The sequence below is a fragment of the Neopsephotus bourkii genome, unplaced genomic scaffold (genome assembly GCF_033783945.1).
Source record: "Neopsephotus bourkii isolate Nb327-2 ecotype Australia unplaced genomic scaffold, CSIRO-AGI_Nbou_v1 NB_882, whole genome shotgun sequence".
NCBI classification, from domain to species: domain Eukaryota; kingdom Metazoa; phylum Chordata; class Aves; order Psittaciformes; family Psittacidae; genus Neopsephotus; species Neopsephotus bourkii.
Genome location: NW_026901376.1, coordinates 3,576,108 through 3,719,164, shown reverse-complemented (window position 1 = coordinate 3,719,164; position 143,057 = coordinate 3,576,108). Strand labels below are relative to the sequence as shown.

The window sequence follows — 143,057 nt, the reverse complement described above, 5'->3', positions numbered from 1 at the left end:
ATGGGTATGGAGCTCATCACCACCTTCTGTATCACCTTTCCTGCCTCCATGCATGGCATTTAACCAAAACATTTCAAGAACTGAGCAGCTCCTTATATATGGACTGGGCATGTAAGAGCAAAACAACAGGCTGAGCCACAGCAGCAGACAGAGCATTTCCAGCCAGGTCTCAAACAGCTGTGGGAAATGTTTCCAAAGCTGCGGGGAGAATGTGATTTTTAAGTTAGTGCAGGTGTTTTCAGAGGGACCGTGATGGAAGGTGACATGGGCTTTTTGCCAGCACAAGAAATCAGCATGGGGGAAGATCCTGCTGTGCTGAGCTCCATGGGGTTTCTCTGAGCAGGGACTGAGTAAGGATCAGGCCAATGTGTCAGGGTGAGGCATCCAAATGCAGTAATTACTGATTCCTAGCCTACAGCTCTGAGTTAAAATTCATCAGTGTGCACAGATCAGCCCTTTAGAGTTATGGTCTGTTCATCTGAAGGCTGCAACACAGATGAGACAGTTTATGGGAACATCCAGTAAGGACCGAATATATCAAATGAGAAAAGCAAAGTCCCCTTCCTCGCTTCTGTTGTACTACAGGGAGGGCTGATGAGGGCTGCATGCGCGAAGGGAAGTTAATTTCTTTATACTACTTACTTAATGTAAAACTTGGAAATTTTTAAAATTAATACTCAATTAATTTCTTACCAAAGAAATTATAAAGCTGCAGTGACAGTGGATTTTGGCTTGTGTTGGCTTAAAGGTTTAGATGTGTGTTTATTCAGGATTTAACACAATGAAGATCCTGGTCTGTGACTGGGGTGCCTATTTTATGCTGTAATACAAATACTGTTGCAAGGGATATATTGTGGAGGCATGTATGATCGGGCAGTGGATACTTAGTATAATTGGTGATAGCTAGGGAAGGTGTTTGTGTGCCAAACTTTCCCTAGGAAGGGAATATATGTGTAGTGATTGCTAAAATATAATTCTGCTCAGTGCGACCTCATCTGTAACTTGACATTGCTTTTGGTGAAAATATCTGTGAGAATCTACAAAGAGTAAGTGATAACAGGTTCAATTAAATGATTACATTTCTAATGTACAAATTAACAGGGCAGGAAGAAACTTCGATTGTGGTTCCAATTTCATCCCATCTTCTTAATTGTATGTGCAGTAACACCACACCTTGACATTTGCAAAGTGGCATCAGATCACCCTGAGTTTGAAATGTGATTCCTAGCCCATGATTATGTAAAATTAAACTTCTGCATAAGTACATTGGGAATTTGCAGGACAACCCCTGCATCAAGAGATAATTAACAACTTTATGAGTGCTTTCCAATGCATTTCCAAACGTAGGAGTAAGAAATGGTGTTGTGTAGTCATATGTTTTGGTTTGTCGAGCCTATTTCTAGGTGCTATTTTGAACATTTCCATCAGCTGCATGAACAAAAAGGTATATTATAAATCACTCTGGGTGTTAGAGCTGACAGCTCTAAATAAATACAGCTGACAGCTCAAATAGCTGTTCCATTGACAGTATGTGGTCTAAATGTGTTAACAAATGTGTAGACTCAGCGGTTTGGGATTAGTTTAGCAAATAAATGACAAAACAGCGCTGTGATCCAGCAAAAAGCACAATGCGTGTGTATCCCTGGTCTGCACGTTTTGTTAATGCTCCAACAGGCCTTCGTCACTGGATGTGAAAATGAAACACTGCAGCTAGATGCAGGGATCCTGCTAGGAGTATCACTCATCTCCCCCAGATTTCTTCTTAGTGTGATGTCAAGGAATGTGAGCAACTATCTGAGTGTCGTGGTGAGTAGAGACAGTTTAATAATGGATGTATTTGTTTTGGAGGATCAGAGATTTGCTAAAGGAATGCAGTAACTTTATGCTATCTTTGGTTATCATTAAGGCTACAAAGTTACTGAATAGCAATAACCACCTACTTTCATGCAAAACTTGAGGTATTTAAATGTTTTGATTTATTTAATGTGTTTAACAGGAATACTTAGTGTTGTTACTAGCCTGGGTCTGTAGTGCATGTGAGAGAAAAGCTGGGAAGAGAGAACAAGGAAGGGGCTAGACAATTAAAAGTGTTTCAGCTCTGAAGATGAATTATAGGAAAATGTTAATTATTTCCCTGCTAATCATAGTAAGGAATGAGAGAGAACTATATGAAGAATTATGTCATAGTTTGATGTATTTAAGGTATGGTATTATCTGTGCTTAGAAGTTGAATAAATCCACTGTTTATTCTTTTATATTTTAATTTTAGCTATTCATAAATAGAGTGATATGGCACAAAGTATTATGAGGTAAATAAAGTAAACAAGAAATGGAAGTCAACTTGTATTTTCGTGTATAGCTTCCTAAAACTATTTTTTTTACTTGTGTCTAGTGAATAACTTTAGTATGCGATGTACAGTGGTAATTCTGAAAACTAGTTGCAACTTTTATTGCAGTCTGTATGTGTGGTTGTCAGTAGTAGCTTTCAGAATGCTGCCTCTCTTGTCAAATCTTTGCAATGAGTACAGTTTATGAATGCAGTCCTTATTTTCACCCCATTCAGTAAATATATGAACATAGAAAGAGGCTGCTCATTCATTTAGGGCCAAAAAAATGACTAGAAGGCTGGATCATCTCTCCTATGAAGAAAGGCTGAGAGAGCTGGGGTTGTCCAGCCTGGAGAAGAAAAGGCTCCAGAGAGATCCTATTGCAGCCTTTCAGTTCTGAAAAGGGGCCTATAAGAAAAATGAGGAGAGACATTTTAGCAGGTCGCGTTGCGATAGGATGAGGGGTGGTGGGTTTAAACTAAAAGAGGGAGGTTCAAGCTGCGTGTGGGGAAAAAATTCTTTGCAATGAGGGTGGAAAAACACTGGCACAGGTTGCCAGAGAGGTGGTGAATGCACCATCCTTGGAGACACTCAAGGCCAGGCTGGATGTGGTTCTGGGCAATCTGATCTAGTTTAAGATGTCCCTGCACATTGCAGGGGGGTTGGACTGGATGGTCTTTGAAGGTCCCTTCCAACCAAAACTATTCTATAATCCTTTGATTCCCTTCAGCAAGCACCCATATTCACATGTTAAATAGTGGTGAAATGTAGTAAATACCTTTAGTTTTTCCTTTGTTGTCAGTCAATAAAGTTCTGCCTAGGAGTTTTCTGAATTACAAGTGCCTACTTGAAACAGTTGGAATTCTATATACCATGTCTCTAGAAGGAGATGTACCAATGGCATTTATTTTAGGTCATCAAGCAGACAAGGGGTCAGTGAGTAAATCCAGTTTGAGTTATCACTGTCACATGTTCTATAAGAACATTCAAAATTATGAATTAGCATTTCAAGGATTCTAGAGAACCCATATAAGTTGTTTTAACTTTAAAAGTTTCTTCTACTTCAGAAATCCTGCGAGTCAACAAGTTTTCCTTTACTTAACCTGCTCTCCCTCAGAGAACAGTAATCTGCTGGAGTAGCCTCTGTACTATGAAGGTTTTTTAAGGTGCTTTTTTTCCTGCTGAAAATACATGTAAAGATTCCTTTAACTGCAATACTTTGGATGTTAGAGAATTCTCAGAATAACTCAAGTAGAGTAAGTGGGTTGTATTTTTTTTTCTGTTTGGTGCTGTAATGCACCACCTGTATACAATAATAAGCTATCAGTGAACAATTGAGACATACTTTGAATAAGTAATAATGAACAAGATTTTTTAAAGCCTTTACATGGAAACTAATTAAGAAGGTGTGTGTCAGGTCACAAAGTGCTTCCCTACTCTTTTGTTCCCTGTCTCTTGATTGGGCCTAAGTATGTTTTGTAGTTCAGATGTTTTACACAAAACTTTAGAGGCAGACAGCTGTGGTATGTTCTTCTTATCTAAGAAATGAAGGAAGTTCTGATTTCACCAAAGTTTGTTGTGGGCCAGGGCACTGAATGAATTTTCTGTCCACCTCTGTCCAGTGAGCTGCTCCAGCAATGTGTTGCCTCTTAGTGAGGAATAACAGCATTTATACTTTGGCTCTGAGTTTCTTTGACTAGGTGCATAGTGCAAAGGGTGAAACATTGAGAAGAGCCAGAGTTCAGAGTGCAAGAGCAACTGCAATATTCTTTCTTTTACATGCATTTACCTGCCTGATATAATACAATTAGTCAAGGTCAGGACACTAAACTGTCAGTGAAATGGAGAGGGATTTGTTTGTAACTTACATGTGAACTGCTCCAAGACCCTTCTGTCATCAGACTGGTTTTCATTGCCAAGAACACACTTTATTTCTTGTCAATATCCTGTGACATCTGTCTTGTGCTATGAGAATTTACATGGGTCAGATTCTCATGGGTCAGATCCTCAGACTGTGTAAATCCGAGCAGCTATGTTAAAGTCACTGATACTCTAGTGACTTATGTCAGGTGAGCATATTTCATAATATTAAGAAATACTATTCAAATTAAATATTATTTTTTATCAGTTTGTATTATTTTTGCACAATAAAAGGAAAAATTGATGACCATATTAAATTCTTGTGTACTGGGTATACAGCTTACAAACGTATTGTATCCCAAATTAAGCTGCTTGAAAACATTTTTAAATGGGACAAAATTTCTCTTTTCAATTGTCAGCTATTAAGAATTGTGGATTAATATACACGTTTTTTCTAAAGGCAGGAGCTGTGTTCTGGCTGGCTCTTCAGTACTTGGCTCCTAGAGAAGTAGATGGCTGCAGAGAAGACACAGAGGTGAGTACTTGGGGGTGAAATGTTATAGAATTTGTATTAGTGCAGCTGTTTAGGGTGTCTTGGAGGATCGCAGATAGAAATTTTGGATTTATTTAACTGCTTTTGCTTCAATGATGAACATGTTTGAGATCAACAGGAGTTTTTTAGTTACTGTTTTGTTAGGTTTGCAAAATACAGGTTGGGAGAGCTGGCATATTGAAGCGTCAGAGAGAAAGACTCTGTCTTTGTTCCTTTGTTGCTCTGAAAGATATATAGCCCTTCTCACAAGTGTATTCAGATTCTTCAGTCTCTTCCCCAGCAACAGCTGGTTTCTTGTTAACAATTCAGCTCTGGCTTTGGTGGGTTTTTTTTGAACATTACCAGTATTTATAGAGACTTTTGACAAGGAAAAATTGCAGTTAATTTTTAATGTAGTCATTTGCATGCAGCAAAGGAAGAAATGCATTGAAACTGGAGTGACTAAACCATTCACTTTGCTGAAAAGGCTTCTGTTTTGTTATGATGACTCCTACAAGCTGCATGTGTGTGAACTGCAGTATACAGCACTTGTTAATGTTGAGAAAGCAAATGAATATATAAATACTCCATCAGAGCATCTAAACACCTCTCTAATGACTGAATTTCATAAAAAGGTGTTTCTTCAGCATCCCTAGAAATAGATGCTTTTGTGAAGGATGCTTTTAATATGGCAGACACAGACTGAAAAGACTGGAGAGAATGTTGGAGATTTCTCAGCATGCATTTCTACAAATTCTTCCTGCACAGTTTTAGTCTTCCCTATTGAGAAAGCTAGAGAATACCACTAAGATGATGGGTTTTGGTTCCCCTCTCCTTTGTAAAGCCTTATAGTTATCTGAAGCCTTAAGTCTACAGAGGTTTTCCACAGGAAAATGTGAGTTTTGCTTTCTCGTTCTCTTCATCGGCTAATATAGAAAGAATAGTTTGAAACAGCAATGATCTCATGTAGAAATCATCTTAAGCAAAAACTTACAACTGTTTTTCACTTAGAAGTCAGTGAGAGATTTTATCTGCACCTACCTCACAACTGTATCTCAGCTTGTAGTCTTTGATGAAGATATGAGTTTTGAGAACTTCAAGCTTAATCCAGAAGGACTATTGTAAATAGATTTTGAGATATGTTCCATATATGAAGGTCTGATAAGATTAAGATCTTGGAGGTATTAACACTCTTAAGAATTCACATATTTCAGTTTCGCAGTCAGAAAAACAGACACAGGCTACAGTATGTAATCAATTTTTATTGGATATTTTAAGGGAAGTGTCTGCTAAAGTAGAGGTTAGAGCATGGTAAATGTTCCACACAATGAAAAAAATCATTAATCAGTGTTTCATTATGTTACTTAAGGCAATGAACAAGTCACAATCAAGATAAATAAGGGAGTCCTGATTTTCAAGGTTTTGGAGTGTCTTGTGCAGATTCACCCAGATTGTATTTTGTTTGGTCCTTTCGAACCTCTAAGACTGCACCATTTCCTGGAATTCTGCAAAAGATAAAAGAATATTTACAGTAGAAATACTAAAATGAAAGGAATAGGAGTAAAAGATTAGTGGCTTATCAAGAGATTTATAATAGGATTTAACAGAAAACTATTACCTGATAGATGACTGAGAGACATTGCCTAATGTCCTTCTAAACAACAGATGGAAGTGTTTTGCTGCCATTTATAGGGAATAATATAACGTTCAGGGTAGTTTCAGCTTTCTCTCTGCATATTACTATCTCGGGCAAAAATAACAGAATGGCTACTATGTAATTTGAGTAAGAAGTAGTTAAGACCTGAAATACAAGAATTAAAAGTGAATCCATGTGTCTTATTAGTGATTTGTAACGCTTCAGCAATAGCAAAATGTTGATTTAGAACACAGTCTACAGCCAAAACCAATGTGCTGTTCCATGTGAATGATACTGAAGTATTGTTGTGCAGTAAGATATTGTTATTTGGAAGATCTTTTAAATGCCTGTCTTCTGTGAGTTAGAGGTTTTGATCAGTCCCATCCCTGAATGACTGTATTAGTATATAGATTGCTTCATAAACATGTGTGTTTATTCTGGCATATTTCCTAAGGAACTGGATTTAATTCCTTCCAAAGAAAGAAACAGAGGAATTCTGTCCTCCTGGCACAGTGCGATAGGGAATCTGCATACCAGCACATTCCCTGCATGCTATTCCCTAAGCCCCTTTCATGCTTGTCTAGGCAGCATGCTTCTTTCATGGGGCAAGTTGCCACTAGCTGCAAGCCTTTTGTGTGAGTGTGTGCTTCCTGGTCAAAATGGGACACAGAAATACGCAATTAGGAGATCAAGAGGTTTCTGCACTGAGCAGCCATTAAATCACACCAGCATTTCCACAGGGTGAGTGCAATATGCTACTTCTTAGAACAGCTGCTCCTTTCTATCTGGTCTTTCAACTGCCACTGAAGATAAAGGGAGCCTGTTGTGGAATCTCGTGTCAGGGTACTGACACTTGATCATTCTGTTCTTCTCATGCAAAACAAATATTAAACTACATGCTGCTAGCTCTTGCATACTGTGAATGATTTCATTGATTAGTGTAACTTCTGTTGGGTGATAACTGCTGTAAATGAGCCTATGTAGGTGCTGTTGGTTCTCCTGTGAAGAGGTGGTTCTTTTGCCCTTAATTTTACTTTTGTGTATTACAGCTAGTGCTGCCATAAATCAGAGTAAGTGGGAGGAGAAATAACGGGCAGTTCCTTTCAAAACAACTGTAAACTTGTGAGAAAGCTCCTTAGGGCAGCCTAAGTGGGTTTTTTTTTTACTTGCTCATGCAAAAGGAGTTGCAGAGATGAACCTGTAAGATTAGGGACTATTTCTGCCCTTAAACAGGTTGCTACTACAAGGGTTTCAGTAAAATTGCTGGAGGTACATTAATGTACCATGGGAATAAAAGAGAATCACACATCATTGCAACACACCCTGAGGAGCCTTATTCCGTACATAAATACATTAATACCTTCAGCCCCAATTTTACCATCCCCATCATGATCTGCAGCTGCCAAGAAGGTCTTGGTTTCTGAGGAGGTTAACACTCTGGCTCCACACTCAAACCTCTGAAGGAAATACCTAGGAAGAAAATAACTTTGATTACAATTTTCACAGAATATCATTATTTTATGCTGGCTGTATAATCAAAATGATAGCTATATATAAATAAATTATTTACCATAATAACCAAGTTCTTCAAACTCTGCTTTGGTAGACAAACTAAATCTTAGTCATACATTTCTGTTTTGTAAGTCCTGCCCTGATACAATTGATTCTACCCACTACCAAAATCCATCCCAAGGAAGTTTTTTTTTTTGTATACTGAGCATTAAAAGCAGGTATTTACTATTTGTCTCTCTGTAGGGATTATCTACTTAAATACACCTTTCACAATCTGCTGGAAGTTTTAGCAGCATTCAGCATAACTTGTGCTCTCATGTACAAAACAGTTCTGGAAAGAAAAAAAGTGCAGATTTTTTGATACCCCTTGAACAGTTAACAAAATCCTTACTTGAGCTCGTCTTCCTCAATAAAGCCACTTTGGTCATTGTCAAGAATCCGGAAGATCTCCTTCAGTTGGCTGCTGCTCTTTTTAGACATTCCACTGATCTGAAAGAATTTTTTGGGAGTAAAGGAATCTGGAGCTGAAAATAAATTAATAAACGAATTAATGCCAGACCACTGCATTCACTGTTCCTAAAAGGTCTGAAGATGCTGCTTTGTTACAGTTTAATTGTTCTAAACATGAACAATAGATAAAACTTGTCAAAGAATAAATTTTGCTGTACTGAACCGTACCCTCCTAAACAGCAAAAAAGATCACATGGGGATGTTACAAACTGACAATATAAATCAGTCATGACAGCTAAGTAAAGAGATTATAGAAACACGTTTACAGTATGTATTCATACTTGTTCAGTATTCCTTTGGGATTGCATTGAACTTGCCACGTGTTACGCAAAGTAATAGATTTTGAGTTTTAATTGTTTGCTCACCTTGGCAGTCTCGCAGAGCAGCAGCAATATCGGAAGGGCTTAGAATGTCTGTGAGGCTCATTTCAAACCTGTGCAAAATAATATATTGCAGACAGATTTGTGAAATGTAAGTGCATGTTACAAAAAATCATTGACCAAACCATCACCGCTGCTATTCCTAAACAAATTAGAAGAATTAGTATATTACTTCCTTAAAAATAGCAATGCTGAAATAATACTTCTTAATTACAGGGATTACATAAATGATGTTGTGAGTTGATGATCACTTTTTTTATAATTTATCTGCATCTTGTGGAAATACAGAACTTTTTAAACTCTATGTAACCATTAATCTTATAATTAGTCTTATTGGAATGCATAGCAATACAAATAACAGTGTATGCAGTGGAAAAAAGACAGTCAAGAAGGTTTGCTTCTGTTTTCTCCCCAACAGCTCTGAAGAATAAAAAGAAAACTGATACTTATCTCTATATAAGATCCATCCATATGTAATTCCAGCAATTAAAATAATAATCTTAGAACAATGGTTATTGTACTTACTACTGTTGCAGCTCTGCACAGTAATTTCATTTAATTAATCTCAAGTCAGCTGCTCACCTTTATAGTTTTCTCAGGTAGGTAAAGGAAAAATAGCTGAGGAGATACCAGGCAAAATAGTAATGTTGGCTCTGGCTTGCCAGTCTGGCTTATAAAGGATTCAAAAGGTGACAATAACCACTACTTAGGTTACTGTTTGATGGATCGAATGTTTGGTTTGAGACCTAGCTCAAATTTCTTCCTTAACTAATTAAACTTTTCTTTCTATTTATATCCTAAGATAATATGGACAAGAACAACCGTTTTTTTTTAATAAATCCTCTTGTGCTTTATTAAGTACAACTGTGCCATCAAAACGTTGCCTTTCAGTCTCCAAGTATGCTAAAGATTTCAGTTAACCTCTGGACCTTAAAGTTGCTCATTGGAAGATGACTCCAGCAGTTAAATCCTTATGAAAAGAAACCAGCTTGGTTTCCCGGAGTCTGTTCATCCATTGGAATGTATAAAGGAAGTTGAAAATGAAAGATCTGAGGTGACAGGATGTCATTCTGACAAAAATAACTTGTTACTAGCATAGAGGAAAGCATGCTGTAATTTGGGGTGATTCTTCTCCAGCAAGCAGCATTTCTGATTTCCTGGCCAGTTTCTAAATTGCAGTGCTGTCCCTGATCAGGGGTGGAACAGAAACCAATGCCTTCAGTGAGAGCAAAACTCTGAAACTAGATAAAGCTGAACAAGCTGATCCTGTTTGTATTCCCTGGAACATTATGTGTAATCAGATGGCCTACTTATTGATCTATTTTGAATACTTGAAATTACATGAAATCAATAAGAGACTTACTTGAAGTGGTAGGGATCAGACTTTGTTAGTGTGGAGATACATTTATATACATTTTACAACACACTCTCAGAATCTATTTCCTTATAAGAAATTAAAACTGTAGGTATAAATAAGTGGGGGCTTGTTACATTTCATGAACATTAGCTTTGAAAAAAAAAACAAAAACCTTAAGAAAATCAAGAACAACAGATAAGAGGATTTCCTTCAGACAAAAAAAAGCTATTTCCATCTTTAAGGGGGTTTATGTGGACAAAATTGTAGGATGAAAACCAATAAGACCCACCTGTATTTTGGCTAGAGTTTATAATATAATAGTCTATTATGATATCTAAAGTAGTTTTCTCCAAATACTTGAGCATTGATTTTTTCATGGATAGAAATAGCATGTTATGCTGAACAAGTAACTTTTTTTACAGTAGAAAAAGTTACAAATTATGCTGTGGAGTAGAGTAGTAATGTATCTAAGCCCTGGTGGAAGTTAATGGACTACAGTGGGTTTACTCCTGGTTGGTTTAATGACAGTAAGAAAACTATCAAGCATAGCAATTGTTCCATAGCACCTGTTTGTCTGAATTTTAATAGAGAAATAGGTATAATTGACATGAAAAAGCAGACATCATTTAATGATACTTTTACCTTTCTTGCTGTCTCTTTTGTACACAAAAGAAGGTGCATCGATCACAAATAATCAGATATATCTTTAATCCCAAATATCAGCTGTCTAGTAGCAAAAGAATGCTCTCCTGTCTCATTAGAAAAACTGATTGTAGTAATCTGGAAGAATGCTTTCCCACTAAACCTGAGAACCCTGGCCTGTTGTAAATTCGTATTGTCTGGTTAAAAGAAATCAAACAATGTTTATTTATACAAATTGAAGATCTGATCTCAAGTCTTTTGGTGTTCTTTTCATTTATCATCATCTTTCAAAACTATATATTCACGTACTTTCTGTCTGAGATTTGCATGATGTTATGATCTGCCAGACAGTGGCAGTGGGAATGAAGCACATACTGTGCTTTCTATGGAATCACCCTGAAATAGCTTTCATCCTTGAGGGTACCTTTTTGTGCTCTGTTGTGAATTTTCCCCTTTACAATCATCACAAGTTGATGCGAGTTTTAAAAGAAGGGGGTTTTTACTGTTTCCTCTTGACATTTTTACTGTCAAGGTGTTCCTTGAGAAAACGTTTTTTCTAGGTCTCCATGATAGTGCAATAGACGTTACTTTACAGTAGGCTTCCATTGTTTGTGCTCGCTCCTACTATGCTCCTTCTCTATTTCTGCTGCTCATTGATCTGCATACTTTGCTTAAATTTTTGACTTGCATTTCAACACTAAATATTGAAAGCTAAAGAGAATGAGAAAATAGAAGTGGAATAGAGGAAAATGATGAGATCAAGGTGATCTTCTAATACTCAAGCTCAAAATATGTCTGCAACTAATTCAGAAATTGTATTAAAATATAAGCACCAAATATAATCGCTCAATGTCATCTGGATACTTCATACACTCTACCATGGCACACAGAGTGCTGAACTGTTTTTACGTGTATTCAACATTAACAAAGTAGCCAGAATTAGTATTATATTAAAATATGATCTCAAATAAAAGTGAGCTAATTGCTACAAGTTCACTATTGCTTATGAAGGGATCTTTTAATGTTTGAAATTCAACACTGACAACAAAAGTGATGCTAATCCTGGCTGAAAGATGGCTTACAAAAGCCTAAAAGAGCTGAATTTCAGAATCATGTTGATGTCATTGTATATTGATACAGCTGGGAATCTAGGGTTACTGGGTTTTATTTATTTATTAATGACACTTCATCTGAAGTACAGGTTTCCCTTCACTACAATTAGAATGAAATAATCAGGGATGAGTATAATATAGAAAGAGATGTTTTAATTAGATCATCTATTTTACAGCTAAATCATCTGCCTGTTTTCTTTACTTCTGGGGTATTTTCTTAGGTGATTGTAATCCCTTTTTAGGGGTTCAAAACCTGAGATCCATAAATGAAATTTCCTAAAAGGTATTATGCAAGCAATGTAAAGCTATAAAGAAAATACCTAATAATTTGACCAGAACGACAGCTGCTAGGTAGGCAGTTAACAACTGTGCAAAATCTGGTGCAGAATCTGAGTATTGCACAGTTTCCAGGAATGTTTAGCACTTGTTCCTGTGAAATACAAGAGAAATTATTAATTTGTTTGGTTTCTGTTTTTCTGCTCTGTGGGGACATCTGAAAGTGCTGTTGAGTTGTTCATGTGAAGGTTTATGTGCCATTATAACTTTGTTCTTTTCTCTGGAGGTGTCTTTATGGACAACATATACAGGAATATTAAAGACATTTTTGTTTTGTTTCAGACTTCCAGAATTAAACACAAAAGTCTAGTTCTGAGAAATACAGAGAAATCCTACTGATAATTTCTTGCTAGGAATCTACACTTATAAACCAACTCTTTTTTAATCAAGTACCGTTCACCTCTCTAATCATTAGAGGATAGTTTTGTTTTGGTAAATCATTGTCAGGTTGTGGACTAGTCTTGTACTCTTTGTGTTCTGTTTGGTATAAAGTATAGAATTAATTAGCAGTGGCAGTCAACCAAAGACTTCAAGCAGATGCAAAGGAAACATCAGCAGTTGTCTCAGGTGAGATCAGAGGAGAGGTGTTAACCTGAGACCAACTACAACATTGTAAAGAGGCACTGTAGCAACTTGTGAAACCCACACAATTCCCATCTTTCAGTCCTGGTTGTGCTAGGGCCAGAACAATTGCATCATGATCCTAGATAACAGATTCTGTCTTTGCAATGAGTTTGGAAGAAATAGAAATAGATACTCGGTAACCTGTGTGATGGAACGTTAATGTTGATGTCTCAGTGGTGATGGCAGAGAATCTTAGTGTGAATATAGTTATCATAATTGGAAAGTGCCTTTACAACAAAATGAGTTCTATCCTGCCACTTCAAGTTGTCTCTTAAGACACATGCTTAAATCATACAGAAATAATTACAGAATCCAATTTGAATGGTTGCTTGAGCCATAATCTTTTACCATATTAAACAGAGGAGTTTAAGAACATGGTTTAGTATTTGATTTTTTTGGTATTGTGCATTATTACAATGAAGGATGAAATCCAGGCCTTGGAAGCCTCAGTGACAAAGGTTTCTTTCCCTGCAGCAAGTAGAGGACATTACCCAGAGCACTGAGCAGAGATCTGGACTGTAGAATCCATCCTGCAGCACTGTGAGTCTGGAGCTAAACTAAGACAGGTACTTCTCTCATGTAAAGAGAAATATCTTGTGTACTTTCCCCACTTTAAATTATGTCCTTAGTATTCTGTGTAAATGAGATTGATTTCTATTTGAAAATGATAGCAGAATAGACTAACATAAATGATGAATAGCGTAAGTAATTCACAGAGCTTGATCTGATCAGGGTATTTTTTTCACTTAAAAAGCTGTCCTGGAAGATCTCTGCTAGCATTTGATATGCTGTCTGCTGTCTTTAAACGCACTTGCAAGTGCTTCTGTGACTCAGTAACACAAAAAAATCTCTGACCCTAAATGTAATTGTTTAAGACACTTGTCTGCTGTCAGCATTACAGACAGTGTCAGGTGGAGTGAGCTTTAAAAGTCTAAATTGTTCAGGTTTTTTGTGCATTTCAAGAATAACTGTGCCCTAAAATTGGAGGCTGTGAAATAATCTGGAAGCTGCCTTTTGTGACATGTAAAAGATATGTACAGTGGTACTATACTGTTACCAAAGGCTTTTTGCATATGGCTGTATTTCACTATGACCCAAAGTGTAAGAAGCCATGGTAAAATAAGGCAAATAGAGTTGGAACCACTTCAGTGCTGTATTCACTGCCTGTCCTAATTGATGGCAGTGGGATTTCTGCCATTAATTTCAGCAGTAGGAGGATGTGTAACCCTTAGTGAGGTATAAAGTAAAAATACCCTATAATTAGAGTTAACCTTATCAGAAGTAATCATCAAAAGTCACTTGTTTAACAGAAATGGCCTTCTAAATAAAGGAGAAGCAGGTGTCTAGATTCAAACAAGCACTTAATACACATGCATAAAGCATGTGACTAAATTCCGTTGACAAAAGACAATCACATACATAGGGACTCTGGCAGAAAGGGTTGGATAGACACGTTTGCAGAATACAGTCCATGGTCTCAGACCTCCAAACGTATGATTCCAGAGGAGTGTTCTTCAGTTTAAGGGAGCAATTTGAGGAGCTTTCTTAAAGCACATAATAAGCAGTTATAGAAATTTCACAGTATCTGACAACCTATGTGAGTGAGAGACAGAGAGGAAAAGAAAAAAAGAAAGGAAGTGTATTCATGTAGACAGAAAACAGCATTTTCTTCACCAATCTGCTTAGTATACTAAAAGAAGAAAAGGTCTAAAAACTACTGTAGTCACAAGCTGTTCTTAACTTTCTGGAGTGATCACTGAAGCTGATATCAGACTTACCTTGTCATTAATTTTTTACTGTTCTTAATGGAATGGTAAGTGGTGAAATTGTCTTAGATTTGTAGGCCTAGGAGGCTAATCAGTGTGGGAGTAAATGTGGGTAAGTAAAGGAGCTGCCTGCTCAGTTATCTGAGCTGTCTGCACCTTTCTCTCTCATTTAGCTGTTAATATTAGTATGATGTTTGAAGATCTTCAGGTGGCCCGTATTACTTAGTGAAAATATAAAACATGGTATCAGCTGAGATACATAGCATTTTCCGACAATAATGAGAGCTTTTAGCCCGGCAGTCAGACTGCAGTTACTAATTCCTCTAATTTTCCTTTGTTTGTTGCTCTCCTGCAATGACATTGAAATCATAAATGTGATTTTGTTTGATGGGTAATTCTTTTTTTTCACTGTTAAGGGGAATTCTCCACTATCAGGGCATGGTTCATTCATTAATGTTAGTGGAAATGTATTTTGGACTAATGTATAATGAACACATAATTGAGTATTCACTGAAGTTCCATAGATTTCCCCCAACACTGTATTAATGTTTCCTTCCTTTTCCATAATGTCTTATCATAAATGTGTTATGCATCAGAGCCACTAGAGTGTTTCCAGATAATTTTGAAATGGGGATTTTTGATCTGCAAATACTGAAACATCTTCCTCAATAGCTCCAACAAGTACAGTACAAGACAGTTGTCATACAGGTTTTTGTGAGGTTAATGCCCAAGAGCAAACTTTTCAAGAGTTCCAAATTTTTTTAGAAAGTACATAGGAGGTAACTATCAAGTTGGAAATATAATGTTCTGCATAGTTAAAGCCATGTAGTTTATTTTGAAAGGCTGTTTGGATGTCTATTTTTATTACATATGTAAGCCAAAATCCCCTATACACCATACTTCCTAGTTTAGGAACTGTTAGCAATTAGTTCATTTTTGTAACCTGATTTGATTGCTCTGTTTGTATTATGTCAAAATTACAAAGACATCATCACACTCTTACTTTTCAATCAGAACCCTAACTTAACTGCACACGCTGGATGAACTTCAGTTAATGAGCAACCAGAGTTTTGCATTCTCATCATTCCTAATTTCCAGCCTACTGTTTCAATTTGTAAAAAACCCCAAGATTAATTAATTAGCAATATTTTAATGGTGCCCTTCTTTATTATACTTAGAATCATAGAATCATAGAATTGTTAGGGTTGGAAAGGATCTAGTTCCAACCCCCCTGCCATGGGCAGGGACGCCTCTCACTAACCATGCCACTGAAGGCTCTGTCCAGCCTGGCCTTGAACACTGCCAGGTACCCCTATAGGCCCCCTTCACATACTGGAAGGCTGCTATGAGGTCTCCACACAGCCTTCTCTTCTCCAGGCTGAACAGCCCCAGCTTTCTCAACCTGTCTTCTTACGGGAAGTGCTCCAGTCCCCTGATCACCCTCGTGGCCCTCCTCTGTACTTGTTCCAACAGTTGCATGTCCTTTTTATGTTGAGGACACCAGAACTGCACACAATACTCCAAGTGAGGTCTCAGGAGAGCAGTGTAAAGAGGCAGGATCACCTCCTTCGACCTGCTGGTCACGCTCCTTTTGATGCAGCCCAGGATACTGTTGGCTTTCTGGGCTGCAAGCGCACACTGCTGGCTCATGTTCATTTTCTCATCAATATGTCGATTTCTTATCATACTTACCTCACAAACATTTGTGCATTTATTTTTACAGCCCTGTGAGATGTGGGCATAAAGTTATCCTTAGTTTTGAGATGAAGAAAAGCAATAGAGCTTTGATTACTGGGGCAACATGCTCCAGTTTGTCATTATGAAGCACCAGGGACTTGATTTTTCAAAGTGCTTTTCACCTAGTTGTATTCAAAACACATCTGCCTTTGCCTTCAGTTACATCTGTGTGTGTTGTAAAACCACATCTTTATAATTAGACTTCCATGCAAAGTAAATAACTATGGATTATGGTAACAATTAATACTTTTTACATTGATATTGCAAGAAAATAGCATGGATATGATTAAAGGGTACTGAATCTCTGTTCTGGATCTCTGTGTGCAGACCTTCAGGTCTCATACTGACCAGAGAGGGGAACTGTGCTCTCAACTTCCACCTCTCTGCAGGTAGAACCACGTCTTGCTTCTTTGTATCTCTGTGCCATGGTGTGCAGCTTGCTAAGTACAGCTGGCATGCTGGGTGTGTAGGGTTGTATGGATAGCATTAAAGGCATTCAGTGTGCAAAGTGGATCCAACAAAAGGTATTTATTTCCCAACTGCAGACTAGCACTACAGACCTTTCCTGAGACTTGCATCCCGCTCCCACGTTCTGGAAAACAAGATGTTAGCATTCTGTATTCAGAGATGATTTGATTTAGCAGAACTGAGTCATCCACAGAAGTGGGCAGGTGGGGTACTAGAAGTGTTCTGACTCGAGTTAATTCGAGCAGATAGAATGTAGTTTTAACTTCTTGTAAGTGGAGCAATGGTGCCATCAGGTGGGCAGGAAGGTGAGTGGTTCCTTGGAGAACTGAATGTATCACTGTTTCAGTATTCGAGGTTTGGCTTGGATCTAGGTAATCTTATATTAAAACTGACAGCTAAGTAGTGCTAAGTCCTGCCATTTAATTAGTGTATGAAACATAATCAGTTGCATAAAGAATGACATAAAAACATTTGGAGCATTAAATATACCTCTTAGTTAAATACCACTGCTACCAGTTACCATAACCAGGTTGTACACCTGGACATTTTGCTGATTTTAGTTTTTTATAACAGGTGCTATCTATTTATACAAATATTGAAAATTAAATGGCCACAGAAATGCTTCTAATTTCTCCTTCTCTTAATATTTTTACTTGCATCTTTAATGCCCCAAATTCAGATGAACAGAATGGATTCCAGTTCAGTCTCCCAGTGGTATAAACACCTTTTGCTTGGAATATTGGGGAATATGGTTTAGATAGTGATTGCCCTACTTCAGATGTTCTCCAGCAATATGAAATCACTTGCCAGCGATTCTTAATGGGTACAAGATGTGTAAATAAATAGTAGGTTTGCAATAGGAAAGATTGTTTATGGCACTGGTATCTTGGTCTTTATCTTGACTGCTTGTTAAAATTTGACCAGATCTTGAAACTCTGTAAAAGAAAAGAATAACAAAAAGGAACCACATTATGTAATCACACAGGCAACAAAAGTACTTAATTTTAGAGTTCAAATGGGAAGCTCATTCCTAAAAGTAGCACATTATATACTCATAACAATAGATACTCAAGACAAAGGAAGTGTTGCATTCAAGTGTTACATTGTACCATAGTTCAGTAGTAAAAAGCAGTGAAATTATATACTGAAATTTTATAAATTTATCAATTTTGGTTCCAGTCTTGAAAAAATCTCCGTAGGTGATAAAATGGACTGACCACCTGTAGCCAAGGGCAGCATATAGACTAACTCCTATGTTAGATCCTCTCTACAATAGTGAGCAGACCTGAGCATCTTGGAATCAGATGCATAATAACCAGTGTATGGAGTAGGGCAGCTGCATAGAGCTAACCACTAGAAAGTCTCAGGGACAGGTATTCCTCTGTTAGGTAATGGCAGTCTTAATCATCCCCTCCAATTTTAGCATCTCCATCACTATCACCTGCTGCCAGGAATGCATCAGTCAAAGCTCTGGCACTAGCTGAGAAATGCTGCAGGAAGTGTCTGTTAAAGGTGAGAGGACAAATAAGAGAGACATACTTGATACTGAAAGCATTTAGAGTTTGGTATTGGTAATAGCTGTAAAATTCCAAGCCTGACTCAATTCTGAAGACTATTTCTAAAGCTGTTTGTAAATAATTTTGCATTTAATGACAAAACGTCCTCTAACTTCAGTTAGAATAATGGTAACAAAGTAAGAGGGATGTTGCATCACAACATGTAAAAATTCTTTTTGTTTCATTGGATTAAAAAGACAAAGTTAAAACTGACCCCATAGTGGCAGGATTCATTTTCCCTGCTGTGTCATCTTTGCTACTAAGATGTAGATTTAAGAGAGGCAAGAATTTTTCTAACGTTGCTTTTTAACTTCAGTCAGATGAATATGCTCTCGAAGATAGAATATCATGATGAAAAGAAAGATTAGAGAAAAATAGCCTTTTGAATTCAGTCTAGTAAAAATTCTTGGAAGAATAAAGAGCAAACTCCATCAGAACTGCTATTTTAATCTTCACAGTCTGTCAGTTATCCCTACATGAAATGAGTATTTTCAGTGCTATCGGAGTGTTTTATTGTGATCCAGTCTTTCCTTTGTTATTTGTCTTGCAGCTCCTTCAGCACACGCACACACATGCACACAATTGTCTCTCATCCAAAGAGACAGAATTCATATTGGTCTTGCTCTATCAGCCTTTGATGCTGCCCCATGAGGGCAGCCAGGTTTGATTACTGGGGCAGTTGCAACCTAGGTCCCAGGGCAAACCAGGACAGCTGCCCTGCAGGAGCCAACAGTTCCGTCCTTTACTTCAGATATATGTAGTGCATCTGGCTTGCTGTTTTCTCTAGTTAAGCCTTCAGGTGCAAAAGCAGAGGACAAAACCAAATGTGCTGGTTAATGAGAAGCTCAATATAAGCTGGCTTTCAGCTCTGGGGCCCCCAACATAAGAAGGATGTAGTCCAGAGGAGGCCACGAAGATGCTCACAGGGCTGGAACACCTCTCCTATGAAGACAGGCTGAGAGTGTTGGGGTTTTTCAGCCTGGAGAAGAGAGGGCTCATGGGAGAACTTAGAGCAACTTCCAGTGCCTAATAGGGCTGAGAAGAAAGCTGGAGAGGGACTGTTCACAAGGGCAAGTAGTGATAGGACAAGAGGTGATGGCTTTAAAGTAACAGGTAAAGAAAAAGGCTAGATTTAGATTAAATATTAGGAAAAAATTCTTAACTGTGAAGTTGGTGAGACTCTGGCACAGGTTGCCCAGAGAAGCTGTGGCTGCCCCTTCCCTGGAAGTTCAGGGTCAGTTTGGACAGGGCTTGGAGCAACCCGGTCTAGTGGAAGGTGTCCCTGCCCATGGCAGGGGGTTGGAACTAGTTGGTCTTTAAGGTCCCTTCCAACCCAAACCATTCTGTAATTCGCAGAACTGCACAGCATTTGGAGATCTCTGGTTATTTCCATTCATTTTTTGTGTGGATTATTGTGATGTCTTCAAAAATCTCAGTTTCCTCACCTTGCCACTTAGTTTTACCCAAGCCAAAGACATAAAAAAACTGTAAGGTAAAAGATTTGCAAAGTCCTCTTGGCTTAATTATTGTTCAAATGACAGAGATAATGACTTATATAGACATTAGTTAAGTCCTCTTGACCTTTTACAGAAGTCCTAGAGCCATGTGATGGCTCAGATACACCAGGGGATAAATCACTGTGGCTGACAAGACCTGCTAGCTTATCAGATTGATATTTATATCCCAAAGGAATGTGCATGGTGTTTTAGACAATATATAAGGTTTAGTGCAAAGTAAATCCTTTCAGCTTGCATTTATTTTTGGTCTAGTGAGTCACTTTTGATCTGTGAATGGAAAAATAGTTATTATTTTGTATCGCTTCATGATAGCAAAAAAGAACATTTTCATGGTAGAGTTTGCCTTTTAAGGCCCAATCCTGGTAGGAATTACCCATGAAACTCCTGCAATTGCCCTAATAGTCTTCAAATAATACTAATACTGATACGTTTGTAATAGATACATATGACAAACACTTAGAATCTCACAGATAAAACTTTTAATTTTATATCAACCCAAAGTATTTTCAATAAGCTAACATACAAGCTTTGGTTACCCAGTTGCTGAAATATGTACTTTAGACTATAAAAGTCTACTGTTGAAATCTACTATATTTGCTTAGTATTAATTAATTAAATGGTGCACAGTTGAAATCATCATAATAAATGAGTCCCGTCATAGAATGGAGGTTGTCAGTTGTTCAATAGCATGCAGGAGAATGCATCAGTTAATGGTGAGAAGTGAAAATGAGCAGTGAAAGTGGTGATATTTGGTTATTTCTTTCTCTACTGAAAACATAAACTGCTTCAAGGAAGCAGTAGCTAAGCTCAAGCTGCAGCTTTTCTCTTACTGGTTATTGATGGGATCCTCTGCTTGGCTGTCTCATGAGATCTGTTGTAATGTACTGACCTTCAGAATGGCTGAAATTGGCCAGTGGTGTAAAAAGCCACTGGGAGAACATTTCACATGGACACACACAAACATGCTCAAATATTTGAGTAATGCCATGGCATTTAAAATAAAGCCTAGTGCTTGGTCAGTCTAACATGAGGCTGCTGTCGTTTCCTTCTAAAATTATATAGATGAAAATATAGACAAAACCTCATCTTGCACATCTTAGTTTCCTTTGATCATCTCTTCAAGAGAAAAATGCTTTAGAAGAAGTGCTAGTTTTATTATTCTAAACCTATGCTGCATGGAAAATGGAACATTCTGAAAGCAAGGTTTTCTGGGCTATATACGTACAAGATCAACTGAGCAAGTTACTTTTAAAGTAATTTATTTTATCCTTGCGGATATGTAAAATACATGATCCAGCCTTTCCATTTGGGAATCTAGCTTTGCCTTTGTTTCAGATTCCTAGGAAATAATGCACATCATGGCCTGGGATCAGAGGAGATCTCATGATGAAAGAGATCATCTGATGATGAAAGAAATAATCTTTGTGAGAAGACCACATTGAGGTTACAAAGGATTTGTGGAGAAAGTTTTTTAGTTATTTCTGTAGCAAAGCAGATCTTGCCTGTAGAGGGCACCAAAGACGGTCAAGTCCAGCTGTGAAATCTCTGTGGGACTGCTTGGGCTGAGAGGAAACTGAGGAAATGAGGGTGAGAACAGGTTAGCGTGTGGGCGTTCATGAACAAGGAAGAGAAAAAGGAACAAGTATTTAAAAGAAGTCTAGTCTAACCCATTACTCGAAAGGCTGGAATATAAACAGGCTAAATGGAAAACTGAAATAATTCCAGATGACTTTTCCTTTAATGATTATTAGGAAGAACAGGTTATTTCATCTGCTTAACAAAACCAGGTTGCACTGTGTTTATTTTTATTCTGGCTAAATATTACAATTTGTTAGGGAGATCTTTGCAAATATAGGATCACTTTGTTCTGGAAGCTTTCTTGGTAAAGCAGAAAGTATCTAGGGCATACCCGCTGATTAATATTTAGTTGTGATGAAAGCAGTGGGATTATATTTAAGTCAAGTATTTGCATATTCTACTGTGACATAAATTCCCCTTTAAACTCCAGGTCAACATTGTCTTTGTAACTGCAGGGGAAGGCATTGTCAAGGGGCACCTTCTTTTTGTATTGTAACTGATGTGGTAATCTGATTTTTTTTTCTGGAGCTTGACACACAAAAGCTCTGATTTCTTGTTTACATGAGTGTAGAACATGCTGATAAGCAAATCAAAAGTTAGGGAGCAGCTGTATCCCAACTGCTAGCTAGTGTGCTCTCTAGGCCTGTGGTACAGAGAGTGTACCAGAAGATCCATATCAATATAATGGCATCTTTCTGTGCTTGTTCACAAAAGTAGTATGGAAATTGTTTCGTAACATGGTGACACTTTAAATTAGTTCATATTTCACAGCATCTACTTATTAATATATTTTAAAGTATATGAAAAATTAAGCATGAAAATGTTAGGTATATGTCTGGCCAGGGATTAAATCAGATATTTCAGTAACCCATCCCAGGAAATTAATCTAGGCACTTCTGATGCTGCTGCATCAAAGGTTTTCTGCATAGGCTGGCTGCAAGCTCAAAGAATAAACTTTACCAGCCTATGTGTGCCATGAAAGTTCTGACATCCCCTTGCCCTTCTTGTGCTCTCTTACTTATTAGAAGATGACTGTGAGATTTCAAACAGCTGGAGAACTGAAACTGAATCTGAACTTTACGAATGATGCTAGGTTAGGATTTCCAAAGGAAATGTTAGAAGGCAGCCAGCTTCCACTAAATACCAGGAGATTTTATCTTGTGCATGATTCTGCTCCTTGATCAGCACAACCCAAAATTTTGGTTTAAGAGAGATGATGGATTCAGTAGCTAGAGCACCACGGTTTGGGATATTTGTTTCAAAACCCTGGCCCTTGATGACTTTTTTCTAAGAGCTTGTACAGGACAAGCAATTTCTTTGTGTTTATTGCCACTTAAAGAGGTCATAGTACATCTTTATTTCACAAGAAGTATTGGGAGAATTAGATTGAACTGCTCATACAGGGCAATGAGGGACTGATGTGTGTCTGAGAACTCAGAGTCTTTGGGCTCAGTGGAACTCAAATCTGCTGCTCACATTTTGCATTCCTCTTTAATTGTCATAAGTAAAGGTAATACATATAAACAACATTTCCTTTATCCTAGGGATTATGAAGCAGTATTATACTGAATATTATGTTGATTAGGACAGTCTTAACTCTAAACCTGAGAATCGGTTATCAGTGGATAATACAGAGTGCTGTTAGATAACTTTCTGACAGAATTTGGGTTTTAACTGTGTGCTTAGCAGTGTTCTATTTGTGTATTTCCTTTGTAAAAGCTTGGTGCAGAGAATTTAATCCTTACTTATTACATTTCCCACAGAGGTTATAGTAACTCCATCCTTGAAGATACTCAAACTCAGCTCAGAGGAATGTGCCCTAAATTGGCCTTCTGAGGAGGCAAGTGGACCAGAGACCTTCAGAGATCCTTTCCAACATGAATTATTCTGTGGTTCCATACCTTAATGTGGTAACGCTGTGATATCACCATTAGTGTATTTACTACTGTAGATGGCATCCACATACACATCCTGCAGTCAGGTTTTCTCTAGAGTAATGACATTGTCAAGTTCAGAGAACACTCTGTGCTACCCTAAGGAAATTGAAGGCTGCCACTGGCTGAATTTAAACTTATTGAAATGAACCTCCCAAGAAAACTTTACTTTTTTGGAATTTGTTTACTTTAGGTGGCAGATACTTTGTTCTACTTCAGTTAACTCTAAAAATGTGGATCCTAGTGTCAACAGAAGACTTAACAGGGACTAGGCATCGTTTTTGCTGAACAGTCCATGGACTTTTCTGTAACTGGTAACTTTTTGGAGTTCTACTGTAATTCCTTCTAGTGAAATGGCTCAATGGTTTTATTAAGATTTAAAACTCATCTTCTTGCCATGAGTTACTGTTTAAGAAGAACAGATTTTCTTATAAATAAAATTCTCTTAAGTTTTACATAAAGTTGCAACTTACACAAGAATTGCCAAATTCTCAGAAGTACTCTATTTCCCCTCATGGCAACAGAAGACATTGATGTGCAGTTGTTTAGCATCTCTGAAATACAGGATAGGCCACACTATGTAGTCTTGCATTTCTTGCATTCCACATAAGACTTTCAGATGTGCAAGGAATGCAGCATCAGGTTTGTCACTTATGGTACTGTGTGTGCCATCTGCTTGTGAACTAGTGACATGGTATTTTAGTGATTAGCAGTGTGAAGAGCTAATGTATACATTACATCTGTCTGTTGCTGCAGATCTGGATTGCTCTGGGTTTTTTCTTCAGCAGATAGGAAAATGAATAAAGTAAAAGGAATCAACAGTCTCATCATTATGCAAAATATTTCAGTGCTGCAATTAACAGCAGCTATAATTTAAGCCTAGATTTAACATCAAAGGTAGTGAGGACAGAATTAGGATTTATATTCATTATAATTCAGCCAAGGCTTCAGTGAGTCTGACTGCTAGAATTCCTCTTTTGCATTAGCTGTCTTAAATCTGCTGAACAGCTCTCTCTTCCATGCCTGGGTCTGAGTGAGTTGTACTTGCCTCACATAATCATCTTGTGATTCATGGAAATGCCAACACTGAATGTTACATAAAAGTTCCAGAAGGCTTTGTTTCTGCTCTTCTTCAAAACAGCTGCCAAATTATGTTACAATTATCATCCAGTTTCAGCAGGGAGCATTAAAATGACAGTCTACTTGTGAGCTGGAACCATATCATGATAGATGGGAAAAGAGACAACTAAATGTTGGTGGGGAAATTTCCAACCCACTCAGCCAGAAACACACAACATCTATTCAATCTATTGAGCTCTGCATTTAGCCATGAACATTATTTACTTTGTGCATTAATGAAGACAATGCTATAACTGGCTCTAAATCCTGTGGATTTAGAGAAAGGAAAGACTAATTCTTAGTAATTTTCACACTGAAGAAAATTGCTAATATTATGGATTGTATAAGTGATTATTCATATAATAAATGAAAGAATTGAGTAATGGCGATTATTTAGCAATGTAACAGAGTTTTAAGGTAATCCAAACAGTAAGAATGGCTGTTGTTCCATCTGAAGGAAACAGAAATTCAGAAATGTGGGAAAGTACTGTTGTTTTGTACATATTAAGAGATAATAAGCAACATATTCATGATTCACAGAAAAACCGTCAGGCCTTTGGCCCGTGTCAGGGGGCTGTGACTTAAGACAGTGTCAGAGTTAGGATTAGACCCTTATCCTCTATTTAACAGCTGCCTTATATTTCTACAAAAGATAAATCTTCTTAAGGGAGAGTTACATTTTAGGCCATAAACACTTTCTGATGATGCATGCTGTAGCCTAGTACTTACTTCTGTAAAATTATCCACAGACATATTCCATGCTTTGAGCTATTTGGCACCTCCTCTTAATTTTTTTCTCAGATTCTCAGGGTTGGGTCTTAATATGTATTAGCTTTAGCTATGTTGTTAGCATTACTTTTCCTTAATGATCAGAGAATTAAGCAGAAATAAAACTCAATGAAATTACTACAATCAAGCCTTAAAAGATGTCATATTGTTTAAGATCATCAGAACTGTGTCTGGTGAGTCAACATACTCAAGTATGAGGATGGAAACCTAAACACAATCTTAAAAGCAGCTTTCCCCTCCCCCAAGTTGTTTTATTTTATTTTTTTACCTCCCCTTTTCTAGCCACAATTTCAACATTATGAGTGGTTGACAATCACAAAGTGCTTTCTTTACAATGGAAATGTAACAATACCACATGACCCAAACATCTGTACATTGCAAGATTTCTCAGCAATTGGGTGTGTGAACTTGAGGGGTTGTTAATGCCTGAAACAATATAAAAAGGTACAAACACATGCTGAGTGCAAGTGCTTGTCGGACGAGGTAATTGGAAGAGTCAGTCCAAGGATGTCTTTGGCCTGATGCTGTTTATGCCTTCACCATAGATTGGAATTCTGTCAAGGAAGAAAATGAGAAAGACAGGGAGTAAAACTAGATAAAAGTGTTTTTTGACATCTTTAGAAAAGATGGATAAAAATTACTTAAACTCCTAGCCATGGAGGGCTCCCAAAGTTATTATAACACTGCACAAGCTACTGCTAAACTGAGATTCTGGGGGCGTAACAGATTTTTCACTCCTTAAAAAGAGTAAGTGCAGAGAGGAGGAGTGTGTCTGTAAATCCATATTTGTGGGAAATCCTGAGTTAAAGGTAAACTATCTTTAACCTGTTAAAAACTCTGATAATAGCCAAGGAAGCAAAGAGTGACTTAGGTTTATCCTATGGCTTTCAGTAGGAGGGATTTTTTGCCTTTGTTATTCCAAAGAAAAAATATCAGTAGTGCTGTAATTTCAGGATGGGAGATGCAATGGTTGAAGGCCAAGATCTGCATAATATAATGCCCTATTTAGGGCTCATAAACAGAAGCTGTAAAAGCTGCTGCTAAAGCAAATTCCTCTAACAGTGTATCTCTCTCTCCTCCCAAACTCTGGCTAAGATTAGCACGTGTGTCTGTTAGAGTTATTGCCACCTGTCCTACTTCAGCTGAGACAGCCCTGTTTTCAGTGACTTCATCTGTAATATGTGATGCATAATGTCCTATTTTCCTTGCAGCAATTTCTAAAAGAAATAGCCTGGCCAGTTCACATCATCCCTGTGAGGTTTTCTTTAGGAATTTGATTCAGTTTTTCATAGAAGGACTGCCTGGTAAAATGTGCACTGATTGGATCATTCTCTAGCATAAAATTCCGTGCTGCATTGCAGCAGTACTAGCCTTGAAAAACAATACCACTCTTCTCTTACATTCCTGAATTAAACCACTTGGTAGCATTGGCCAATGTTTGATAGTGGTAGATGAAGAAAGAAGTTTATGTAGGTGGACATGTGTTTAAAAATGGAAGTGTCATATGGCCAGAAGTGCAGAGCCAAAATGGAAATTCGAAGAATGGATAGGTGTTCAGGATGCTTTAAAAATCTGGCACGTTGAGTCTATGGATCAGACACATAGCAGAATAAAACCCACAGCTGATATTATGGATTGGAGGGATAGGCTCTACATTGGGCCTAAATATGCTGTTACTGCAAGAGAATAACCAAATAAGGATAAAGGGAAACCAACTAGGGATAAAGCTGTGAAACTAAAGGAGTATTCACTAGTATAAAAATCGTGGCAGAAAGTACCAGGCCAAAGTACTTGGATGTGTTCTTCATGCCACCATTTAAATGAAGCCCTAAATGTATGCATTTTAAACCACAAATTTTATGAATTTCTAAAAGTCTTACCTTCTACTCCAATTCTGCCATCACCATCAGAGTCACCTGCAGCCATAAAGTCCTTGATCTCTGCGGGAGTGAGGGCTCTGGCACTTGAAGAGAAATTCTTCAGAAACAGTCTGAAATAGAACAGGGTAGGGTGTTGTGCTTGAGAATTATTCTCCAGAATGTCCTTGGTACATTGGTATTTCTGGTTTTCTTAAAGCCATGCCAAAAAAACCTGTAAGGTAATGCCTGTTCTTATTATCTGAGGAAATACAAGGAATTGTGACAAGGAAAGGCAAGCAATTGTGTTTTCTTTTTAAAATAACAGTAAGTTTCTTCTAGGACAGCTAGCAAGTTCAAAGGTTTGCACTAGTTGAAGAAATATGCAGCTGTACAGTACTTACTGAAGCTCTTCTTCTTCGATGAAACCATTGTTGTCCTGATCAAGGATTCTAAAGATTTTCGTTATCTGATCAGGAGTTTTGCTGGATAAACCAATCATGGAGAAGAAAGACTTGCAGTTGAAGCTGCCATCAGCTGGAAGAAACAGAAGTTTAAGTATTTTCCCTTGAAGTTGCTACTACAGTATATATTCCTTGGGAATATGTATATCTTTTCCTAAGCATCAGCCTACTCCTCTTGCTCTTGTGCACCAGTGTAGCAAAAAAAAATATACAGTAGATAGTTTCCCTTTCTAATCACTCTGTGCCCATGGTCATATATCCTTTTAGCCAGTTTGAAGTTTTCTGCTACAATGCACATTCTGTTAAACCAGGGTTTATGCAATGTGTCACATGCAGTTAATAGTAAATATTTAGAGGGTGCTACTGTGGTTTACAGACCAACCTCTCATTCTCACTTCACTTCACTTAGTCCTTACTGTGGTAAAGAAATTGGGTAGAAAAGCAGGCAATTCCCAGTCACACTAGCTCTTTGAGCGTTTGGACTTGATCTCACCGAGGAACTCTTAAAGAGAACTGAGACTGGTCATTGCTTCACAAATGACACTTTGATTCTTCAAGCTGGGGCTTTTTTTGACATTCTGAAGAAAGAGGCTAGCAATGTAAATACAAATCTTTAAAGGTTTAAAAACTGTCAGAGTTCAAAGATAAGCCAGCTCTAACTGAAACTGTGACCCTTTAATTGCTGCTCTGTGTTTTGGGGAATGTTGTTACCCACCAAATAATCACTCGTGAGACTTTCTGAATTCAAGGGGCTGTACTGTAATGTAGGTAGAAAGAGATCTCATGGGGAAGGAATCTAAGGGGAAAATGATAGGCATGTCATCTTAAGACATAAAAATGATACCCATCTTCTGGCTGCAGAGACCATTCCTTACCCTGGCAGCTGGAGAGAGCAGATTCAATATCTTTAGCAGAAAGGATGTCAGTGATGGCCATTGTTGAACTGTAAAATAAATTAAATGTGAGCCACTTAGTCATTAAAATGACTTCTCTACCTCTTTCATGGCTCTATTTGAAGTTGCTGCTGTGACAGTATATGATAGGGGAGACATTATTAATCTAAGTGTAAGCAGAGCGTACTGGAACAGATGTCTGCAGCAGGTGCTTCCACTTAAATCTAGGTAATGAGGGAGGAATTCTGCATGTGGGAGTGTGGGACTTCAAGAAGATCTGATGCCTGTGCTGCACGGGGGGGGGGGGTGAGTCAAAGGTGTCTAGCACCACAAAACTGCATGACTTCTGTGTGGGTTTTCGTGGAGGTGGCTTATTACTCAGTTAAAACCAGCACACATAAAAAGATAAGGCTCAGTATGTCCCCTAGAACTATGTCTGGAATAAATGTGATTGGAATCTAAAAAATCTAATGTTATCAATAAATATATTGATCTTTTCAAAGAATTACAGTAGTTTAGAATAAGTAGTAATAATTCTACTAATTTCAAGAAAATCTAAATTTGGAGAGTAAGTTCCTCCTCTGTTTAGTTGCAATGATAAATATAACTATACTGTAAATTTGGCTTGCTGGGCTGCTGTGTCATTAAAAGACTACATTTCAAGATAGCTTTATAAAAAAATTTTTCTTAAGTATGTTGTGGTGGGTTTTTTTAATTGCATGTAGGTGGTAATAAACCAGATTTTTATCCAGATTTTGGCATTTCAGTATATTGATGTACTTGGAACAGAGGTATCGAGACCTAATATTTGTTCCTAGCAGAGTGGAGGAGGTCTTCACTGATACAGTAGCATTAGATAAAAGATACTTTTTCTCCATTCAGCCACCAATACAGTGACAATAGTTTGTCACTTTAATATTTATTGCTTAAGAAAATGCTACAGGCCTGACTTTTTAGCCAATTTATTAGAGTAAATATAGCATCAATGCATTTACAGTCTGGTAAACTGCACACACCACTGCAGGCTGCTTACAATTAACAATTAGTGACATTACTGTAAAGTAGTTTCATGTTAATGAGGGAAGGGGAATTGAGGCACAGAAAAGTTATTCTTGAAAGCCACAAGAGAAGAAAAGTATCTTATAATGAATCCCTAATTGATCTTCAACAGCATCATTCTTCCTAAGTGTGAAAGCAGCATTCACAAAAGAAAACCAATGATTGTAACCATTTATAGTCTGTGAGATGGTTTGAGATCTACACACAGATTTAAACTTTACCTAAACTATGAAATGGCTGCCTTTGTACCTGTTGGTTTGTAGCAGAGGAAATTGCCAATCCTTTCAGTCCCTTAATGGCTCTGAAGGTGTAAGGAGACAATGGAGAAATCCACGCTGATGGCAATGGGTACTTCTCCAGCTAAGGCAAATGAGTTCCTTTTGGTTTGCTAGCACGTATGTTGTGCCAGGGGCTTCTTGTGCAAAGTACTTCCCCCTCTCAGCACTAGACAAGATAATTTGGAGCTCTGCCATTCACCTAATTCTCACTCCTGACAGGATTAAAAAGGGGGAAGAGTTTAAGGAAAACCTAAAAATGCAGCATTTTTTCACAAGGGGCATCATTCCTGTCTTTTTCCATCCTGTAATCTGAATGCTGATTCTGTTCTATGTTAGCTTGTAAAGAGGCAACATATTGGAAGCTGATACAAGAACGGGTATTTCAATTGCATAGGTGCTTTCCATTCAGGGAGCATTTTGCTTTTGTGTTTCTTTTCCTGAAAGCAGAGGATCTAATCAGCTTACCTTTGTGGTCTTCTCGGCTGAGTAAGGAAGCAATCTAGGTGGGAGGAACAAACTTGCTGTGTGTCTCCACCAGAGCTGAGCTTGCATATATATACTTTAAGTTGTATACCATATACAGATTTTGGATTTCAGCGTCACGAAGGGGGAATGGTGTCAAATTAACTTGCCTAACTAATCATCTTGCACTATTTTTAACTCAAGAGAATACATATGATATTTGCAAACGAAACAAGATAAGTGGCCAGATAGGCAAAAAGAACAGAGTCATATTAAATTTCTTCTGATTTAAGCAGAAAATACCAACTTCTCCATATGACGTAGGGCAGGAAAAAAAGTCCCACTATCTGATATGCGTGATCCCAGGAGTCAGATGAAATGAAACACTAGTAACTTCTGAAGAGATGCCTTTAATGAATGTTTAAATGTGATAAATTATCTCTAGACGCTACATGTGATAGAGTTTCTTCATCAGAACACTAAACAAAACAAATATTAAAAATACCCTGGTCAAACATGTTTATGTAGTAAACCATTTAGGGAAGATAGTAGTTGTTTTGTCACCCAGAATGTCTGGTCTGTTGTTTGGAAAATACCCCAAACCCAAACTACACAGTGAATTTATTGCTACAGGAGGTAAAATAATATTATGTCAATCCACTGGAACAGTTGGTTGGGGAGAGTATTTTGTCTGGTATGTTTCCAGAGAAAATCTTACAGTTTTGCAAGGTTCTGACATCCTGCTTAGTTGTGTATGTGTGAAGCAAAGGGGTTGTGATCTGCCCAGCTGTCCCTCAGACAAAAGTCCCTGAACCCTTCATGAAAGATCTTTGCTTTTAGATTTGAGAGAAAAATTTCCATAGCAGGATCACAGTAGGGAACAATATGTGAGAGTGTCACTGCAGTTTTGTTGCTTGCCTTCTGGTTTCTTTTAGATAAATTATTATATTTTCTAATTTTTTTGGCCACTGCTGTTTCCAAGCGTTCCTTTGTGCTAGTTACTTCTTTTTTAAGTAGCATAGAAACAATTTGATCATCTCAGCTTTCTTTCAAGAACGTCATAGCTTCACTGGGTAAGGAGCCTGTCAGCTTGGATCTCACTTGTGGCTTGATGCAGCAGAACAGTGAAAGACAAGTCGTGTTGATGACAGCATAAGCTAGTGTTATGGTCAGGGGTGGGATATGGCAAGAGATGACCCTGCAATTGGCATCACAGCTTGAGGTGGTGGCACAGTAAGAGGTGACAGTGCAAAGACTGTCTTAATGTGAGAGTACCAGGGCATTTTTTCTCCCAAAGCATCTCCCCATAAATGGAAGGCAAACCTAGCCAAGTACTGAAGCCAACTACTAATATATCATAGTGTGAAGCAAAAAGGAGTGGCACCTACAAGACCTTAGTGCATCCAGCACTGACAGCAGCTGATGAAAAAGCAACAAAAGACTATTTCAAAAGATAGTATGTGTGTGGGGGGGGTGCTATTTCACTTACCATAAACGTAAGAAAAATTACTGGTACAAGGTCTTTTTTCCTTTTACAAATTGTGCTTGTCTGCCCTCCATGAAAAAGTTTGACACAGATTAATTTTTGTGAGGGGAAGAACCACTGGTTAGGAATGGCTGTGGAAGATTGCAGCTTTCCCAGTTTTCTGAATGGCTTGTTGACCAGCTGACGCTGAAAAATTTCAAGAAGAATTTGATGGATAGATATTTAATACTGGCTCTTGTTGTCACTGGTGACATCTGGTAGAAGGGATACAAATATCACTTTCCCCTCTCAAACTCTTCTAAGAAATGGCTTTAATTCTACACGGGAAGAAAATTCCTCTCCCTTGTGCACACACCATCCTTTTCTCCCCCTCCAATCTGGAAAATTGCCTACATAGTGCCAACAACTGATGTGAAGTAAGTAGGGCGTCCAACATAAAAACTGATGGCATGGTATGATCTCATGAAGCTAAGTTAAGAGGAAGGCCAGATTCTGCTGAAACTCTTGGACTGCAGGAGTCTGCATGGGAATTTGGTCTCTGGTGTCTATTTCAGAGAATGCATTTGATTTTAGATGCAATGGCTTCTCATTTTGCCCAGAGCTAATTCCACATATGTTAACCCCTCGCCCCCACTCTTCCCTTTAAAAATAGCATTGATTGCTGTTATTTCCCTTAATACTTGTGGACTGTTGCCATTAGTTTGAACTTTTGTATGTGAATCACATAAGGATGCAGTCTTTAAAAGTGTGCTTTGTTTTCTAATGGGCTTGAACAGGAGGATTCCTTTTGTTCCCTGGAATTGTAAGAATAAGGCATGAATGTCAAATGATTTATGGTGTTAGTCTTTTTGAGCTGCATTCAGACTCCAGCAAATTTTGGAGTTGCTTTTGCAGTGGGATTGGAAGCACTAGAGATCCAGAACATGTGCACTGGCTGGCCAGGATGAAATGCACAAGGATCATGTAACAACCAGCCTCCAACAACCATTTCTTTTCAAGCCCCACATTAGAGATTGAGAAAACATCTGTCTGGTCATTTTTACTTTCTTAAATCAAATATGGTTAGTAACTTTCCAGCTGCCATCCAACTTGGCAGGGAGAGGAACTAGGGAAGTCTTAAGAAGTAAGGAGAAGATAGATACCCCTTTCTGATTATCAGGTTACCACTAAAAGCAGTTTTATACCCTGGGATATTTCACTTTGCTGGAGTCTCATTGCCTTCTAGAGGTCTCTCTAGTAGAATGCTCCTTCACTTGTTTTATTCTGTCAGTTATAATCTTAGCTCTTCTAACACCCGAGATTACCTCCCCAACTTGAAAAGCTTTATTTGAGGTCTGTGATTGTTCCATAATATATTCTTGTAATAGGATCATAGAATAATAGAATTGTAGACTCAAAGAACCATAGACTGTTTTGGTTTGGAAAGGACCTTAAAGACCATCTAGTTCTAACCCCCTGCCATGGGCAGGGACACCTTCCACTAGACCAAGTTGCTCCAAGCCCTGTCCAAACTGGCTTTGAACACTGCCAGGGAAGGGGCAGCTACAGCTTCTCTGGGCAACCTGTGCCAGAGTCTCACCAACTTCACAGTTAAGAATTTTTTTCTAATATTTAATCTAAATCTGCCCCCTTTCAGTTTAAATCCATCACCTCTTGTCCTATCACTACCTGCCCTTGTGAACAGTCCCTCTCCAATTTTCTTCTCAGCCCTATTAGGCACTGGAAGCTGCTCTAAGGTCTCCCATGAGCCCTCTCTTCTCCAGGCTGAACAACCCCAACACTCTCAGCCTGTCTTCATAGGAGAGGTGTTCCAGCCCTGTGAACATCTTTGTGGCCTCCTCTGGGCTTGCTTCAACACCTCCACATCCTTCTTCTCTTGTTGCCCCCAGAGCTGGATGCAGGACTGCAGGTGGGGTCTCATGAGAGCAGAGCAGAAGGGGAGAAACCCCTCCCTCAACCTGCTGGCCACGCTCCTTTTCATGTAGCCCAGGACACAGTTGGTGTCTGAGCTGCAAGAGCACACTGAAGCTGGCTCATGCTGAGCTTCTCATCAGCCAACACCCGCACGTCCTCCTCCTCAGGGCTGCTCTCAAGCCATTCTCAACCCAGCCTGTAATTCTGCTTGAGATTGCCCCAATCCAGGTGCAGGACTTTGCACTTGACCTTCTTGAACTTCATGAGGCTTGCACTGGCTCAGCTCTCCGGCCTGTCACTGTCCCCCTGGATGACATCCTTTCTCTCCAGTGTGTCAACTGCACCACACAGCTGGGTGTTGCTGGCAAACTTGTCATTCTTCTTTGACTGCTAATGTGAATTGTGTGTACAACAGAATAACAAAAAATACACTAAAGAGTTGTGAATGCATGCTTTAATTTAAGTAAGTGTGATTTGATGGCCTTCTATATGCCTGGGCTTGTTTTCCCTTAATGCGTATGATAGGGATATACGTAGTTACCAGTCAAGGAATATACACCTTATATGACGCGTCTAACCTATTGTTAAATGACATGTGAACAGTGAAAGTGGAATAGTCATTCAGCTTGTAATTTGCTTTGGGAATATATAAGATGAAAGAAATTATAGGCATGTCATTTAGTGTAATTGTATTAATGCAACATGCTCCAGTCACTTGAGGAATGTAACCCTTGGAGTGATCTGGAGATACTTGTGAGTGGTTTTAGGTTTATATTACTTAATCTAATATCTGTAGACACTTCATAACCACCACCCAGTAAAATGCTGTAAAAGGAAAATGCTAAAACAGTTGCAATGTGGTGAGGAAACTGTACATAGGAAATAACACCAAAACACATCTCTTTCATTTTTGCAAACATGAATGAATCACAAAAACTAAGTAACATATTTTTCACCAGCTGTTGGTCTAGTGTCAAGTGCCTTCAACCTCTGGGGTAGGTTTGTTGAGATTCTGAGAATTTACAATGTCACTTTTCAACTTCGAGTGCCCTTTAAAGTGCTAATTTACAAAATTTCTGCAGTCATAATTTTCTGACATGCGTAAAGCATTAATTTTTGAGCCAATCGGTCTGTTTGTGTAAAACAGACACTTCAGTTCTGTATATCTGAAATTCACAAGAGAGAGTTTCAATTCTGATTCCAAAATCTGAAAGGAATATCATCCAGATGTAAAAACTGTGTGATTTATCAAGCTGTAGCTTGAGAGTTTTGTCTCTGAATTAAAACTTCTCAGTTCACTTCCAGTTCTGTTTCTTTCTGGAAATGTTCACGCATTGATGCACAAAGAAAAAGGCTCTTTTGTGCAGAAAGGAATTCACATGAAATGGTTTCTGAATTTATAGAGTGCTAGGTCTGTTAAATCTCATATAGGCATTCATAAATAGACAAAGTACTTGAACCTCCAAATGACTATCCATAGATAAAAAAATTACATGCAGAAAGTGTATGGAAGAAATCATAGAATCATAGAATAGTTAGAGTTGCAAAGGACCTTAAGATCATCAACTTCCAACCCCCCTGCCATGGGCAGGGACACCTCACACTAAACCATCTCACCCAAGGCTTCGTTCGTGGTCTTGAACACTGCCAGGGATGGAACATTCACAGCCTCCCTGGGCAACCCATTCCAGCGCCTCACCACCCTAACAGGAAAGAATTTCCTCCTTATATCCAATCTAAACTTCCCTTGTTTAAGTTTTAACCCATTACCCCTTGTCCTACCACTACAGTCCCTAATGAAGAGTCCCTCCCCAGCATCCCTGTATGCCCCCTTCAGATACTGGAAGGCTGCTATGAGGTCTCCATGCAGCCTTCTCTTCTCCAGGCTGAAAAAAAAAAATTTTCCTGCTTTAATTCTGAAGCAAAAACTTACTATTTTTGGAAGCATCCTAATAAAATTGCCAATTAAAGGTATGTGTGGGAAAATTATGTTTTCTCAGTAGAAAATAAAATTAGGCAATCTTCTCTAGTTAAGTTGGCAGCAAAGATAACTGCTGAAAACAGAAGTTTCTGCTATAGATCTGCTATAGTCTGTTCTTACTATGTTCTTCAGCTCCCGACTGGTATCATGACTAAACAGGGTCCTTGTTACAGGAGTTGTAGCATCCGTTTGTGTGTTTACACTGAATAGCCCATTGCAGTCCTGCTTCATGACTATGGTTTATGGGCACTAAAAATAACCATCAGTTGCAGCAGGCTTTCAAATGTAGATATGATTGGAATTAACTCAGATGTTTTTGAGCCTGTCTGTACATTCTTGTGTAGTCCTTATCGTACTGTGTAAACAGTGTAACCACTACAAACAGAAACAACTCCTTGCAGTTACGTAATTTCAGGAGTGTAAAATAAGAATTGGGTCATTATTCATGCATATACTAATCTAGTACTGATACTGCTTAATAAAGCTGTGAATTGCTTGTCAAGGATATATGTATTTCTAGGATATATGGGTTTCAAAAACTCCAAATGCTAACTGACATAAAATTGACACTTAGAGATGTTTTTCCTGTGTACAAAGCCCATAACCCATTTGATTTATAGATGCCTGGTGAGGTGTGACTTAACTCCCTGCTCCTCCATTTCTAGAGATGAGGAAATGGTCAAAACTTGCCACAGCTCAGTCCAGCCTGTGTTCTTGGGCTTCTCTTCTATGGAAACTAGAGCATGATAAGTGGCTGATGTGTGTTTGGGTATTGTCCAAATGTGGAGTTCATGTCTCCAGGGCACACACCTGGACTCACAAACATTCCTTCACCTCCCATTAGACATTCCATCAACACTGACAATAATTGGAATGAGGACTATAGGAAAGTAAGCTGAATTAATATGAAAATTGGTACTCGAGACGTAACAGCATTGGATATGAAAGCATTAAGCCTTTACCAGCAAGAATTCATTGAGTATTTGAGAGCTAAGCCTGGTTTAATCAAATCGTGCATCAATAAAGTGATTCCACTCTTCAAATATTTAAAGGATCAGTGGGATGAAAAGACACAAGCAATCATTGTTCCTCCTACACAGTGCTACATTTGTGCTGTAGCTCTGAAGTAACACCAGTATCCAGATAGGCCAGTATTTTCAAGCTTTACTGTATAGTATAGAGCAACACAGACAGAAAATGTGAGCCCCTATTACTCATTTAAGGGCAAACCGCATTATATTCACTATGGATCCTATTAGCAAATTTCTGCAGTCAGGTGTAAAGTGAATCACTGCAAATCTTCTGCTCTGAATGAAAAAACAAATCTGTTGTATCCTAGACATAAATCTGCATAACAGTCTTTCCTTGAATTGCAACGGCCTCCGTCTGAGCTGACTTACAGCACTGACAGCGCTTTAGTAAAAGAATACATTTTAAAAGGAATTCTACTAAACTGGAAACTTCAGGAGGAAAAGGGCAGGTGAATCTCTAGGGCAGGAGGCCTGTCTTGTTCTTAACAGGACTTCAAGTCTGGCTGTGACTGGTTAGCTATTAGAGCACAAAATGTCCTTGAACTGTTAAGAAATCGACCAGGAGCTCTTGCTCATGCAAGGCGAGGCCTGCCAGCAGGAAATGGGGAGATGCTTCACTGCATCTATTATTCTCTGAGACAGCTCACAGAGCAACATTGTAATATATAAACAGCAAATAGGTGAAAAAAACTGTTCAGATTCTTAGATCAATCTTACAATTTTTGAAGGATTTGACTCATATTTTAACTTTCACATTTGGATATACTCTATAGCAACCTACCAGTTTGAAAATCTGGAAGGTGAGAGCAGGAGGTATCTTGCTGATTCCTAAATTCTCCATATTGGCTTGTCCTTTTCTGAGTAGAGGTGGCTAGAAGCAGGTGTTCAGCAGAAAAAGAGTTTTTCTGTACCCAAAAAGTAAGATCATTTGCAAATGTATTGTATGTCCTACACAATGCTGAGCTGGGCTGTACAAACTGTAGTTCTGGGCAAAATTTGGCACTAAACATTTCAGCTGCAATATTTATTACTTCCGTGCAGAATGTGATGTTTCTGGAATTTGTTTATTATATGAAATGTAAACCCTTTACTAAGCAGTGCTCCGAAGCTGTTATCTCAGAATCCGATGGTAAGGTAATTTCAGAATACCAAATCCCAGCTATTTCCTGAAAGTTAGAGCTATATAAAAAGTTACTCAACAGTGATGTTGAAAAATGTGTGCTAATCAGTGCAGATGATCTTTCCCATCACATATCCTAATAATTGATGGTGCCATCAACAGCAGAGACAGTAATTTAAATTATGAATTCTTTTGGTTATGAATGATGGAATTTTTTGGCATAGGAATTAAAATGTATGCATTAATAGAACTAGTAGAATTCAAGTTATGCTTTGGAGAAAAGTACAAAATTAGACATGGTTTAACATTCATGTATATTTGGGTAACCAAGCATATTTTTCTATTAAATATGTACGTATTGCAAAACAGATGGAGAAGCATCCATTGAATAATGTTTGAAAGTTGTTCTAAGCCATGTTGAAGTTGGTATACAGGGCCACCACTCTTCAATTAAAATATCTATAAGCAGTTATGTCAGTGCCTTTGTGGATGCAGGCTGCTGAGCTGATCAGCTTAATCTTTGTCAATCTGTTCCATTTTGATGGAGCTAGTCTATGGAGCTTTCTGATGAGCAGTGACTCCGATGGATTTGAGGAAGAGTGACTTCCTGCATAGGGGTGACTTGCTGATCTAGGACATTTCCTGAACATCCTCTGTAATCACCTTTATTTGCACAATGCAATTCTATTTAGATTCCAGGTGTGTGATCAGCATTTAGCTGTTATTAACAAAACAAAGTAAAACATGGAAGCTCATCTTCTGCTGATACAGCCAGCAGGTCACCTTCCCAAAAGGAGGATTTCCTTTATCATAGAATCATAGAACAAGCTAGGTTGGAAAAGACCTTTAAGATCATCAAGTCCCACCATTACCACAGGACTGCCAAGGCCACCACTAAACCATGTCACTGAGGGCCTCATCCTAGATGGTGTTTGAACACTTCCAGGGACAGTGATTCCACCACTTTCCTGGGCAGACTGTTCTAATACCTGACCACCCTCTCAGTGAAGAAATTTTTCCTAATATCCAGTATGAACTTCTGCTAAACTAAAATCTAATCCATTCCCTTTGGATGAGTGGAATTAGATTTCACCCAGTTTTAAAACTAGAAGTATAAAAACCACGATGTGATAATCAGGCATCAATTTCACTGTAGCTTGGTGTCCTGATTCTGCCAGTTCTTCAGCAATATCCTAGAGTTTTCCAAGGAAAACTGTGTGAACAACAGTGGCAAAAATAACAAGACAGCTATTAGAAAAACAAAACCAATCAGTAAAATGGAAAACAGAAGTGCAATATTTAGAGGTTAAAATGCTGTAGCTCCCTTTCCACAATTGCTTTTATACTATTCTATTGAGAGAAACATCCATCAGCCTTCTGGAGACTGCACTCTGGCGTATCCCCTGCATATGGATATTGTCTGGGAGATGGGATTTGTGAGTGCTGACTCTGGGATAAGGCCATGGTGCTTGGGCCCTTGTTAGCTCTGCTTCTCCAGTAAGCTAGGCTAAAGCTCACAGCAGGTTGTGGAGATCTCAGCTGGCTCTGGGTGACACAGAAGCCATCTTTAACAGCCTAACTCAGCTGTGCACTGTGCCTCTAGGAAGGAAAATAGCCTGAAGTTCAGCTATCTCAAAAAAGCAAGATCTATTTTGCGATACTGTCCCATTACATGTAACTGAGGAGAGCTGGAGTTTTTTCTTGTTTAAGCCCCACTGAAACAGAGCAGTGGTTTGTTTCCTTGAAGCGATCTTCCAATGTGTACTTCAAAGTGCAAGCAGTGGACCGTAGCAGTTGCTATGACTCTATAGCCCTGCCCTAAGCAGTAGGAGTAACACTAAATATCCAGACTTGTTTGTAACGACATGGGCTTCATGTAAGAAATTCAGAGCTGAGCTAATGTAGTTACTACACTGTCTGTCTCCTTCTTAGCAGGAATTCAAGTCCAGGGAATGCTGAACACATGCAGAGCAGATGGAAGAGATTAAAAAAGCATAGAATTATAGATGAGAAATGTTCACAATTAAAGCGACAAACATGGATTTCTATGTATGTCTCTTTCCTGAGTATCTTGAAGGGTGTTAGGGTGGAAAGGGCTTAACCTACAAACATTACTCTTAACTCCAACTAGAATCAAATGCTTTTCAAAATGTTCTTTGTCTCCCTGCGCTCCAGCCTAGCAAAAGCAAATCAGTATGTTTAACTCCATCAGTTATTTTAGAACCATCTTAAGTTGTCTGATGAATTTGATAATTCAGCTTGTCCTCTACTGTTTCAGCTACTAAGGAAATTCCACTTACAATCTGCTGGATCAGATATCCTGTATCTCAGCTGACCCAAAATCTCCATGATGGCTTTAGCACCGTTCTTAAAAGAATCACGCTGACTTAGCGACTGACAGACTTGTTTACCTGACCATGGCAGATGATTTAATTTAAAAGATGAAGACATCAATGTTAGAAACCTCAGAATTAAAGGATGGTTCCCTGTATGTTTTTATATTTTTCCATTTAGTGCAATTAATTAATAACAGTGAATTAAGTATTAAAAAAGAAGCTTAATGGATCCATTTTGGTGGTGCAAAATTATCTCCAAAATTGTGAGTGAAAAGTAGAAATCTTTCTAGGACCCTTAAAGATTTTTCTCTAGACTCTAAGGATCATATCTTACTTCTACTGGGCTTATACTGAGCAAAGCTGGATGATACTCTAGTAAGAACTATCTAGCTTGTGCTGCTGCTCACAGCACTAACGGTGTCTCAGTGCAAAAGCAACAGTACATAATCGAAAAGGACCATGAATTTTCCTCCAGCCCCAGGGTTTTCTAAAAGGACAGGTTCTCAGCAAGCTGAACAGAACCAGTTCTTGTTAGAACTGGTTTTACGGATCCCAGAGAGGATGTAAAATTACAGACTGGTCAATGCAGATAAAGCTGACACATACTTTCAAGCACAGCAAGAGTATAGGGCTATATTTAACAAAAACACTGAGTTGTGTATTTGAGTAATATACTGCCTCTGTACCCAAAAGCGGCCCTGGAATACAAGCTCTCTCTGGCTTCTGGTGAATACCATATACTGGTTTCACACTCGATCAGATTGTGCTTGCTTGTGGGAAGAGGAATGGCTTTGAGATAAATACATGAAAACTGTTTTCTTTAAATGCATCCAGTTTTTAACTCTCAGGGATGCGGTCTCTTTTCTCCATAGTGCTGCTAAAAATGCAGCACTGTTGTTTCCTTTTCACGCGGGTGAAAAGGAACCTTGACAAGCAGGGAGAAGGGACATATTTTCTGATGATGCCTGGAGCACATCTTTGCAACAGTGTGTCTTCTCCACAACATGGACAAAACACCTATTTTTCTCCTTGTCTCAAAGTTGATAACATTAGGCTACTAGAGTTAGTTTTTTTTTGGAAGAGCTGCATACTGAATGCTGTTTAAAAAATCGGTCTGTAAATATCGTAGTAGAAGCTGCTGGTAAAGTGGAAAACCCGGGCAAAGTGACTCTTAACACTGAAAATTAGGCCCAGTCCCCAAACAAACGTAATACACTGTGTTGTGTTGACTTTTAAATATGTGCAATTAATGTTCTAAAGTCCATTTCTTTGAATCACATGTGACAAGAATCTGTCCCTGGTGGTAACAGCTATTTCTGTTGTAAGGAATGCTGAGCAGTTTCCAGATCTTTCTGAGATAGTCTGCATCAGCTGACATTTCTGCAGGCAACGTTTCCTCAGGGGTGGATTGGATTGTAAATTCTACAGCTGTGAGCTTACAGGAAACAAGAGTCTGGACAAATTTCTAAATAGAGCTCTGAGAAAGAGTGAGTGAGAACTTAATGAGTACAGATAGTGGAATCAGTCTCCTAATTCATTTTGATTAGGGTAAAGTGCCTATATAATAGGGTATTTTTTTACTGCATTAATAAGTATGACAACACTGAAATTTATTACATGTTCCTATTTATATTATTTTTCTTTGATTTTCATTCTTATAAAACTTTGGTTTCTCAGCATTGGGATTGTGGCCTCATAGCTTAGTATTTGTATTTAAATCCTCCCAGCTGAAGAACTTACAAAGAAATGATCTTTTGAGGTCAATAGCATTTGGAAAGGATTTTGCCCGATGCATGGAGAGACAGGCTCTGAACATGTGTGGTAGCTATGGCAGACTTTTCTTTATAATTTTTTTTGTATGTATATCTGTATAAGAAGAGAATGCTCAGAGAACTGCACCTTACAGCAATTGATAGTAATCAGGTGGTTTTATCCTGCATTAAGGAATCCCTCTGACCAGAAATAGTTTTTCTGGGCAAATAGATGTAGTTAAAATCACAGTGCATCTCACCCTTGGTATCCCTGTAGTCTGTCTGAGATCAGTGATATCCCTGTGTCCTGCCTCTTTAGCCTTGCCAGTTCATATAGCACAGTGACAATCACTTTGGCTGATGACAGCAGGACAGAGCTCTTTCAGAGGCTGCTGCTGTCATTCCTGTGTTGGCTAGAGAACAGATGAGACTGCAGAATGAAATTAACTTTCCCTTACAGGAATAAATACAGCACACAGCCTACACAATGTTCCTGGGTCCAAGACAAGGAAATTCCATGGCTTTTTACAGGGATTGAAGTAAGATTCAGCCTTCCAAGCACAGCAATTATTTATAGACTATAGGGACAAACATGATATTTATGTCTCTATACAGAGACTTCCTGTTTCCATTGAAATCAATGGCAAAATTCCCACAGACTTCAGTGCCAACAGAATCTGGACCACAATAAGACAAATGCTTTCTATCAAAATTATTATATAATTAGCATTGGAAGCTGCTTAATGAAGTGGATCTGATAGCTACAGAGCCATGGATCATTAGGGTGAACTGAATCTTTGTTTCTCTACAAGTGTCCTTGTTTTTACCAAGTTTTATAACCTGTTCCTCATCATGATTAAAGCTGTCTTAGTATTATTTTTAGTGAAACCTACTTTGTGGACTCTGTCAAAGCAAATGGAAGCTTCCGCTAAGGTGATGTGGTTATTATCAGTCATATTCTTCAGAATATTAGCTGCATTCCTAAATTTACTTTCCAATCAGAAGTGGAGCATTTCAACATATGGTCAAAGAAAGATGGTAATTCTTAGCATAAGGAGCAAACACTCTTGAGACAGCAGTGGTTGAAGGATCCCCAGGAATGGCAGTGGCTTGGTATTTGGTGGGCTAGTTCACATGAGGTGAGTTTAGGAGTAAGGATTTACTCTGCTAGGAATCAATAGCAAGTATGGAACTGGCCCCACATTCTGTAGTTCTGTCACCAGGTAACTTCTGTCTCTGTATTTATGCTTATCAGACAGACATCTGCAAACCCCAGGATGGGATATCTGTATTCTAATTTTGATGTTGATGTTGAGCCTCCCCGTGGCTCTGGACAGTTATTATTTATTGTGTGCTTTATGACAGAATTTCCCTGTGCAAAGTGCCACACATGCATTTAAGTGACAGGCTTTGTCCCTAAAAGAGGGTCAAAGGAAGAGGCCAGAGCTGAAAAGGCAAATTGCAATGCTGCCTCAGTGTGTGTTGAATAGATTCTTGTGCTACAAACTGCTGCATTTCAAGACAGGTGAATCTAGAAATCAGATGCTACTCAGTGTATCACAGAATTCTTCCTATACTGGAACAGGTTTTCTATAAATTCTTCATTTTGATAAAAACTGTATTTGGGTTACATTAATGCTGAGTTCCTATATTATCCCTATATTGACAAAGCTTCTACTGGAAATCAGTTGAAATTTTGATTTATTTAGGACTGCTTTATGGCCGATACCATCCGTGTATGAATCTTGCCAGTTATCAGGATGGTAGTTTTATTTTTAGCTGTAATAATCCTGTCTGATCTTCTGTGCAAGACAATGATAAACGGCATAATACTCAATGCAGGAAGATAAAATTATTATTTTCTTCTATACTTCATTTTGGGCTGTACAGTTCATTTTGGGTTGGGGAGTGAAACAAATATTCTTGTGGAGAGCAAAGAAACAGTGCAAATATATTTATGTATTTCTAATTTTGTCTTTGGGTATTAAATTGCTCTGGGTTAAGTTGCATAAAGATAAGTAAAGCAACTGGACACAGTTGAGTGCAAAGTGATGCATGAAACCAGGACTTTCCCCCTCTAGTGTGTGAAAAATCGTATCAGCAAGAAACAATGTAACTTGGATGTAGCTGGCAAACTGCTTGCATTTTGATACCCATGTTCTTTTAAAATCAATCATTCTTCAGTGCAGACACAAGATTCCTTGCTTACTGAAGCTAAGAAGTGAATGCTGACACGGGGTTACATTGACCCTCCCTCCTCACTGACTTCTGAGTACTGATGTGACCCCTGTACCAAAGAGAAGCTGTGGCCAAGGCTGTGGCAAAAGCAGTTATCGTGCAGTATTACAGCACCAGACTGTTTCTGGCAAATCCATATTGGAGCCAGGGTTAGATCTGAAATCTGCTAACATCTTGTCACATACCTGGAACACTGAGCTCCTCATCACTGGTATTTCAGCACATGATTGAAATGTGGCCTGCCTGCAAAACTCGCCATCCTCTTCAGCAACCACTTGTCCAGAAAATGGGGCAAGGTGCTTCTTTTTAAGGAAAGGGCCAGTCATTGCTTTTCTACTGGTAATCAGATACAGTAGTCATGACAGGCTCAACAATTCTCATAAAAGTTAATGCTTATGGTAATAATTTGGTTCTTTAAGCATCTTTCACTCTAAAAGCCTGATTTGTGACTTTCTACCAACTATGTACCAGGGAACCCTCATGTATAGAAAAGCCTTTGGTGTTAAAAGTAGATTAGGGTCTTTTTATAAATAACCTACTTTTGAAACAACCCTCCAGCATCAGATAGAGAGTGATCAGAGAATAATTTCTCTGTTTGCCTTTCTTTTTTAGGTAAAAATTTTAAGGCTTTCTATATTTAGGCAGTTGTTCAACAGCTACTTTTATCAAGCATAGAATAACAGTATTTCTGTGAAAGAAAGAGGGAAATGCTCAGTTCTAGAATGAAGCTCCTATTTGGAACTAGTTTTGTGGTTTTTTGGTTTGAGTTGTTTTTTTTTAAATCCACATTCTCTGGGAGGTAGGGGTTGTACTGGGATTTGGAGCAAGAATAAATATGTAAATAAGTCAGATTAGTCTCAGGAGCTGAGAATGTTTAAGTAATGTTACAGACTAAGGCGGTGTAAAAATGTGGCTGAAGATCATGCAGATTTTGACTGTTGTCAGTGAGTCAGCAATTCTGCACTTATATTTTTATCAGTATGTCTCCTTTAAGTAAGGCACAAACATATAAACACATTGCAGATTTATCTCTACTTTGGTAGCTGAGGATCTGGAGCCTAATTGTAATTAAGAGTAGCTGTTTATGGCTGGTTTATAGACCACCAAAAGCTGAAATTAGCAGTGGGAAACCCGGCACATTTTCCTCAACTGTGATAGATGCTGCTGTCCTTTGAATGTACAGCCTTGTCGGAACTGTTGGGATTTGTTAATCACTTTGATTCTTTTGGCTGACAAAGGGCAAATTGATAGATCGTCATGGAGATGGTAATGCATCTCTGTGGTCGCTGAATGGCTAATCCCTAAAGATTCAAGACTTGTTCCCAAGTAACAGAAGCATCAGGGTGGGAACTGAGTTTTTCCAGCCTCTTGTAGCAGATGAGCAGTACTTTGCTTTAGGATGAGGTGTAACTTAGACTGTGCTTGGAGCAGTCAAATGTGGAGTATTCCACCCTTACAGTGGTCAAAGGAATGCTGTATGCGGAAATTGACTGGTCCAACTAAACTGGAGCGGAAGGATTACTCTCTCCTCCAGCTTAGTTGAAGCATTCAAAGCTGTCTCACCAGGGCCAGTGGGCACAGTGCCTTCCGAGGCTTTGTAATGTCTCTGGTGTTGCTGTGATGCTCCTAGATGGTGATACAGAGCAATGGCAGTGGATTTTTATTTATCCCAAACATGCACCTTACGGTCCATTACACTTTCTAGGTATGTAACAGTCAACAACCATGGAACTAGTCTTTGCAAAGAATGTGGCCATCATGTGTGGACTGATTAAATTCTACACCCACTCGGCAGTCAATCCTTGCAGAATTAGATTATTTTTGGAGTCCTTTGTGGTCATGGAGCAGGCAGGATTTGCCTAAAAGGAATTGTCATAAGAATAGGATGGAAAAGAAGAGTGAATTCTGTTGCTTAAAGGCTGGTCCTGGAAGAATAGAAGGGATAATGCACTTTTCAAATTCTGACAAGGTATTAAGGAGAAAAGAAGGGAAAGCATTTTTCAGCTGCCTGCACTAAAGCTGGATGCCTGAAAAATAAAGCAGTTCTTATGCATGAACATAATTTTGATTAGTTGGCATTACATGGGGATAAGTCATGCAACTATAGCAGCCACAGACACGTCAGTGCGTGTAGGAATGGGCCTCACATGCTGGTGATGCCAAGAAAACAGGGAGACCATCTGTTCCAGCATAAAGTACAATATAAATAAGTGTAGGTACCTAACCTTGACCAGGTAGTATCCACACAGGTAGCACATGTTGTGTGTGATGCACACTAACATTGTTTATGTGAATAATGCATACATGGCCTGACCTGCTTTTACAGGAGAAATATAAGTAACAGATCATAATCAAGAACATGGAGAGCTTTTCATTGTGATCATGAGGACTAGTTGGCTTTCCCTTATTTTGATATTTGTGTAACTTCTTCAAACAGAAGCTAATTTTCAGACTACAGTGAAGGGTGTTGATCCAGCTCTGACTTGCAGCCTGCAGTACAGCTCAGCTGCAGCCATAGTGGCAGAGATGGGAAGATCAAAGCTTTGTACATGTCATTCAGGGGTTGGCTTACAGAATCTCCTGCCTTTATGTTTTCTTCGAGGCTATACAATAGAAGCAGAGAATGGAGGCTGAAGTAAAATAAATAGGCAGGGAGAAGGGAATGACCAAGAGGCAGGAAAATAAGAATAGTGAAAACATGAACAAGATCTTGTCTTGTACTACACATCTTAGGCTATCTTACCTTTCTCCTTTTTGCTACCCTTGTTTGAGCTTGGCAGGAGAAATAGGACAAATGTGGAAAGCCTGCAAATGCAAAGTTACAAGCTTTGGTAGGACTGACATCAATATGTTAGGATGTCTCAGCTCACCCAGTTTTCTTTCCCTTCATATCTTAGCTTAATATGTCCACTGCACTTTGTAATACTTCCTAAAATGTGAAGCCTTTAGACGTGGAGGCTTTGCAAACACTGAGGTAGAAAACGCTTGTTCAAGGACCAAGTGTGTGAAGCACTCGCCCAGCTTGGCTCCAAGCCGCTAGACTGTCTCTAGCCCAGCGCTGCACCTCGCTGTTGGAGATGTCCAGGCTCTGTGCATGCAGCGAGGTTAACGAGCACCATCTTGTGGCTCCTCGGCTGCGGACAAAGTCCTGGGGACTCTGGGGAGGTGATGGTGAATGCCTCTCCAGTGCCACGGGGCAGCAGGATCAGATTGTGAGCTAACGGCATTCCTGCAGAACCTAATGTCTGTCCTATTGGGTTCTACATGTGTGTGCAAGATAGACAAGCTGAGGCCGTAAGTATGTAAAAAATCAAGCCTCTAAACCCACTTGTAATCATATTTTATGAAAAAAGCTACCCTTCTTACACTGCTGAGTTAGCTGGGAGGATGAATGTAAGGATTTATTGAAAGATCCTGCCCTGCAGTGCAAACATTAAAAGACAAGATGTCATCAACAAAGACAAGGAAGTTTCCAGTCCTGCCCCTTCCAGCTGCTGTGTTGTTTTGTGTCCCCTCTGTCTGTAATTCCCCTGGGTCCTGCAGGTGAGTGTAGAACTGCTCTGAGATAACCCATACCCCTTTCCTCCTGCCAGGTTATCTTGTACTGATAACCTGTACTTGGGCCTTTGTCCCACTGCCATCTTTCAAGTGCATTTCTCCACAGTGGAGATTAAAATGTCCAGAAAGATCTGATTATATCCACCAGTAGGTGCCTTCTATTACATGGAAATCTCAAAAAGTGTATCCTCAGATGAATAAAGGACCCAGTTTCAAACAAAATCAGCCCTTTGGGATTTGAAATATCCTGCAGTGGTACACTGGAGTATCTAAGTGCACAGTCAGAGACTATTGGAATTATGCTTATTCTAAGAGAATAAACCAGTTTATCCTGACAGGCTACAAGTTACAGAGGATTTTGTGATTAAATCAGAGCTATTCACACCAATTTCATGTGTTAAAAAATCCAGAAAAAAAGAAAAGATTTCATGTGATGGACAACCTGAGTGAGCTATGTGAGAGCTCTGGAGACAGATTATGATAGAATTGGGAAAGACTTAGAGGGAACATAATGGTGAGTTCAAACCATGGTAAATGTGGTGGTGCTGTTAGTGTTAGTATACTATGTCACTAATATAGATGTTTAAGATGCTGTAGGTATTTCTCAGACATACAGGAAAGGGTTGTATTTAGCCAGATAGTTCTCAGTGGGTTAGCTCTCAGCTTTTTCCACTTTGACATGGAGACAAATAAAGTAAACACAATATTGGCAATTCCTTTGCTTCCTGTTGAGAACATGTTATGCAACTATTCTGGCTTGCTTTCCTGATAGAATAGGGTGGGGAAGATAATAGCTCTAGAGAAAAGAATAACATAAAGACATTCAGCCATCCTGCAGTAGTTCAGAGAATCACCTTTGGCCGGTACAGAAGTGGTGTCCTTGAACTCAGGTAGCATCCCAGCAGAAGTTCTTATCGCATACCATGCTTTGATAAAAGGGAGAAGAATCAATAGATTAGAGAATGTAGACTGAACAGCTGATGCTGAACAGAATTCATAGGAGGCAAAGGGTATCTGAAAAGAATATAATAAACAATCCAAGTTTCTCAAGTCCTTTATAATAACCCATGTCCAATTTCAGTTACCAAGGGGGGGGTGGGGGGTGGGGTGTGTGTGCTACAGGAGAGTTACTCCTGATTTATATAAAAATAAATAAGAATCAAAAAAGCAAGTACTTTAAGCAATGAAAAGTCAGCTGAAGGATTATAGAGGATAAAATGTCAACCAATAATTAGTTTAGGCAAAGGAAGAGAGTGCATTATGTATGAAAAGGGAGAGCAAGACCACACTGTTTACGTGCTACTGGACTGGAGCCAGTATGGCTCTATGGAATGAGAAGTAGATGGCTTAGCTATGTCTCATCCAAGGCAACGTGCACTTCCCAGGCAGATGGCTTCTTTCAGGGGTGAAACTGAACAACTGGCAAAGTTCCAGTGTTTCAGAGAAATGTGAGAAACTTCACAAACTAACTTGTGTAGTAACTGGGATGTGTTGGGACAAACTCACCGGCTCCCTGTTGATGGAACCTTTTGGCAATCAGAAAGCTCTGTGAAGCATGGGATCTATGCACAAGAAGTGCAGCACAAGAGAGATTTAGTCTTGTTTTAAACCTCTTTAGGTATATCCAGAACATTTACTAACCATAGGCTCATTTTCTCTCTTAGTTATACAATTCTTCCATGCATTTATCAAGTTCCATCTTAGGACTGTTGAGGTTCCTTGCCCTTACTGCTCCCTTTGAAAGATCACGCCAGTGTGTGATCTTGAATTGTTATGAATGTTCTCTTTAGATTTCAGTCTAAACAGACTGCTGATCAGATGATAAAAATCTGATCTCACAATCAAATTAACCTTTAACATAGTTCCTATTCCTTGCTGTTTATCTAAAAATCTATTTATACAGGATTTGCATATTATTTCTCCACTGAACAAACCATGCTGTCTTTATCTCTTCCTGAGACTGAAATATCTGTAATTGTTCTAATAGCCAGTCTGCACTGATTCCAGTTTCAGCCAATCTTTTTCAACACTGTTGACTGGAATTGCATAAATATTTCACATGAAATCTTACCAGTGCCTTGTCTAGAAGACTCAATATTTCCTCCTCAACTAAAACTTTCACCTAACCTATCTGAACATTACATTATCCATTTCCACAGCTGTGTCATACTGGCAGCTCTGGCACACTGACAGTCTATCAGAACAGTCAGATCTTTTTCCTTCTCTGTTGCTTCCAGCTGATGATTCCAAGAACATGACTTTGCAGTTCGCATTATTAAATTTCTATCACTTCAGGCAAGAAGGTCATCTAATTCCAGTGTGATCGTCTGGTCCTCCTCAGTACTGGCAATGCTTTCTAGCTTTGTATCACATACAGACGTTTTGAGGCTGGGCCTGATCATTATTTCCAGTTCATGGCAGTATACATTAAATGGTATTGCTCCAAAGACCAATCCCTGAGGAATACCAATGGGTAATTGGCTCAGTTCTTATAACTCCTTTTTTATTGTAACTTACTGCTCCTTGTTCACATTGCTTTTGTATTAATTCCTATCATTTCTGCTTTCAGTGATGATTTCCTGTGGAGCACTGTATCAAATGATCTGTTTCAACTTCAATGGACTGAGTTCACTGCATTATTCAGTTCCAAAAAGATGATTAACTTTCTCAAAATACACTAGATTTGTCTGGCATCCTTTACTTTGGTAAACTGTATTTTTTCTCACATTATGTTTGCCTCCCTACAATTAATTGTTCTTTCTTTCAAAATTTGTTCTAAGCCTTAGCATTATACTGAATTATAAAAGTACTTTTTAGAATACATATGCTTTATAAAAATACTTTTTTGAATATTAACATTCCATTTCTATACTGAAGTCCTAGATAAGCTTTCATTCAAATTCATCAAACACTGTCTGCTTTTACTTGTAGTTTCATATAGCAAGTATTTCAATACTCTAGGGAAGAGACTGTATATAGCCCTTCATTTTTTTGCATTAAGAGAGACAGAGGTTTTTCCCTGAGATGTTGTAATTTCTGTTATTCTTCCATTCCTTTATATATCATTCCAATCTGTCATTAGCCTTAAAGCAAAGGTCCTCTTTGTGCACTCTGAAATAACGCCATCTCTTGTAAGTTAACTGTTTACTAAAGAAAACCATCTTTTGCCATCCCTATGTCTTAGATAGAATTCTGCTGTCACTGATGGCATTTATTTTCTGCTTTATGTCTGGGAAGTGAAAGTCTTCCATAAGCAAGGAATTGTGTTTATTATTTTCCTGTAACTTTACATCCTTATAATTTATATCCAAGTTTGAACAGAGGAAGGAGAATGTAAAAGATCCTCAGGACTATCCTTCTGGGGCATTTTGTGTCATCTCTTGTCCCAGCAATTTGCACCCACGTAGAATCTATTTCATGGATGCAGTCACACATTTCTTTACACTCAGCCATTTCCTTAACATTCAGTGATACCCTTCCTCCCCTGCTCTCATTTCTGCTTTTTCTAAGATGCTCCCTACATAGTGCATTAGTGGGAATATTCTGTCCTCAGCTGAAGTGCAGGAGGCACCTCCATGCTCCAGCAGAGCTGTATAAAGACCTTGGAGCTTCTGATTTCTAATACTGCCTTTAGCATTGCCATTCTGTCTGTGCAAGGTAATTTTCCAAAGGGACAGGGCATGGCCTGTCTGCAGCATGCAGAAGAGAAGCTGTGTACTGCCAGCGGTCAGCTTTTCAGTCAAAGATTGTCCAAAATAGACAATTGATAATTTAGCTCCATGTCTGAACACCTGGACTCCATAGATCCTCAGGCCTTGACCACCCACTCAGGACTACCAGAGAGTATTAATGTCAAGTTAGAGTACAGAAACACTGATTTTCTTGCTCATTTATCTGTTCCCCTGTGGATGTCATTTTTTCAGTATTGGCATCCAGAGCCAACGAGAACAGTCAGAGCAATTCCTCCAGAGAGATCTATTTGAGATAACAAGTTATGTCCATGTCTTACCTGTTCTTTACTTCTTCAGAGAAATTATTTTAGCCATATCATGAAGGCATTAACTGAGATTATAAATTTCATCAGGGCCAGGGACCAGGGGAGAAGTGTGCTCCCACATACCTTATCCCCTGAATCCACCAGGGATTTGCTTCTCAGCACTGAGTGCAATATCAAACAAAAAATAAAGGACTTGTTGAGAAACAACATTGCTGAAGTTCTTTTCACCCCAGTCACTTGTGGCTGCACACACACACCCAGCTGCTGCTGCCGGGAGTGCCTCCAGACAGTGCCTCCAAAGCATTTTTCACATGTTTGTACACTGAAGAATTGCCACTGTAGGGTCAGGAGCAACTGTTTCCAAAAGTAAATATTGTGCATTTCTCTGCTAGGTAATAGCTAAGTGCAACATGCATTGTAGCTAGAGCCTTAAGGGGAAGCATGGCAGTGAGTCAAAACAGATATTCTTGGCTCCTGAATCAGGATGAGACTTCTGCTGTGCAGTTCAAGTAGCACTCTCCCTTTCATCCATTACTACTGGCTGCAATGCATCATGCTTAATTTTTTAGAGACGTAAAATTAAATTAGAAAGGGGGAGAGCAGCAAAAGGTTCAGTGAATTGGAGAAAGAGTAATAATTTTGTATCTGACTCATCTTCAAACCATTCCATCAGATCAAAAATAGCTTAACTCCTCTTCAGAGATAAGTGCCAGCAAAAGCATCCCAGCAGTTTCACAACCGTTACAGTTTAGCAGCTCTGGTCAGGACTTCTGCCTTTCTCTGTGTGCAAGAACAGCCTTCTTTAACTGCCATGTTATTAATTCAGATACAGGAGCTCTCCTGCTGTTATCTGGTAACACTTTTGACTACATTTCACTACTGCTGTTCTCATACCTTTCCATTCTGGTACACTGCAGAAAGGATTGGTACATACCTGGCATATTCTATCAACAAAAGGCTGTAGTAGGTCTTAATTAGTAGTTCTCAGAGTATGTTAGGAGGTTATTTCTCAGTAGAAAGAATAGAAATAGCAAGTTTAGTATTGAAATGTCCCACTGTTATTTCTGTGGGCTTTGTTTGATGCTCAGAATAGGTTTTGAACAGATGTTTGGTCGGAGTCATGTCTTTTGAGGCATTTGGGGACTGACTGCTGCAAAAGGACAACATGGTTTAAAGATGTACCAACAGTGCAATATTGTTTCTAAAATGATAAAAAGGTTTGCAAAGAACTTTTGGCCTTCTGCTTTACTGCTGGTAATAAATGTTTCTTAGAGATACTAGTGCAAGTACATGATAGCGGTAATGGTACTATCAATATTACTTGTATTTTAATAGTACATAACTCCCAATACATGTCCCTGGTCCAATCAGGAATCACTGAATGGTTTGGAAAAACAAGTAGTTTTGGTGCCTTCACAGTCGAGGCAGCTATTTATAGTCCACAGCCTCAATCCAGGTCTTTCCAAAGCATTGCACTCACATTATATTTTTGCCAAAAAACCTTTCAGTAGGAACTGTCATTCTGATTTTAACTCTTTCAGGCAGTATTACCACATCAGGATTGATATCCTGTAAGACATACATAAGTAAACACTGGGACACATATATTTGAAGTTCTTCTGACTGCAGAGTCAAAGTGCAAAGACTCAATTGACTTGCGAGAGAAACCTTATTCAGTATTTCATATCTTGTTCTATAGTATGAAGATACATAATGTGAGTTTGCAGGAGATGTTTGCTTGAGGGTTGAACAGACGGGAAGATCCCGACATCCTAGCTATTACTTTGTTTCACTTTAGATTCATTAGCAGTCAGGAAAAATGTTTTATAAGAGAGCATATATTTGTTTGTTCAAAACAAATTTGTATTGTAATGTGAATTAGATGCCAGTGAAAATACAGATTAATCTTTCCTGTTTACAGAACCAAAGCTACACAGCTAAGACCTCGATTTCCCCAAAGTCTGTGGTATTTATTTAGAACTTCAGTTTGACCTAAATCCAATTCCCATTTCTGAAAACTACATAAAGTTCTGACTTGCAGCAATTCTCTTCTTAAGGTCATTACTATATATGTATGTAAAATGAAGAATTCTTACCACTTAAACTATGTATTTTTAAGAAGACTCATGGTTTCTACATAAAAGATATGCAGAACATATTGCAGGCATAGAAAAAAATGTGTGGTGTATATATGTTTGTTATTAACTGCTTTAACTTGACTTATCTGGTTTTATAAGCAGCACTGTCAGGGGAATTAATTGCATCAGAGTCAGTGGAGAGGAAAATCAAGGAAGAATTCTACTCACAACAAATTAAGCTTTAATACTGCAAAGTTGTCATTACGTGTATCAAAGGCTGTTGGAAGTCATGATGCTGGGAATAACTAGGGGGCTTGTTAATGCAGCCAGGATCATCTCTGTGACAGAAGCTCACTTGCAGGAAATGTGATATGAAATTTTCCTTAGGTTTTCATCTCATTCTCATACTGTGTTTATTTCTCTCTTTAATTTCTCAGTTAGGAACTCGTATTTCAGCGTCTACAAAACTGTATAATGCAAGTCTGAAAGAAGCCTTAAGTGAATGCAAGTGAATCTTCTTTTCCTAGTTTTGGGACTGGGGGTTTCCTCAGCTAATTTAGGTTGAGGCCATTGCATACATAGGGTCATATTGTGATTCTAAACGTAGTCACAACACAAGGCAGATGCTTACTTTCCGCTTCTCATACTTCCCTTTTGAAAGACACTCTTTTCTTCCTAGCATGGCCTTTTCTAGGGGAGTAAGCCCTAAGTGGCTGCATTTCTTCCTTTTAGCAATCCCTACAGTATCTCACCAGTCTCTTAGGGGGTGATGCTTCAGCCTGTGAGCTGCTATCGAAATCTGTAACAGTTAAAAAAAGCGCAGGATCAAAGGGGTATTCTGCTTGCAGCTTAAAGGCTTACAGAGTTTGTAGCACTAATGTAGACATTGTTTCTTTGGGATTCATATGCATTCTTATGTACGTCTATCATGTGCAAATCTATTTGTGGAATTCCTTTTCCTTCCTTCCTCAGTAATTCTTTCTTAGTTTTTTTCTTAAGATTGGGCAGGAGCTGAGTTCTTTTGCCAAATGTAGTAACATGTGGCTGCCCCATCCTTGGCAGTGTTCAAGGCCAGGTAGGACAGGGCTTGGAGCAGTCTGGTCTAGTGGAAGGTGTCCCTGCCCATGGTGGGGGATTGGAACTGGATGAGCTTTGAGTCCCTTCTACCCCAGACCAGCCTGTGGTTCTGTGAGTCCATGAAGCAAAAAGCAAAAGTGTATCAGTAATAATGCAGCAGGCAGAGAATGCACGAATACTTGTTTTACTTCAGATTTATTCGACTATGTCTCATTTATGCTATGATTGCTACATACGGATCATGCAGAAAACAATCAAGACTCTTCTTTTCCAGAGTGGTGTAAATAAACATGACTATACATTATAGCTGTTCCCAGTATTTCCTGTGCCAGATGATGAATTGGACTCCAAATTACATATACAAAATGCATGACCAATTGTATATTTTGGTATGCAATTATCCCAAGTGCATATGCTAATTGCTGGTTATGATGCAGCAGTAAAATAAAACAAACTTTCAGGTTTTGTTGTCATTACATTTTCAGTGTACAACAACTAATTTATTGGCGCTCTGAACATAATGAATACTCTTTCTCTATGTGAGTGATTTTTATATATCTACAAATCATTAATTGCAAGAGTCCTTCAACACAGGGTCAGCAGATCCATGCTGTTATGTACCTGCTGTGTTCCAAGTGGTGACCTTCATAGCTATGTCTGTAGTTTTTTGCCTCTTTAACAATGGGCTGAGCATTGTCTTTTCACTGCATAGCACTAAGCACACTTTTTCTGATATTTTATAATGTCTTGCAATTATATACAGCAGTACAAAACTCTGCTTAAAGGAAGCAAATATCCAGAGCAATCTGGAGATGTACTTAATTTCTCAGTGGTGGACAAAACTATGTCAGACAATTACAAGAATGACAGAGCAGAAAAGCAGTTAGAGCACATAGAGGAAGCAATATCCTCTGGTGAGACTTTTGGACACTAAACCAATCCATGGCAAAGCTCATGTGTGTTTCTCACTCAAGAGTTTACTCTATTACAGTCAGTGTGTAACTATTAATAGAACTGTGTACATTAATTGAGCCACCCGTGTAAGTGCCACAGCACCAGAGCCTATAGAGAAGGTCAGCCTGGGTACAGGCTTTAGCTGATGCCCTTCAGATCTCTGTGGGAGTCATTGGCAGGTGATGGTGCAGCACAGACAGGATCTCCTGCCTTTCAGTGATCATCTTGACGTTCTAGAGACTTTTCTTCTTGTCATGGTTTAACCCCAGCCAACAGCTCAGCCCCACACAGCCGCTCACTCGCTCCCCCCAGTGGGATGGGGGAGAGAATTTGAAAGGTAAAAATGAGAAGACTCAGGAGCTAAGGACAGTTTAATAGGTAAAGCAGAAGCAGTGCACACAAGCAGAGGAAAACAAGGAATCCATTCAACACTTCCCATTGGCAAGGAGGTGTTCAGACACCTTCAGGAAAGCAGGGCTCCATTATATGTAACAGTGACTTGGGAAGGCAAACTCCATCACTGCCAATATCCTTCCTTTCCTTCATCTCCCCCTGGCTCTATATGCTAAGCATGACGCCATAGGGCATGGGATATCCCTGGGGTCAACTGGGATCAACTGTCTGGCGGTGTCCCCTCCCAACTCCTTGTGCATCCCCAGCCTTCTCAGTGGCAGGGCAAGACAGAAAAGGCTTTGACTCTGTGTAAGCACTGCTCAGGAATAAGGAAAACAGCCCTGGGGTATCAACACTGTTTTCAAAAGCACAAATCCAAAACATAGCCCCCTACCAGCTACTGTGAAGAAAATTAACAATCCCAGTCAAAACCAGCACACGCGTCCTTTATAGGATGAGGCTCCCAGTGGATTAGAGCAAGAATCCTCATCATGGATATTTCCTCTCCAGAGGGTCTGCCCAGGCAGGAAATCTAGACCAGCATGGAGAACGCTAATAGATTGTTGCCAGGCTTCTGTTTGCCAGCTGAAGCAAAGCACATGGCAGCAAGGACATGTGTACAAGCCTATTGCAAGTGGTGGGACCAGCTGATTGTTCAACACTGCCAGTGAAGAAAGCTCTTGTAATTGTCCTGATCTCCAATAACTGTAATCAAATACTAGGCAGAGGAAAAAAATCACATATGATACACTGATGTTTCTACTTGTGCACAAAGAGCGGTGGAACATTGTTGGGGTATTTAACATGTGTAGGAATGTAACACAGGTGTATTAATTTGCTTGATAACATTTCCTGTTACCTACATTCAGTGATTCAGCATATTTGAGACACATCTTTGATGAAAATATATGTGTCTAGAGGTTTGTGTGTGAGGAGGATTATATTTGGGTCAAATTAAAAAGTGGTCCTTACTGTGTTGGATGGTTAAGCTGGAAAATTCAACCAGTGAAAGAGTAGAAGTAATAATCTTGCTTTTACCAGTTCAGCAGTAAACAGAGCAGGTGCAAGCCATGTTTAATGCATCTGGGAAATGGTAATGTTAATTTCTCTTGTATTCCTGTGCCAGGTGCCAGGATCTCTGAATTTCTAATTGAGAGCACTAGCTAAAAAGACTGATAAGGCACAACTGAGCACCTGGGTTGCATTAAAATGAGAGTAACTCTGTTAACTTCTGTTTACTGTAATATCCCACCATAGACAACACCTGTGGTATGACTTTAGAAACTGATAACCTGAGCTGATTTCACACAAGGTGAACTCAGCAGTTGTCAGCTTTTTAGGCAGCTTTCCAGCCATGTGCTGAGGGCACACGCTCATAACACAAGAGGAAATCAAGCTTTATGGTTATATGGTACATTATGACATTATTTTTTTTTCCTTATCTTTAAAATTCCTTGTCTGCTTCTGCATTAAAAGGAAGTTTCAAGTAGCTGTGATTTTAACATTTTCTCATATCTTGGAGTAGGTATGTCACCAGTCACCTTCTAAAAACATTTGGACGGTCAAAATTGCTTAGCACTGGTAGCGTGCACTTCCAGAGGAATTGAAGTTTTGTCAAAGATGCTTTTAACTGCTTTCTCATCTATTTTATTCTCTTAGAATGTTTTTTTCTCACTCAACAATAACAGTGCTGTACCCCATGGAGTTTACAGCACTGAAATAAAACGTCCTTTTGGAACTGGGTACAGCTCTAGTAAGAGATCCCCTTGCTGAACACTGGATTTTGATTAGCTTTGGATCTTTACACTAAATTTCCTTAATGTTCAAATAATTTACATTTGGAAAATATGAACTAAAAAATGCATCTTGTCAGGACCACTTCCTAATTACTCAGTCTATGTAGAAGCTGATTCATGAGATTCATAGTCAGCAATTTTATCATCCAACCCTGTTCAGAAGACAGTCAGTGTTATCTGATATACCATAAATATCCCACTAAGGTGTATTTATTGGTTTTTACATTACTTTGATAGCAAAAGAAAACACAACTTCTCCATAAAGATGAATGCATTTTTTTTATTTGGATGGATTTTTCTTTCCTGGATTGGAGAGAAAAATTGTAACTACTGACATTCATTGAATCAAGTTAGACCTTTTCAGTTTAGTGAAAGCTTTGAAAGGCAGCAAAGAGATGAGCATAATGAAGAATGTCTTTTGTGCTCAGGTAGCTACTGCTCCTACAAGATAGGATCATTCCCTGTGTTTTCCTAGAGTTCATCACTTAAAATATGGGACATATTTCTGCATATACTTACACACATGAATAGTGTCAATAACATAGCAGCCCTATTCCCTTGTGGGTATGGCCAAAACAATATAGTGGAATTAAAGATGAGTAACTGTGGAAAACAGGAGGTCTTTGATTCTTGTTATGATCTTTAGACTCTCAAGAGTGCAAGGATAAGGAAAATAAGCTCCATATTTCAAGTCTGTTTGATTTTGTAAGTAACCAGTTGAAATTAATAAGTAATCTTTTAAAATAAGATTCCTTAAGAGTGCCAAGGGGCTTTTTTAAAGGCGTCTGCACCTTGTTTCTGGTGAGTTGTTCCCTGTCTGTGGCATAAGCTGTGCTCAGTGGTTTTCATTGCTTTCTCTGTAACACTGAGGTATTTTATACCTCTTTCTGTTCTGACTGCCAAATAGTACAGAAACGTATGTCCAGTACTACCTTTGGTAAATTATTCTTGTTCTGAATTTGGTCTTTTGAACCAAATGAAACTATAAAAACTATTTTTTCCAGTGTACATGTGCTGGAGATATTGGTCTGTGGTCCTTGCTCAATTGGCAGGATTCTTCCTAATCCTGCTTAATTTGTCTCAATTCACCTCAGTTCTTCTCTGCCTAATTGGTAATGTTGAAATTCCAGTGCTCTGGAAGGCAACATTTGCTAATAAGACTTAAGTAGGATTGGAAAGTATCCACATTTCTGTACAAGGTAGATCCTTCCTTCCCTCACAGTGCTTCAGTGAACTGTGCCTCCCTCTAGATCTTGAATCACTGTGAATTCCAAGTGTGCACCTCAGCTGAAAGCATCAAGAACACCAGTTGTCTGTATTAGCAGCTTACTCACTCTGGTTTATTTATCCCTTTCTGGATCTGGCCTCTAAATCCAAGTGCTTCTTTTAAAAATTCCTTTTGTAAGTATTTCAAATTATTTCCAAATTGGGATGAGCTTCCCACCCCCTACATAGAGTGGTTCTTAGCCTGAAGGTTTTGCTTACGCTTTCATAGAAAGTAAGTGTGGAAGCCAATATGAGAATGTTGAAAGGGAATGCAAGTGGCCTAAGATAATTTCTAGTTTAATTTTGTAGCAGTTAGGATTAGGTTATTAAACATATTTAAAATGAGAGGTGAGTGCCTACATATGTAAAAAATCTAATATTTAATCTCTGAGCTTCAGCTTGTTCAACATTAATGAGAACTAGTACTTGTATGAGGGTTTTTCTTAATTGCTTAATGGAAAGTATTACATTAACAGGTTGATCAAGATACAGTTTTATAGGACTCAAAATAATTTTTCTCTTTCAACAGGTGACACATTCAAGTAGTGACATAAAAAAATTATCAAAATTTCATTAGATTTACTTCTTAAGAGAGACATGCAAATTGTATTTGATCTTCTACTCTGATGTTTGCCTTCCTTTATTGAAAGGATGAAGAGATTCCTGCTGAGCTGGAGATCAGGAAACAGTACTTTTTTGCAAGCTTGTGTGAACAGAGTTTACACTATCAAGATACTTACTTAAACATGGCTAATTACAAGGCCAGTCACTGCAAAGAAGCTCTGATTCTATAACTTGTAGGTAGTTTTACTGAATTCTTTCACTTAGGCTGAAATTTTGCTGAACTATTCCTTTGCAGGAGTGCTGTTCTTGTCATATTACACCTATGGTGTAAGAACACATGAAGCCTTAAGCAGTAACACTTGCTTATTTGAGTAGTCACAGGTAGGGTAGGTTTGTGAGAGGTGCTGAGCAGCTTCCACAACTATTGTCTTAACGAAAGTACTGCATGAGGAAAGGCTGAACTGCAACCTCCTTGTTTGATCTGTTGCATCTTACTTGGTCTGTTTGAGAATATTCTTTCTGATTTGCTTTTGTTTTATCCTTGACATACATAGCGTGTGTATTTAGACCAGTACTGCATTAGACATTAATTTGGTTAAATGGTTTCTCAGTATATTCAGTACTGCTTTGCTGCATCTGGAGCAAAATTTAATAGAGCACACAGTTAAGTGTTTGCTAAAAAGAAACTTCAGAAGAGGCTGGCAAGGAATTTCTAATGTAGCTGTGAAAGTTTTACAACAGCTTATTTATGCAGAGGTCATTATTTTGCATTTCCTTTTGTGTTAATGAGAATTAGTTAAATCTCTGATACCTTTGGAGAGAATAAACAACATAATTTCTCTCTTAAAATGTTGCTGAAAAGTTCTGTAGGAAGCTTCAACATACAGATCTATCACCACAGATGTATCTTCTAGTCCACCATTAGAGAGCTGCCAGCCTAAAGATCAGTTTCAAAATGGGCATGAACTGGCATTTTGGCTGGCAACGTCATCAGAGAATAATATGTAAGGAAGCAAGTTTGCCCACTCATCACTGCATTTCTTGTAAGCCAGGATGCAGTCCTGTTGAGAGGGAATTTATCCTCATGTGTCCTCATTTCTTACACCTTTTTGAGGAAGTGCTGAAATGCTCTTTCACAAAAATTTATTCTTTTGATTAACTCCATTGATTCCATAGGATGGTTCAGGGGACTAAAGTCAAATAAATCTGATTTAAAGTAAATTTAATTGAATAAGATATATTTACAATTATGATCCATCTTCATATCTTAATGTTAAAACCTCTTCAGAGTACACCTGTTTGAAGCCAAAGCAGACAGTGCCCTTCCAGCTCAGGCCCATCACAATACAGTAGGTATTCCTCAGTCAATAGAAATTAAATTTTAACTAAATTTTCCAGAACATTCATGGGAGATGCAAATGAAAATATGAAATATTTCCCCAAAAGAATGCAATTCTTTCATGCATTTACAAGGAATGGATTAACAAGAGCTGCTGGATCTTTATTTAGCACATTTTAAAATGAATACAAATGGAATTTTCTAGCAGTGACCCAAATTATGCCCTGCCATATTTTCCAGAGATTCATTTCTCCATTTCCAAGCTTAAGCGTTTGGGAGAAATCAGAGAGTTCTGTTCTAAGCCCCTTTAAGGGTGATAGGTAAATACTACAGGGAAAACATTTGACTCAAATAAGTGAATTTCCTTTATGTATTGTTTTAAACCCAGTTTTCTTCAGCCAGTTTTCCTTGAGAGCTACATAAAATCATTTTGAATGCTGTAGTACTGGAACTGAAAAAGATGTCTGCAGTTATATAAAACCACTATTAGGTCACTTATGACTGAAAGTGGCAGTTAAAATCAGTGATATTTATTTTGTCCCTGTCAGGTGGAGAAGTACATCAGTTTGTAAATATAAAAAGATAACACTGATAGGGAAAGAAAAGGTTATGTATGAAAGGATGAGACATTTTCTTTTGGGGGGAGGGAGTGTTTCTCAACATTCTTATTATATGGAAACTAATCTTTATACTTAAAAGAGTGACCTGGAACAAAGACATTGGTTCTGCCATCAGCTCTGTTCCTGATGCTCAGTGATAACACTTTTTTGTAGTAAGCAAATTGTGAATCTTCTGGGGCTTTAGTCACAGTTACATTGAAGACCTTTAACACCCCTCTGGCAACTTGCTCAGTCTGCTAGACAATATTCCTTCCGCACCAATAATGTTATAAAAAATATTGAAGAAAACTAACTGAAAATAAAGCCATCAACATCCTTTAGTTGATCCAATTATCTGTCTCTAAAAAAGGTTTAACACTTCCCACACAGAACAGCAGCTTGAGTAATTTGGCAATGATAACAGCGCATAATCAAGAAACAGGAGGCTGTGATATGTGGTAATATATCCCATTTTGTGTACAGGGAGAGTTTTGTTTACGTAAATATATTGTCTTTTAAGTACCTTTTGGATTACTTCTTAATAGGTTGCTCATCCTATTAGTCTCATAGAGTTACTACAAATGTTTAACTGCAGAAATCATAAATGGATGAATTGTAACATTCCTGATGATGGCAGATGGCAGATTAGGCTTTGTGTCTTTGGGTTTTTTTTGTCATGTTCAAGGTGTGTTTGAAGATAGGGAGCAACTATGACTAACGTGTAGAACAAAGGATTGGATGGTTTGGTTATTTAGCTTCTACCGGTGACTAATTCACAGCTAAACCTGAAGTGTGCCATTATTATAGAATAGTGCTCAGACAAGTCCTTTTAATGATATGCTGTCATAACTTCCCAGATGACATTACAACATGGTGTTTTATCAGCAAATTACATCAAAGGCCTCACATTCAATTACGCTAGGTTGGGCTGGGAAATAAAGCAGTCTGCTGCATTTAAAATGCAATGAATTGTTTTCACTGTTAAAATGAGGAGACCCTTGCATTGTAAACCTGCTGACAGGCTACAGTTTTAAACTTTATGTCTGCAGCTGCTGTGAACCTCCAAATTATTTATGTATGGAATGTCCATGACAGATCTCAGGAGTACCTTAGACCCCAGACACTGTGGTGACAGGTACCCTAGGTACAGTGTACTTTGAATAACCATCATTAAAAATTGTGGCTACAATGTCAACTGGGAGGAGACACATCCACATCGAGAGGTCCCAGCCCTGATGTCTGTACTCAGTGAAGGGAGGTTTGACAGAGTGAAAAGAATAAAAGGAAGTTTCCGTGGGATATTTATAGTATATGTAAAGACCTGGCTGCATGCTTGTTGCCAGCATCAGTTTTCCATCAGTACAGAGCTATTTGAATTGAGACGGTGGCTGTTTGTACATGAAAAAAACAATCTTGTGTTACATACTGTATCCTTCATAGCATTGATTTTAAAGGGAAGGGGCAACATTTTGTCCTTCCCAGTCCATAAACTCTACAGACAATCTGACAAGGAATACTTTGGGACATTGTTTTATATTGCTTATAAAACATAATTCATAATAAGCAGCATAATGCATTAATAATAGTTTACTAAAACAACAAAAGACTTACATGTCATTATTCAAGTGAAGTATTTCTCTTGGATCAAAACCTAATTAGAGCACTTCAAGAAATACGGGTCATTTGGTGATGTAATTAGTGTCTTCAAGCCAGAGAGAGGATATCTGGGGGTAGACATAGACTTGGTAAGAGGCAAGTGGTTTACTTTTAAGTACACCCCTACGATAGGAGAAAGATTACCCTTGAAAACACTCTTAACGACAGAGAGAGATTTAGGTGTATGTTGTGTCTTCCTGGACATCACGTTGCAAGTAGTACTTTGAGCACAGAACTTTCATTAAGTCCCAGGAGTGTACTCATTGCACAGTTCTTTGGCAAATCTGTGCTCCCAAACTCATTATGTAATTGTGACATAATTAGCCTTTTTTGCTAAATTATTTGGAAAATGGAAATCTACTCTATTAAGTGTAAGGTATTTCCCTGTTTCCTCATTATATAACCCCCCTGCTTCCTTAGGATTAATACTTCCATTTATGCTACTTTAAACTGTCACCTCATTTTCGTGTACTCTGAATTCACCACTATTACAAACCTCAACCAGAATACTCTTTTATTTCAGAATCCTGCTTGTATCATTAATTTAATAAGGTCATTTCCAGCCTTGGAAATGCACAGGCTGCAGAGGATGGTTTATGCCCATCTCTAACTTGAGGTTCATCACCCTCCTCTTCTTGCAGAGGAGCAGGAATAATGCAGTCACACCGGCTGAGTTGGTGTGATAAACAACACGGCAGAACCGTGTCCGTGTGCCTGCCCCGCTCCGGGGCTTCTGAGGGAACCAGGCTTTGCCTTCTACTGCTTCTCTCGAGGTTCCTCGCCTGGTCTCTGGCTTCAGAAGGGCCCGTGTTTACCGCAGGGCCCCCCATGACCCGGCCGTCCCGGGGCTCAGGGCATGGCGGACATGTGTCGCTCCTTCAGGCGCGCTGTTCCCGCTACCCCCGCGTATCTTACGCATGGAGGGGCCAAGCTCCGCCTCCTCCCGCCCTCGGCACAGCGCCGCCACCTGGTTGGCGGAGCGCGCCTTCACTCCGAGGGGAGCCCCGCCCCCCTGCCGTCGCCCGGAGTCCGACTTGGTTGGCAAACGCGCCCGGCCGTTCTCGCGCCGCAGCCCTCTCCTCCGCTGCGCGCAGCGATTGGCTGACCTGTCTGTCAGTCACAGATTAGCTCCGTCCCAGCCAGTGATGCCGCCTCCTGAGCGTCAGGCGCGGGTTAATTGGCTCATTGGGATATCAATCAGCAACACGTCCCGCCCCCTCCCGGTCAGGTAGCCCGGAAGATGGCGGCGGCGGTGGCGTCCGTAGGGGCTGGTCGTGCTCTGTGAGGGGAGCGGGCGGCGGGTCCGATGCCGTGGGCGGCCGCACCGAGGAGGCGAGGGGCAGCGGCTGCCGAGGGGGCTCGCCGGAGACGCTGAAACGCTCGAGCCCCTCATTCGGCGCCGCGCCTCGGGGCGGGAGCGGAGGGCATGCAGCAGCGCTGGGGTCTCGGCGGGGGTGCCGGGCGGCGGGGGTGCTACCCGCCGCCCCTCGGACGCCGGCGCCCCCTCGGTCTCGTCCTTCTCCTGTCGCTTCTCTTAGGGAGCGGCGGGGCGGCTCCGCTTCCGCGAGCAGGTGCAGGTGAGGCGCGGGAGGCGGTGGGGGGAAGCGGGGCTGGGCGAGCGCTCTGCAGTGGGGCCTGCGAGAGGACGGTGGGGGCTTCGGCGCGGGGTGCCTTTGGCTGGGGCAGGTTCTGGGGGCGCGGCGGCGGAGCGGGGGCTCTGCGGGGGAATTGCGGGCTTCCAGAGCCCCGTCCCTCCCCTGGGGTGCGGGCAGGGCCCCGCGCCGCGGCTTCGGGAAGGGCACGGCGGCTAGATGGGATCCCGGCGCAGCGGGCTGCGGCTGCCGGCCTGCAGGTCACGGCCGGTGCTTGTGGCATTGGGCGGTATCCTGCTGTAGGTGTCTCGGTTTCTTTAGGTTGAACTAGGTTCCTGTCCGCTGTGTGTTTACCCACATACGTTCATTCTGTAGTGCCTGCCGTTCTAGCCTTTACAGACCTTCGGCGTGATTTTTCTTTTTTCTGTTTTTCCCTGTGAATCACCGGGATTCCCGTTCCTGGGTGGAGGCTCTTAAGGGCAGACGGCGCTTCCCTCCTTTCCGGTCAGATTAGTCGGATTTCGCCCCGGCCCAGTCTCTAAATAGTAATGTAGTTCACATTTATTTGTCTCTTATGTAGGTAACCCTAACTTCCTTCGATTTTCTTGCTTATTTGCCTGTTTGTCTTAAAAGCACAAAATAAAAAGGCATCCTGTTAGTCATATGCGTTACTGTTCAGAGGTTTATTAGTACTGGTAGGCAACAACCATCTCTGTGGTGTTTTTATTTTTTGGTATTTCATATAATGTTGTATTGATACTCAGTTTTGTTGGGTGTGTTTTGAATGTGTTCTTAGATCCATTTCTAGCCACGAAGAGTTGAACAGCTGAAATAGACAATATGGTCACAAAGGCGGAGGAGGAGGAGCAGAGGGTAGGGAGAGATCTGAAGCACAGAGATTAGGTAATTTGGCTGCTGCTCCACAGAAAGTATCAAAACTGGGAGTGGAACCCATACTTCCTTTATTTTTGGACCTGTGCCTCTTTCTCAGTTGTTTTTTATTTTTTACTCCCAAGAACATTTCTGATTTGTTTCCCTCCATCAGCCTTCTTAGAGGTCTTTCTTTTGTACAAAGTATTTTCTGAAACCTGTCAATCAAGTCTGTGTTTCCTTTGAGACCAGAACATAGTTTGTTCATTTATGAAATACTTGAAGCTTGTCCAAATAATATTAGCTTGTTGTCAAGCCATAAGATAAGGCAGCAGAGTCACTTCTGTGTGGAGGTCTTTTCTGCCTTTTTGATGTCTGTGTTTCTCGGAAATGCAGTTAGTTTTTCTGTGTAAAGCTTTAAGGGTAGTTGTCAAGTGTTTGCTCTCAGGACTATGGTGTGTGCCTTACAAAGCTGGGAGATCAAAACTTCCATGGCTCTGGTAAAAAGCTTCATTCTCAGATGGAAAACTGATTGGACAAAATGCAGGAGATAATGTTAAAGTGTTAGGAGATGTTAAATGATTGTTTTAAAGGCTGAATCAAGGATGCTCAGTGGAGTGCTGCTAAGAGAAGTATTTATCATGTTCTGATATTGGGCTCATAGGACATTAATGAGACAGCATAATTTTATATGTTGATTTTGATTGTAATTTAGGCCAAAGCATGTATACATGGGATCTTACTTGAAATAACCCAAAGAAACCCAATTAACTTCAGGAAATGAAACTGCTGCTTCCTACTGTATCTTTGCTGATATGGTAAGAAGCAGTGTCCTTGGAGTATTTTATTGATAGATATTTAGTATTTAAATCTTCAAGGCCTCAAGAGGAACCTTTTCCAGTTTCACTGGCATTACTTTTGCTGGGAAGACTTCCTACGTGCGTTTTATAATCTGAGAAGACAAACCTGTGACATTGTTTTGCTGGGTTAGGAATCCCGAGTTGTGTTTAAAAACAACTTCAGCCATATTGTGAATTTCTCTCCCATATATCCCAAGACAGGTTGCTTTTATTTCCTGTCCTGGGACTGGCAGTCACTGATGGGTTTCATTCTGGGCTGTGGCAGTCATTATAGTTCACCATAATACTCGTTCTGATACATACGAGTTGTGAATTTGTGAAGAACTTAATGAACTTTTCATGGAATAATTAGTAAAAGGTTTCAGAATTATTTCAGATTGCACAGTTCTTTAACTAGTAAAAAAAGGTTGCTGCTTTAACAACCCTTTTTTTGTCAAAAAGTTTGTTTGACAACCACATTTTAATATATGTTGCCCTGAGCTTGTTACAGGAAGAGTGGGAATCCACAGAAAAAGAGGAAGGTCGCTGTAGTTGTAGTGAACTTTGCAGAATAGTTTGTGGAATATACCCATAATAAATTATCCTTTCTTTTGGGGAGGAAGCTGGAAAGCAGGAAGTGATAATGGACAGGTTCTAGCAAGACTAGATTGGATTCGTTGTTCAAAAATGCACCGTTTTGTTGACTTGCTGGGGAGGTGTGCCACACTATGGCTGGGGAGCTGTCAAGTTCCCAGGGTCTTGATCAAGAAGAATGATGCTGCTCTTTTAAGTATGGCTTCATAGTGTCTGCATATGAAGCTATGTGTTGATGATGTGGTCTATAGTAATCTTCTGGTTTTAAGATTATATTTCTAAACTCATTTATTTTTTTTATTTTCAACACTAAGGAAAGGAGGTAAAAGAAATTGGGCTGTAGCTGTTCCCCTGGTAGGGTTCATGGCAATTATTGTAGGAAATGGGAAAAACAAGATGCTGAAGATGCTACTAGCTAAAAATACTTTGGCCAGCTTGGATTTAATTTATTCTGTGAGTGGAAAAGGAGGATACTGATATGGACTGTGATAGTGCTAAATTTAAAGGTTTCACTTTATACTGGAGGTGAGGGCTGGGGGCTGGTCTCTTATAAAGGAGTTCATATAATGAAGGTCTGTAATTGTTTTGAGCCTATAGAGTGTTGATGATTTCACCTGAGTGTATCACACCAAGATGACTTCCATTTCTAGTACAGTGTGGTCAAAGTAAGACCGTTTGGCAGCTACTCTTTTAACAGCAGTATTTAGTAGCCAAACTTAGTGCATTATAATCTGACAGGTCTACTTTACTGTGCTAAAGCTTTGGTTGAATTTCCATACTTGACCTTAATTCATCTGCTTCTCCAAGAAAGCTGAGAATCTGAATCAAGGGTATGTATATAATGACAGACAAAGTATTTATATCATCTGTGTGCTCTGTGAAGTCTGTGCAAATACGAAGTAACAGGGAATCAAAAATGATCTTATTTTCCTGTAAAACTTGAATAGGTAGCAGCTTTTTTGGTAGGTGTGTTCAATTTCACATTTGTGATGAATTATGTAGTCTGCTCAGTTGAATTGAGGCACCTGGGCTGGTGCTTTCCTGGTCTGTGCAGAGAATCTCAGTCTTGGGGCTGAATGTCATGGCAGTGAGTCCTTGCTGATGAGCTTAGTCGTATGCCGTTCTGGAAAAGATGCTTAGAGACTGGTGTGTAGCATCCAGAGTATATACATGTTCACACACTTGTATCTGGTGAAATCAGCTGGCCATAGGTGCCAACTTAAAACTTTGAGATTAAATCATTTACATGGTAAGAGAAGTTTCTGTAGCATATATATACTCTTGGGAAAATTGTTACTTTTGGGTTGCTTTGGCTTGATGTTTCCCTTGGAATTGTGTCAGACTGGAGCCCAGTTGTGGTTGTGGCTTGTGGTTTGGTACAATGCGAAATGTCTGCGACACTTGCACAAATGAAGGAAAGCGATTTTCTAAGGATATGCTAGTGACTTGGATCACTTGAAATTAAGAAAAATCTTGCTTGTAAAATGGGGACTTTAATTTGTGGTATATACTTTTATTGGGAGTGGCCCGTCTTTCCTCCCCCTTTCAAGCACTAAACTTGTTTACTTCTCACTGTATTTCTTCTTCTAGCTTCTGTCCCAGATGCCTAATAATTGTAGAGCCTGAGCTGCTGAGTTGTCTTTTATCTTTTGTTTCTATCTGAGAGTCTGTGACTGAGGTAAGAAGCCAGCCCTGACTCCTTGGCCTGCAGGGATGTTCCATGCAAGGCTTTGTTCACAGGTTTGATCTACTTTCTCTCTCTTGCCTTTGGCTGTAAAGTGTCTGGAGTTTGCTACAACTGAAGCAGCCCTTATAGGAGGAGGTAACTTCCTGAGGTTATTTCTCACATCTTGAATGCTTGGGTGTATTTAATAATTCCTCAGATACCATTGCAAATTGGTAGGATAGCACTGATGAGAAACAGCCAAAGGTACGCTGTCAGGCACAGGTCACTGGTTTCAAAGGGCTCGTTAGTGCTGGTTTTGCCCCATTGTATGAAAAAAAGGAGTTTGTTACCTAGTGAGGTCCAGCATTCTGTTTGAAAATCACAGAAGCCAAAGTTGAATTTTTGAGGGCTGCTGAACAACTGTCAGGCAAATTTGAACAGAAGTGATTTTCTGACATGTGCTGTAGTCTGGTTTCAGTCACCATCCATGTGTCATTTACCTGCACAGGATAAAGGGGGACCCTTGGTCACGGTAATGCCAGAGGCTGCAGAAATCGTAGTTCTCTGTTTTGGTCCTAACACTCTGGTTCTGCACCAGCAGGACAGCACATGGAGCACTGGAGTCTTGCTTAGATTTCATTTTGGGTCTGCCTTTCTATTTGGTATGTGCATCTATCTGGAACTTGATATAGGTCTGGATAAAATTTGCGATAGCTTCAGTGCATTTATTGCTCTGAATAAGTTGTATATTCAGAGCAATAAATAAGTTCTTGCTGTATAAGCTCTTTGTTTTCATTGTACTGCTGTGATAAAAGGTCTTGAGCAACATCAATGGTAGAAATATTTTGTAGATGCTTTTATAATCAGAAATGTACAAAGTGTATCAGGATAGCTGTTTCAGCCTAGATACGTAGTTGAAGCACAGCCTGTAGCAAGGTGTTGTGCCACATGTAGCTTAGGCAAGATGATGGTGTGAAACAAGTTATGTCAGTGAATTGTTTTACCAGGGATTTTAAGTATGAAAAGCTGGTACAAAGTAACACTGTGTCCAACACTACTACAGTTACAGAAGCTTCCTTAGTGGTAAGGAAGCATCACTGTAGTGACCTGAGTAATGTGACATACAGACTATCATTGCACCCTGACACTTCTTTGTTGGGAAGGACGTGTAGAAGAGTTTAATAGTAGACTTCTGAGTGCTAGCTTTTAAGCTCTCAGCCTGGAGACGACTAGATCCCGTTTTCCAAAATCAGTCATTCATTCTATGGTCTGCCTTTCCTAGGGATCCTTCAGCTGTGAATAGGGATGAGAAATAGAGCTGCATAAGCTCTTTTGACAAAATGCTGCTTCTTTCTTTCTTTCTTTCCTTCCCACATTTCTTAACTTAGTTGTGCATCATAGTTGGAAATGCATGTACTGTAAAATCAAGATCCTAGAAAATCCCATCATGTGAAGGTTGTGTGTAATCGCTTTGTGCTGCTTTAAATGACTGTGGTCTATCTACTCTGTTTTAAAAACATCTGCAACTCCAGTGCCTTGCTGTTGGAGAAATGGTATAGCAGATGAAAAATAGTGTACTTGAGCAGGGATTAATTGTCAAAACTAACATCTATTAGTATAGTATAAAGTATGCTCAGCAGGATTTTTATATGTATCTATGTACGTGTACACACACAGAGTCTTAACAATCAGATGGTACCTTTGCAAGATGATAATGCTATCCAGATTTTCCAGAAACACTGCCATGAAGGCCTAGGGTACATATTTATTTAACATGTATATTTTTTACCTTGTCTTAAGATGTCTTTGTGCAAACATCAGATTCTAACACTGAAACTTCAAACAGATCTCACTCTATAAACACTTGTACTAGCCTATATTTAGTCCTTATTAAGATTGAGAAGTATGCTGTTGTGTGAGTAATTCTTTGACATTACTGGGAAGACTTGTAGTGTAATAAAATAAGGACAGAAATGTGAAGCTAACCCCAGCTCACACTTTTACTGGTTACTTGCTATTCAGCCAATGCTCAGGCCAGGACAAGCTTTCATTAAAAGTGAGGATTTGAGCTGTGGTATTCTGAGGGTGCCGTACTACATGAGAATCCAGCATTGCCCCAGATATTCTTGCCTCAGGATATGTAACCTGTGCCACCTTTATGTACAAAGTGGACTTAAGTGGCTGTAGAAGCTCATTTGAAGCACCCTGTAAAGTAATTAGGGGGAGCACGGAATAAAATAGTTTGCAAAAGTGTTGGCTAGGTTGCAGGATAGGCTTCTTTAACAGACTTCACTCTTTAAGGACAAATGGGTGGATTGAGATAATTTACGAAAAATTGTTGACATGGAGTTATACATCCAGTTGTGACAGGAATTAGCTAAGGTTGCTTCTTGGAAATTGCGTAGGACAGGAATGATTTTGGGGTCACATGTCCACAAAAAACGTTTAACTATGGAACTGGCTATTGTCACTGTAGAGCTATATCCAGAACATGAGGTGGGTTGGAGGAATGTGTCAAGGGATTTTTTTATTCCTTCATGGGGGAAAATCTCTGTAGGAAATTGTCACTTGCTGTCTTAGTTACCCTTACTGCTGAGTATTAACTCTTGTAGGGAAGAAAAGCTGGTGGGTTTTCAGAAGAATTGTCCTGTGCACATGTATTGGCCTTCCATCCCGCCCACCTCCCCATGATGGACTTAAATAATAGAGTTCTGGGGTGTGATGGGGATTGTAATGGGCAAGTTGAGTAGAGGGATGAAATGTTTCTGTCTACAACTAACTTGGGCAGCTGTAGTTTTAAGTACTTAAGAGGTTGGTTTTTTTTTTTCTTTTCTTGAAACCAAAGGTAGGAATTAAGATTTTCCACGCTTGTAAGGAAGAAGGGGAAGCAAAGTCAGGTGATAAAATGCTTTTGCATAAAGATATATTTGTAATGTCCGTACTGAAGGTTGCTTTTGCTATTTGTGTAAACTCTGCATTATCCAATGTAAGGGTAGCAATAATGTCATGAGAGGACAGGCTTTTGAACTAACTCTTTAATAAAATTTTCAGTAGTTCCAGATTATTTTTATTGCTTTAAATTTTTAAACATGTTATTTTTCTTTGAACAGCAATAAATACTACAGATCTGAAACCTGAAAAGTTAAGGTTATAAACAGAGAACTTCATTGAAGTTTGTTAAGGAGTATTATGTATGTCTATTCTTAGGGATTTGCCCAGTGTAAGAACATTTCCAGTCTTTGCTTGAACTACTTTGTATGTAGGGAAACAGTTTTAGATTTCATTAAGGTGCTGGCATTGCACTGAGGACACAAAGTCAAAGGAAGTCATCTGAGATCTTGGGAGCGTTTCTTCCTGTTGTACTGGTAATGGTCATTCAAATCAAAGGGATGACTGGAATTTGGAGTGCCTCTCGTCCTAAAAGTCTTTCTTCCTCTCTTTTTTCCTCCCAGAGGAATCTCTGAAGTGCAAATAACACTCCTTCAAAACTTGTGTTGCTTTTGATTGCTTGTGTTGTGTTTTAGTTGAAGGTTGATGGTGATTTGGATGTGGTTCCAGTACAGTATTTTAAAGCCTACTGTAATACGGTATTGCACAACTAAATGATGGTACTGCACATATTTCTGCTGAAACTTAGTCTTGAAAATGCTGGGGTTTTGGCTCAGTTGTTAAATGGAGCATAGCAGGAAAAAATTGAGATTACAGGAATGCAGTAACTAATGGAATGTGATTTGATTTTTGTTTTGTTTTTTAAATACAGGGGCTGCAATGCATGTAGTGCTGCACCTTCATACAAATTGGACATAACACATTTAGATGTGTCTAAAATTGTTTTGGATAGGCGTTTGTTTTAGTATTCCACCAGTTACTTGTAGGCATTTAGAATTTATAGGCCTTGTTGTATCTGTACTGGTTTTGTGCATGTTAATAGCAAACCTCTGAAGATTTCAGGGAGTAAATAAATGCAGGAGAAGCCCTTTGTGAGGAAGAGGTGATGATCTGAACCTGACTTGTGAAGAACTGGGTAGGAGTTGAGAACACTCTCAGCAGCTGCTAGCATAAGGAGAATGACAGCATTATTTAGGGAAGTCGATACCTTTTAGAAGTCTTTTTTTATTAAAACCACTGTAAATTAGGGTGATACTACACTTTTTAATCTGGTGACATTAATATCCTTTAAATGCAAGTAAGTAAATTGAACAAGTTTATGAAACATGCCAAAGTAGCTATGGAGCAAAGTTAGATTTGGTCACTCATTGGTATTTTAAAGGCTGCCCTGTTCTGACATAGTGTCAGAAAGTAGCATCTCAGTTCATGATCATGTAATTTCAGGCTGTCCAAGAGACAGTTTAAATGACTGCTGTCATGTCAGATATTGTGCTGGAAATAGTTATAGCTATTAGTTCAGAGCTGCCATTTAAATAGCTGCTCTTGAAGGAAAAGAAGCTCTTGCTTATGCAGTGGGACTGTTGTTGCATAGCAACTACTGTGCTGAAAGCTTAAAATCAGATGCTCCCTTGCAGTTCAGTGTGCCCTGATAATGCTTAATTTATCTGGGCCTGGCACTGCCTTTATCACAGTAGTGGATGTCTTTCATTAGTGTACTTGATAATGTCTGTCACGTACACTTTTCTTTTTTCCCCCAAGCTTAGAACTGTGTGGTATCATGAGGTTTTTAGTCCTGTTTCTTGAAGGCTGAGACCTCAATATGATTAATCATATTGAACCAAGTTTGAGAGAGTCAGAGTTAAGGCATCATGGTCTGGTAGAAGGAAAGGAAGCCTGTCACACCTGTCATCTCTCTGATGGACAGGCAGGCCTCTATTGTTCTGAGTGGTGGCTGTGGGTTTGCAAGTGAACAGAGATAAATGTTTGGCTATCTGGCATGTCTGTTGCTCCTAACTAATGGTAGCAAAGGATGTTACAGGTGGATAATGTATTTGAGAGTACTATGGGCAGACTGGGAAATAGGTAGAGAAGGAAACCAGTTCTAGTGAGAAACAAACTTTTGTTTGCTTAGTTGCTGCATTTGGTAGTTGAACTGTCTTACGAAGAAAGACCTGAAGGAAACTTAAGAAGATATAGAGTCCTGACCTATGTAAGTTGCTTTGAAATATGCTTTGTATGAAAACAACATTTTTCCACCCCTTAAAGCATTCTAATACATACTGAAGTGTATGTTCTCATGCCTGTACTTGATCCTGAGAATGCCAGAATAATTTATCATCATTTTCAGTGAGCATGTTCATGTACTTGCCTGTGTACAGGGTTTGACTTCAGATGTGCTGTGCTCAAATTTAGACTTTAGTGTAAAACTTGCTTATGAAAGGGCCGTATTCAGAGATGCTGAAGAATCTGCTTCAGTAGCTGTTAATTAAATACCTACCTCAGCCAGGGCTTTGTGGGTAAATAACAGCATAGAATCAGTATTTAATACTGTGAGGCTTTGAAAATAGACCTCATTTTCTGTGTTGATAATTTAGGACTATCTAGATGCCATTTTGAGATGGAACACTTACTAGCACAGATCTTTGTAAAGCATTCTGTTGTGTTAACCTTGCAGTAACACATATAGTAACACAGACACACTGCATCTCCTGCTTTGGTTTAATATAGTAGTGATATAATCCAGGCCTCTTCCTCCTGCTTCAGTAGTTCTGGATATACCAGACCAAAGTAGTCTAGGCTGATTTTAACTACAGGAAACCTTATTTTGTTGGCATTTTATATATAGTATTTTCTTGGTTCTGTTATGCAGTTCTTTTCCTAAAGAACAGATTCTGAGTTCTGGATAGATATTAAGATGTAGTAGGTTGTTACTGCATAGGGTTACATTAAATATGGTAGGTTTTTAAACTAAGATGATATGTTGGGTAAATTTATTACGTTCTCCTCTTTTATAATCTATTATAAGATTATTCTGCGTTCATTATGAAATTGTGAGTGGCATTTATTGGATTTTATCTAGGTTTAGATTAAAATGAATTAAATTTGCAATGTATTTTAACAGTTCTTTTAATTAAAGAAAATTTTTCTGTACTGACTATATAAAATGGTCCTCTGTATTTAACTGAATGGATTTATTTCTGATTGCTCTTTTGGTCAGAATCTTACAATAAATAGCTATTGTTCCTTCATACTTTGACAATTTACACACAGAAGGGAGGTATTAACCATTTTCTACTTTTTCGGTTCCAAGTCATTCTACTAATCTCCAGTGCATTAATCATTGGATAGAAATAGTTGAAAAATGCAAAAGAGGTTGTTGTACTGCGGCAGATTTTTCAGCACTTTGTCAAACACCAGTTCCAATACTTAATCAGGGACTTCCATCACTGAATATTTATTCAAGCTATTAAAATAACTTCACTTATAATAAATCTTAGCCCAGTTACCAGTTGCCATCATTTTATACTTTGCATTTTTCTTTAAATAAAGTGCAAATTAAAGTAAGTACCAGTTATTAATGACTATGTGAGAGACTGGAAAGTTTATCCAAGTGGAGCTGTATTCTGTAATTCTTATTAAGTAGCTCTTGTGTGAGTCATCTGAAATGCTCTTCTGTAAGTGTTGCAGGAACTTGCCCATGATAATTGGTGTTTTTCTTGTATTAAAGCATCTTTTTATATCTTTGTATGTGAAATTTGCCTTGTGCTTCTGGAAGTTCAGATGACTTCCATCTTCTTAATGAACTGTAAATGGTTAGTTGCCTCTTCAAAGGGGATCTTTATTCCCACCCCCTGTTTTTACTTCATTACTTACTCCAATTAATCGCTGTTAGTTCGCACAGGTTTTTTTTCTTGGGAATTATAAAAGGTCCATGAGGTTAGGAAGTAACATAGTGAAGAGCAGCAGTATTTTTTTTTTGTTTCTCTATTCATTCCAGGACACCTAAAGGAGATGTTTAAATATAGGGATTTGTCAAACACCAGTTTGCCTAAAACTCTTAGATTTTAGGCTTGATAAATATGCAGGTTTTCTTTACAGAAGGAATTCCAACCAAAAGATGTTGTCTCTTTCATATGAAGTAACTCAGTACATGTGCAGTGTATCTAACATGTACAGTGAATACAGCTTATAATTGTTAGTGTTCATTATGTTTAATTTTGAGTTAAATTAACCAGAAAACTGGTGTAGGACCACCAGGAGCCTGAATCCTCCTAGTTGGATTTGCTGTGATAACTTGTAACTTCAGGGAGGTTAAAAGTGGTATCCTGAGTTGGAGTAACTATGATAATGTTTATGTGAACACACATCATGGTCACACTGCTGTGGTTGTGATAGTCTAAGGGCATGAGTGAGAAGTCTGTAGGTAGAGGTAGCATATTGTACTGGTCCAGCTAATACAATTACAATAGATGTGCTTTGAGGTGCATAAGGCCCTTTTGAGGTCTGTAAAAGAAGCAGTAAAATTGAAAGTGGTAGAGCAGATTTGAATAATTGCTCCCAAGTTTCAGTAGAGACTGATCAAAAAGACCATCTGGAAGAAGATATGGTATTTGGAGCAGGGGAGGATGCTAATGAGAAGTGATAATGCTCATCTCCTGTGGGGAACAGAAGACACTGTAAAATGCATGTTAGCCATGTGGGATTCCAAAAGATGTTACAGTGTACCATAAAGCCAAAATAAAAGTTTGATAGCTTTTTTAGTGTTGTGTACACATGACAGCTGAGATGCTTTATAATTCCCTCTTAAGGATCTGCTCTGAAGTTAGACTTTGAATAGCAGTGTCTTAAGAAATACTAGTAATGTGTTCTCTGAATAAGAAAATGTGCCCTTGGTATCAGAGTTCATATAGAGATTTACTTTTGCCTTTCTACCTGTCCCAGAGGCATCTGGTACACTGGATGAAGCGTTCTGGAGGGTTCAGAAGTCTTGATCTTCTACTGGGAGGAATATAGATTGTAACTGTGGTGATGTGTTCCCGGGTGGTGGTAGTGGGGGAAAATCTGTGTCTGTTCAGTAGATAGTCTGTGGTGAGTTGACTTCTCATTTCAGTGGAGTTGGCAGTGAGGGTGAGGAAGTTGTTTAGAAATTAGGTGGGATGGTTTTAGAGAAATGTCTTAAAAATAATACTTCTAATCAGTGATACCTGGTAACATAAATATGTTTACCTTTTTGTAGTAAAGCTACCTTTTGTGGCTTGGTTTAGAAGTTCAAAGGGAATCTCTTAAATTTTATCTAAAGCCATGTTACCTGTGTGTTTGTTACAGTAATTTAGCTAATGACTTCACCAAATGCTTCTGTTTGTGGTTTGGGTAATCTTCAGTCTACTTTGCTACTGAACATCTGAAGGGAGTAATAATGAATCAGCTGTTACCTTTCCCCTTTTTCTTGTTGATGCTGACAAATGGAAAAACACATGGGTGTTATGTAGAAGACTTGAGTTAAATGAACATAAATTGTTCTGTTGAGACCTGTCTTCAGGGATCTTTTTTCTTCTTACCATAATTTTGACTAAAAGGAGGCAAGGGGCCTCATACTGTGGTTGATCTGTTTGAACAATACATAGATAGTGTCTGCAGACAGTGTTCATGTTCTCTAATGAGGCTGGAATGCCAGAGCTATTGTGGAAACTAGAAACAGCATCGGTTGTTTGAAGAACTTTCTTTTTGGCTTTTATAGTTGTATGGATAATATTCCTAGTTGTAGAGAAAATATGAGATCTTCCAGAAGTATGTTAACACTCTTTAAAGCAGTATTTTGATTATGGCAATTTACTCTTTACATGTAATTAAATGTTCTGTAGTTGTTCTGTGGAACATGATGAAAAGCTATAGCTTTTTCTAGAAATCTTTTAATTTTTATAGTTTTTTGAAGGTTTAAGGGTTAGATGGACAAGTTTGTATGTCCCTTAACTAGTGATCAACTTCTCATTTTCTTTATTTCTGAGGCTTCCTTTACACTGCAGTTTGCTGCCAAAGAGTCCCATTGATACTCAGATGTTCCCACAAAATCCAGTTGTTCCAAGTCACTTGACAGTGTTAAACTTTAATACTGATGTCATATCTAAATATATTTTAGTCAGATATGGTCCAACTACTCTTCCAGTCCCTGTGGCAGTATCATTAAAAACCAACCCCCCAAGATGTGTGCTGTGGTCTCTCAGGGAGCTATATATTTGTTCTCTACTTAAGATGAAAATAGGGATGAAAATAGGTTCAGTTCCCTTAGCAGAGACTTAAGTTTTTTATGAAATGCCACTTGATTTTGATCCTCTGTGAATAATAATAACCTGGCTTAATCACAGGAAATGTGTTGTAAATTGTTTATATATTTAGTTATTTGGAAGTGTGTTTGCAGTATGGTTAGGGATCATGTCTAAGATTGTTGAAATGGAGACAAATCACCTAATGAATCACAAGTAGAAATTGGGCTGGAGCTGATTAGATCCATTGCATCTGTGAAAGCAACTTGTATATTTGGCAGACTGTCATGAATGCATTTATTGAAAGAGACAGTATTGCTTTACAGTAACATATTTTCAAGTTGTACACAGTTTAAGTGAGGATTTCTTCTAGGTGCCTTTTCTCTCAGGACAGATGTGTTAGCTTATCAGAAATGTCTTCAAAAAGGCCAGATTTCGAGTATTTGTATTTAGATATCTATATAAATTTGTCGAGTTAAACAGAATCCTGAGGCTCAGGACTATCCCTGCTCATAACTTACTCTGGTATGTCATGTTGGTTGTGGCCTCTTAGCTTGAATCAAGTAGGTCCAGAATGGTGCAGGCAGGTGGTAGAACATAGATGTATTTTGCCAGTCTTTTCTGTTCTGTTTCATCTTATTTTGATCATATCCACAGTTAAATGTTCAAACTCTGTCTTTTAAATAAATGCAAATTGACAATATACTTTGAAGGAACTTCTTACAATGCGAAACATTTATTTAACAGTACATACATGCTTATTTCTAGGAGAAGGAGCTACAGCTGAAGTTTCCTCATCTTTTGTGATTCTGTCTGTATGTGCTCTAGTAGTACTGGTAATATTGCTTGCAAACTGTGCTTCCTGCTGTAAAGACCCCGAGATTGATTTCAAGGTAAGCATCTGAAGTTACAAATGTATATACAAGTGGCATTCCGATATCCAGAATACTTCCTTGATGATTTGTGATAATGCACGGCAGTTAGTGACACTTCAGTGTCTCTGTACATTCTCTCTTCTGAAATAGCCAGCAACTGTATTTCCACATGCTGCAGAGTCTTGCTGCAACCATTTATTTTCAGTACTTGGACCATGCTGCAGTAAGGAACTTTAATGTCTGTTCAAAGTCATTACAAGCCCTCAGGATCAGCAGTGAAAGTGTACCCTTGTGACAGTTTAGCTGTGAAGAACCTTTTTGTTGTTGTTCTGCATATTCTTTTGTCTGTTTTAGTGTGCTGACAGGGTTTAAGACACTCCTTTTGCATAAGAATAGTGAAGATACATATCAGCTGTAGCAAAACCCTTGAGAAATTGTTATCATCAGAGAAGCAGTTACTTTTGGAACATCAGTTGTTGGTGTTCCTAAAATTGAGTTTTGCTCTCATTTCTAAATGGAGAAGATTTGGCCTGGGTAGTGGATGTTAATTCCTTCAAAGCCAGTGATAGTATGTAAAGTGAAAAACAAAACCCTAAAAAAAACCCCCCAAATGCACCAATCTGCCAAACCCTCTCCCCCCAACAAACCCTAACAAAGTAACAAGCCACCTGTTTTTACCGAAAGCAGTACTTGATACTTTAACCTCTTCTAATCAGTAATAAGTTGAAACTAAGGATTAGAAAACAAAATTTGTTACTGTCCTTGAAAAATAGCTAAGCCTCTTTCACATTGCTCATTCAAACGGAAAGAAATGTATTAGTACTAATTTTAAGACAAAGATCAGCTTGTTTACTGAGATTTCTTTTTTCAGGAATTTGAAGATAACTTTGATGATGAAATAGATTTTACACCTCCAGCAGAAGATACTCCATCTGTTCAGTCTCCAGCAGAAGTGTTCACTCTTTCAGTTCCCAATATTGCTTTACCAACTCCCTCCCAGTTTCCATCTCGCTCAGGTAAAACACTTTTTTAATGAAAAAACAAAAGTAGACAGTTTCAGTGTCAAAAATGGAGAGTGGATGATTGTTTGACTTTACTGTAACAAATTGTTACATACATATAGATAGAGTTATATTTTGTAGGATACAGGATAAAATGTGAAGTATTACTTCAAAAATCTTAACTTACAGCAGGCTGCCACGTAAATTAGTTTAAGAGAATGAAACTAGCTTAAATAAACCCCTCTGGAGTACTTCAGATATGCCTCTCTATACATAAAGGGTTTGAAGTAGTCTAGGGTATTGGTGACTTCTGTTCTTCAGTGGTTTTCTTCATGGCTAAGTTGTCATTGGATTTTAGTAGTCAGCCTCAAGTGGAAGCAAGAGTGAATCTTCTCCTTTACTGCAGTGCTACAGTTTCACCTGCATTGCTTTCTTAATGCCACTGTAGACTTTTCATGCTGTAAATGTCTTGTTGTTAAAACAGAGCACTAGATTTCTTTTTCCTTATGTGGAAGGTTTCTTGGAATGTATTTTTTAAAATACAGGTTTTGTAAGAGAAAACAAGCATCTGAAATATTACAAGTACAATTTAGCATAAAGTAGCAATTCTCATGTTACACTACTTCACATTTTTACATACATTGCTTCTATTGCTTAATTATAAGATTTTCAGGGAAGCTTCTATTAAAATTTCTGTACCTACAGATTCCAGGAAATTGCCAGTGTGCCTTTAATACAAAAAGAGCTTGTACTCCTCAGTGTTTTCATGAGTGAGAGAAAATCCTCTGTGAAGAAATTAATGTCAGCTCTTCTACATTGCCAGAGCTGTTAAAGCTGTACTTTCTGTCATCAGAGTTATTTTGCCAGAAATAAGGCAGTGTACTTGAGTAAGGTACTCTGGTGAAGATACAGCTCTACTGATACAGCTCCTAAGCCTACTCCATGCTTAGGAGCATGTTGACAATGCTCTTTATACATTATACAGCTATAGCTGTTCCAGTAAAAGGATACTGGTGTAAATGTAGTTTGTGGACATAAAAATGTGGGCTAGAATTCTCAGTTAGACAAGTAGTAGTAATAAAAAGTTGTTGTGCTCCTCTATTTATTAATGTTCCTAACCAATTAGGCAGCAGAGGGATAAACAATGCTGAGTCTCCTCTATTACGTAGAGTTTGCTGGTGTTACTGTCCATCCTCTGTCAAGATCTGGGTCTTGTTTTCTGTCCTTTCCCTCTCTGGGCTCTTTATGTGAAGTATTTTTAGTCAGAAAATGTCCTCCTTCCAGATGGTAGCTATAAGTAGGGCAGTTGGGCTGAAAAATGAAGCAGTCAAACCTCTTCTCTTAAAATGGTAACTATATAACTATAAATGTTAAGATGTACAAGCAGTGAATGATGTCTTGGTTTTTGTGCTTTTATTTGTCTAGGAAGCTTTAGGTTATTTGCCATATCTAATGATACATTTTTGTATTGGAATTAGAACTCAGCCCTTTTTGCTTTCTTACTGAATATGTTAAAAAACTAGAAGTTTACATTTTGTAAGGAGACTCACTGTTTTTGTTGGGGGGTATACTGTAGTATGGTTTAGAAGCTGCAGTTGATAGAAGTTTCACTCTAATGCTGTAGTCACATAACCTTCGTGCTTCATGTATGTCTAACTAGGTTTTGTTGTTTGGTCTGAATGTAGTCCTGTAACTGGGAATAAATAATGTAGGAGCTCGCACTGTTTCCTCAACAGTTGGTAACTCTGGCCATCTGAGTGGTTTGATACATGTTGCATTTGTTTCATTGTGTGTGACAGATGGATCAAAGCCTCAAGTTGCACGTCAGAGTCTAAACTACATCCAGGAAATTGGAAATGGCTGGTTTGGAAAGGTGAGAAGTTCTCTTTTAATATTGTACTACAATTTGAGTCTTATTCCTAATGGGTAAGGTGACTATTTCCTTTATAATGGTACTCTAAAGAAAAAAAAAGGTAATAACATAAGAAAAACTGAAACTGGGTATTTCCTTGCATGAACTTTTTAGCTTTAATCACAGCACTGATCAGTGATTAGTGATTCTGTGATCACTAGTGCTTCTAGTGATCAGTGATCTCACTAGTGATCAGTGCTTCTTTAATTTACACATAGTTTCTGACTACAGTTACTTCCTGGGTAGACACTTCCCTTCTGTGTGTTTCAATTAGTACATTCCTGTTATTACCAGTTCTTTCAAGGGAAAAAAATCCTAAGTAAATAAGTGGTCTTCACTAGAAAACATGTTTTCTGGAAGTTTGTGTAGATCAGTTGTTAAGGTTTATTAAGTATGGCTGTTAATTGGCAAGGCTCTGTAGGTATTGACAACGAAAGATCTTTCTTGCAGCATGTTTTTAGCTCTTGTTTTTCTTGCAGGGAAACTCCTTTTTTTTTTTTTTTTTGCCTTTTGGTTAAGGACACAATGGTTATGTTCTTTCTTTTTTTTTCAGGTTCTGCTTGGAGAGATCTACACAGGCACTAGTGTAGCTAGGGTAATAGTGAAGGAGTTGAAGGCAAGTGCAGGTCCAAAAGAGCAAGAACAGTTTATAAGAAATGGAGAACCATACTAGTAAGTAATGATTTACAGCTTGGTTAACTTGCACGCTTCATACTACTGCATGTGGCTTAGGGTTGTTTCTTTTCAGTGATACTGTCTCTGCTGCCCTGCCTTGTAACAAAATGCTTGTCTTTAAAAAGTGGAAAACAGTCTATCCAAAGTGAGCAAAAGTTGAGTTTTCTTAGAAATAAAAATTAGGTCTTTGCTTAAATGCATTTTGGTAGTTATTGCTCATGAGTGAAAAACACACTTGGTTTAGTTTATCAGATTTTCTTCTACAGCTGCTTGGAACAAACTCCCAATGCTGCAAACTAGCCTTCCTTGCCTCTGTGAACTGAGGTTTAACATCTGTACTTGGCTTTCCTGTTAGAAGCCGGGGAACTGGCAAGGATTTGTCTGTTGTCAGATACACATTATTTTTCTTCACAGTTCCCTTTTTGAAAAAATTAATTGATAAAAACTACTTTGGCTCGGGCAGTTTGCCAGGAGGCTTGTGCACCGAAAACCCTGCCTGAATTACAATCCAGGAGAAGCCTACAATTGAGAAAGGATCGATCTGACTGGAAGTGCCAATAAAGAGGATTGTTTGGTGTTCTTTCTCTTGTATTATGCTTGAAGGATACTCATTCCCAGGGGTTGAATTTTTGTATACTAGAAAGGAATTTTGCGTATGAGAGGGAATGTAACTTCTCTTGATAGTGAGAATTCTCTGAAGAGCTAACTGCCAAAAGTTAATGGCTTTTGTAGATGACTGGAAAAGAGGGGACTGTTGGAGTTCACTAGACATACCTCACAATGTGATTTACCTTGCCTGACTATGCTACAAGTGAATGGTCACAGAGAGCTTTCTATTCTTAATGCTTTTTAATGTCCTAGTTATATTTGCATCTAGGCTTAAATTGTTGGCAGTTGTCAGAAGAAAAAAAAAATCATTCCTTCTGCTGTATTGACACAAGTGTTTTTTAAGCAATTATGAAGTATTAACTGATCTGGCTGGGAATTAACCTGGCTAAAGAAAAGGTTTAGCTTTTAGCCAGATTGGTTCCTTGCTGTAGTGTACAAACCAGTTGCGTGTGCTTATTTTTGGTATAAGGGTGGATGGGTGTGACTTTCTTGTGGCAGTGCTGGCTATTGCAGTTTTGAGATCCTCAGAGTTTCAGCTGCTTAGTGATAAGCTGCAGTAGTACAAAGGAGATACAAAGGTGCAAAATGGAATCTGTGGCTTTGGATACTTGCTCATTCTGTTTGTGCCACCCCCACCTGATGTTGTGTGTTGAAAGTTCTGTTAGGGATTTCAGTGTATTTTATTGCAAATAACATATACTTGATCTTTCCTGCTTTAACTGCATTTTTTTCATTCCAGCATTCTACAGCATCCAAATGTTCTCCAGTGTATTGGGCAATGTGTGGAAGCCATTCCTTATCTCCTAGTTTTTGAGTTCTGTGACTTGGTAAGTGCACTTATACAAAAGGCTTGCCATTGATGCAAATTGTATGTAGTTTATTTACTGCCCTTTGCTCATGAAATTATTATTTTCTTTCTGGGAAGTTTTTTTGAATAGCCAGAGTTTCAGAAGACTTTTTCTGGTTTAGAGACAGACTGCAATTGTAGTTCTTTGTTTATATTCTTTGCAGATGATCGTGTAAATTCTAGGTGCTGTGGAATGTTCTGAAGGGGGAAATAGCTGTTCTGTCTTTGATAATGGTTTTACTAGTCTCTTTCAGTCTGCGTACATCATGTAACAGGGAGCTTGGAGGGGAAAAGAGGTCATGGAAGGAAGCTTTTCATTGCAGTCCATTATCACTTGCACATGCCTGCATTACATCCTAAGTTCTGTTTGCTATCTGTGCAACCTTAATGTGCTTTTATTACCATTTCTATGGAAATGCTAATTGAGGAAAATTGACACAAGAATTTCCTCTCTTCTGCCTCCCTTCAGAGCACTCAAAGTGTTACCCATGCTGTGCAGTTTTGGGCTAAAATGCAATGCTAGGCTTACTTCAGAATCAGTAATGTGTATTCTAATAGGTAGAATTTTCAGTATCATCCTAGTCTCTTCCTGAGCCTTTCTGTTACTGCATTCTTCTTTTCCCTACTTATTTATCCTTCTTTTTCCTTTCCCTTCCCAAGCACTGCCTTAAGCTTCATGAACACCAAAAAGTATGGTGAAGGGTGTTCTCACTGCTTTGTGCTCTGCTGTTAGCACCACAAAGGCCACTGAAGATGGGCAGGATAGCTGAACAAAAAAACTTGCTCAGTCACTGCATTCCTGGGCATGTGTTGGAATTTACGTGGATGTTGTAAGAAAGGGGGTGGTATACATCTAGAAAAACTTTGAAATGTGCCCAGTGTACACAGTTTTCAGAGACTAAAATTTGGATATGGTGCTGGATCCTTGATCTGGAAAGGTATAAATTGCTTTATTTTAGAATGACAAATTATTAAAACCCAAACAAACTCAAAGTGGCTGTCTAAACATTGGCTCAGTAGCTGCTTTTAAAGTTTGTGATCTAGATATCATTTAAAGCAGAATTCCTTGGAAAGTGCCAAGATGGAAAGGAACTCAGAAGTACATTTATGTTGCTAAGAAATAAGTCTTTGAGAAGTAAGATAGTTTACATTCATAAAATTCAGCAAGCACCCTTTTTTACCAGCCTCTCTACTATAGAATTCTCCTTTAAACTCAGGTGCACAAATATTGGCACCAAAGTTCTTATTGCATCAGTTTCCTCAAGCAATATAAGTGAGTCAACATGAACATTTGAATTTTCATCAGTTAATCTGTGACCTTAACCGTATTTTTCATTACTGCTCTTTTGCTCAAATTTATTAGCTGTGCTGAATTAATGAGGCAGAAGTGCTGACAAAAATCATTCTTTTCTAAATGGAAGAAAGGCTTGAACTTCAATGACTGATCAAAGTAAAATGCTCCAGTTTTGCTAAGAGTTAAAAAGTAGGTGTCTAAGGTTAACCAGATAATGGGGTTTTTTTTTTACTTACCATTTGTTTAAGCCTCCTACTCAAATTGGAGATTCTTTAAAAGGACTCCTGAAAATGAATTGCATTTTATAGTCTTAACACATACACATCTAAATTAGATTTAAATGCAGCCATGGTTTTGAATAGTTAGGCCATTTAATCCAACTTTGGATTTGAAGACAGAGTAACTTTTAAAGATTGCCCTACTTAAAGTATACAGAAAAAAATAATATCCTTGTTTGATGCCTGATGATTAATGCCAGAAATTGTCATGATCCCGCAGAGTAATCTGGAAAGGATTTTACTTAAGGGGATAAAATAGGTTTTCACTTTAACTGCAGGCGGTAAGCTTGACAGCCAAAGTGGTAGTTTTATAAATTTGAATGTAGTTAGGTAATTTCTTTGGAATGGAACATAAATGTCTGTGCTGATTTCTATTCCAAGTGAGCTAAAACTTGTTTTTAGGAAATTATATATTACAGTGAGTTAAACATGACTTTCATTCTGAAAGTCTGGCTCACTTAAGAGTTCTTACTTGGTGGAACTGACTATCTCCTAGACATCATAGGATTTTACTCACTGTGCAGACAAATATGCAGCTGCTAGGCAGACAAAACAGTTCTCATTTGAAGGGTTTTATGCAGAGATTGAGACAGTGCAGTAAGTTAGCTCAGTATTGCTCTTTGTCATTAAATCCTTGTTTTAGTCCCAGGGCCTAGTATGGGAGGTAGTGCTGTTCGAGTGGGGGGAGAGGAGAGGTTTGAAGAAGGGAAAAAATGTAAGGGAAGGCAGACAGCACCATTTGTTTGGGGTTTTTTTAGTAGACAGGTTTTTAGTGGAATGTCAGTGCCCTGATACTTTAGAAGCTGCTTTTTATCACTGTGGCTGGGAATGGTGGTTACTTGAGTGTTTTAGGCTGTAAGTGATCTTGAAAGCTGGGTGCTGCTTTTGTACTTTCATTTTATCTGAAATGGGGCAAATCGGAGAGTATGAAGGTGCTTCCAAAATACACAAGAGTCTAAGAAACGTGGTCCTGTTTTGTTACTAGTAGGATAGTGCTATGCTAAAGCTCTTTACCTTGTGTTACTGGTGTTGTATCTTGTAGTAAGTGTGGTTAAAGCCTCTCCCAAATCTTCACTTGTGAAGCCAAGCCATCAATATGTATATACCACAATTTGTTTTAATCCCTTGTACTTGTGTGATTAAGAATTTGATGATTAAGAAAAAAGGTGGCAAATCCTAACTGTATTTGATAGGAAATTTAAGTGTCTTCAGATGGCAAGTTCTTTTGAGGCTCTTTTGGCAATGTGGACCTCATTTTGCAGGTTTGGCATATTAAGTAATGAAAAATGTGGATGTTTTACTGACCAGCACAGTCTAGAGGGCACAGTGTTCATTTCTTCACACTCTTTCAAATTCATAACCTATCACTGGATTTGTAACCCTTTTAGGGCCGCTTGACCTTCTCTTGGCTGTTCAGGCAACTCTGTTGGATTATCAGTTCCCAGGTTCCTTGGCACTGAAAGATCTTCATCAGAGGCACTGGAAACTGTAGTGCAGAGATACTAGAGCTAATTGTGATGGTAGCAACGCTGAATGTCATGCAATCTAACTTGTTGTGGCCCTATAAACTACTTAGGTATTTCTGTTACTTGAGATATATAATATACATATACAGCAGCTGTGTTTCCTAACATTTAACTGATTTTGTAATGTAATCTCAGTTGATCCATGTTCCTTGCTTGGCAGAGCTTGGCAAGGAGCAAGAGAGGTAGGTTGCAGAGGAGTGATTTAAGCTAATTTTCCTTTGCTGGTGTTAAAATTGTTTAAAAAAATTGTAAATATGAAAAAGAAATGCTCAGTAAGTTCTTACACATCCCCCTTCCCCGTATTAGTTTGCTCAGTATGTTGGTGCAGGCTTCTATGAATAGTTAACTGTTCACTGTTAAACACTGCAGAATGATGCCACGTTAAAAATAGCGGTAACTGGCTTATTAACTTTAATTTATTACTCAGCCTTATGTGTCCAGAATCTTGTCAGCACAGCAAATCCTCTAGTGGATTGATATAATTTATGAGGAAAGGAAAGCTATTCAGATGTGGAAGTAGCATGTATATTGTGAGGCTGATTTGCCTATCAAATTCTTGCAGAAACTCTTCAAGTCTTGCAATTCCCAGAGCAGATGAGAAGAGCAGGATGCAGTATTTGCTTGGAATGCCCTGTAGCTTACTTTAGGGATGCTAGTGGAAGGTGCCTGCTTGAAGTGGTTGGTTATTTGTTTTGTGTGGCCTTTTTCAAATTACTGCCACTTGAAAACATAGTCTTCAAATCAAAAAAAGAATCTTTGCAATGAAAATGTCATAACCAGAAGGTTCAGCAACTCTGTTTAATAATCGGAGTATTGATATGAGCAAACAGTAGATGTAGCAGTGGTGTGTGGCTTGGAAAAAAAGGGAAGTGGGGGTGTTTGACAATTCATGACAACTTCAGAAATAATCTCTGTCCTCTCAGAATGGTTTAATATTTCTTAAATTTAGATATGCTTAAACAGCTGTCTGATGATCTGGATGCTCTGTACAATGCACCAGTTTCAGGCAGTTTAATAGCGGTGACTGTGGGTAGTTAGTGAAGCAGTGTTGGAGGGCGGAGACAGATTGGTGTTTCAGTTGTTGAACTTCAGAAAGGGTTATGTGGTGTGTTATGTGTGACTTGGCAGGTAGCTTTCCAGCTCGGTAGCAAGTACTCAGTAGATATGATGTAGTGGCCTCTTTACACTTCTAGAAGCCTATCATCAATACCTACTGGTTTACAAAGTCATGTCAACTATTTGTTTGGGTGTTCATATGAACCAAATGAGGAATTCGCACAAACAAAACTGCAGAGTGCTGCTGTACATAAATATGCCTCTAGCTAGCGGCTGTTACTGAGAAAAAGCATGTTAAGACTTGTAAAGATGGCTGAACTGATTCTGAATAGAACAGAAAAGGATAGGAGGAAAGGCAAATTTTAGTTCTTCATGGAGTCCTGGGAGAGGAGGGAAGAGGCGAGAGACAGAGGAAGTTGGAGAGAGGAGACTTCCTCAGGCATGATTATTGAAATTTTGCTGTGTAGGTGTTGGTACGCTACCAAGTTGGCTTACTGTCTGCCAAGATCCCCATGTCCCTTTCTGCAGAGCTGCTGCCCAGCTGGTCAGTCCTGTTGCAAGGGGTTTTCCTTCCCAGGTGCGAGGCTTTGCATTTGTCCTCCCAGAGTTTCTTAAGGTTCCTTTTGGACCCTTCTGCCAGCCTGTCCAGGTGCCTCTGGATGACAGTCCAGCACTTGAGGGATGGATTCCCCCCCCAGCTTGGTATAAGCAGTGTCCTTTTAAAGCAATACCACAAAAAAGCCTGTTTTTGTATCTTTAACCTTGATTGTAGCCCTAATTAGAATAGACTGTAAAAATAAAACCAGTATGTTTCAAGGTGCTGGATTTAATAAAAGTTGTATTTCCTATGAAAATGTGTGCCTACATGAATTATTGAGTAAATAAGGGGTGCCAAACAGCACTGCTGTTACTAAGGTGGTTAAAAATTAAAAAGTAATTCCTTGGTGCATTTCAGGCATCATAGGAACTTAATCCAACTGGGACAAACCCCAAGTAACCAGTTGCTGTATTAATGAATGACAATTTTGGTGAGTTTGGTTTTCTTCAGGCGCTTGCTGCCACCTACAGTCAGTGAAGCTGCATGTTCGGTACTTGGATTCCTTTGGCTTTGCAGTTGGGAGTCTGTGTTACGGACCCTGTATTGTAGTTCTTTGGAGCTCTGCTCTAGTAAATCTGCTCTGGCAAGGTAGGAAGGGCTGTGTGTGTTTATATATAATGTTTATACATATATACATGAGCTGGTAGCACATTCAAGCTGTAATTGAGGTCAGAAGAATCTTTCAGGAAACATTTTTAAAAGTGTAATTGTATAAGATGCAAATACATAAATTTTACCTAATTGGTAGCTAAAAATAGGATAAAGACTGTAATGAAGGCTTCTACAACATTAAAGTATCAGAAGTTATGCATGCTTTCTCAAATGTGGTGTAGCTTCTTGCAGCATAAGTGGGTATGTGTAAAAGGTAGAACAGCTGCTTGAGTGTGCTGTACAATCTGTTAATGCTTTAAAAAAATGTAATGAAGTTATTTTACGTAGGAGTAGTGTCGTCTTGGAAGTATAATGTCTGTCACTTACTTCTTAACGTTATTCAATACAACCCAGGTTTGTGACTGTCCAGCCAGTCACCTCAGCTGTCACTGCCCTCTTAGATTTTAATGCACAACACAGACGTCTACTGCTTGAACTACTAGAATTGTAAATTGTCATTCCCAATTAACCATGTTAAGGAAACATGAAATGCTTCAGTTCTAGCTCCATAATGTACATGAGCACCAGAGAAGCAGGAAGTTTAATATTCTTCAGTCTTTTCTGAACATCAGAGGTTCCCATTCAGTCTCCTTCCTGGCCCAAGATTTAGGCAGACAATGGGCATGGACTGGTGCAGTAAGTAGTGATGTAATACGTTGTGCAGTCTGAGTATGAAAATGTCCTCTGAAATAATTTGTGAAACTTATGGGAAGTCTCTATTTTAAGTAACAAAAGATACAGGAGTGCTAGGTTAGAAGTCCAACTGCAAAAGTAGGAGCAATAAGAAACATTAGAAACCTGTTCTCTTCCCTTACTTGGATTCGCTTTCTATAGTTAGCCTTCCTTTTCCTGAATAGTAGATAGTTCTCAGTTATTTTATCTTTTATAGAATCATAGAATAGTTAGGGTTGGAAAGGACCTTAAGATCATCTAGTTCCAACTCCCCTGCGATGGGCAGGGACACCTCCTAAACCATGCCACCCAAGGCTCTGTCCAACCTGGTATTGAACACTGCCAGGGATGGAGCATTCACAACCTCCCTGGGCAACCCATTCCAGTGCCTCACCACCCTTACAGTAAAGAATTTCTTCCTTATATCCAATATCCTTATATTCATAGCTGTTTGTTTTCTGTGGTCTCATTAATTGTGTCTATTGCTCTCCTTTACCTAGGTTCACTAAAACTGCTGCCATCCTCTGAATGCTTTGACTGGAGTGGGGTGTACTGCCATGCTTTTTATATCTAAAGCTCTGGTGTATATCTAAAGCTGGCAGTGTCTGAAACCCTTTAGTCTTTCCCTTTCACCCCTGACCAGCTTTGCTGAAAACTCATCTCATTTAAAAGCAGAAGCTCATTAAACTGTTTTTAATGGAAAATGTTATTGCATGACAGGTTCTATGTGGCAGTCTTATCTAGGATGTTAATGACTAAATGATTAGATTAAAAACCCTTAAAAGTACAATACCACTTGCCTTAGATGACTTCTGTAAGGGTCTTTATGGAGACTGGAAACTTTAAGAGATTTTGTTAGTAAGGACAAATGTGGTTAATAATGTGGTTAGTTGGTTCTTTAGTAAATATTTTTCAGATTGAACTGGCATACAAGGCTGATCAGTATTTTCAATTTCTTTTACAGGGTGACCTAAAAACTTACATCTGCAATGAGGAGGAACGCATTAAAGGAGAATCACAAATAATGCTGCTGCAGAGAATGGCATGTGAGATTGCTGCTGGACTTGCTGTAATGCATAAGCATAACTTTGTGCATAGGTATGTTTTCCAGATAAATTGCTTTTAGTTACTCTTTTAGTTTACTCTAAAATTCATGTAGATATTTTTATTAAACTCCGTCTGTACTGAAGATTGTTTTAAAAAACTTCCACCTACCTGACATATCGTAAGTCATGAAGCTGTGATGTTTATGAAGATTCTAATTCTACTGCAGTGGTGTGTTACAGCTCCCACCTGGCTGAAAGCTGATCACCTCCTTTCTATGTTTGCAGCCTGTGGAACACAACCTGCTGCTAAGCTAATCCAGAAGATCTAGTTGTTTAATTCTTGACCAACTTCTTTGGTTTATTGTGGGGGAAAGGGTGTTATAATTTTGTTAGAGTGAATTTTACCTGCTGTATATTTTTAATAGATTATAGCAATTGAAAACTTCTGTTTGGTGGGCTGTTACTTTTGTTACTAAAAAGAGAAAAAAGAAACACAACCAAATGCTGCCTTTTCTAATGCAGTAAGGAAGAAGCTGAATTTAGATGGAAAATCTGACTGAAGCAGGTGCTCTCTCGTTTGAATTACTGTTCATGTAACCTTTTAAGTCTTCAGTAATGGTGGTAGTCACATTTAGAAGAAATCATATAAGAACCATTTTGTTTTAATCAGAGAGAAAAATGCTATATTAAAGTTAATGCAGTCAGTACTGGAAGGGTGGCAGGAGTTGTAAAGGGCTGGAAAAAATGTTTTCGTGGAACTGCTCAGAATTATGTCATTTTTTTTATATGGGGGTGTGTGTGCTATAAATAAAAAGGTGCTAAGGAACTGGAAGATGTCAACCTTAGACTTGTAATGACTAAAATATTTAAGAGTACTTGCTCCCCAGACACAGCTTACCTGATGAACCCTTGGGTATCACAACGTGGTTTGCTTTGGTTTTTTGTTAGGTCAATCTGTTCTTTGCTCTAGAAGCAGCACTTGAATCCCCTCTTTCAGCAAATTAGGAACTTGTGCTAGAGTTTATCAATGCACTTCTTGCTGCTTAGAGAAAGCAGAGGCCTTGTGTTCAGGGAGAACTATCAGTCTGAAGTCTTAAAAGGTTCAGATGTAAAACAGCAAAACCCTGAGAAAACCCCAAAGCCTGGACTCTGCTGGGGGCAGAGCTATTCTTTTAACTTGTTTAACAATTTCACATGACTTGAAGGTAGTACCAGTTGTACCTGTCAAACTGAGTGGTCCCTGTCTCTTGCATTGCAGCGGCATGGCTCTGTAGGTGTTAAATTTAACAGTATGCTTTGAGAAATGCCATTAAACTTGATACATAATTATTCTGTGGGTCTGCAAGATTCCCACTGTAAATGTTTACTTCTAGCAACACTATCCTGATGCTGTCAGAGTAAGTGGTAAGTCTCCAGCATCAGTGATTTTGTTGTTAGTGGTAAATGCAAGCAGCCAAAGTTCTATTCCCTCTTCCAGGATATTTATTTCCATAGTGTAAAACAAGTTGGGAAGCTTTGAGGCATACATTAGGGTTACAAATGTGTTTCTGACCTATGTAGTTCAGTTACTCTGGAAAGGAAAACATTTTCTTCGTTCTCTGAAGAAAAGAAGCTGTGGCTTTTAGACCATTGTACTTCAGAGACTGTTTTTTTTAAAGCCACACAGAAGCAATGGTGGAGTTCTTCCACTGTGCTTAATTGCCTGGTACCCTTTGGTAAAGCAGAGGAGCAAAATATTTGAGCAATTAGTGTGCTGAGCTCTCTGCTGTCACTGCTCCAGTTCCACAGTAAACACGTGACTTCATTAAACTGGCATAGATTTCCAAGTTTGCATGATGTGTTTTCTGATACAGCTTCTTGGTGTTATTACAGCAGCACTGCTGGCTCGAAGTACTTGTGGTCAGGTGTATGTGGTCAACTGAAACACATTCTGTGTGTATTCAAGAGCTTTTGATTTGGTTAATAAAGGACTTTTGTGAAATACATCTTCTGGTACTCTTTTCCAGAGACTGTCTGTAGTTCTAGTTTGTGTAACATATGGTTTTGTTACTTAGAGGAACTTAACTGTAGGTGTAATACGTTACTGGTTGCTTAGTATCATATTGCAAATTGTTAAGTATTTATACCTGATCTGAATTGTTAATACATTTTGCTTATGGCAATTAAAATGCAAGACATGCAGTGACACGTGTTAGGGAAAGAGGGACCTACATCACGTCAGCATATAAACAGCTTTAGAAATCTACATCAGAGGCTTATTAGTAGAATTAAATCATTGCATCTAAATTGTGTGTGTAGTTTGGATGTTTAAAAGTATACTTGGCTGCTCTAGAGAAGTGACTACGTTTTGAACTTCTTTATGAAGGACAGCATAACAGTCTAGGGTTTTCTGTATAAAATCTTCAAATGCAATTGCCTTGTCACTGTATTTAGTTTTCTTTGCATTCAGAACACAGATTCTGCTCAATTGTGTAGATCTAAATTGGTTCTGTTTTGAAAATGTGGGAGGGCCTAAGGGCAGTCATATTCTTGTGGCCACAAAACAAATCTTGTCCAGTAAATTTAGTGTAAGGAGGGACCCCATCAGTGTTTGTTTTTTCTGAAAGTAAGTAGAGTTTATATACAGCTGTGGTGTCTGCAGTAATCCAGTGAGATATGGGATCAGCTGCTGGCTTGTATAGGTTGTAAAACTTAATGAAATTGTAAGCAGCAAGAGAATTATCTCAGTTCGGATCAAAATTGTACATTTGAAATTACTCTCCACAGCTACTGTGACTGGATTTGTGTTATGAGTTGGTCTTTTGGAGTATGTGAACTGGTTTAATTCCATCCAAAGGGAATCAGAAAGGTGGCTGCAGGAGCACACCTTTCTTGCACCTGTCTTGCTGCAGCCTTCAGCAGGATTTAGGTCTGGGATCAGACTACATGTCAGATGAATGAAATGTTGAAGTATATGTAGTGTAGATGTTGAATCCTTAGCACTGTTGTTTCATATTATTGATCTGCTCCTGTTATGGCCTGCTCTTTGCTACTGTAGTCTACAAGTGTCCATATGTGCAACTCCTCAGTGATTTTTTTTTTTAATATAATTTTGTGGCCTTTTCACTTGATTCTTTAAGCTGTGGCCTGACAGTTCTAAGAAGTGTCACTTCTGTTAACCCACTTGTCTTGATTTGCATTGAGGACTACTTGGTTTGGTTTCATTATTTATCTGTTTGCTTTTTTAGTGACTTGGCCTTACGGAATTGCTTTCTTACATCTGATTTAAATGTCAAAGTAGGAGATTATGGCATAGGATTCAGTAGGTATAAGGTAAGTTAATCTAGTCATGCACCACTTTTTTTAAAGGATTTGGGGCCTAAGGTTGTAACAAGCATGCTTGAAAGTTACAAGCTAATACTAGATTGTTCTTTGAATAATGAACTTTCAAAGTAAAAATGGCAAATAACTGTAGCAAGGTTATATAACAGAATAGCTGATCTTTGTAGAGATGAGTGGAGTTTGTGCTTACAGAAGGAAGCTTTGGGTTAAATATATCTATACACATATATATGCACACAGTAGTCCTAAAATATGCATAAATTCCTTCTAATGTTTAAGAAATAATAAAATTTTGTAATGAAAATATTCAAAGTATCTAAATATTTCAAGGAAGTTGGCATTCAGTTTTTCTGTTATGCAGTGGGCAGTGAGTGCCTTTTCTCTACAGCATTATTCTCTGCTACTTGGGGAAAATGGGATTTATTTTTTGGCATCGGGATCACATAAAACCATATTAAGGAGAGGACTGTTAACTTCTGGAATTTGATCAATGTTTGTTCAGTCTTTTTTTTTCTTTTCCCTATGATTTAGGAAGATTATATTGAGACAGATGAGAAGAAACTAATTCCTCTCCGATGGACTGCACCTGAGTTAGTAACAAGTTTTCAAGACAGACTGCTATCAGCAGAGCAAAATAAATACAGTAACATATGGTATGTAGTAGGCTTTAAAATGATTTCAGTGAGAGATTTGTGAACATATCCTCAAATGTTACACAAAAGAGTAATTAATATTTATAGTTAAATTCATTATTGGCTTGATGCATTGCTTTATTTCCTCAGACATACAGTAGGTTAATCTCTACAAACCTGAAACTTTATCTTGCTTTGGAAAGATGCTTAGAAATCTGTTGAAAGAACAGTTAGGTTAAGAAAAAACTGTTTAGCAGAAGAACAAGCATTTATACTAATAAAAACAATTACTGTACATTTGGCAAATGCCTTTAAATGTTTATAAAGGAAAGAAATGATAAATAATATTTCTAGTAATGTAATAGTTGTGGATGACATAAAAAGTTGATCCCTTCAGGGAGGCTTCCATAGATCACGCTGTTCATCAAAACTACAAGCAGCCAGGGTGTTAAGGTTTCCAACTTGAATTTTGGTGCCTCTTACACAAAGCTGCTTTGAACAGGTTTGGACTAGATGACTTTGAAAGAGCCCTTCCAATTTAAATTGTTCTGTAGTAATACCTGCAGTCAGTTGCTTTGCATTTTGAGCAAGGAAAGGTTGCCCAAAGATCAGCATAGACTGTAATCACTGAAAAGTGGTTGGTGTTGCATACAATATATGTATACAGCAATGAGAAAAGAGGTGGCTTCTGATGACTGCAGCTTAAAAAGAAGTAATTTGATGAAAACAGAAACAAAGATTAGTTTTCTAGCAGTTTGACTCATAACTACTGCATTTTCTGCTGAAAGCTTTTCTTACTGTTGGACTAACCATAAGGTTTTTTCATCTTGCTTTTCTAAATAGACATTTTATTTAACGTGTGGGGGTTTCTTCCATAGTTGAATCATTTGAGGCCTCTGTTGTCTTCACTGGTGTTGCCTTTGTTGTCATTGTCTTCAAACAACTTTATTCTTAAGCTTCTGGCATTCTGTCAAATAGAACGAGTTAGCAGGTCCTGAAGTTGTTACAGAGTCAATGAGAGAGTAGTATTTGTTTCTTCTTGCCAGTTATGCTTTGCATAATAATCCTTATTTTCTTAGAAAAGCAACCTTAAAACAGTTCTTGGAATGCACATTAATTTGCTGCTCTCTTTCAGGTCCCTGGGGGTAACATTATGGGAGCTGTTTGAGAATGCTGCTCAGCCTTACTCAGACTTTTCTGACAGGGAAGTCCTAACCCATGTCATAAGGGAGAAGCAGGTTAAACTCTTCAAGCCACGCCTGGAGCAGCCATACTCTGATAGATGGTAAACTTCAAGTGTTTTTATTTATTCTTAAAGCTGCTGAAGAAGTTTCTGGCATTACTCAGTTCTTTTAATATGCTGAAATTGCTCCATGGAATCATCTTCCTGGCAAAGAAACTCTGAATAAAGGGAATAAAAGGAGTTTCTATAGATGGATTTTCCTGCCAGTGGTATTAATTTTTACTTTTTTTATCTTGTTACATACGTGAATTTTATATATTCTTTTTCATTGTGAAGCCTATTAAGACATGTTTCTTATTTGTATAGGTATGAAGTTCTGCAGTTCTGTTGGCTACCTCCAGAAAAGAGACCAACAGCGGAAGAAGTGCACAGACTTTTAACTTACCTTCGCATGCAAAGCCAAAGGGACTCGGAGATTGATTTTGAACAGCAGTGGAATGCTCTTAAACCAAACACCTCAAACAGAGAAACAAATAATTCTGCATTTCCAATCTTGGATCACTTTGCAGGAGATAGACTCGGCCATGAGATGGAGGAAGTTCTTACTGTAACTGAAACAAGCCAGGGTCTCAGCTTTGAATATATCTGGGAGGCAGCTAAGCATGATCATTTTGATGAATGTGGTCATGTGAATCCTGATGAAGCAATGACATATGCAGGTGTTTTCTTTCCAGTGGAGGTTTTTGAGAGGTCACTTTCAGAGCAAGGGTCAGGAGCACAGAATGCGAGTGGTCAGGAAGCATCACTTGCTGTCCCTGGGGTATTACCTGTGTTTGATGCACACAAGCTTTCTGTTGGAAATGACTACTATATCCAATTGGAGGAGAAAGGAAGTGGCTGCACCATGAATTTTGATAACCAGTCACTTGTACTAACTACAGAAGTTGATCATCAAGAAGCTGTACAAGAAAAAAGTTCTCATTTCACAGTTCTCAGGGATCTTGATGTTGAAGAATCTAGTACGGATGGGGACTTCTTCCACTACAATACAGATCCTAAAGAGGAATTTTTGCCTGTTACTAGTAGTCCAGAAAGTCCTTTCCAGAATATATTTAATGACATTGACAGATCAAAAGAATTGGCAAACAGAAAAATACTTGGTTTTGCTGAAACAAATGATATTTCTAAAGGCTTTAAACCACCTGTTTTAAACTCAAACACAGATGCCAGGAAGGCAGTAGGCCTTTCTGAGAAGGAGCATTCTAGTCATGTTTCTGAAAATGAAACAGTTTTCTTATGTGAAAATATCTCTAACCAGCCTGACTTGGCAACTTTAGAAGAACTTTCTGATAACTTCTTATTTCTTCAAGAGAAAAACTTATTATCAGGGTTATTGTCTAAGAAAACCAGCAGTGATTTTGGACAAAAACCAGATAATGTTCTAACGAGTGTATTAGAAACCTCAAATAGAGTCTCTGTAGAGCCTGAACCTGTGCTGGCTGAAAATGCACAGATATTTTCTTTAATACATGAAAGTCTTAGAACAGTGAAAGATGAAAATTGTAACCCAGTGACAGTGAATAAAGATCTGAATTCTCAGTGTCAGACTATTGTAGAAGTACAGGCATCCTCTAGTCCACCTGCAGCATGTAAGTCATATGATAAATGTGCAAATCCTCCTTATTTGAAGGAGGAGGGAAAACTTTTGAATGTGGAAGTCAGTGAAGTCATGTCCTGTAACGCTGATATTCTCTGTCAAGAAGAGCGATCTAGTAATGCCAAAAATAATAATGTTGGAAGCAGTCAATATTCTGGTGTTGCTGTTGAAACAGCTGAGTGTGATGCACAAATAAAACAGGGAATGCTTCCCAACTATGATGAAATAGCTTTTAATAGAGAAAAATGTAGCAATCAGGAAGATGTGAGAAGAAACTTGAAAGATACATCTCCCATAATAAAAAGAGATGAATGTTTATTGGGGGAAATACAAGAAGCATCAAATCATTTTGAGAACTGCAAGGATATTCCAGAAGAGGTTACCTCAATTTCTGTTGCTACTTCAGACTGTACAAGTCAGGATAGTCTTTTGGAAGACAACCCATCTCCTGTACAAACTGTAGGACAAGCCTTAGAGACACCTGATTCTTTGGATTCTTTAGATGTAAATGAGGTTTTAGAATCTTTACAGGCTCAAAGCCCTCAGAAACTTTTGCCACCTGATAAACCTGCTGACAGTGGCTATGAAACAGAGAACCTGGAATCTCCGGAATGGACTTCCCATATCACTGTTGAGGATGCTTCTAGTGTAGATACTGCTCTCTGTGGTGTTAGCGAGAGCAATGTCAGTGCTTTACCTTCTAATCCAGTCATAATTGTTTCAGAAGCAGCAGCTGGTTTAGATGCAGTGAACAGCAATCTTGAAACAACCCCAAAGGTTTTTCTGGGGGGAAGTCAGAACTCTTACAGAGACTCTGCCTATTTCTCTGATAATGATTCTGAACCAGATAAAAAAACTGAAGAGACTGTCAGTCTGTCAGGAGAGACTATGGGTGGTGTTTCTTCCAGTAGAGGAGAGAATAATACTGAAGAGGATTACAGTTTTGAGGAGAGACAGCAAAAGTGTGATGTAAGCAATTACCAGGATACTAACAATCAAAATACAAACCTAGAACTAAATCATGACTTAGAGATCCAGGAGATGGATGTAAGGATGCAGGGGTGTCCTGATGAGTGGGCTGAGGCCACTCTGAATTCCATGGAGGTATCAATGGACAGAAACCTAAGGGATGAAATAAAACTATCTGAGACTTCCCGTAAAACTGTGTCTTGTGTTGGCACTAATACTTCAGAACTTCTTTCACACAGAGACTTAAAGCCTGTGCATAACATACACAGTCCTTTAGATCTGAGTAACAGTGAGAAGTCCTTCTATCACATTGAAGGACAAAAACTGAAAGAGCCAGATATTGAAGGAAAATACCTTGGAAAACTCGATGTTTCTGGAATGCTTGATTCAGAAGATGGCGATGATGCAGATGAAGAAGATGAGAACAGTGATTCTGAGGATGACATGAGGACTTTTCATATGCATAGTCTGAGTTCTGACAGTGAAGATGAAACTGTTCATCAAGTACCTGAGATAATTACCGAGAAGGATGATGGAAAACATCTGAGAAGCTTGTTGAAACTTCCAGCACCTCTTGATGAGAGGCAGCATGAGCCTTGGAAAAATGAGAAAAAGGCTGTAACGTTCTTTGATGATGTGACAGTCTATTTGTTTGATCAGGTATGCTTTTTTTGCTAAGTAAAGTTTTTGTTGGTTTGAGTTTTTTAAACAACATATGGTAGAATTGCATGTTTATGGGTTTTTTTGGTAGGTGTAGAATAGCAGGGCTGTTAGGAAGTGAAGGAAGGTTTTGTTTTGGCAGGGTTGGTTGTCAAATCCTGAACCTCCATTGCTTTTGGATCCCTAACTGTATGCGCTGAGTGAACCGTGATGTCCTTCTGATGTTTGTAAGCTGTGTTTAATTTGAACATGTGAAGCAGCATTGTTATGGACCATATTTGATTTGATTATTTTACCAGAATGTTGTAACTTTTTAGAATCAATTTGTCAGTTTAATGAGTTTGGGGACTTTGAATTTAAGTTTAAATGACTTTATAAAAGAAAGGAAGAGAGGGATAAAAATAACAGCTAACCAACCAAATAAAACACCTCGAAAACCCTAAACAGCAACTGAACTTCGACTCTTGTGTTAGTTAGCATTAAGGTACATTTCACTTAAACCATAATCAAAAATGACAACAATATGTAGACGGTAATGCTAATTTTTACATCCAGTGTTATTCAAGTTGAGTGAAATACTGATCTGCTTCTAAAATTCAAGGTTACCTTTGTTTCCCTATATGCTTTATCAATTTTTAACTTCTGTAACTTGATACAGAGGGGATTGTGTTTTACCATCGTGACAACTAAACTCATACAGTGAGTTTGAAAGAACAGTCACATTGTCAAGCTTTGGAAATGCTAGCTATGATGACGCACATAAATATTGGTTAATTGTGTTTTGGAATAGAAAACATAGGTGATTTGTGTTTAGGCAGCCTATGTTGAATAGTAATCCTTTTGTCAGAAGGGAAGAGAAAATCAGCTGTGTTTAACCTGTTCTTAGTTGTTGAACTCTTTATTTTTACAGTAACTGATAAGATGTTGGCTGCTTCAAATACCAGTTGTACAAAGTTGTCTCTTTATCCTGGTGCATGATTAAGAATTAAAACCAAAAAAGTAAAATAAAAACTTAAAATGTTGTGAGTTGGTGTAAGGCTTTGTTAAAGAATTGAAAACCTGCTTGGGTCAGGCTGACAAGGGAACTGTTTTTAATTGGAAGATGTTTAGCTTTGCTCCAAGGAATACAAAACTTTTAAATATCCTAAATAAGTCTTAAAGTCACTTCCTGAGTGCATTTTAGTGTGGATTTAATACAATTTTCTTTAGAACTAGAATTACCTGCATATGTTTAATCTGTAATTCAAAGTTTTGTTATGTGGTAATAACTTAAGAGTTTACAGGCCATTTAATTATGCAGTACATTTGATGGTGACAGTGGGGAGTGTATTTCTGCAAAGCTTGCATCTGTGGGCATGGACACATTGTACAAGAGGGTTAAGTAACTTACTGTATTTGCCTTAGGAAATGCCGACTAAGGAGCTGGGAAACCATGCAGCAGACTTGAATGGGGAAGACTCTTGCAGCACTCCTGCTCCACCTTCGAGTTTTAGTTACTTAAACAGATTTGCAAATTCAGAAAGCTCAACAGATGAAGAAGGTACCGGACTATATTTATACACAGCAGGGGCTGAGGCTGTTTTATGCATAGCTGTTAATGAAATGTCTTTTAAGTGATAGGAGACTTGTAGATTGGCTGTACCATATTGGCTTCAGTTTTGCATCCTGAGCACAAACTACAGCTAGGCTCAGGCAGTGGTGTTACTGATCATCAAAGCTGGTAATGTGATATTTGTTGGTTATACACTGATGTGTCTGGGGTATCTTGAAAGGCTATCAAAGTAGGGGAGACAAATATTGTGACTCCTGAGGGCTAGAACAGAAAAGCTACAAGTTCTGCTTTGGGCTAGCACAGTCTGCCAGGGGTTTGCTTTTAAAACTGGTGATGACTTTACATTATTGTCAATTCTTTTTTTTTTCTTTTTCCTCAAGGTGGGGGTTTTGAATGGGACGATGATTTCTCTTCTCCAGAGCCATCCTTTATGTCAAAGGCAGCTAATAGTCTTATTAGTTCTAAATCACCTCTTCAGTCATCAAAGTATTTCTCTCCACCTCCACCTTCCCGGACTCTCGATCAGAACTGGTCACATACGTCCCCTTATTCCAGATTCTCTATCTCTCCTGCAAACATGGCAAGCTTTTCTCTTACGCATCTTACAGATTCAGATATAGAGCAAGGAGGTAAGTGATGTAGTTATAATAATTTTAGAACCACAAATTCAAAACTCTGTTCAAAGATAGAAGTCAGAGATATGACAAATCTTGTTCTATTTTAGATAATTAAAAAATGCATTGTTAATACTATAAATGTTATGTGTGGTCTTGTATTTCAGTTAAGACATAGCTTTCCTTTGAGATTATTTGCATCCAAGTTGCTACAGACTTGTGGTTCTGTTGAATATTCTGTTGAATATTACAGGACAAGTTCACAATTTTTCTGTTAAAAAAGAAATAGTGCAATAGTTGTGAAATCTGTGCATTCCTTAAGCACTTGTTTATAGCTGCCACACCATGGCAGTTGAATAAATGTCATTATCGCACTGTCATTAGTCACAATTTTATTTTCATTGCACAGGATGAGGATGCTAGAACATAATGTTTCTGCCGTTGCTGTCTAAGTTTATTTTACAATTCAGTTTCTTTTCATACTGCCTTTTAGAAAGTGCATTCTTGACATACAAGAATTGCAGCATGTTTTCTAGAGCTGTGAATAAGACTGTTTAAGGAGAGTCAATCTGTTCATAGCAATATTGAGTACCAGCAGTATTCATTAATAGTAGTTTTCTTGTCTGTAACCAAAAGCTTTTTTTTCAACTTCGAAACATTTTTTGAGGGTAAAGAGGCAAACCCAAGCAGACTTGAATCAGTTCAGCATACTAATCTTGATAAAATGCTGCATTATTAAACATTACTGGTTGCTGAGCCTTGCTAATGGTAAATATGTAATCGGGGTTATATGGAGTTGTATTGTTCTTGTATTATGCTTATTGATAAGATAATGCTTGCTGCCTAGTAACTTGCAGATAAGAGATTTTTATGGAGATCTTGCATTGCCTCATGAGTCCTAAGAAGTGACATTGAACCGTGTGCTTTAAGCAGATGTCTATGTAGAAATGTATCAAATGTTTACAGTAGTTGAAAGCTGTAGGGAAAGATTAACCAAAACTTGGAAGTGTGAAAGGGCAGAACGCCAAGCTGTAGGAAGAGCCTTGCAAAGAAGGGATAGTTGTGCAGAAGGATCTCATTGTACCTTATGACCTTTCCTCTACTAATAGGAAGCAGTGAAGATGGAGAAAAAGATTAATTTAAAACTTTGGACTGCATACATAAAACACACAGACTTTCTGTCTAAAACTTCTTAATCTCTGGATCCTCCTGAAGCAACGCAGGTAATCAAGAAGTACTAAGAAATGAAAGTAAACACTGAAAGCAATGTTAAATCAGGACATTAATTTGAATGTGTATGTAACTTTGTAATGTATTTTTAAATCAGTGCAATTTTGCTTTTCATTGAAAGATGATTCTGCCGCTGTTTTCAAGTACTTGAAGTATTTTTCAGATAACCTAAACAAGTAAAGCAATTACACTACAGTCTGGTTTATGTATGAGATTGTATAATATTCTTTTTATATTTTTCCATGTAGTTCATTATCTATTTGAACATACACCTGTTGTAGAACTGTGTATAACTGTCCTGTGCAACAGGTGGCTGTGTTGCTGAAACTGTATGGATGATAGTTGATCAGTAGTGAGCCATATTTATTCAAGAGGATATCACTACATATTACTTTGCTTATTACAATTGCACTATGGATTTTTCTTCCTTTATTTCCTGATGTACAGAATCAAAATCTTAAATCTTTCAAGGAGAATAAGACAAGTTGAATTGGCCCACTTATCCAGTTTAATTTGTCCTTTTTGTAGCCTTTGCTATGCACGGTACATGTAAAGTATACATAACTTCTGAGTGTTACGTTAGACTTGCTGAAATCTTATGTTCAGTACCATTTCTAAGTGATAATGATTATAGATTGATTGTTAGTGTTCATGTTCTATAGGAAACTGGAAAAGAATATATGATATCCTCTGGAGTTTTTAGATGTAAGAGATAATATCTCTTAATTTCTGAACATAATCCTACTGACTGCTTAAACTGTAATAGCATTTGACTATATCGTAATTAAAGAGCCTTCCAGTTTTTACTACAATTTCTGCCTTGGAGAGAGAAGAGGAAAAATCGGCTGTACAAAACTATGGAATTTATGAATCTTATAAAAGACTAATTTCAATGGAATGGATTTGGGCACATGTGGCCCTTCAGCTGTCCATTTTGTGAATTTCAAAGCTCACTCTTCTGTTGAGTGTAGATTGGGGCTGCCATTCAGAGGACTGCGGTAAATCTACCTCTCAGTGATGTTATGACAGTTAAGAATTAGATGAATGATTAATACCCAGTTTTGCACCTTTTTTAAGGCCAAGCCTATTTTAAGTTGTCTGCAAGACCCCGTGGTACATTTTGAAATACATACTGACCAAAAGATACTGTATAGTAATGTTTGCTCTGAAGCTGTCTGTAGGGAAGGGAGTACAGTGTGGGCATGTTTAACTTTCATACTCCACCATGCATTTAGCTAGTTTAATCCTTTAAACTCCTGGATGGGGAGGAGAAATCCCTCATTACTACTCCAAAGCGAGTTCAGTTGAGAAACAAATCCCTGACCCCTTGTAATGCCTTATGCAGCTGCAGATCAGTAGGAAACACTGATAGGAGAGTTTACCTGGCTTAGTGTCCTAAAATACAAAAGTACTAACATACTGAACGCTTTGTGTTTTAGTGGCTATTTTGGCAGGGCTTCATATAAGGGAGTCCCATATAAGGGACTTCACAAAGTCCAAGTGCTCTGTGTCCAGATCCAGTCACCAGAGACTTCTCATCACATGAAGTATGGGAGGACTAGATATTTTCAGATGTGTAAAGTTTGGTTTCGTATACCTCTATATACATTTTTGTTTTGGTTATTTTTAAGTATTTTTTTAAATTACAGGAATGTTAATTGCTTTTTTTCCAGCATTGTTTAGCCCTTAACAAGAATGGCTTCCATACCGATCAAAAGGGAATGACTTAGTGATAATGTTGTTTAAAGTTGCCAATGTATTGTTCAGATGACTTTTTCTGGTGAGGCACTCAGGTTCAGAGTTAGTCAGAACTGTTTTTCAGTATGAAGTGGGGAATGGAATTTTTTCATGGACTTCTTCCCAGGATAGGATTTAAGAGTCAAAGGGACGTAGTTCTTTATACAGGCTTAGAGTGTATACTGTAGAGGGTTTAAGGAAGCTGTGCACTCCTCTCAATATTTAAAATATAGGTAATAGATTTTGTGCACAAACTATTGTTTAGTGATTCTGTAATTCCAACATCAAACTCCTTGATGCAGTTAGATTTAAGGTATCTCATCTGTCTTCTATAATCCTCACCACAGTAAGAATGAAACTCTATAATGGTTTGCAAAGTATGTTAGGGCTTATCTGCCTTGCGTGGTGAAAATATATCAGAACTGGTCTTCAGCCTTAATTTTGAATAATTTGGTTTAAAATACAGCCCAAGGTTAAATAAAAGCTTCTACTCCAGAATGTTACAAGGTGGTTGTGCATTTTGTTTCTTATCATTCTGGAAAATCAGATATTCACCTTGCACATCAAGAATTTTCTTTAATTGATAGAAATCTATAGAAAATCTTACATAGGAAGTGAAAGTTTACTCTTTTATCCAAATTTTCTGTTGAGTTGATAAAGGAGCATTTTTCCCAAAATGAGCTGGGATATGTATGACAATAAGCAAGGTAATGTCCTTTTTAGCCGTGCAGTGGTCTGGGTTGGAAGGGACCTTTAATCTCATCCAGGTCCATTCCCCTGCCACAGGCAGGGACACCTTCCACTAGACCAGGTTGCTCCAAGCCCTGTCCAGCCTGGCTTTGAGCGGTGCCTGCGATAGGGTAACCACAGCTTCTCTGAGCAACCTGTTCCCAAAAGAGAAAAGAAATGAAGAGAAAGAAATACTTAAGATGACTCACCTCACTTTAAACATGAATTTTAATTTTGTTAATCCACTAGGCTGGATTACAATAATATAAAAGGTCTTTTTTTGGAAAAAATCTATAGTTAAAACTCTGATCAGCTATTAGCAATATTTAAATATCTGCTGGCCATCAGTGGCACAGTGAAGGGGAATCGGTAATTCCACACGTTACATTATAATAAGGGGATTTATTACAAATCATTCATTAAACTATGTAATTTCTTGCACTAGCTACTTAGGCATGGTTTCCAGTTTTAGAAGTACATGTATCTATTTTCAGTGGTTTACTGTGAGGACTGCTTATATTTCAATTCCCTCTCCAGTAGAATACCGTGCTTACATGAATAGTGAAGGCATTGTTTCCATTTGGCTACTGAAGTCATTTTAAAAAGCTGATTTTTTTTTCCCACCTAAGGAAGTTTGCTTAAAAATTAGTATCTTGTTATGAGAAGCCAACAAAGCGAGAAGAATGTCCGGTTTTCATGGAACACCTGTACTCTCCTAAGTCCCCAAGCCACAGATCTGTTGTGTGTCCAACTGCATTTATGGAAACTGCCATTTTCATGGAAATGAGCAGATTAAACATTTTTTCATCTCCTTGTTGATGCACTAATGAAAGCCATTTAAGCCTCATTCTTTTTATCAGTATTTATAGCAGATTTTTATGTAGTACTCAATCTTTTTCATGAGGAGGCTGGTTGGTAGAAAGACTTTTATGATTAAGCACTATGCTAAAGTGTCAGCATTGTCAGGTGTTAGTGACATGGCTATTTTTGCTGGAGTTGGTGAAAGGTGGAATCCAAGTATATTAGCCTTATAAGAAATAGCCTTAAATAAGAACAGAGTGTACAAAATTACTTCAGCTTTAAGTCATACAGTAATATCATTGTATGTTAATGGTTTTGGTACAAGACTGGAAAAAAACCTATCTAGAGGAGAGTCAAACATCATATAAACTTACTGAAAATAAGTATTTGTAATACCAGCAGCCTGTTTTTCAGAAACTTGAATATGACTTAGTTTTGTTTATGAAATTGTTTGAACTTGCACAGATGTAGGTGTAACTTAAACGATAAAATGGTACTGATGTGTGTGTGTATATAATGTTTAATTCTATTTGTAAATGAGAAACTATGTAACAAAATCATAGGTATGAGGTTTTCCTATTGTAATTTAATACAGGTATGAGGTTTATGGCAATATATCATAGTTAATGAAATTTCAGGTCAAAATGTCTTTAAATTGTGTACATTTTTAAATTGTAATTTCTACTGTATATTGATTATCATGCATAGTGTGATTCAAGAAACTGCTTGTAATTTAAAAATATTTAATATTAAAAATAAAATACAGTTATATATTTATAATCTCTTTGTCTGTTTGTTCATTCTTAAGCAGAAACCAGCAATGGATCAGGTCCACAGTGTAGTTCTGCTGTGAGATATATTTGTTAGTGTCCAGAAGTTGAGAAAGTACCAAAACCTCAAAGCTACAGTCCAGCAGATGAGTCTACACGAAATAGTGTAGTTGCCTTTAATTTCTTCTAATAATACCACCTTGTGTGAGCTTCAGGTAAGGTGTATACACAAAGAAGCAGTACTTGAAATACAAACAGTGTAATTCTAAAAGGTAAATATTGCTTTTAATCCTAGAATTAAGCATGTGTAGGAAGAAGGAAATACCAAAATTTAAGTACCCTTCAGCAAACAGATTAATGGTATGTTTTTTTCAATATTAATTCAGTTTATTTCTGGAAGATTTCCTTTTTTAATTTAAATGCATGTGATGAATGGACCCAAGATCATCAGGTAGAGCACTGAGCAGGCTGCCCATTGAGGTTGTGGAGTGTCCTTCTCTGGGGACAGTCAGTACTCGCCTGGATGCATTCCTGTGTAACCTGCTCTAGGTGGCCCTGCCTTGGCAGGGGGGGTGGACTAGATGATCTCCAGAGGTCCCTTCCAACCCTAATGATTCTGTTCTGTGGATATCAGGTAAATGTAGTGCCTGTGTATTAGTAGCCTCTCTGACTTGAGATTGAGACGTTCACTCTGAGGGGCAGTGAATGTCTCTTTTAACCTGTTTACTGTTAAGGTTGTGATGACAGATCGCAGCAGTGTCAGTGGTTATGGAGGCTGTTGTGGAAGCCCCTCCTCAGCATCGCAGCTGTTCTGAGTCCTGGCAACTGTTGAGACCTGGGAATGAGAAACTGATATCAAGATGACTTAACTTCATTAGGTAAAATATAACTAGTGGGCTGAAATTTGACCGAGACAGTGGTCATGATTGAGAACAGATGTAAAAGATCCCATAGCACTGAATTGGTCATCTTAAATAGAACCTATTATCAAAGAATTTGAGTACTTGCAATCCTTAGCAGCAGCAGCTTGCAAGGGAGGGGAAATGCTGAGGGCCTCTGTCACACAAGGTGCTATGGTAACTTGCACAACCCTTGGCAGAACAGAGTGCACTCAGACAGTTTCCTTCTCCATCTGCTGAAGTACTGACTTGACCCCTCCTACAGTGGCACTGATTTGCCTGGCTTAGCATCCACTGGTCTGGTGTCAGTGCCTGGATGTACACACACACACACAACTGCTCAGCCGTAGCCCAGTGCTGCCTACTCCCTAACGTTTTGTGGTCCCCAGAGCTCCATGCCTATCCAAATCCCAGGAGCCTTGTGTTGCATGCTGCCTCTGGGCCCTCTCCCCCTTGGTGGGCTAAAACGGGCACCGCCAACAGCCGGGCTGATGTGCCGCTGCCGGACTCCTTCGCCTGGGCCTGCTGCTTCCTTCACCCCGGTACCCGAGGGCCGTGCCCGAGACCGCCCCTTCCCCGGCGGGTCCGTTACTCGACGGCTGCGGAGGTGCCGAGGTCCCGCCCGCGCCGGGCCCGCCCCCGCCGCTAAAGCGACGTGTCGCAGCCACCTGCCGACTGCCTGGGGGCCGGGGCAGCGCTCGGGCCCAGCTCCGGCCGCATGGGGCCTCGGCGTGAGGCAGGGCCAGGGGCCCTCCCTGGCCCCTGCTTGTAGACCCTGCCTGAGCCCCTGCTGCTGCTCCTCCTGGCTTCACATCGGTCTCTGCCAATGCACTCCTCGAGCCCTAGGCACCTTCTTCACAGCTGGTGGCAGTGGTAAGTCACAGAAGAGGGATGCCAGACTGATGCAGAGGGTGGAAAGCTTGTTGGTATTTGTTTGCTCTCTTCAGTTTGCCTTGACCACTCCACTCTGTTGCCCCTGGTCTCTCTGTGTCCATTTCCTCCTTGCAAACCCATGCTCTCTCCCTGGGGGTCCTGGCAGCCTCGCTGCAGCTCCATGAGGGTGTTTCTCAGGCTTGCACCCTCTTCTGCTATGTTAGCCTGTCTGCTTTGCCCTAGCTTGCAGTTTCAAAGGGTACTTTTCTCCCACAATTTGCTGAAGCCTCCTCTCTCTTGCATTTTCTTCCAGCATTCTCTGATGGCTGCCTCCACAAACCTCCTCTTCACCAAGCCCTGCAGGCTGTTTTCCTTTCCAACAGCAGCTGCTCATTTCTTTGCTCTCGCTAACAGTGCTTTTTGTGCTGGAGGGGAAAGTTGACTGGTTTCCTTTGTGCCTGCCTTTATTTCTCCTGCAGTTACACCTTTCTGTGAAGTGAGTTAGATTTAAGGGTCAGGAAGGGTCAGAGAGCTTGGTTTTAGTCTGTCTTTCTTAAGGTACCTAGATGTCTCTAGCATTTCTTCTAGGCTCCCACAACACAAGCTATTCAGTGCTGTCTTTCAACATTTGTCACCTGGATGCTACCGTAACCGAGCTGCTTTGTGAGTTCCTGTCAGTTGTCTCCCTGGTGGTAAGGAACCTGGGACAGCCAGAATGCCCTCACAGGCAGGGAACCAAGTCACTGTTAATGCTGAGCAGCTAAAGACCTCTCTAAAGCAACAAGAGAGGAAGTGATATTTACTGCAGCACACCTGGGAACTGCTCACCACCTGCTCCAGCTAAGGTTGATATCCTATATAGGGACAGTCGAGCACCTGTGGGTTTCCTTGGCGTTGGTTTTGTTTTAATTGGCTCACCAACTCTAACTGCTCCTACATCACAGCATCAGCATAAAACATTTTTTTAAAGTCTGAACCTTTCAATGTGAACTGGAAAAAAGTAGAAAGAAATGTTATGGAAATAGTATCTGTAACCTTGATGGTTGGTGTTGGAGGCAGGGTTCCTGTGGGGCTACTGCCTTCTGGTGTAGTGTTGGCACAGAATCTGGGCTGAGGGAGGACAAGATCTCAGTGCTGTCTTCTGCCCTTGGTAACATGTGAGGAAGGAGCATTGCTGGGTCTTTTTGGATAATCTGAAGAATAAATACTGCTGCTGCTGCTGAACTGGGGCAGAAACTGCAATTAAGCCCCACCATTATTTGGTTGCTGTAGGAAGAGGGAGTAATTATTTTTGTGTGTGGTGGGGACTAGCCCAGGGTGCAGAAACACTGCATGTGAAAACGTGTTTGCCAGCTGTGAGTTTCTGAGCTTCTGTAGGGGTTTGTGTGCCGTGTTTCCCTCTAGTGGACTGCTCATGAACACAGTGGAAACCTATTCCTACAAAAAGCAATTACCAGGAGTTCAAGGAGAAATTACTTTGAGTAAAAACCTGAGGGTTCTAGTATCCCACCCGTGAGCCTGCACACATACGATGAGGTGGTATATGCTTTTATTGTAACTTGTGGTAACTGGAGCTAGGAGAAGACAGAAGCATATGAGATCAAAATGTAGGCAATGTGTTATCAAACCTAATTGACTGTTGCCCTCCTGTTATTATTTTTTTTTATTGTGATTCACTTTTCCTGTGGGAAGACTGCAACAGGTTGGAGACTATTTCTGTTATGTGCAGTGAGAGGAGCTTGAAACCTACTCACAAGAAAGTAAAGGTGTGTAGTTTTCACCTGGCTTTCCATACGTGAGGACACGAATAGGTGATTTACTGCATCTTTGTTTCAATGGTTCTGTTCACTTGGCTTCTGCTCCCTCTGTAACCTTTTCCTTCCAGCTGAAGGAGGATCTGTTATTCTCTAAAAAAGGATTTTCTCTTCTGTTCATCTGCACATGTCATCTTGACTGATAACATTCACAAATTGGGAGCCAGAGATGGTTTTCCAGTAGTGAACAAGTAAACAAACATTTCAAACCTGCATCGGATGATTTGCTCAGCATGGAGCTGTGCAGCAGTTAATGATGTTCATGTATTTACAGCACATTGATGCCTAATACCAGTACATCTACCAAAACATGAAGACTAAAACCAAAGGAAAGCAGCAGAGGAACACTGCTGACAAAGAAGCGTTTTCCGAGGACTCATCAGTGAGGAAAAAAGAACTGGTGAAATGTTTGCGGCACAAAGAAAGGAGGCATGGGGGAAATAAGGAGAGCAGCAAGATGGCTCCAGCCAGCGCCAAGCATCCTTGGAGCAGTAAGGACAGGCATTTGAGGAGACTGGAAAGCAACGAGCGGGAGAGGCAGAGAATGCACAAGCTCAACAATGCGTTCCAGGCTTTGCGGGAGGTGATCCCTCATGTGAGGGCTGAGAACAAACTGTCCAAAATAGAGACTCTCACACTGGCCAAAAACTACATTAAATCCTTGACCTCCATTATACTAAATATGTCAAATGGACACTTGCCAGCAGCAGAAGGGATAGGGGGAGGCTGGGGGTCCAAATTGTACCAGCATTATCAACAGCAACATGGCAAGGATGATGAGGAACAGATACAAAAATACTCCACATAGATTCATAGCTTCAGCCAAAACACCTACAGTTAGGTAATACCACCATTATTTCTCCTTCTGGCATGATACATGTCAGTACATAAAGGTTTTAAGAGTTTATTTTTGATTCCATATATCCCCTACTTTTTGTCTTAAAAAGATAAACAGGTACCAACACTCGTGGCTATAGGTTACATGGCACATTAAACAAAATTGCCTTAAATTGTAAGAATTTTTCAGTGCTTAATGAATAGATTTGGTGTGTTAGGGTCTGGAAACCTATCCTGTAACACTGTAGTTGCCTTGAAACTAAAGATGTAGCAACTACTGAAAATTCTCTTTGGAAGGGTTGTCAGTTTAGCATTTAAGGCCCATTGTTACCCAAGATCCCTAGAGCTTGTAGAGAATCTTGACAGTAGTGCTATTTACCAACCTGTCAGTGACCTGCCAGAATAGGTTTCCTTCTGTTCTGCTATGGGGAAAATAGATGCCAACGTTTGACTGACTTGATGACTGAAGCAGCACGTATGAGGAATTGGCCACCAAATCTGAATATTTGAGTGTTTCAGATCTGCTCTGATAATTTTGAACCTTACAAAGCATAAAACTTCTAAAGTACTTGTTAATGTTAGTATCTACAAAGCTTTCTTAGATTGTAAGCTCTCCAGAGTCAGGACGTTTTCTGGTTTCCAGAGCATCCAGCCTCATGGAGTCTTTCTTTAGTGCATCTCTGGGTGCCACTGTAATACAAATAATAAGTAACGGACAAATTACTTATTTTTGCCAAAAACTATGATAAAAATGCTTTAGTGTAATCACAAGTTAAACAGTGATCTATCCAATTAAAATTACTTGCTAATGAAGCCTGTAATGTGATCAGGATTCTTTCTGGGCTAGTGCTAGATTCTGCTATTATTAAACACAATAAATGAAGCAGGAACTCTTCAAAAAGGGAAATGTTCCCTGTCCATCCATCCATTCTGATTGTAAAAAGTTTCATGTCACTGAGGAATTCTCATTTCCTCTCATATTCTCACCTGAAGACCAGTGGGAGGTGCCTTCAGTTGGAACTGTGCTGCCTGTAGAGCGCCATGTGCCCAAGTCCTGCGCTCGCTGGCTGGCTGTTGTTGTGTTGTGTTGACAGCAAAGTAGGAATCCGACATCTCCTACACTGGTAGGATTGATAATAGTATGGGGTGTGATCCTTGTCCTTGCAAAGTAGGAGTATGGGAGGAGGAACAGTGGCTGAGGCAGGAGTTATCAGGTCCATCACAGAAGGGTTATGATGCACTGCATAGTTTGTAACATGCTCTTTGTTTTGCCTCAGCAGGGCTCATAGTGTGATAATTCTCATTTGTACTAAAAGGTAAGGTTTCCCAGACAGGTTGGTAAGGAATGGGAACTATTTTTCAGCCTGGAGAAGGCTCCAGAGAGACCTTAGAGCAGCTCCCAATGCCTAAAGGGGCTACAAGAAACCTGGAGAGGGGCTTTTTACAAGCGCCTGTAGTGCTAGGACAGAAAGCAATGGCTTCAAGCTGGCAGACGGTAGATTTAGATTGGATATTAGGAGAAGGCTTTTCTTTATGAGGGTGCTAAGGCCCTGGCACAGATTGCTCCAAGAAGCTGTGGCTGCCCCATACCTGGCAGTGTTCAAGGCTAGGCTGGATGGGTCTTTGAGCAACTTGCTCTAGTGGAAAGCGTCCCTGTGTGTGGTGGGGGTTGGAACTGGATGAACTCAAGGTCCCTTCCAACCAAAACCAGTCTATGGTTCTGATTTTTTTGCACTGTAGCAACCCATCCCTATGATGCAGAACATCAACAACATAGTCTTATATGTGCAGTTGTTTTACTGGAGGTAGAAATTATGTTGCTCTTGTGTCAATTTGGTGTTTTCTTCATTTCCATGCTGTTTTGACACTAAAATAGCCGTGATTATCCAGCCCTACGACTTAAGTCTAATGACAGTATTGCCTGGTCTCACAGGCGCCATTTGCCCGTAGTGCAGCGTGCTGTCTGACTGCACAGGTAACCTCCTGCGCCGATAAAGCCCTCAGTTCCGCCAACAGGGGCGGGGTGCGAGGCGAGGCTCGCCTGCCTCCGGTGCTCTCCTCCGGCTGTGTCAGCGGCGTTCACCGCCCGAGTGAGCCGGCCGCGGTTGCGATGAGGTACCCGGGACGGGACGGGACGGAGCGGGCGCGGCGGTGGCGTGGACCTTCCCCCGGAGCGGTGGGCACCTGGATGCCATGCCAACTTCGCTGGGAGCGGGCGGCATATCGCTTGCCGCAGCCATCAGGTGTTTTGGCGGACTCGTCCTCTAGCGAGAGGAGCAGAGAGCGGTGCCGCTCCTGAGGGAAGCCTGAGGGAGCGCCGCCTTAGCACCCGGCATTACCTCTGCGGGGCCCTGAGCCCGTCCTTCCCCACGAGGGAAGGACGCTGCTGCCCCGGTGCGGGTGCAGAGAGGGTTTGGAGCCTCTGCCTCGGGCTGCAGCGGTGGTGGCCTCAGATAGTGCGCTGGTTGTTGTGGAAACTCGATCCGCGGAGAGGTTGAGATGCTGGTTGGACACGCAGCTTGGAGCACCTTGATGGCATTAGTTCTACAAGGGGCTGGGATAGATGGTTTCCGTAAGTCCCTTCCAGCCTAAGTTCTGGGGTTCTGTAATGTTCTGTAATCAGTAAATAATGACTAATCACTTCTAGATCATGGTCATTTTTTTTTTTTTTTGTTCTTGGATACTTTTAAAGTCATTAATCTGCTAGATCTGTGAGATACAGGAGAGATGAGAGTTTCCAGATACTGTCATCCCCGAAATGTTTCTGTGGGAAAGCTGTGTTTGAATTGCTATTTGGTTAGTTAAAGAGTATTTTGACAGTGCCAGTGCTGAAGAATTGCACATCACTTAAAAAAACAATTTTACTGATATTACTGTTATAAACATGGAGTTTAAACGCTTGTAGCAGTGACTGTCAGGACTTACTGCAAATAGAGATGTTTCTAACATTAAGCCCCAAGTGGCATGTAATATTGAGTTATAAATACAGTAGCAGAGGAGGCAGGTGAAGGTTGCCCCTTCACTTGAGGACAGCCATCCCAATGAACAGCCAGGCACAGAGCATACACGTTCCAATGGAAGGACAGCTGATAGTTCCACAGTGGTGCTGTGCTACAAAGTCATGGACATGTCAAAAACGATTTCATCAGAAGCGTTTTTTTTTGTGATAAATTACTTTTTTATTTTTCAAAGTTCCCTCATTTTAAAGTCACTTTTCCTTATTAGTCACAACAATGACATTTTTAAATTAAATACTTTCCTAAATAATAATTTCAGAAGGCAAATACTTAGTACTAAAACATAAATTATCTTTTGTTCACTTAAACCTGTCTTTTTTACAGTAAAGTAAGTGAAACTTGGCAATGTAGGGAAAAATGCAAAGGTACATTATAAAGCTTATCGTATGAAATCAGTGTGATTGTTGCATATGTAAACACTATTAAAAGAAAATACCTTTTTTATATGATGCAGAGAAAATACAATCCTAGTTATTCTCTAAAAATACACGTAATAAAGTAATTTATTTGGACAAGATACTGTGCAAGTTATGCAAAACCTATTCTGGTAATTAAAGCAAACATGTTATTGATGGTACTCCCACAATGTATGTATCAACCGGAAATCTCTATAATCACATACTGGAAAGATCAACACGTTTTTTTAAAACAGTAAAGCATCTTCAGTCTTCATTCACATTTGGACTTGGAAACAGTGCTTTCCTTGGCATTAAAATACCAAATATATTCTTTAAATACGTGCAAACATAAGTTTTACTTCTACAAATACAGTACTGAAACCACACCACACAGCTCATCATACAAAAATAATGCCATACACAGTCACAGAGAGGAAAAATGGATGTAAACTGCTGCCAGGGGAAAAACGTGGTGCCTTCCTGAAGCTATGGGAAAGGCTTTTTCAGTACTTCCCAAGGACTGGATTTCAATTAATAATTCCACATCACAGGTCAATTATGACAAGCAAGACAGGAAAAAAAAGCTTTTTCTTTTTTTTTTTTTAATAAGAAGTGGCTTCTTGTTGGAACAAGGGATGAATCAATCACTGAAAACAAAGAGTGGAGCTTCATTCTGAACCCACATTAGTATATATTGGCAAACTCCACTGATACCAGGAAAGTTGTTTTACACTCCTACCACTGTGACTTCACAATATTATTGAAGATGTCCTCTTGTCTTTTACACTATTGAAAACATGATTTGCAATGATATGGAATGCAGCCCAGCTCAAGTATCTGGTGCCTTTCACCCTCATGAAGTAGGCATCTGCATACCTCAGTTACCACAGTTCCAGTTAAGATTTAGACAAAACATGATTTATCACTATTTGGACCAGCAATTTACAATTGAGACATTGTCACTTAGACTGAATAGGTCCGTGCTCTCCACAGTCTCACCAAAACCATTTCTTGATTGTGATATTGCTCATTGTGAGCAATGACAGCAAAATTTGTCCCTTACTGGTAACTGCACCCTAAGCTCAGTTGTATAGAATTTAATTTTACTGGTGGGAGCAAGAATAGCACAACACAAGCTACATGCCTGTAAAAGCAGGACTCACATGAGCAGAGTTACATGCATGTCTGTGCAATTAGGACCTGTTAGGTTTGTCTGCTATTCATTTACGCTGATGTGACATCTTCATCTCTGCTCAAATGTGAATCTGAAGAACAGTGTGCACGGTGTGTGAATCTGGAAGAAATGAAGGGAACTATAACGTTAAAAAAAAAGTAGTAAATGTAATGATCGTCTGCAAAAATATTCACAGTTGTATGATTTGTAGCAGCTATGGTCAAGGGTCAGAAATACATCATGGCTAAAAAGGTTGCCTGCTTTGACAAAACTATTAGCTCTAAAAGTCACATTTTGCACGTGATGTAGTAGAAGTCAGTATTTAAAATACCCCATTGCAAATTTCAGTTCAGTAAAATATTTTAGTAGCACAAAAAGGTCATGTTTTTCTCTCCAGGCAATAGATACTTAGTTTCTTTTTAAATTATACTGACTACTGCTTGGAACATGTAGATGGCAACAACTTAACAATTAACAGCATTTCTGTCCAATTCCTGACTTTCACTGACCATCAGCGGGGACTTAGAGTGTTCTGTTTTCCCTTTACTCTCCTCATCTTCTAAATCCTTTGATACTGCAAGGTTTTCCTCAGAAGTGTCATGCACAGTGAGCCTAGATGCTTCAGTTGCATTTCCTCTGACACTAATGTGCTCCCATCCACCCTGTAAAAGATCGATAAAGAAATACAAAAGGAGAAACATTACCCTGCAAGTACAGCATCTGATGTGATGCTTTATGTGCGCCACTAGTTTTATACTATTTATTCAAGAGGGAAGTAATCCTGCTCTGGGCTGAATCAGGAAAAAGGTTCCTTGTAAAACAAACCAAAAATACAACATACCCCTTAAGGATTATTTTTACTACAGGAATTGACATTAGTGGGTCAGGTGCTCCTAACAGTCATTGGAGGTTTTCCACAAACTTATATGAGGCCAAAACCTTGAAACAGCTTTTCTCAAAAGACTGAGTGTAATACATGGAAGCAACAATGAGGAATAATCACGTGCAGACTAGGAAGGAATATGCTTTTTGTTGGTTTTTTTTTTTTAATAGCACTAACTTTACTGCTTTTCTCATTGTAACTTTGAAATTACCTATTTAAAATGAATACTTATCAAATGCCAATAAATGACTTCCTAGCTGTAACTGCATCACCTACTATATTAATTTATAAAATGAACATAAAGCTGAAAAACAAAGGTCAATTTCCTGCAGGTATATGCCAGCTTTAGAAAGCTGGCCAGCTAAACAGGATGGAATTTTCCTGTTCCAACGCTCTCATGGATATTTGGGTACACAACTTTTAGGCAGTGTTAAGTCCTCAGTACTTACCCCAATACCATAGTCCCAGGAGAGGCCCTTAGGCTCCATTGGCCGAACACCAGTTCGATGGCAGACTGTCCCACAGCTTAAACTATGACTTCCTTGTACTTTGTCAGCTATCACCCAGACCTCAAGAAAGCAAAGAGGCAATAAAATGTACTCTCCATGCTGCTCTTCTAGATGTTTAAATTTTAAGTGTGTACTCACTTTCAGAAACCAGTCTTGATCTTGAATAGTGTTAATGATGAAACTGTTCTAATGTAGTCAGAGACACCCCCAAACAAACAACTCGATACCAGTGTCATAATTAAAACATTGCCAGATAGTAAGATTTAACAGGAAAGAGATTAAATATATAAAATAGCCTTATTAGTCAAAGAGGGAAAAAAGTGACGCTTTTCCTGGCAAAGGGCTGGTTGTATGACTATTTCATTGGCATGACTTTTGTCTTGCTGTCAGGATTTCAGTATTTAGACAATCATCTTAATCAAATAAAAATAAGTCTGAAGAATATTTAATTTAATTCCAAAAGAATGTTATGCATAACTGCTAATAAAACTGCTGAGATATGTGGAAGCTTGATACACACCTGGTCCAGGGGCCCTATAGACATTTTACGGATGTTATTTGAAACGTGATCCCAAGTAGATCCTTGAGGGTAGCTTGGTGTGATACCCTGCCGGTACCAAAGGTTGCCTATAAAATACAGAGTCCGGGTTACAGCTCAGGATGTCTGCTTGGTGTAAAGTGCTAGTAAACAACATAACAAAGCAATGCTTAATACTTCCCATGTTCTGTGGAAATGCATTATGGTTTTGACTAATATCTTACAGTGAAGAATAATGAGATTCCTACTTTCAAATTTATATTTCTGTAATTATAACTTCTCTGGAAAAGAGTAAATACTCTGTTTTATTTTCTTGGGGAAAAATGTCCACATAAGGAACTATGCACCAGAGATGTAAAGCAAATGAGATTTGAAGGAGAGTGGTGTTAAAGGCTTGTTCCCTTTGTAAAGGATGCTTCATCATTTATCTTGCAATGATGCTGCTGTTCCTAGGTTTTGCAACGGGCAAGTAGTCTTCTTCAGTTTTGTATGTTCTAGGTAAAACTCTAGATAAAATCCTGCCAAGCAGTTCTCCTCTTTGACATTCACCTATCTCTTCCCCCAAGAATAGCACAGATGCTGGACTGTCGCTACATAGGGCACTACCAGATACAACAAAACCCAAGTCTTTAAAAGCAGTACTTCAGTGGGCTGCCTACTCCATCTCTTGCAACATAAAATATACTAATCATCTTGAAGCAACAGTAACCATCTGTCCAAGCAGAAGCGCTCTAACTTAGCATCTTATTTTTAATTCAATCTGATGTATACTGATCTATTTTCTGTAATATTGACAGATAACTTTGAAAAGTCCTTACCATTTTTATCCAACACAAACACAGATGTTCGTCCTACTGAGACTTGTTTTAACTTCTGTTTTTGAGGTGAAGGAATATGGTACCAACAGTCACCTAAAGGTTATAGATACTTGAGTCAAACATTGAGAAAACATAATTATATATGGGAAGTTTTGGAAATGTCTGCAGCTGAAACACAGAGCTGTGCAAGAAAGCTCTAAACATGACAATATATTTTTACTAGCTTGTTTTTAGAAACAAACACTTTAAATCACAGAAGTGAAGACCGAATTAACTGCTAAAATTATCATGAGTGTTGTTCATATGCACTGTTTTGCACAGCTATTGGAAAGACCTCTTCTAAACAGATCTGTCTTTCTCAGAAATGGCAGTGTAGTAGAGCTTACACAATGTGTAAGTTGAAGACCATACTAAAAAAGTGCAAGCACTTACCTGCAGGTTTTTTTTGAGACACTGAACCCCGATAGAAGGCAGAACCATCTCTAGCAATAGCCCACACTTGGTAAAATGCTCCAACTGAGATGGAAATGAAGGGCTGATCTGTTCCCACGTGCAGCCAGGATGTTCCCTAACAAACCACAGAAGGTGAATTGTGAAGCAGTTGTTCAGAACTCCATGACAAAGTATCATGGATTATTACCAAATGAGACAAGCCCTACACAGTGAAAAATGTTGTGAAGAATAATCCTTACCTACCTGTACAACTGAACAGAAACAAGGTCCTGATTCTCAAAGATATTTGGATATATAACTATATGAGAATAGCAGTGTTGGACTCTAACAGGGCCTTTTGTGTTGAGATCACTGGAATTTAGGCATGTGCATGTCTCTGAATAGCTGGGCTAGACTTTTTTTTTTCTTTTTTTTTAATAATCCCTTGGTTTTGATTATGCAGAATGGGTCTTACAAAAATCAACTGATACAGGGCTCCACATTCCAGACACAGTGTTCCAGTCCTTGCTGTTGCACTGCTTTACAGATCTGTTCTACTGCAACTGATCGAACAGGGAGAAAAATAAAAAAATCCTGTAAGTTTTCAGCTTTTTGCAGTTTTCCCCCAAATTCCACTTAAGTATATGTCCTGTTGTAAATATGGCTTAAAATCAGCACATACCAACCCTAAACTTATGCTTCGGTATGTGTCTATTAGTAGGAAATAAGTATTCCTGTTGAAGCTACTGGGACTATTTGCTCCTTTCTGCATACTTTACTGGATGTGTGGTCATTGTTTCTGTCCCAGTCCAAGCCCATCTGTCTTCAATAAGCAAAGTCAGTTCCAGGCCAGAAAAGTCAAAGGATAAACTCCCTCTGATATCAACAGGCATTAGAAATATGGGTCCATACTTAAGAGAAATTCTGTTCTTCAACAGTTCATTTAAATAGGATGCACACATTAGCAACAATTAAAAAAGGAACAAAGCTGTCAGTGCAAAAAGTGAAAGTGAAATGCTTCACAAGATGTACAGGAGCTGAGAGAGGCTCCTGCAGGTGACATGGCATAAGCCAAGGTAAATTATGCAAGAGAAGTGCTATTAGAAGAAATGTGGGCAGCAAACTGTTACAGATGACAGACAAGGACTTTCAAATCTGAGAGATATAGGGGAAAAAAATAACAAGGTGCTTTGAGAAAAGACACTGCGTGATTGTGTGTATGTACTTGCATAATCACATTAAATACATCAATAAGGCAGTAAAAATAAACAGCCTTACAGCTGGATTTTGCTGTGTCACTCCAAGCCTGCAGAGTACGTCTCCTTTGTCACTGATTGCCCACAGTGCTACTGCTTCTTCACCATCTGCATCTGTACTGGGAATTATGGAGATGTCCCAGAGAGTAACAGGAGGCACTTCCAGCCATGGCCCATTGGTGACTATCTTACATTTTCTGAAACAGAAGAAAACCAAACCCTTCACAACAACGTACTTTCTAGAACTAAATTTGTTTCCTGGTCCATTGTTGACTTCAGTTCAAACAATCCTGAAATCTCTTCATTAAATACATATATATAAGTATATATATAAATATATTTTTAATTTCAAAGAGGTTTATAACAATCAACCATGTTTTGCATCAGGGTTTGAATTTTGGCATATTACTGATTTTTCAAAGCTTCTGGTTTTAAAAACTTTGTAAACCCAAGGCTGAAGTTTGTGCTACACTGCTTCCTGGCTCTCTCTAACTCACTGGGCAACAGCAGGATAGCGAATATTCAATCCCACTGCAGACAGAACTCCACACCTGGTTCATTCCTTCCTGTCTTGGTTAAGGGAATTACCTTACAATTAGTTTTTTGGTGGTGCCTGTTAAAAAGTTACATAGCATCTTAAGGAAGGCAGAGAGAAAGTTAGAGGTAGGTCTTTCTGGGAATTGGTGTATTTTTTCTGTGGAAACTGCAACAAAGTAGTGCTATTTCAGAAATATCATCACAACAGTGATTTGTTTGTATGAAGAATGTCCTAAGAAACACTGGACATCTCTGCATCCTCCCATTCTGAAAAACTGGATCCAGCCTTAAGTTGTTCCCTATTAATTTTCAATTTTCTATTGACAATTAAAACAAGAGGAAGTATTTAGACTTGAGGGTATTTCTCAAATTGCTTATTTTATTTCAGGTCACCCTTGTGACTGATTGGATGTCATTTCTTCTATTGCCTATTCTGGAACAACAGCTTGATGCTTCAGGACCTTCCTTCAAAGATCACTGTACAAGGGACAAAAAAAGCTATGTAGCATCAACAGCAAACAGAACAATGCAGAAGTCCACAGCAATTTATTATCATAACTAGCAGGTGCTCTAGTACAGAAAGCATAGAAAAGCTGAAAAAAAACAACAAATACACACTAACTACAGATCCCACAAAATCAAGTAGGATATCTACCTGTAAAGGCTTAAAATTAAAGCCATAGTGCTAAAGATCATCAGATTCTCTATTGGAGATGGCTTACTTCTTGCAGGTTTCTTTACTATTGCTTTTGTTGACTGGGTGACAAGACTCTCTCCCTTGTAACTAAAGGACACTTCCAGGGAACAGTTATCATTCAAGTTCCAAACTTTTATTTATAAATTCCTCACCTTGCCCAGCGCCTCCGTCGGACAAAGTCTTTCATTGTCTTGTGACCATGGTAAGACCTACCGAAAGAGATTTAAATAGGTGTTCATGAGAGTGTCAGAGCACCTCCACTGTCAGTGCCAGCCTGAGAGCACTGCCTATGTATCTGTCCACCAGACATCCCTGTTGACTCTAAAACAATTGAGACTGTATTTGCTAGCCTCAGCTTGCTGCCCTGCCTCCCCAGTGAATGTCAGTGTTAGTGTCCCCATGAAAAGCAAGAAATCAAGGCACGCTTGTCCCTGTTAAAGCACAGTTAACATGCAAAAGAACAAACAAGAAGAAACAAGGACTTAAGTATGGCATTTGCCTGCAAGTATCTTAGGTAGAAAAAGTTATCACTTACGCTGGGAAGTCTGCTGCATACTGCCAGCCCTCCCGATCGGTTCCGCCTGAAGTATTAAAATCAATGTACCAATCGGATACCTATTGTCAAAAGGAGACAGTGAGAATAATAAGCACAGTCTACACCTATATATAATGAAAATAACCTCTTTCACCCTTTCCCTCCACCTTTTGAAGTGCAGTGCCTTGCTAGAAACCTAATACTTGCAGTATGAATTAGTTTAAATTTAAGTTCCCTAGTCTCAATTTAGTTGAAGAGAAAAGGATCAAAGCAGCAGTCTAAGACCTCCTAAACAAGAGAGTCCCACTCAATGCAATACATTCTTTTGATTATGGAAGATTACTGCTATTGTGTAAATGGGGAAACCAAGGTTAAGTATTATGACAAATCCAGAAAGAAAATCTGGGTCATTTAAGCCCCAGTCTTGTATCCTACTCGCTAAGCTTTGCCTTCATTGAGAAAAGACCTCTAAGACAAAGCTTACCCAAGTCCACTGTGGAGAAGGAGGTTTGGTGTTGAGTTTTGTGCATTCCTGCAGGCCAGATGCATCACTCCACATGTATCTGTCTGTGGGCAGACCTCTGTTGCATACAAGGAATGCAAGGTCATTTACAACAGGGAATTTGAAAGCTGAGGGAAGAAAAGCCTACTTATAGCACTTCCTACTTTCATACATGGAACAGTCTTCCATCATTAATTTCTGTATTTAGAAATATCACGTGAGTGATGAAGATAGTGGGAAAGAACCTGCACAACTGCTTCCAGTTACACCAAAGATAAGGACCATGTAAACTTTTCTCTGGAGAGTGATGTTCCTCGCTACTATTTAAAACTGGAAGGTGAATCCTGAGCTTTTTCTGGCACAAACACTCATGTGTGTGAATGCTTTTTCAATACTATTGTTTAAATATACTATTCAAGGACCCAATGTATTTAGCACAATATATATGAATGTATATATCCTAGTCAAAACTTTGCTGTATGACCCTAATAATGAAAAATGTTTCAAGTAGGCTCACTCTGCACTCACAAAGCACAAATTTGTAAGGTTCTGCTACAAATGCATTTTGAACAGATAATTACAAATCTAGAGAATTGAGAAACTGCTCCTTCCATCTCAGGTTAACAATAAATGCTGGAGGAGACTCAAGACAGAGTAACTGTACTAACTACTCTAAAAAGCTAAAACAAACCCCTTGTTTCATTTGACAGTGGTAAAAACCAATGGCAAACAAATACAATAAACAACCTGCTGCTATATCCAGTGACTGGATTCCACCGCTGGTTCTCATAGATGTAAACACATTTCACATCTGATTGTGTATAAATGTTATCAGCACTACTGGCCAGCCCTGTTAAGAAATAAATCATCTGGATTATATTAAAGCTAAACCTTAAAGAAAGTACATGTTAAATTCCAATAGGCGTAGTAATATTGCTGATTATCCTGTTTCTTGCTCTTAAGCTGAAAATACCAACATAATAAAAACATAAAACAGCAATGCCAATTCCTTCCTAATACAAATATAAAACTGCAATACCAATTCCTTCCTAATGTTTGGCCTCTTCACTGTATAACCCCTAGCTGTTAGGCTAAAGGACAGACAGCTAAAATAGCGTGAATAGCTGACCCAGTCAGGAAGATAAGAAACACGCACACCACAGCAGACCAATGTCCGTACCTTGAATGAAGCCACCTCCATATCCACCAGTGTAAACCCAAGCTGTGTGATCATATCCTATGCCCCACACTATGCCTCGGTTATTGCACTCTACCAGTCGAAGATGACCTCCAACTTGACGCCAAAACCTGCCAAAAAAAGGGCAACATTTGCATTTAGTCTGCACCACATCCATCAGGAATGTATGCTCTCCCCTCCTGCAACTCAACTTCACATACATGCTTGCTCAACCTCCATGCAGGCTGTTGCCAGTTGAAAGCATTTCCCTCTGGACAGCCACTGAAAAGCAGACGTAAGGAACCCACCTGCCTTCACTTGGAATTTTCGGGCTTGGAAGTTTCTTACTTTTACTTTGTAGCTTGTGTTTCTTTATGTGTGTATATATATATATATATATATATATTTATTTTTTTTTTACATTAGTTAGGACAATCTTGCTGGAATCCTCATGTGCTGGTGGCCATCAACTGCCTCAGCTTTAATATCATCCTCTTTTTATTTTTTAAATCTAGGAATTGCCTTTATCTAACAAGACAGCAAATTACTTATGTATTCGCTATGGAGCTTGGTAAAAACGAGGGCTTTGATTCTTCCTATTCTCCTAATCTTTGCAGGTTAATCCCTTTCTGGGGTTTTACACAACCAGTTAGCCATGGTACCTTTCTGGGGAAGAATGGGAAAAGTAAAGAGATTGCAGAGGAGTATTTTAGTTACCAGAATGGCACGAGGCATCTAGGTCATGGATTCCTCAAACTAAGATGCAAGAGCACATCAGCTTTGTGATTTGCCAGATGTTTAGGGTGCTCTACCCTGAAGAAAAAGGACTAAACGATTTCTTAGTGTTATTAAAAGATGTTTTATGTGGGTAACATGAAACTGCATATAATTTTTAAATTGAAGACTGCCCTTTAAGCCTCCAGTTCTGAGGCTGCTATGTTTCTTCTAGAAGAGTTGGCAGTACTATATTGGCATAGTTGTAATCAAAACTGTAAAGAAGCTGCTCCCAGACTGTAGCGACTATGAAGGACTGCGAATTTCAGTCCTGACTCTGATAAAACTGAAAACTCACATTTCACTACAATTACAGTGATGATGTTCACTTTTAAACTAGTTCATCTCTTAAGTAATTACGGCACGAAAGATGCAATCACCAAAAAATGGCATCGCAATGAGAAAGGCTTGTGAAATCACGAGTAGCTCCAGCATCTAAAAATTCAAATAAGATTTGGTGGATTTCTTCACATGCAATCATGAATATGAAGGCAGTCATTAACCTTGTCATTGACAGACATCTGCAGTGTACTATATATACTCTAACAGCCCATCAAAGTCACCAAATTGACATGAAAGACAGTCTTTGCTGGATGCATCCAGTGCAGAAAGAACAGCTTCTGAAACCTCTTACATTTGATCACATGGCATCACTTGTGGTCCTTCCTCCAGTTCAGGACTTGGCTCACTAACAAAGATGTCTCCTTTACAAGTAACTGACCAAATGGCGTGGTGAGAAGGAGGGCCTTGAATCCGTCTGCTTTCACAACAGGACATGTTCAGCAAAGACAGCTACGAAACAGGAAGCACAGAACAAAAAGCTTCCATTTACAATGGTAACAAAAAGATCCGCATGGATGATTCAGTTTTATAAAACAAAGTTACCTTTGCATGTTCTTGCAAATCAGTGAAGTGAATTTGCAGCTTTTTCTCAAAAGCGCCAGAATTCAGTGTTTTGGAAATTATTAACAATCACTGGAACTATTGCGTTTGCAGTATCTGGTCGTTATGAAGTTATCATTCAGGGCTTCCTTTGCTCCAGTGTGTATGTGCCTGACTATATATAAGACTCTACAACAGTGACAACAGATAAGTTTTTCTACCAATGCAGAAGAACAGACTAACTGAATTAAACTCCTAACTCATTCATAGCATAATCTATATCTGGAGATAGAAGGGGAAGGAAAAAAAATGTTTTTTTTATTATAGATAGCAGTGGCAGCATCAGAAAGCATGCAAACTCCAGTGGACAAAAGAAGCCTCAGGTGCCTCTAAGTTTGAACAGACTTTTTAAATACCTAAATTGTGAAAACAGGTAAGTAGCCTAGATACTCTAAATGCGATGCTGAGATTCAGAGACTGGCTTTATGTTTTATTGCAGATATTACCATCTTGAAATAAAAAATACACAGAATTACCCAGTCATGCATTTCTTGCTCCGTTGTGGCTGCCAGGCGGATTGGCCACCGCTGCTTTGTCCTTTCAGGTGTATAAAGTGCAAAGGAATGTTTGGCTTCATTCAGAACTTCAACTATAATAGTGACTTCATTCAGGAACACATGGATATACTACGACAAGGCAAAAAAAATTGCAAGTAAACTAAGTTAGATATACCTTCCTCAGAGCCAGAATTTTTGCACTTCAGAACTATGAATGAGGTATTCCTGCCAAGGACAGCAAAGAATCAGTTCTTGGTGAAGAAGGAACCGGGCTCTATTTCTAGTCCTGCACTACCTCTCATTCCTACTGCCAATATGCATTAAACCTATTGATGAAGATGCTGGCCAGGTAAGCTTGGCTTTTTCTTCACAATAAAGAACATTTTGAATTTCCAGAAGAATTCCTCATTAGTACAAAGCTGATGGTTCAAACAATGTGGATTGTTGCTGACTGGGTATTTTTGACACAGCATTAACATAGCTACAACTTAGGAAAGCTTGCAATTTGCTAGTACTCTAGGCTATGTTTGCATTGGTTCCTTAGAACAGCAGCATACCCTAATTTGCCTTCCTTAAGAAAACTGTTTTCCCTTCAAAGGTTTTCCTTTGCCAAATACAACTCTTTCAAGGGTCTCAAGCTGAACACACCTTTTTCTCCTCATAATACATGTAATAGATGAACAGGATGCTGTCACGAATTCCATCGCTCCCAGTGAACTGCTCAAGTGCGACTCGAACATCCATCCATTTATGAGGCTTCCAATTCCTCCACCATTGCAAGGTTCCAGTTTTAACCCAAACCGACTGCAATGCAAACACAAATTTGCAGGAGTAAGCAATCTGTGTGACTCACTTTCTCCTAAATACTACTTTTGTGACCACAAAAAATCTCTGCTGCAGGTAAGTCTGATCTGATCAGATCAATTCATTCTGACACAGAGTGTACCACAGTGTTCAAGAAGCTGAAGACAAAATGAAAACTGACAAAACTGGACAAAAAGGCACTGAAGTAGCATGTATACAATGGTATTAACATTTTACCTCTGCAAGAATGCAGTAGCACACAGATACTAACTGACTCCAGTGTGCTGCTGTTACAACACAACTTCTGCTTGGACTCTAAAGGGTTTTGACATCATCTTTTTAAACTTGATTAAACCCCTGCACTCCAAGTGGCTTTAAGCAAATGAATTCCAGATGTCATTTGGCAATTAGCAATGAAAAGACCAAAAATGCGAATGAACCTGAAAAGAGCCAAGGAGTCATAACAGAGAACATCAAACAAAAGTGCTGCTATTTCGGTGCTGCTGTTGACATCTGCATCATTGTTTTATTAATGGAACTTAAGCTAATTCCTTAAGAGTTGCAGAGAGGGAAAGTTCACCTACTTAAGTCACTGGTTCAGTTAAGAAGCCTCATCTTGTGGTGGAATAATTTATACAATGTTCCACTGTTGCAAATACTTCTCTGTGGATTTGAGGTTTCAGTGTACTCAAATAATGCTGACCAATTTGGTTTTGATCCTATACAAAACTACCAGCTAATGTTTTTAGATAAAGACTGCTGCACCATGTTCGATAAGCTGTTAAATTTCCCATATGGAGCTCAGACAATGACAATCTAGGAAAGTTGTCACAGGCAGAAATAAGAATATAAAGCTAACAATAACTTCTAATCAGTACATCAGAAATATGTTATTGATGCAGTATTGATAGATGTGTTTAGTAAACAGTTAAGCATCCTCACTGCTTACCTGCTCAATAGCCTGTTCATAGTGCCTGAAATTCTCCAGCTCCCGCTTTGTCCTTTCACTGAGCTGCTGAAAGATCTGCTTTCGCCATGCTGCTGTCTGTGCTGGAGTGACAGACAGTGACAAGGATTGCACAGAGGATGACAAACCTACAAGAGAACCCCAACCGATAAACTCCAGTGAGCTTTAAATACAGTTCTGTGAAAGGTAAAACACGATGCTGCTTTGAACACTGGACTGAATCAATCCAGTCTAACCTAATTGTTCTAGCTATTATACTTAAGAATTACTGAATACTTCAGAACTGACAGCCAAACTTTGTAAATAATGCATAGAAATGGGATCACTAGATGGGAATACAAAATCTTTCAAGGCCATCATAGAATCATAGAATAGTTAGGGTTGGAAAGGACCTTAAGATCATCAAGTTCCAACCCCTCTGCCATGGGCAGGGCCATCTCACTCTAAACCATATCACCCAAGGCCTCATCCAACCTGGCCTTGCACACTGCCAGGGATGGAGCATTCACAACCTCCCTGGGCAACCTATTCCAGTGCCTCACCACCCTAACAGGAAAGAATTTCCTCCTTACATCATCTAGGTAGTATAGTGCATTAAGAGTTACACTGCTATTACATATATTAGTTAATTGTTTATTTTGGAAATACAGTTATATTACACTGCCTCTCAATAGTCTAAAATCTAACACCATCCAGTTATAAGCTGGGCTCACACGGTGACTCTGAGTAATGTCTGTATCTTACCCTTGTCTCAGTAGGAATGGTAGGAGAGAGGCAGCTATTTGTGGCACCTGCATCTCTCAACAGAGCCCTTTTCTCTGCTTCAGTTACCACTCAGTGGTATGAGGGGTTTTGCCTGAAGCTGCAGTTTTTTGTGCAATGAAGAATGAGATGCAGATCCAGCACAGACTACTTTACAAAATTCTTACTGATACTCAAGAGAAAACACCACCTTTAGATTTCTATATCACAATCCCAAAGTGCTTTCCAGCTAAATATAAGCAGCAGTATCCTCAGACATGGAGTGTATTAACAAACTGCAGTAAATGAATTATCAGAAGTTTTGTGCCATGGTTTTGTTCAAAAAGACCCAAACTAATGTTTTTCTTAAAGAGCATATTGTAATTGAGAATTAGGGTCTGTTGTAGCAACTGGAGAGTACCTGATGGAACAGTGAACCATTTCAATGGGCTGTGCAAATCTACAAGACAGCCTCCCCCCGACACCCAGGCCCACAGTGGGTGATCATCGGCTCCATACTGCTCTTCGGCTCCCACTGGGAACATGCCAAGGGAAGAGAGGCTGGATGTTTCTGCAAAGCTGCTGACAGAGAGGACTGGATGCTTTTGGGCCTCCTTCAAGTCAATGTTTGTCCACTGCAGTTCTGCAGAAGGATTTGGGTTTGTAGGTTTATGCATTTCAAAATTAGCATTCTCGTTACTAGTCGAAGCAACAGTGACTTCTCCTTGACCAGAGTCCAGAGGATTCACAGTCACATTTTCCTGAGTTTCTGCTGTCTGGTTGCCTGGGCTGTTACCACTGCTGCTGGCTGCAGCTCCTGCCGGGGGGGTGTTGGCAAGGTTCATGGATACACTCGGAAGCTCTGTATCAGAGGAAGTATCTGCATGACCCTGAATGATCGCGTTTGTTTGGTTCTGAGTATCATCAGTAAAGAAACAGCCAGCACTGAAGGACAAATAGATAATTAATTAACTATCACTCACAGCACTATAAATTAGCACAGGCCTTAGACCACAGACATACAGAAATCAATCCAGCATTTCAGCTTCAGGAGAGAAACAGAAGGCTTCTTGTTTTAAAGGTCAAACTTCTATTACCAGGGGAAAGAGTCTAACACAAATCTGGAAGAGCAGTCTAGTAAATCTGAGGCATAGGAAGACATTCCATAGATATTTCATTGCTCTTTCTAAAACAATAGGTGGTGTTTGCTGCCTACAACTTGCAGGAACACTGAAGCAACATCAAATTTTATGGATATGAAATAAATAGGATTTTTTAAAGCCCATTATTATCTCTCTGATTTTTGTCTTAGCTATAGGGCTTTTACTCAGAGCACACTGACTCAAGCAAGTAGTTTCTGCAGCAATCCTGGCTCCATTGGCATGTCTTGCACAGCCAAGAGGCCAGCAGTCAGCTGGGAGTTACTGATTTAACCTCTCTAGGACAGGAAACACAGTGACACTTGGGACAGGGATAATTCCTAAAGAGAGTTGGCACTCCTTCCTGATATTTCACAGGTAGTGTTTTCTCTTACTAGAGACTAGTTCCAGATAGCGATAGTAAAGCCCAGAGAAAATTACTGCAGGCATGCACTGCATTGCAAAGTGAGAGCTTCAGTTTCTACTCTGTGCAACAAATGCTGCTTATTGTTAACAGCAAAACCCCCAAAATGCCTTTTGGCATACATAATGATTAGAGATGCCCTGTCTGCTCCTCCCTGTCCATACCATTTGAATGTAAAGAACTATCTCCCAGCACTGACATTCTTGGCATACAAAGTCTTGAGCAGGTCTTTCAGTACGTACCTGAGCAGACTTGTTGAGCTCCCGGTCTGAGATCTGTCGCTCTCTCTGCCAGACACAATTGCCTTCCATGTCTTCCCACTGAGCTCACTTGGTGTGACACCTTGACGGAAATAAATTGCTCTGTCATCACAGCCAATTCCCCACACCTAGAGAAGGACAGGGCTTGGTGAAGGAATGCAGGTAGATGACAGCTACAAAAAAGGTTCAGTAATGGAAAATTCAGCACAAAAATCTGCTGGACACAGTATTTTCTTTTGTGTTCTTCCTTAATGCAGATACTGCAGATGCAGCTTAAATTCTGTACCATCAAGAGAAAACTGTTTGCACCTGAATGTGCCACACATGAGACATGCTGTTATCTTCTGGTGAAGAATTTAGCCATGCATTCCCTCCTAGCAGTTCAAGCACATGGACCTCTTGTCCAGCTGTCCATACTGGCACTGCTGACAGTCCTCACCACGTGTGAATACTGCCTGTACAAAGGGGAACATAAATACCCCCACAACAGGTATACAGCTGTCTTACCTGGTTATTTAAGCCTACAGTTACCATCATCATTTCTCCAACCATTTCAATCCAGCTTGTCCCACAAGGATTATGTGAGTTCACGCCTCTTCTAAACCACACCTACAACAACAACAGCAGAAAAACCAAATTTTGCTCCTTCTGCATTAGCAGGCAGACACCTGGAATTTAGTTTGTTTAGTGGATTAATCTTACTCTCTAACACGAACTTGCTGTATCACCTTAAGAAGTCACTTACCTCCTTGGTTCTTTATCAGGTAAAGAAAATTTTCTTAATAGTGCCCAGACTGTGTGTCCTTGTGACCAACTACAGCTAGAATAGCCCACAAGGAGACTTGTTATGGCTTTCTGTGACAGAGTTAGTTTCTCTGCCATTGGAAAAACCCTTTGTATTACATGTCAGCTGTAGGCTATTTCTGGTTACTCTGAATGGGGTTCTACATGGTCTTGCGTTCAAACCCCGGAAGCGGGGCTGGTGGAGAGAACTGTCAAAGGGATCTTTTTAGTGATATAGCTCCTTAAATTGTCTCCCCTTAGATTAGTTTTTACCAATCCAAAAGTGTCTGTGGGCTGGGTACCTGGAAAAAGTTTCCAGCTGCATTTAGCATATTGTTATATAGCAGCAAGCAGCTACTTTAGAAGTTGTTGGGTCAATCACATAACAATGTGCTTGACTATCTTGCAGATCTAAAGAAAACCATGCTAGCTTACCTACATTTATTGTAGTGGTTTTGTTTGGCAGATGGAGCAGGTTGAACACAGTCAGCTGACAAGTAGTAACGCATTAAACCAGACTTACTTAATGACTTCAAACTACTATACATTCATAGAATTCATCTATGGTTTTGAACTGAACATGAAGGGATTTGACGGCAACCAGCACAAGAGCACTCTAGTACATTCTCAAGACTTTCAAGACTGCCTACAAGGGGCAGGGAGTTGGACTCCATGATCCCACTGGATCATGGAGCATATCCAACTTGAGATATGCTATGATTTTAAAAACAAACAAACAAGCAGAACCAGACATTGACACCTCTTACTTTTCTATCCTTTGTAACACACCACACCACATCAACACCCACAGACACGTGCATAATCCCATTTTCAGAGCTTGGAGACTCCACAATACTCCAGGAAATTCCTGCAAGAAACAAACCCCAGAAGGCACTGTAGATTAGTTTCTTATGCACCACTACATAAATCAAAGGGGTTTCCAGCTACATTTAGCAAACTTTACCTTGAGGGTTATTCCTATCAATTCCTTCTCTCACAATAGCTTGGCCTTCCCAAAGAGTTGCCCAAAGGAGGTCATATGGTCCACAGCTTATCTGTACAACTTCACCAGGAGTGGTGATTAAGGACCACATGGAACCCTCTGGGTTGTGTTGGCAGACATTTTCTCTGTACCATACCTAGACAAGTTCAAAAAAGAAACATAATCAAATAAAACTTAGAAGAATATCACTACAACAACACAACCTCTGAGACAAGCATGAAGACAAACTGGAAAGCACAGTCCTCCTCTAACAACAGGACGCTTGTATGCAGTTTATGCACTATGACCTTTAAAGGTATTCTTTTGATGGTGATTACGCAGTTGAAGCTATTTCCTTATGTACAAAGGGAGGAGGCTTTTTACAGACTGGCTTTTATCGTGGAAGTGAACCTGGATTGGGTACAGTAACTTATTGCTACATGTTCTGTGTGTATTTCAACATCTAAACTACACTTTAGTGTATTTCAGGGCATGTTATATAAACCAAGAATGAACAAATATACAAAATGTTACTGTCTGACGATAGCCTGACTTCACTTTCACAGAACAGAGCTTGCTACAACATGGGTAAAAAAGGCCACTCTGTACAGCCTTCAGTGACACCCAGTCCGCCTGGTCCTACTGTCTGTGCACTTTCCTATAGAGCACGGTCAAAATAGGGAGGTCACACATAGAAAGCATCCTCCAGCAGTCATACCAGAGCTCCAGAGCATGACTGCTGAGGGCTAAATGCTCATTTTTAGAAATACATTTATTCTCTAGGGACTTTTACTTGGGGAATGAAAGCGTTTTACAATGTCAGTCTAGTAAGCTTGTAGACTGGGCTGCCTGTGACTTATTACTGGGGAGCATGAGGCACGGGGAGCTTCGGTTTAACCAAGATTGCTTGCCTCTCCAGGCAGTGCCAAGGGTGACTGAAATCTCAGGCTATCCGTTAAAAGTATTACATTTTTCACCGTGAGACTGACCACAACCTAGAAATTGTCTAGAGACAAAGTAATGTCAGATACATGCTGTAAGGATGAAGGAAGGAAAGCAACAGTCAAATCTTTACAGCACTGAGCAAAAGAGGAGAGACCTTATGGTAGGCCTAAAAACAAACAAAAGAAAAATTGATAGTTTTCAATAGGAAATAAATCCAAAACATTCCAGAGCTGGACTTCACCTTGCCAGATCAGAAGGTTCCTGTCTTCTGAACAGGAAGTCTTACAAAAACATTTTGGAAACCCTTTCTTGAATCATTCCTGACTCTCCATCACAGACACATGGCATAATGCTTTGCAGGAATCTTTATTGGGTTTTAAGGCTCCTTCTCTCTGTTACCAGTGCCACTGTGTGCATTCTGTGCATTTTTCAGAATACAAGACATTCCTCCTCCCAAGTTTTTAAGATTCACATGTTTATAGAGGTTTAAGGCTTCCAGCAACCCCATGAGACACTGAGCCTTTCCATTTACAGCTCAAGTTGTTACATAATGTTGTCTCAACACAGCTTTTACATCCTATGCCAAATGCAAATACAGCTAGTTCCTTAACAACATCAAACAATCTAGTTGAGGATGTCCCTGCCCATAGCAGGGGGCTGGACTAGATGACCTTTACTGTCCCTTTCAACCCAAACCATTCTCTGATTCTATGAATAACAAACCTGCCATGCCTTAAAAGCATTTACCTCCTTTTCTGTAGCAATTCATATTAGAAAACTTGGGGAACATGCACATACCCTTCCTTGTAAAGAAACAGCCCACACTGATAAACGGCCCAGAGGCTCATCGGTGATTTCCCATCCTCCAATGGAGATGTCATTGAAAGGGTCTGGCAATTTATCTGGATCATCTTGGGATACGATCTGAAGCAAAGAGAAGAAAGATTGAAGAGACACTGCAAACAGACAGGTGATTTGCCTCGTGGCCTAATTTTTTCTTTCAGACTGGTTCATCTATGGAGATTCCTCTCATTCAAGGCTGCTATATGCAGAAAGAGAGGAAATGCTGTTGAGGCAGGATGAAAATGTCTGTTTCATCCCCTAACTGAAGGGAATTTTTACACCCTGAACAGTACATACAGACATTCTTTGAACTGGAAAGCTGGAACATCACAAATTACAACTTCTGTACATTCTTAAATTGAAACAATTATTAAAGAACAGGTTTTGATACAGATAAAAGATGCATCTGGTGACTGATGCTAGACTGTTGCACCTCAAATAAGTGTGCTTTGTCGAACAACCAAAGAAAGTTAAAAAGTTGATTTGAAATTTGCAAAGGAGCTGAGCATCTATCTCCAACTGCATTACCATGAGATTTGGCACCTTTAACACAAGTTGCTATGAAAAATCCCAGTCTTCCGTTTGTACCTGCAAGAATTACAAGTCAAAAGTGAAGAAATACAGGTGCAGCTTACAGAGCACTGATAAAAAAATAAATTCCCCTGCATTTAAAATTGATTATTTCAGAAAATCACTTTATTTAATACTGAAAAGAGATCAAGAACCTTTGCCCAAACATCCCGTGATTTGTATCTCCTGTATCTGATCCACCTCCTGCGTCTGACACAAGAATTCCATTTCTTATCCTTTGTGTAGGTGCTGGGGAAGTCTATGGCGTAAGTCCAGCCCTGCAAACAGAAGTTTTCTTGTATCAAAATCAGGACCAAGGGAAAGCTTGAAATCATAACTTGGAGCAATTCTGCGCAAGAATCACTCCTACAACTGCAGTACAAATCACTGTGCGTGTCTCAACAGCCCTGATTAGCATATCAGCTAATACCACATGAATCCTGTTCAAATTCCTTTGCATGATATACACAGAATAAGCAAGACACAGTAAAGCATTTTACTTTTTTCATAGTAAAAGTCATAAATAACAGTGGTATCCGGTAGGCAGCATTCTGTGGCCTGTACAAAGGAAAAAGCTTCTGTAGAAGCTGCTACAGACTTCAAACAAGAACCTTCCTTGTGTTGTATTATAGTTGAGCTATTCCCTAGAAAGCAGCTATGTGAAGTTAAGTGCCTTTTATTTTTATAGACCTTCTACACTTCTATAAAAGTGCCTGTTATTTCACAGCCTAAGAATTCCCAGAATAGATCTCTTTTTGGTATTGTTCACCTACCCCTTTCTCTGTTGGTTCCCCTCCAATATTTTCATCCACATACCAGTCAGACTCCCACTCCCAATGGGGTGAAGGCAGTGTGAAACTATCGAGCTGCTGATGTTTTAGCCCGCTCACATCACTCCACTGCCAGCGGTCACTGGGCAGTAATTTCTCACAAAAGCCACCAACTGGATTCCAGCGCTGTCAGAAATAATACATGATCTTATTTGAAATCACAGCATTCCAATGGACATCTATAGGGTTAGGGTTAGGGTAAACTGATACATTGCTAATTTTCTGCAGGAAGAGAGGAATAAAATCCTGGGGTGAATGAGACAGTGCTCATGCTGTAAGCCCCTATCTAACAAAGTCTTTCGGAGAAGGTCTTTAAGTATCAAAGAAGAGTTGACTGCAGTTAGTCCCAAACAAGTAATTTTTCAGCCACACAAATAGGAACATCTGATGATATATCTTAATACAGATAGTGCTTTTTTCTTGGGAGATGCATGGCACCATCACACTGCAGCATTAGGATAATGCTCTATAGGTGGCCTTGGGATCTCTAATCTGCTCACCACGAGAAAGACGATTAGTGTCTTGCCTGCACTAGAAAAACAGCATGGCCTCTGCACCAGGAATTGTGTCAAGATAACGGTATCAGTAACTCTTCCCTGTGTCTTATGTTATACCAAAGGTTTTGGATGTTTTTCCAAATCTGGCTTTAATCGGTTACAAATAACTTGCAAGGGTTTTGCTAATGCAGCTGTGATTTTTTCTTTCCCCCACCCCTTACCTACTATATAAGTACTGGCAAAATTTGTCACGTCATACTCCCTTATATTTTAGGGCATGTGGAAAATGAGTGGTTTGTTTACTTTTACTAGGAATCTAGCTACAATGCTATGCACATTATCTATTTGAGTTTCACTCTAGTATTTCGGTTTGCATTTTTTCATGGCCTAGAACAAAACAAGTTTTCAAATAACAAAATAAAATGCGAAGTTTTGCATTTTAAAAGATCATGTTTGCACAACAAGAGGAACACTTTTAAATGGCTGGAAAGTTGTGACAATGTTAAGTAATGTATAAAGTTAATTTGTTGTATTTTTACCCATGTAGATAAATTAATGTCTTTTCTCAACTTGTATTTATCCCATTGCCTATTAGAAATCAGAGAAATGTGCTCAAGAAAACACTTCAGTTTTCTGAAACAACTTTTGGTTAATTTAAAAGCATAATAGATCAGTTTCCTTTAAAATACTATTTTGAATACATTCTTTTGTTGAAGTATGTCACATAGGAAGGATCATCTTAAAAAAAGCTGGAAACATTGTACTTCAATGGACAGTTATGCCTTTATTAGAGTTAAGACACTAAAAAATAGCATTTTCTTAAGAATAATAGATTTCTGATAGTATGTTTGCTGCATGGAAGTTACATTGGACATAAGGGGATTGTGTGTCACTAAAGGGGATTATGTATCACTAAGGAAGGGAAAATATCAGGTGAAAAGGGTGAATGTTCCAGCTTGCATGAAGCAGGCTGTGGTGCACACTGGTGTTGCTTTTGGCAAGAGCAGCGAAGTATAACCTTCCTTTGAGAATTAAAATATTAAAAGAACAACCTGCTATTTGGCATGCATGTGCTCTTCAGAAACATCATCAAAACATGAGAATAAAGCCAAACAATCTTCCTGTGAGGGAAAACATGCAGGGGCAGCTGATGCAGGGGTTTGCTATCGCTTCATTCTGATGAGCACATGGCAGTGTGACAAGTACCCACTACGTGTCGTACCTGGTTCTCGTAAGTTTCTTCCTGGTATCTAATAGGAACGTCACCCGAGAACACGTAGGTGTAGACTTGATGGTCACAGGCTATTCCCCAGCAGCACTGCTTGACAGCAGAGACCCGCTTGAACTCCAGCTGTGCATCCTTGCAGAGCTCCCAGTACTGGCCAACAGTAGACAGGGTGTAAACCCTCCCAAAAATGTCAACAGCCCATAGAAGGGAACTGGGCATGGCCATGGCTGAAAGGCAAAAAGGAGATCTGGTAACACTGGTGGTGCTACACACCCTGCTCATCTCAGTTACACAAATCCATAACTTCTCTCCTCCTCAGTTTCCTCTTGGTGCATGCAACACATGTACAAAGGGGAAGAAAGCTTCTCCATGAGCACACATCTAGTTTTAATCCATGGAAATATCACCTGTTGTTGTCAGGAAACCTCTTTCCAAAGCATTCTGGTAACCACTTTGGGATCTAATCTTAATTTAATATACCTAGGTGGGTATTTATTTAAGTGTACTTAGAGTGTGGTTTCCCAGCAGAAGCCTATTCCCGCTGCATCACTCAGAAACCTGACACTTTCTGGGTACTGCAGCTCTACCCTTCATGTGAGGTGGGTATAGACCAGTCCTCTTAAAAGTCAAGAAAGGCCACTGTTTCTCTTACTTGGCCTTCTGGGTGCCATTAAACTGTACAGATTTTGGCTGTTCTGTATGTCTGACAATCCCAACTACTGATGGGTATTCTGAACTTTGCCTCCAGTTCTATTAACTCTGTGTTGGGGGACCAGGACGGAAAGGCAGAAAAGAGGACTTTGATCCCACACAATGAAAGAAAAGAGGAATCCCTGACAGCTTCTGGTGGGTAGCAAGCAGTGGTACACAGCAACCAACTGGTACCTTGTGTTTGAATGGTGGAGGCAGACATGGAAACAACTAGGCCAGTGGGAACGAACAACACAGTGCATTCATATGGGATTCCAGGGGGATGTTTCAGAATTCTGATTCTTAGAACTGCTGCTGCTAAGTACCTAAAAACCTGGATCCACCAGGTGAGTAACAGGTAACAGTGAGAAGAACATTTATAGCAGCAGAGAACAAGCAAAATTCTCCTATTAGTTGTGGCAGCACAACTATGATGAATCCTCTAATTTTGACTTATTTTTTTTTTCTCTCCTTGTGGCTGGGAGTACACAGTCATGTATTTACTGCCTCTGTTTGCTCCTGGACCAGCCATTTATCTTCTTTATATACTGCCTTTCTGTTAGTTGAAGTAGGATAGTACAAAAGGACATAATACGTGGGAAAAAAAATATTGAATGGAACAAAGTGAAGGTGAGAGCAAAATTATAATGGGTGTACCACTGGGAAAAGAAAGACCATGAAAATAAGCCTTTCAGTATTAGCACTTGAACTTCTGCAGAAAAGATATTTTAACAGAGGAAAACACGATGCATTCCATCTTAAGCAGCCAGAACACGAGTCTGGAGCAAAGGCAGCATTACAGATACTGCAGTGAAGGTGCCTGCCTAGCAGGTAATGAAGGCAAGTGATGCTTGAGTGTGTTAAAAGTGGGCTGCTATGTAAGCAAGGGCCTGCATCTGGGAGGACAGGCTGGGCAGTCAGGAAGTACCTGGAAGAGTTCAGGAAAAGTTCCAAAGATTACAAGGTTTGCAAAAAATAAATTAAAATAATCCAGGCAGATGTGACTGGATTAAATATTCAAGACAGCTAAGATACTGCCAAGGACATTCCTTCTTCTGACCTTCTGAGGACCGAGCATTTGGAGAATCACAGGAAAATCCCAAATGAATCTGCTATTATAAACTACTTTTAAGACTCCAGTGTTGGCCCCTCTGCACAGACTGGGCTGCAGAAGATGAAGACGTATCTCCCTTGGTCGTGAAGGATGCTCAGCACTTGTGGCTCATGTGCATTTCAGTATATGCAGAAGTTGCCCAGTATCCTCAGGGGACTGCGAATATTCAGATCCACATCTGATAAATGCTTCCTCATCCCTCAGCTCAGCCAGGTCATTCTGAACTACAACTACTGAGATGAAGATGAGATACTGTTAACTGTAATTTCCGTCTGCCTGACATGACACTGATTGCTACAGAATTCAAGGAAAACACCCCAAATCATCCCATGTTAACAAGGTTCCTCCGGAGAGGGGCCGTGTCCCCCGGTTCCTCGCTCCGGGGCTAGAACAGGATCCGGCTCCGATGCCCGCGGGGCAAACCGGGCCAACATCCGCACAAACCTGCCTCGCCTCCACTCTCCCCCAGCACCCTCGGCGGGCCGTGCGTGGGGGTCTGCAAGTGCGCTACGAGCTCAACAACGCGCACACAACACCCGGGAACGGCCCTCGGCGCGGGCAGCTCTGGAGCCCGCTGCTTTCCCAGCCGGGCGGTGAGGCCAGATCCGGGCTGCTGCTGCCGGGGCCGACCCTCGAGCGTCCCGCGCCCGACATGGCGGCTGGTCAGGGATCCCGCTCCCTCTCCAGCCGACTCCCCCGCAGTAAGGAGGCGGGCAGCCAAACGTAGAAGACAGGAGAGGGTCTCCACTGGTTACGAAAACGCATAGCACGCCGTCCCCTGGGGGACTGCACAGGGGCGCCGGCATCTCCGCACGGTCCCACTCGCCACTCCCGCCTGCGCCGGAGCCGCAAGAATACGGCTGGGGCTGCGCCTGGCACTGCGGCGGCCCCATCTCCAGCGGCACGGCACGGCACCACACCGCGCTGTGCTACCCGCCCCGTTCCGTTCCGTTCCGTTCCCGGCGGCGGGATGGCTGACAGCGAGCGGCTCTGCCCCAGCCCGGCCCCCGGGGCCCGCCCCTCACCTGCCTCCCGCCGGCCGCGCCTCTCCCCGCCGCCCGGCGCCGTTCACCGGCGGAAGGAGCCACTGCACGGCGCCCGCGCAGGGCAGCCCCGCTCCGACGCGGCGGCAGCGTCCGCCCAACAGCACCGGACGCTCATTGGCTGCGTTACGGCGCGTCATCGCTCGGCGGGGTCGGTGGGCTGCTCTGCGCGGGAGCGGGATGAATGCAGCGCAATGAACGCAGCCCGAAATTAGGCTTATTCTTGATGCATCAGTAAATGTCCTGCCTGAGGTGTAAGGAAGGAGGCGTCCTCGTAGCTTGCAGCAGTGCAGCGTAGTAGCAGTCCTTCCCAGAAGGACACCAAAGGTACTGCTTAAACGTTCATTGCAGGTTTTGCCCTGCTACAAAATTGTAATCTCCCTTAGGAAGAGCTCGCTTATAAATCTCAGGTTTAGCTATCCCGTTCCAATTAATTCTGAAGTGAGTCAGAAAACCAGACATGATGGGCAAGAACTTCCATGCCTGTCTACTCAAATAACCAAACACAGCAGAGACCTGCAAACAAAAGGTATCTCAGATCTTTGTGTACCTCAAAGGTGCAGGAAAGAATGGTGAAAAGCAGTCAGCTTTCATTTCAGGCCTTTCCCAAAGGGAACTGGTGGATCCATTGTGAATCCAGCCCGAGGAGCTGCTGGTTAAAGAGAACACCTTTACCTTGCTCTTCTGTGGTTTGTAGGTTCAAATGGTTTTGATGTGCAGAGAGCTGTGGTTCAGAGGGCTGATATACACATTAAACTCACTAGAATGAAACCTGTATGAGGCAAAACCATCCCGTTTGGGCTGTTTCCTTCTGAGCCCCAGGGACACTCAACTCACATTGCTGTGGTTTGGTGCCTTGCACAGCTTGATGCCACCTCAAAGCAGAATGTTTTGCTCCCTAGTTGTGTTTTGATGATTTGATCATTGTAGCAAAACATATTTATAAAGACCATGTGCTGCTTAGATCATAGGAAATTAATTTTACAAGATTTCTAATACTGAACATATATATGACATGTATTCTGTCCAGTTGCCATTTTAAGCATGTGGAAACAAGACTGGTGGTATTCTATGGGAACTGTATTGCAGAAGAGTTTAAGGAGCATTTCCTGGGATTTTCTCACAGTTTGGATTTTGAACCACAGTCCTGTAGTCTTACAGGATGTCAGGAGGAATGACTGATTATGCAAGGCATCTGAATGATAAGTCATGTACAACCAGTACAGTTTTCTCATGCTTATTTTTAAGGAAGACCTTACATATGAAACCCAACAAGCACTCTCCATGACACTGGCAACATGGCAACATGTGATGTTTTTGTGGTTGGTGGCTCTGCTCTGTCTGTAATTTGATGTAAAAGTTAGGAGTGAATGGATGCCTTATGAAGATCCATCCATCCTTGCTTGCTTTGGGTGTCTGGTTCTGAGCCCTGTTTTTTTCACTTGCTGTTGCTTCAATAGAGACTTCCATTTGGTAAGGAGGTAACAAAAGATAGGTTTTGCAAAACCAAACAGCTAAATACAAACTGATGTTCATTTTGCTATGAGTGTGAACAGTGGATGCACTGTGTAACCCTGGGGCACTGGGTTAATGTGAACATCACTTCTAGGCTGTGCTCTGTGAAGGGTGCACATGGGTTTTCCCTCAGTGGGGCTCTGAGGCCTTGCAAAAGAATCATAGAATAGTTAGGGTTGGAAAGGTTCTTAAGACCATCTAGAGAGAGAAGGCATCCAGATATCTGTCCTTCAGTCCCATGGTTACTGTGCGACTCAGGAGGAAGGGTTATCTCCAATGAAGGAGGTATCACTTGGTGAAGGTCACCGCCCCTTGTCAACTGTGGAGATTTCCCTCAGTTTTGCCCATGATTGTAGCTGTCTAAATACAATCTGCAGTGTACAACAGCACAGCCACAGTTCATAGGGAAAATGCAGTTCAGGGAGGTCTGTCCCTGGGACTGGGGCACATCCCTGGCCTGAGCATGGCTGGAGCACTCTGAAATCAACTGTGAACTTTTGAATCTCTTGTTATTACAAAAGACTTTCCTCTGTCCAAAGCATAGTCAAGGTATTTTAGATCCTGTTCTGCTGTTTTGCAGCGACAGTTCATACTAGTGGCTTCCTACTGTCGGCTCTTCCATGCTTTCCCAAATCTCACTTCCCTAAAAGGTGGGGAAAGGGGGATTTTCCTCATCACTTGGCTTTGATTTTAGGGGAGTATCTTTCCCCTAATGAGGAAGTACTGCATTGCATTTGTGCTTTAAGCTTTTTCTTTCAAAAACCTCATGTAATATTTATACCACTACAGTTACAGTAAGCAAAAGCTTTCCTCAGAGTGGGAGCAGTCTCTAAATGTCACTGCAAACTGTGAGCAGTGCCCCTTCCAGATGAGTCAGGCACTGCAAACCGGAGGGAGGAGACGGGAAGCAGGAGGGCAGGAAGCCTCTCACCATCATGTGATGCTGGGACTGCCTTGGATTTTGGGTCATGTCATCTGCATCTCTGCCTCTTTTCAAGAATTTGTTTGATTTTGTAGCAGACTATTTAATCATTTTCCTTCTTTATGTTTTCTGTCCCCTTCTGATGGAGCGCGACTGAGCTTTCCGAACCACACTGGAGCGGTGTCATGGGACTCAGTGGTTGATGGGGCAATGCTGGTGCCTGTGGTGAAGGAAAAACCTGTGCGTGTTTAAAAAATAAGAGATTTGGTGAATCAGACAGCTCAAAGGGTGAAGGTGAGAGAAGAGGCCAGAGTTTTAACTGTGATAAAAGACATTTAAGATCCTTTCAGCATCTGGCCTCAGCTATCCAGCCATTGAGAACTCAGGTTTCAGAAGCCACCGAGCCCGGTGGAAGTGCTGTTGAAGGTGTTCCTTCAGTTTGCTGTATGGGAGAAAGCAGCACGCCCCTTGCTTTCCTCTTCCTTTCTGCAGTGTTCTAACAAATTTAGTATCTCTTTGAGCCATGTGAGCTTTCCGTCTGCTTTTCCTTAATCCCATTTCAAAAGCTTTCCCCATTTTACAACATTCCCATTCTGTGCTGCCACTCC

At 39.5% G+C, this 143,057-nt stretch overlaps 5 protein-coding genes and 1 long non-coding RNA gene across 13 annotated transcripts in view; 3 read left to right on the top strand and 3 right to left on the bottom strand.

Moving 5' to 3' along the window:
- LOC133214299 (uncharacterized) overlaps positions 1–23,354 on the top strand; it is a 34,539-nt gene extending 11,185 nt beyond the window's left edge. For 2 of the 3 annotated variants that reach the window (XR_009726084.1, XR_009726085.1), the window contains exons 2-5: positions 1,675–1,806; positions 4,648–4,722; positions 13,303–13,394; positions 23,214–23,354. This is a non-coding gene — a long non-coding RNA (uncharacterized LOC133214299). The remainder of the gene's footprint in view (positions 1–1,674; positions 1,807–4,647; positions 4,723–13,302; positions 13,395–23,213) is intronic. The other variant, XR_009726086.1, reaches the window with a different exon arrangement.
- On the bottom strand, positions 6,026–9,479 carry LOC133214315 (parvalbumin, thymic CPV3). 2 transcript variants are annotated; one of them, XM_061357115.1, is made up of 5 exons: positions 9,283–9,479; positions 8,743–8,810; positions 8,259–8,391; positions 7,716–7,825; positions 6,026–6,224 (listed from the first exon to the last, which is right to left on the bottom strand). In XM_061357115.1, exons 2-5 carry the CDS (start codon positions 8,801–8,803, stop codon positions 6,199–6,201), a joined length of 330 nt encoding a protein of 109 aa, XP_061213099.1. In that variant the 5' UTR covers positions 8,804–8,810; positions 9,283–9,479; the 3' UTR covers positions 6,026–6,198. The 2 variants fall into 2 exon arrangements, with proteins under 2 accessions (XP_061213099.1, XP_061213098.1); XM_061357114.1 differs by having other exon boundaries at positions 6,030–6,224; positions 9,340–9,432.
- A 183-nt stretch (positions 23,355–23,537) lies between the features above and the next one.
- Positions 23,538–49,463, bottom strand: LOC133214298 (parvalbumin, thymic-like). Of its 3 annotated transcripts, none has more exons than XM_061357097.1 (6): positions 49,357–49,463; positions 48,574–48,645; positions 28,488–28,555; positions 27,553–27,685; positions 27,173–27,282; positions 23,538–25,846 (listed from the first exon to the last, which is right to left on the bottom strand). In XM_061357097.1, exons 3-6 carry the CDS (start codon positions 28,546–28,548, stop codon positions 25,821–25,823), a joined length of 330 nt encoding a protein of 109 aa, XP_061213081.1. In that variant the 5' UTR covers positions 28,549–28,555; positions 48,574–48,645; positions 49,357–49,463; the 3' UTR covers positions 23,538–25,820. The 3 variants fall into 3 exon arrangements, with proteins under 3 accessions (XP_061213081.1, XP_061213083.1, XP_061213082.1); XM_061357099.1 differs by having other exon boundaries at positions 49,361–49,459; XM_061357098.1 differs by lacking the exons at positions 48,574–48,645; positions 49,357–49,463 and adding an exon at positions 30,308–30,396 and having other exon boundaries at positions 23,539–25,846.
- A 15,110-nt stretch (positions 49,464–64,573) lies between these two features.
- On the top strand, positions 64,574–107,214 carry LMTK2 (lemur tyrosine kinase 2). Of its 3 annotated transcripts, XR_009726082.1 has the most exons (15): positions 64,574–65,015; positions 78,917–79,041; positions 79,895–80,039; positions 81,824–81,897; positions 82,490–82,608; positions 83,960–84,047; positions 91,107–91,240; positions 94,416–94,500; positions 95,041–95,162; positions 96,277–96,426; positions 96,691–99,610; positions 101,015–101,150; positions 101,543–101,791; positions 102,886–102,999; positions 107,085–107,214. XR_009726082.1 is itself a non-coding variant. In XM_061357090.1 (14 exons), the coding sequence occupies exons 1-14, from the start codon at positions 64,865–64,867 to the stop codon at positions 102,912–102,914; spliced, it is 4,527 nt and encodes a 1,508-aa protein (XP_061213074.1). In that variant the 5' UTR covers positions 64,575–64,864; the 3' UTR covers positions 102,915–104,479. The 3 variants fall into 3 exon arrangements, 2 of the variants coding, with proteins under 2 accessions (XP_061213074.1, XP_061213075.1); XM_061357090.1 differs by lacking the exon at positions 107,085–107,214 and having other exon boundaries at positions 64,575–65,015; positions 102,886–104,479; XM_061357091.1 differs by lacking the exons at positions 64,574–65,015; positions 78,917–79,041; positions 82,490–82,608; positions 107,085–107,214 and having other exon boundaries at positions 79,901–80,039; positions 102,886–104,479.
- A 1,518-nt stretch (positions 107,215–108,732) lies between these two features.
- Positions 108,733–112,349, top strand: BHLHA15 (basic helix-loop-helix family member a15). Its single transcript, XM_061357092.1, has 2 exons — positions 108,733–108,815; positions 110,904–112,349. Exon 2 carries the CDS (start codon positions 110,940–110,942, stop codon positions 111,435–111,437), a length of 498 nt encoding a protein of 165 aa, XP_061213076.1. The 5' UTR covers positions 108,733–108,815; positions 110,904–110,939; the 3' UTR covers positions 111,438–112,349.
- Positions 112,350–114,620: 2,271 nt separating this feature from the next.
- TECPR1 (tectonin beta-propeller repeat containing 1) lies at positions 114,621–140,132 on the bottom strand. Its single transcript, XM_061357089.1, has 25 exons — positions 139,995–140,132; positions 137,160–137,392; positions 135,384–135,566; positions 134,766–134,888; positions 133,996–134,121; positions 132,235–132,409; positions 132,038–132,138; positions 130,995–131,096; positions 130,470–130,615; positions 129,086–129,609; positions 127,906–128,051; positions 126,801–126,956; positions 126,132–126,281; positions 125,348–125,505; positions 123,943–124,070; positions 123,510–123,612; positions 122,745–122,841; positions 122,261–122,340; positions 121,878–121,934; positions 120,514–120,688; positions 119,236–119,371; positions 118,804–118,896; positions 117,968–118,074; positions 117,388–117,507; positions 114,621–116,717 (listed from the first exon to the last, which is right to left on the bottom strand). Exons 2-25 carry the CDS (start codon positions 137,388–137,390, stop codon positions 116,520–116,522), a joined length of 3,615 nt encoding a protein of 1,204 aa, XP_061213073.1. The 5' UTR covers positions 137,391–137,392; positions 139,995–140,132; the 3' UTR covers positions 114,621–116,519.
- Positions 140,133–143,057: the final 2,925 nt, after the last annotated feature.

Coding starts and splice junctions, on each gene's coding strand:
- LOC133214298 (XM_061357097.1), bottom strand. CDS start 28,548: ATGGCCATCACTGACATCCTTTCTGCTAAAGATATTGAATCTGCTCTC. Junction 27,283..27,552: donor ATCGAAGAAGAAGAGCTTCA/GTAAGTACTGTA, acceptor GTTCTATTTCAG/ACTGTTTCTGAAGAATTTCT. Junction 25,847..27,172: donor TGGCAGAATTGGAGTAGAAG/GTAAGACTTTTA, acceptor CTTCCTTGACAG/AATTCCAATCTATGGTGAAG.
- LOC133214315 (XM_061357115.1), bottom strand. CDS start 8,803: ATGAGCCTCACAGACATTCTAAGCCCTTCCGATATTGCTGCTGCTCTG. Junction 7,826..8,258: donor ATTGAGGAAGACGAGCTCAA/GTAAGGATTTTG, acceptor TTTTCTTCCTAG/GTATTTCCTTCAGAGGTTTG. Junction 6,225..7,715: donor TGGTAAAATTGGGGCTGAAG/GTATTAATGTAT, acceptor TATCTTTTGCAG/AATTCCAGGAAATGGTGCAG.
- LMTK2 (XM_061357090.1), top strand. CDS start 64,865: ATGCAGCAGCGCTGGGGTCTCGGCGGGGGTGCCGGGCGGCGGGGGTGC. Junction 80,040..81,823: donor CCAGTTTCCATCTCGCTCAG/GTAAAACACTTT, acceptor TGTGTGTGACAG/ATGGATCAAAGCCTCAAGTT. Junction 99,611..101,014: donor CAGTCTATTTGTTTGATCAG/GTATGCTTTTTT, acceptor TATTTGCCTTAG/GAAATGCCGACTAAGGAGCT.
- BHLHA15 (XM_061357092.1), top strand. CDS start 110,940: ATGAAGACTAAAACCAAAGGAAAGCAGCAGAGGAACACTGCTGACAAA.
- TECPR1 (XM_061357089.1), bottom strand. CDS start 137,390: ATGGCCATGCCCAGTTCCCTTCTATGGGCTGTTGACATTTTTGGGAGG. Junction 132,410..133,995: donor CTGTTTCTTTACAAGGAAGG/GTATGTGCATGT, acceptor GAACTTGTCTAG/GTATGGTACAGAGAAAATGT. Junction 123,613..123,942: donor TGGAGGTGGCTTCATTCAAG/GTACGGACATTG, acceptor ATTTCTTAACAG/GGCTGGCCAGTAGTGCTGAT.